General features: G+C 41.5%; 3 protein-coding genes, 1 long non-coding RNA gene and 1 other non-coding gene across 5 annotated transcripts; 4 read left to right on the plus strand and 1 right to left on the minus strand.

The window, feature by feature from the left end:
* The first annotated feature begins 9,660 nt into the window (after positions 1-9,660).
* LOC116996516 (bifunctional heparan sulfate N-deacetylase/N-sulfotransferase 3) lies at positions 9,661-56,145 on the plus strand. The gene is made up of 14 exons (XM_033060275.1): positions 9,661-9,763; positions 15,971-17,097; positions 32,990-33,077; positions 33,626-33,780; positions 35,997-36,182; positions 38,603-38,731; positions 45,530-45,712; positions 46,998-47,094; positions 47,913-48,036; positions 51,187-51,361; positions 51,734-51,904; positions 52,886-52,995; positions 53,445-53,547; positions 54,716-56,145. Exons 2-14 carry the CDS (start codon positions 16,117-16,119, stop codon positions 54,833-54,835), a joined length of 2,622 nt encoding a protein of 873 aa, XP_032916166.1. The 5' UTR covers positions 9,661-9,763; positions 15,971-16,116; the 3' UTR covers positions 54,836-56,145.
* A 4,129-nt stretch (positions 56,146-60,274) lies between these two features.
* On the plus strand, positions 60,275-62,051 carry LOC116996765. Its single transcript, XR_004418018.2, has 3 exons — positions 60,275-60,502; positions 60,907-60,963; positions 61,514-62,051. It is a non-coding gene; the product is annotated as an uncharacterized LOC116996765 (long non-coding RNA).
* LOC116997162 lies at positions 60,647-60,777 on the plus strand. The gene has a single exon (XR_004418111.1). It is a non-coding gene; the product is annotated as a small nucleolar RNA SNORA24 (small nucleolar RNA).
* A 1,394-nt stretch (positions 62,052-63,445) lies between the features above and the next one.
* On the minus strand, positions 63,446-94,941 carry PRSS12 (serine protease 12). Its single transcript, XM_033060727.1, has 13 exons — positions 94,493-94,941; positions 87,425-87,563; positions 85,389-85,567; positions 83,810-83,960; positions 80,995-81,173; positions 80,679-80,820; positions 79,639-79,844; positions 76,647-76,788; positions 72,885-73,090; positions 72,150-72,228; positions 70,175-70,297; positions 67,636-67,916; positions 63,446-66,002 (listed from the first exon to the last, which is right to left on the minus strand). The coding sequence occupies exons 1-13, from the start codon at positions 94,806-94,808 to the stop codon at positions 65,695-65,697; spliced, it is 2,451 nt and encodes an 816-aa protein (XP_032916618.1). The 5' UTR covers positions 94,809-94,941; the 3' UTR covers positions 63,446-65,694.
* A 10,264-nt stretch (positions 94,942-105,205) lies between these two features.
* On the plus strand, positions 105,206-121,594 carry METTL14 (methyltransferase 14, N6-adenosine-methyltransferase subunit). Its single transcript, XM_033060729.1, has 11 exons — positions 105,206-105,357; positions 105,450-105,538; positions 106,241-106,328; positions 110,439-110,519; positions 110,874-110,961; positions 113,309-113,399; positions 114,864-115,005; positions 116,231-116,323; positions 117,020-117,136; positions 119,236-119,446; positions 120,179-121,594. Exons 1-11 carry the CDS (start codon positions 105,292-105,294, stop codon positions 120,490-120,492), a joined length of 1,380 nt encoding a protein of 459 aa, XP_032916620.1. The 5' UTR covers positions 105,206-105,291; the 3' UTR covers positions 120,493-121,594.
* Positions 121,595-121,896: the final 302 nt, after the last annotated feature.

Raw genomic sequence — 121,896 nt, forward strand, 5'->3', positions numbered from 1 at the left:
ATTGAAAATGAGCCTGTAAGACTTGAACTTCAGTCTCATGGACTGACAGAGGAGACGAGAGGTTTCATTATGTGGGAGTGTTTGGATAAGGCTTAGTAGATGGTTTTTCAGCCACTTGACAGACCAGATTGTATGCCTACTTTGTATAAAAACTTTTAGAAGTTTAAAAAAAAAAAAAAGATAAAAGTCCTGGAAATATGAGGTAGGAGGAGCTCATTATTTGTTGGGAAGTGTGGTGACTGTAAAGCACAAACTTTGTGAAAAACATGATACTGATGTTTTTATTCACTTTGATTAAGTGAGATGCCAGTAACTCTGATGAATGTTGAAGTGCACATTATGAACTTTTTTGAAAAAAGATACTTTATCCCAGTAATGCTTCTGTGTTGTAATATGATAAAGAAAGGGTCGTGGGGTTTTTGGTAGAGTGTAGAAGTCCTTCTCATTCATTAGAGGCTGATTGATGAACCATGGAGACAAAATAGTTGGGGAAGGATCCAAGGATGTTTTCCAGGATCTAGGACTGGTTTCTGAAGAGCAGATTACATACTGAAAGTTAGCAATGAACCCATGCATGCAGGTTGCCGTAGGGCTGGTTGTATGTGATATTTGTTCTTAGCTCAACCACAGTTTTTAAGGCTCTTTCCAGGAGTTTCAGTTTGGAAAGGACAAAATAGTATCAGGTGCTGTGACTTCAAAAACTCATCACTCCAAGCACAGAGGCCTTTCTGATTTCTGTTCTTCTTGTGCTTTACATTTTCCATCATGTCTACACCTGTGAGAATGTGCATTCCAGCAGAGCTGGAAGAGGGAAGAGACTAAAGCTGGGTTCCAGTACTGACACTGAGCAGTGAATGATCTCTGGACACCCACTGGAGAGCCCACCCAAAGTTTGGATATGCCCAGACCTGGAGCTGACAGAGCCCTTCTCCTTTTTGTGCACAATAAAGTAGGAATGGCATTGCAGAAAATGTTTAATTACAAGTAGCACAAGAGGAGAGATAACTCCTGAAATCCTACTGCTCCTGGTCAGTAGTGGAAGAAATGAGTTTAATTGAACAGGCACTGTAATTTAAATACCTGTTTTGTCCACAGCCATCTGAGCATGAGATGGCAGGGTTCATGTGATTTAGCTTCTCCCAGTTCCATAAAATACTGCCCAAGCTGCCAGTTCAGGGCAGGAATAACAGAGTGCTCAACATGGTGACTCTTTCCCAGCTTCCCAGTAAGTCTCAGAATTTTCCTTTCTTGGCTTCATAAGACAGTTTTAAACACAAAGCTCTTGGTAACAATCTGGTTTTGAAGCATAAACCTAATGTACTCTGTTAATGACTAGGGATATAAAAATATTTCATATTCTATCTACCCCACGAAAATTAACATTGTGTTATGCTGACTCTTGGCTTGATTTAACAATTTGAATTGCCAGTTGTTATGTAAAGTTGCATTTCTGTTCTTCTGTTCTTTGACCTGGTAGAAGGCAAATTGTAAATGGCACATCTAATTTAAAGAAGTAAAAAAATAAAACAACGAGCAAATGCTGCAAAATTCAATTAAGGCTGCAAGAAAAAACGCTGCACTAGGGAATGTCTACTGCAGAACAGGGGGACATTTTCTGTGCAATAGTCCTTCAAAGCATACAGGAATTGGCACCACTATTGTTAGATCATGTTGGGAGTTACAATTACATGGAAAGTATTGTTGTTTTTATTTGAAGACTGGGAAAAGGGATGTGATTAATTGTTTTTAAAGGAAAAATCTATACAGCTGTGTGTCTTAAGGGCATCATTACCTTCATGGAGCTTTTTGCTTCTAGAGCTGATGTTTGAAGCTGCCTCATGTCCACACCAGTTGGAAATTACCACCAGCTGAGACCTGGTCCTGTAATGCAAAAAATTCTCTGAGGTCCGTGGTGGCTTTGTAAGCAGAGAGGTTTCATAATAAACTTTCCTTAGTTGCTGTTCAGTGTCTTTTGTGAAGTGAGAGTTCTCAGTTCAGAGCCCAGTGCATGCCTGCAGCAAGGACAGCACCCAGCAGCACCACAGGTGCTTTTGTCTGGTGTCTTAGCTGGGATACAGGAGCCTGATAGCTGTACCCCTGAAATCACAAGCAAAGCAAAGCTGTGCTGACTAAAATAAAACATAGACTGTAATTTAAAAACTTCACAGAGAAATTTCACTGTTGAAAAGTATTTTAATATTCTGGTCTGAGACTAAGAGGTAGGGACATTCTTCATTATGCTGCCAGTTCTAGAAGAGGAGTTCTAGAAATGCTTTTGTAAAGACTGGTTTATTAAAAACTGCAGTGCAGCTTGTTTCACATGAGTGCTGTCACTGTGTTACCTTCGGAAGAAGGAGCTTGAAAATGGATTCTGTTCAGTGTTTACAAGGGTAGAGAGTAAGATACTGTGGGAGGAAACAAATTAAATTTGAGTTTGATTAGTTCATACGAAAAGTTGAAGAAAATGGAAGGAGAATGGGGAAATTAGCTTATTTGTTGTTAATTTACTGCTTTGTTGGTTTGAGCAATGGCTAATATACCTGTCCAGGTACATTGACTGTAGGACATTGACTTAAGGACAAACTGCATTAGGCCTGTTCTGAGAGCAGCTGAACATGTATCAACAACTCATGGCTTTTGAAACAGATTTTTCCCTTAGAAGAAAGCATCAGTTCTGTACCATAGCCATGCATAAAACTTCTCATAAGATGCAGACCCTCGGTTTTCTGTCCAGTAGCAACAAAGTTAAATTTCTGCTCTGTATAAATGGACAGATTGTCTCAGAAGTGACTACAAAGGCAGAGAGTGCAGTGCCTACAATGGGATGATGGAAGGAAAGAGGGAGAGGATTCAGTCTTTTGCTTAAATGGCAGAAGTTGGAAATGACACCTGTCCTAGAACACAAGAGTGGAGTGATTTGGAAGTGATAGGCTGGAGCTGTGTCTTGCAGCTGTGGCAGTCTGCTAGCAAGGGAACCTCCCTCAATACTGCACCAGGGCCACTCTGCTGTGTGTGGCATCACCAAGTGGAAAATGGCAATGGCATGCTAAAATAGATTTGCACAAGGCATGAGATTGAGCACCAGAATCTACAAAGATGGATTTTTCAGGAGAATGTGTCCCTGCCCAGCACAGTAATTCATCTTCATCTAGTACGATACAGAGCACAGTCAAATGTGCATAAATCATCCCTTGTTTGTTCTGTTTGTACTGGGCACGGATGGGATTGGAGCACTTTGGACATTGTGTCAAAGAGGAGAAATGTTGCAGTGTTGAGATAAAGTAGAATGCTCCTTTGCTGCAGGCAAAACATGCACCTCCATCAGTCTGCCGTCTGCTTCAGACAGCAAATAGTGTTTGGAAGAGTAAAATACTAATTCTGGAAAGGATTAACAGTGTTCTGTACGAATTGAGATGTTCTGATAGTGCCCCTTGGTGAAAAACACCAGCCTCAGAAGTGGACTGAGGGAGGAGCTCCTCCGCACAAATCCCAGCTCCTTAGATCTTTGCTGGCTGTGGTGCTCACTCATGGTGAACTTGAACATTCTGTCTGAACTCAGTGTGGCTCAGCCTTCCCAGAACCTCCTGGGTACACAGTCCAGTGACACTTGAGTCGTTTGCAGAATCGAGATGGTTACAAATCGTGTTGTATGGCACAGAGAGTTGTTACAGCATCACAGTGGTGGTGATGTGCCAGAGGTAAAGGCTGTGCTCCCCCTGCTGCACTGAAGGATGGCAGGAACATCCCTTCCTCTTCACACTTCCATGTCATCACAGATGCCTGTGACACTTCAGAAACAGGTGCAGGTAGTGGGCAGGGAGCTGCATCCAGATTTCCTGTGAGTCCCCTGAGTTGTTCATCCAGATTTCCTGTGAGTCCCCCGAGTTTTTCAGCTGCCTCTGTGCCCTGTCCTGTGGAGTTCGTGGCCCAGGAGCAGGCACAGAGTGCAAGGGCTGTGGCACACAATGGGTAAATGAAATTAAGTGGTGAGGCTGACATGCCAAAGCAGCATTTTCTAGGCACAGCTCCTAGGAAACTTCACAGGGAATTACATACAAAATTTGTGGCATTATAAAGCATTATAATTCACTGCTATTATATGACCACCAGCTGCTAGCTTAAACCTACTACAATTTCTGCTCTGGAACAACCAAGCAGAAAGGTAGAATTAAACTCTTTGTGATGGGAGTCACCTTTTTCATATATTTGCACAATATCTAGTGCAGTGGGGCACCAATAACAATAGGAAGTTTTAGCTTTTAATTTTAATCTTCTGTCTTTCTGGGTTAGCATTTGCCTTTAAGGTGACTTAACATTTTATATGTAATTACGGTCTCTGGATCTTTGAAAAGAACTGTTTCTCTTGAGTTTTCTGAGTGGAATAAAACACACTTATTAGCCTGTAACCTTTTTTAAATCCATCTCCCATATGGTGTTCATGTGGCATCCCATATAACAATATAGGATAATACCCTGGATAATATGGGCCATCATGAATATTGATGAACAGGGTAATTAAGATCTCTGTGCATGATTACATATGGGCAACCCATTGACGTAATTTCTTATGATTAAATCAAAATAATATATGACAAACATAAGAGTTTTACCGGATTATCTGATATTTCAATCCATTTCATGTTTAGGGAGAACTGAAATATTAATAAGCAGAAAGATCTGGTATTCAAATTAACTCTAGCAGGAAAGAAAACAGTTTCACCCTTTTTTTCTTCACCTGTTGACTTGTGGGACAGATGACAAGCTGATATGTTTCCCTGGAGGCTAACATCTTCTGTTCCAGAATACAGGCTTTCATTAAAAAATGATGACTTGTGAGGAGATGTTCATATTCATGTGAACAGAGTGCAGGTGCTCATCTTCTCTAGTGCCTACAGACAGCCTGAAACAATCAGTGTGACAAACAAACCGCCACAGCTGAAACAGCCGATAGCAACTCCAACATCAGTGCTGAGGATTTATTCCTGTTCTTGTTGGGTTTGATCTCCCAGCACTGTAAAAACTCTGGGGTCACTGATCAATAGGTGCTCTTAAGCCATCAAGGCCAGTCCAGCACCGTGATGAACAATGTCTGATGGTCACTCAAGCTCCATCTCAAAGGTAACCATGCTTTTTGCCCTCCCTGCTCACAGAACGGGTCTGCTTCACTCTGCTGATTTAAGAGCATCCTGACTTTCTGCACCAGTTTTACCCAATCATTATTATGCCAAAAATCTCTTTTTCTTAAATGTTTATGAGCTACCACATATTGATGCCTGTCCCTCAAGTGCTGCAGCTGTATCCCCTCTCAGCCTTCACCTCGACTATCGTGGGACAGGCTGTGGATTCACTTGATCACGGGAACAGCTCTTCTCTCCACCTCTTCCACTTGGAATCACTTTCCACAAACTTTCACCAGTCTTCCAAGTGAGGCTGTACCTCAGCCACACGAAATAGCATCAACACTTCCATATTTCCTCCTCTTCTCTTCCTCTCTGAGCACTGTTGCAGTGTTTTCCAGACACATCACTTTGGCTGCTGACACACACTCCCTAACTTGGACTGGTCCCCACGTCCTTCCTCAGCTCAGTGATTCCCAGCTGATGAGCTCTCACTTTGGAGCAGACAGTCATGTCATTGATCCTGCAGCCTCACCTTGCATGCTGAGTAACCTGCCACTCCTGTGCAAGCTCCTCTGGGTATTGCTCTTTGTTTGTTGCCACAGGGAAGGGGGCTGTGCTTTGGGTGCTGTGTGTTCAGCAGCACAGAATGCAGGAGACATTTTTTTATAGAGAAGAAAGGGAAGGGTGTGAGGAAGTTGAAGGCAGTGCTAAAGCATGCTGCTTTTCTCCAAAAAATAATCAGCTAAATTACCCATTTTCTCCAGAGTTACTTCTGCTAAGGGAAAGGCAAGATGAAACTATGATGATTTTTCCAGCTGACTGTGAATGACATTCAGCTTTGGGAAGTGTTTGGATTATTGCTCGACTGAAGAGCTGGGTATAGCAGTTTAAGGTTTTCCCTCTTTGCAAATTGCAAGACTGTTTTAGAACCTTTTTTTTTGTTATTGGTGTGGGAAATGAATTGATTTTAAGGTAATAATACAAATTCCTCTTAGCCCTATTTTATTATATATTCTAAAGTCAATTTTTAACAGAAGTTTTAATTACACATTGCTTTCTTTAAAAGAGCAATGATGCTTCAGATTGTTGGTTGTGCTTATAGAGATTTGGTTTCTTTTTAATTTTCTTCCATCCCCATTATCCCTTTCCTGTAGCCAATTTCAATATTGCTAAGGAGCTTTCACTCAAATTGACATACATTCAAAACAACTCACTACAATTAATACATTCTGAATCAATGCTGCTTTTTTTTTGTGTGTGTATTTATTAACTTGGAACCTCTGAACCTCATCTAATGGGAAGGAAGAGTCTTTTCATAAGAAAATTTCCTGGTAAATTGCAACAGAAAATGCTCAGTCCTGCTCATTAGTGGATCTGTCTTACACTTCACATGGCACGACTTGAGCAGTGAAGGATGGGTTTGCAGCTTACAGCAGACACACCTAATGAATTCCTGAGCTTCTGGAATTCCAGAGCTGCCCATTTGATCATTGTACAAAGATGACAATCGTCTCCATAGCCTGATTAACATGGAACAGAACATATTTATAACAATAGTTTATTCTAAGCCTGGAGGTAAAACTGCCTTTCTGCTGCCAAGCAGTCCTTACCCATGGCATGTAATTGGCAACTTTGTCCCACTGGTTTGAAAGATATTACTACAGTGTATGCAGATAGTGGGATTTTTTAGGCTAAGGTATTGAAAATTAAATAGAAAATTCTGAAAAGAAACAATAAATGGGTTTTCTTTCTGAAAGCTAATGGCTTTATGGGGAAAATCCATAAGTGTGGCTGGCTTTCTGTATTGTTTGCTGCAGAATAGTCATTGCACCCTGCACAAATGAAGGATATTGTAATAACAATAATGGAAAAGTGTAGTTCACTTATAAACTTGAACAGTGTTGGGTTTTTTCCTTCTCTGAGATGGCATCTTAGCTGATTACATTTTTGACCACAAGCATTTCTTAAACTTTAGGCCACATTTTCATCCTCATTTATATAGATGAAACTTGTAAAGAAAACCTTTACCAGTTTAACGAGTTTCTGATTAATACAAAGAGCATTATAAATCTACAGTAAGTTTGCCTTTTGACTAGTAGTATTTGTAATAGGTTTAAAAAAGTAATCATGAAATGACTAATAACAGGCAATTGCCTTGATGCTCCTTGTTTTCAAATACCTCTCTCAATTTAATGGCTTCCTGCAAGAAAATGCCAACAAAAATACTAAAATAAAAACGAGTGTTTGGTTAAAAGACGTAAACATTGAAATGGCAGGACTGGATAAAGCATTTCTTTATTAATGGAAGTGTTGCTATTACAAGTAACACTCCAAACAATGACCTTTCTGATGTTCAGTATAATCAATCTGTCCATTGTATGAGCAATTTGTGCTGGGAGTTGTAGCAATGATCACCATACAAAAATAACCAAAAATTGCGCAGATTTCAGCAGGACCGAGAGCTCATTTGCAGATGTGGAACCATGCAATGCTTAGGATTGTTTCTTGCAGTAATTGCCTGAAAGTGGTCAGACCCTGAGACAAGGTGGGATTCAGTTCATTTGAGGAAAAGAGGGGGCTGATGATGCAGAAGGACACAGTACAGGTGAAGAGTTGGGAAAAACCCATGAATGGGAAAGGGAGCATTCATGTATAGAGGCCAGCAGTAAGAGAGGCAGAAAGCGCAGTCCTGGTGGAGACTAGCACTTGTCTAGATGTGTCTCTGTTTTGCCTGCAGTTCAGTAGGTTTTCCTCCTCCCTAATTTCTTGTCTGGATTTACTACTCATTTTCTTTTTTTTTTTTTTTGTGAGAAGTGCTGTGTGCCAGGCAGAAATCTTGGCCAGAAGCGCAGTCAGCGGTGTCTTCAGATGTATAGCTCAAAGAATGGCTAAGACATTACTCCCAGTTCACGCTGCACCGACAGCTCCAGAGCAAAAAACCTGAAAAGTAGCACCAAGAAAGATGAAAGCTGTTGATATTGCTGCCAGGAGCTCGGTGCTGCAGCTGCTGACGTGCAGTGCTGCAGCCCTCAGCTGTGAGGTGTCTGGCACATCTCTGTGAGCAGCCAAGTGCTGCCGAGGACAAGCACTGTCGACAGGTTTCTGTCCAGGTTGGCAGAGAGAACCCAAAAACAGCTGCTCAGAGAGAAGGGTAGGAGGGAAACAGAGTTTGAACTCAGAGCTGAGAATTTCAGTCACTTGTGGCTGACTTCCACCCCATGCTTCCTAGCTTGTTGTAGGAAAATCCATCATAATAGAGAGTACCCAAAACAAGGTTGTATCAGGATATTCACCCAGTGGAGAAGCTTAATCTGGGAGAAAATATTTTTCTGTAGAATGCTGAGAAGGCAGCAGCATTTCAGATGAGCTCTATTCCTGGGATTCATAACCTCACACATAGTAAGCCCTTGTGACAAGTTCTCTTTTGTACTCTTAAGTCTAGCTCATGGACCTTGCTTTTTGTAGCTTAGAAGACAGTACAATTTGGGGTATTTAGTGCATCTTGAGAATAAAAGGGAAAAAAAGAGGAGAAAGTAAATAACAGTATTCCTGAATTAAGAGCTGTAAATTCTGATGTTTGCAAAAGCAACGTTTGGGTGACTGTAGCTTTTGTGCTTTAAGTTTTTGCCTTGAGTTAGTCACGGAAAGGAAGGTTTGGATAGACAAGCACCGGTGATGGAGTTAATCCATGTATTGAACTGTCAGCCATTAGGCGAGCTAACAATCACTGGGCAATTGTGAGGTAAATTAGCTAGATCAAGAGGGCACTTGTAAAATTTATTAATTTTATTTCCCATTTGTGAAAGCTAATGCAGTTCAGACAGGGAATCGTAACTCCCTCACCTGCAGTAATGGAGCAGCTCCATCTCCAGAGCGAGGGATGCAGGGTATCAGTGAAAAACACAGTGGGACTAAATGTGTTTAACACAGGGTTAGAAAATTCAATAAAGAAAAGCAGCGAGGCTGCAAACACATTAACTGGCATTCTCTCAAGATTTTAACTCTACGTTGTCCTGACAAAGCGTAATTGATCTTTCGGAATTTGCCCCCTGAGCGCTGCTGCCTTTGGAGCGGCTCGGAGCCGGGCGATCCCTGCAGCGGCACCGGCAGCGCGGGATTGGGCGGGAGGGTGCGAGTTAAACTTCCCTCAGCGTCTGCGGCAGGGGCTTCCTAAATTGCTTTCGGAGGAGCGAAAAAAGAAATTAAACCAATCTTTATTTAAGACAGGGATTAAGAATCCCACAAGTGAGGGAGTGGCGGCCCTCGTGTGGGCGGGGGGCGCCGCAGGTGCCGTGAGGGGCGGGCCCGCGGGTGGCTGAGGGCGGGAGCGGCCTGAGGGCGCGGGGCCGGAGCCGCCCCCGGCCCGGCCGAGCCTCGCAGGAGGGCGGGCGGTGTGGGAGGCGGCGCGGCGGAGCCCCCGCCCGCCCCTCGCCGGCGAGCGCGGCTCCTCCTCCGGGAGGGCGCGGCGAGGCTGCCGGGCGGTGCTGCACCCCCGGCGGCAGCCCCGCCGCACCTCCGCGCCCGGGGCGGCTCCGCGCCCACCGGGTGCCGGCGGCTCTCCCGGAGGAGCCTCTGCGGCGGGCACGGACGGCGGCGGGATCCGAGGCACGGCGCGGGGACATGCCGGCGGAGCGCACCCGGAGGTAACGAGGGGGCGGGCGGTGCCCGCGGGCCCGGCGCGGCCGAGCCGCACAACTCCGCGCTCCGGGCAGCGCCCCCGGCAAAGTTGTGCCCGAGCCGCCCGCGGGCTCCCGCTCCGCTGTGGGCAGCGCCGGGCCCTCAGCGCGGCGGGACGGGGCGGCTGCCCGGCACCGGGGCTCCGGCTGCGGAGGCGGCGTTTGCGGGGCTCTTCTGTGCTGTTTCTTGGGGTTTGCGTTTGTGTTTCTTGTTTCCCGGCGCACTCAGCATCTGCCTGGCGCGGTCCCCGCACCAGCCCTTCGGTGCCTGGGTTTCTCCCTTTCGCTCTCCTCTTGGAGCTGTTCTGCGCGACGCTGTTGCCCTCTAGTGTTTGCGGGAATGGGTTATAGCTCTGTCGGGGAGGAGAACAGTCAGCTAGTGCGGTAATTATTCAAACTTCAGGTGGTTATAGCTGCTTGGATTCCCCAAATCCCCTCAGAAATGGATGTGCCTTGCTGCTAGGTTCAGCTGTCATGTGCAACCCTCGGGAAATGCCAGAAAACTTATATATAATTCAATTCGCTACCTGGTGTGCTGCGTAATTGCTTCGGGTTTTGGTGTGGTGGGGTTTTCTTTTCCTAATGAAATGGTAAGTGGAAGAAATAGAGTTTCTCTCACTGTCGGCATCCCCAGTCGGGTGTCTCGGAAGGAACGGAGCTGATCTCTGACTTAGTAACTCTTTACTTGGCAGTTGTGGGCATGGAGCAGACAGTGTCTGTCATTTATCTCAGAGACCTCGAGCAAATAATTTACTCTTTAGGTAGTGATGTTTCTGCTATTGCTGAAAAATAACAGGGTTTCTCTCAGAAAAATTGTGTGATGTCAAGAGCTTAAAGATCTTTCTGTAGAAAGTATTGTGTGGAGGTAAAGAGTAATTTGAAGATTAAACCAACTTTTTTGTGTTCTGTTGAAGTCTTTAAAATCTTCTTTTAAACTATTTTAAAGCATTGTATATTTAATCTTTATAAATATTTTTTCTTGACCAACTGTAATGCATGAATCCCTATCCTGTAAGGGTCTCTAGTACAGCATTAGGCAATGCAGCACAGAGCTAAGGATGTCACAGATACAGTAGAAACTGGGATCTGCTTTCCTCAAGGACTTGAAAAATAATTTCTATCCACAAGAATTGATGTGCTGTCTAAGCTGTTCCCTTTTTTTTCCTAACAGCTGGAAGAGAGTGTAAGCTCTTCAATATTCACACATTCCAGGGTTTGTTATGTGATACTAAAGGGTCCCAAAGACTTCCCTTGACAGCTCATGTCTCACATCACCATTTTTACAAGTTGAAAATTACTTTTTAATGTGCAGTTGTAAGATCTCATTCTCAGCCTGGATTTACTCATTTGAGCTGTTACTGCTTGGATATTTTGGTCAGTAATATCATGCTGTAAGTAGAGGTATTAAGTATTCGGAGGCTGTTCTGGTATTTCCATAACTGATGTAAAAATCTGAGCCTTGCTGTTCACCCCAGGTTTGTTGTGTTCAGCTGTACTTTGCTGCTTCCTACCATGTCATTTGTATATCCAAAGATTTCCATACTGAAATGACTTCAGAATGCTTCCTTTGAAGTCATATTTCATAGTGACTGGCCAGAGCAGACCTTTATGTTCAAAGCAGTTAAGCAGCATTCTGATCAGTGGAGATTTAAATGTCTGTAGTAATATGCTAAACAATGTGTCTCCTTTTTTCTGCTCTTCATTTAAAGCTCATCCTAAGTGTAATATATCACCAGCATGTCATCAGCACTGTGGTAGTGTCCAGGTTGGTAAAGAACAGAATGAGAATACAGTGATGGGCATTTTTAGAAGAAAATTATTAAAAATGTGTCCCTAGACAAATGTAATATACCTGAATAATACTGATGGCTACTTAATCCAGACCTAGCTCTGTTTTAGTAGTTCTTGATGAAAAGGATTTTTGTTACCCTCTAGGAATTACGTTTTTTGCCTATAAGCATGACCCAACTTTATTGTTTCTAATCAAGGGTCACAGTAAACAGTTGCCCTAGCACAGACCTGAGGTAAGACTAAAACCAGAGTGTTCTGACTGGGCTTTGATAAATTTGATTTGAGAACAGTTTCCACATTATTTATGTATATTTTTGTTGAGCCCATTGCTTTAATCTTGATATTAACACAGCAGAAAAAAGTTTCTTGTAATTTTAAAAATTGTATTGATACTCTCAAGTAGACTCTAATAGTAATTTTTTTTAATTCTGTGCATTTATGTGCCTGTGCAGGTATGTAGTTTCTTACTTCACCATTTGTTTTTACTGTACTGAGAACCCTGTGAAGGGTTTTTTAGGATGCATTCCCAGCCAGTGTTGTCTCCTGGAAGAGTTATCAGGGTGAAATGATTTACAGAAGCCAAGAACTTGGTCATTTATGCTTGCCAATGAAACAACAAACTAAAGAAAGCTGCATGTGGTGGGAACTTGCTTATGATGTGCCTCAGGTCTTTGGGGTTCCTCACAGACAAGCAGGACAAATGATAAACCCTGCAAACCAATCCAAATTGAAGATGTCTGTTCATCTGTTTCATGCTGGTTGCCTGCAGATGCCTGTCATTGTGACTGCCCAGCAGTGCTGTTCAGAATGGTAAATCCTCTGCTTAATAAGGTGATAGTTCTTTCCTGTACCAGCAGGATTTTCACATGAGCTGGTTCTGGGCTGCAGAAACCACTTCTGCAGTCGATGACAAGAACATTGAGCCTTGCTGTCTGTGTTCATAACAAAATGCAAAACTTGTTTCCGTGACTCAGCTTTCTCTCAGCAAGATCTTCTCCATGGTGAGTCTGTAAGTTAAAAAGCAAATTCTGAATATTCAGAGATGCTAATTTTCACCTTAAGGGAGCATTTTGACACCTCCTACTTAGAGCAGCAGAGGTAAAAGATTCTGGTCTGAATTTCAGCACGGTGGCATGAAAATGCAAAGTAGGAGATCAAATGCAGGTTCTTCTAAAGCAATAAAGTTCTAGGTAAAAAGAAAAACCAGGCAGATTTTATTGCTTCAAACCATGGAAAAATGCCACACAAATTATTTTATAGGTAAAATTTATGGCAACATCAGCTTTCTGGAACTTTGGCTTCAATATGATATCTGACACCTGTTTTCAAGTGCTTTGAGGCACAGGTGGGACCATATTCCTCAATCACTGAGCTCCACAAGACTGTAGAAATCAAAAAGCTGAGACTTCTTATGTTACCTATGGGTCTTTTTCATGTTTTTTCACTGAAACAATACTAACAAGCTGAACTCTTGTCAAGACTTTCTAGACTCTTTTGATTTTTTCTTTCAGCCTTTTTCTTACGCTTGGATATTTTTTATTGATGTTGGAGCTATCATGACTTCTCCTTTCTTTGGTGAAGTATTGTTGTATTTTGTCATGAAAGTAAGACTCTTCAAGTAATGTCCTCTTCTGAAATACCACTTCTCACAGCTTACTCACTGTAGGTGCATTGAGAATTACAATTTTGTCTGGTTTTGGAAATGATAGCAAGCAAGGACCATCTTCCTGAAGCCACATCTAAAAATGAGCCAAAGGTCACTGTCACAATCTCCACAGACCCCACAGTGCATCCCAAGGATGTCACTGTCAGGGGGGTGCACTGGGAGTTGTTTTAGCATGCTGCTGTAATACAGCATTAGAGTATCCAGCAAGTCCTATTGCTCAGGGGAAAATGCTGCTGCCCCTTCCCTGTACCTTGCGAAGGCTTTGAGACTGTTGGTATTGTAAAACGCGTGTTCTCTTTGCATTTTTTAGTTTCTTCTTTCTGTATTCTTTTGAACTCCTGCCATGCAAACCAGTCCTTAAGCAAGTGAAAATTACATAAGCCTCAAGCTGATACAAGAGAGCCTGCATTTAAAACTTGAGCCTTGCAGTGTTCCATCCCACTTCCTGACTGTTCAGCAGGGAGTGTGCCAAGTCTGGCTGTGTCCTGCTGCCTCGGAGAATTCCTCTGTCTTCTCAGTGGAACTCACATCTGTCTTGGCAGTTCCAGCCATTCCTCCTTACAGCTGCACTCTGTAGCCCCAGGGGGTACCTGCAATTAGGAGCTGAGGATACAATGACAGGGCTTTTCTTGAGGAAAACGCGGCTTTCTGGGCTGGCTCCAGATTTTGCTCTCTATGGAATGGCATTAGGAATTGTGTCCTTGCTGAAAATGCTTCTTGGGTTGCAACCCTTGTCTGTTAACCAATTCAAAGAGCTCTGTCTCTTCAACCCTTCCTTGCTATGAGCTTAGGTCAGTGTCAATTCTTATTTTTTCAGTATCTAGATCATCCAGGTCTGTCATTATCAAGGAGAGGAAGGTGTACATACAGCTTTTCTACAGAATGCAGTCAGTGTTAATTTAGGCACTAAAATTATGTGTTTCTTGGCATGCAGGCAGCTGAGTTGGAAATGCAAAATGAAGATAACCCTTCGTGTGTGTAATGAAAAATCATCTGTCTGGAAACCTCTCTCTGGTGTTAACTCAGTCAGGATGGAACTTCTTTGTCACCTGACTTGTTACCATGTTAAATATCTGTTATGCAATCCAGACTGATACACTTGAAGCTAGTGTGGCAAGGATTGGACATTGCAGTGCTTAAGAACATTGAGTTCTTCTGAAGGTACTTCAGTATTGTTGTTTGGTCTTCGTGCATTCTTCAGGTTTTTTTCAGATAGACTCTGGGTAGCTGGGGTTTGGTTATTTTAGTCTAGCACTGATTAGTGAGCCTGGGTGAAAGGCAGGTCTCCTGTCCAAAAGCTCTGAGCAGGACTTTGTGCAGCTACAGGTAAGGTTCAAGACTGGGTTTAAGTCTTCATAGAAGAGAAGGGGTTGATAAACAGGTATCTGTGAGTAGTGAGGAGAGGAAAATCTATCCAGAGTAGAATCTATCCAGACAGCAGCAATCTTGCTGTGAATCCTGAGTATGAATGAGACAGCTCACGTACCCTTGCTCTTCATGCTGAGTTTTGCAGTTTTGATGAATAGAATGCCTTGGAGTTTCTTTTTCCCCTCGTCTGATTTTTCTCATTTATTTTTACTTTATGCTTATCATGGCACTAGGAAGATGTGTCTTCAGGATTTAATCAAATTTGTGGACATTACATAGGTTCTGTTAAGTACATCATATTTTTTAACTTTTTTGAAAATCTGGAGGGAAAGACCAATTTGCTTACAAAGTAGGATTAAAAAAAAAAACAACCAGGAATGGAAGGATTAAGCTCTCAGTTGGGAAATGACCATGTTAATGCCACACCCATTTCCAAATGGACCTGGGTGCAAACTGCACTGAAGTTACAGTGGCTTGGTCTAGATCTTCATGCACTTAATATTTCAGAATCTGTTTTGAACCTTTGTTTATGACTTATGATCATTATTTTATGCTTGTCACACCATCCAGTTGTTTTACTAGGGAGTTCTGACAGCAGTTGTACTGCTGGCTTGAAAAATGACTCTTTCCTTAAGTACAAGATAGAGCATAAGTATATCCTTAGGTGATCTGCTTGTTAGGTTTAACTTTTGATTTATTGCTTTCTCTTCTCAAATTTAAGAGATTGATTATTCTATGGGTATTTTAATACAAAGAAATACGAAGTGCTTCTAACAATTTGCAAAACTACAGTTCAGAAAAATACTTTGTTTTCCTCTAATGTTGCAGGAAGGGAGTTTTGCTTTAAAAAATGTTCCTATAATAAATATAATATAGATAGTGTCAGTATGTATTTCTACAAGTTAAGATGTGCATGTTCTTGTTTCTTTGAAAAACTAATACAAGATAGAATTTGTGTAATCACGTTCCCCCAGCTTTTTAGGGGTAGAAGGAAGAAGGTTAGAAATTTTCTTCAGTATTTTGGTTGTTAGCAGTTGTCTGCTTGCAGTTAGCTTTTATCCTTAGGTAACAAGAATTTCTAAACCACAATAAATTCTTTGCTTTTGTCTTGCTTTTCAGTGCCCCTGCCTACTTTATTTGATCCTCTGAGTTGAGGAACCTGTGACATTTAGAGACTTCAAATTCACATGGCAAGTAGTGGGAGCAGGAAAAAATATGTTGCTGCAAAATTTTGAACTGTTGGTCTCCAAACCTCTGTCTGGCAGCGATTTCTTTGCTCCCCATTAGTTTAAGTGGATGTTACTTCACAAGGTGATGCCTCAATTAAATCTGATTTTCTTTTCTTCTAGACTACACCATCTGTAAAGCTCTGTGGAAGATTGAGGTGTGTGCTGCAATGGTGACATAAATATTTCAGAGGACTGGAACAAATTGTTGAGAATCTCTGTTTGATTTTCATGCTGCTGTTGAGAGATATCTAAGGCAAGTAAACACCATGAGTTTTATCCTGAAACTTCACAGACATTTTCAAAGAACAGTAATTTTGCTGGCCACTTTTTGTATGGTGAGCATAGTTATTTCTGCCTACTACTTGTATAATGGCTACAAACAGGAAAATGAACTTCCTGAAACCTCTTCAGAAGTGGAATGTGGTGATCCTCAACTGTTGCCATACAAGCTGATGGAGATGAAGACCACGAAGCCTGTTGATCCCCTGAGGACAGACCTTGTAGTGCTGGTGTTTGTGGAAAGCCAGTACTCAACGTTAGGCCAAGATATAATAACCATTCTGGAATCTAGCAGGTTTCAGTTTCACATTGAGATTGCATCTGGGAAAGGTGACCTCCCAGTGCTTATAGACAAAAACAAAGGCAAATACGCCCTGATAGTGTATGAAAATATCCTAAAGTACGTGAATATGGACTCGTGGAACAGAGGCCTTCTAGATAAGTACTGTGTAGAATACGGTGTGGGTGTGATCGGATTTCACAAAGGCAATGAGAACAGCTTGCAGAGCTTTCAGTTGAAGGGTTTTCCTTTCCATGTCCACAGCAATCTGGGTATTAAGGACTGTTGCATTAACCCTCATTCCCCACTCCTCCATGTGACTAAACCTTCTAAACTTGAAAAAGGGCCCTTGCTTGGAAATGACTGGGCCGTTTTCCAGATTAATCACACAGCTTATCAACCAGTGGTGTTTGCAAAAGTAAAGACACCAGAAAACCTTTCTCCACCTGCTGCTATAAGTGCTCTCTATGCCACGGTAATTCATGACTTGGGGCTCCACGATGGGATTCAACGAGTCCTTTTCGGCAATAACTTGAATTTTTGGCTGCACAAGCTGATTTTCATAGATGCCATCTCTTTCCTCTCTGGAAAGAAGCTCACACTGTCCTTGGATAGGTACATTCTGGTTGACATAGATGATATCTTCGTTGGCAAGGATGGAACAAGGATGAACACCAACGATGTACAGGTAAAGTATGTGCACAAACTAATGGTCATTACAGCAAAGTGATTTTTTATCTGAAAGTGCATAGTTGTTCATAGTTGGAACATCAGTGCTCCACCCAGGAGCTGTTCATCTTTAATGCACATGTTGAGAGTCTTACAAGCAGGAGGTAAATGTGGTGAAGAACAGTAAATGTCAGCATAAATTTTGAAGAGTAAGCTGGGTTATTGGCTGTTTAAAAAGAGGTTTGGATGTCAGGAGTTGCTTGCAGCATTTCACCACTCTCCTCTCTGTTTTAATATTGGTCTTAAAAGCTCATTCAGTCACTAAACGACTTGACAATTTCCATGTTAATGTTCAGAGTGCACATTCCTGAAAGTCCTTTTCCAGTCTGTTGTGCTGTTCTAGTGAGGTGATAGTTGTTGGTCTATAGCACTAACACCTTACCATCATTCCTTGCTGTAAGGATTTCTTCTGTGCTTTTTGAGAGGAGTGTTGTCCCAAAGCAGGTAGTAGGAGGTCACCTTTCTCAGCTTGGTCTAGAAGCTAAAAATCTTTAACATACTGGTTGTTGCTCTGTTTGTGCTAAAAATGAGGGAGAATGTTTCCTTAAAGCATTGTTAGTGGAATGAGGAACTGCAAGGAGAGACAAGGACAGCACTGCATGCTGTGCGTTATTTTTGTTTCATTTTTTGAGTTTTTTCTGTGTTGATATATTTATCAAGCTACAGCAACTCTGCACACAATGCTTCCTTAAAGGTTTGACCTTGCAGTTAAACTTTTAATTTGCTTTAAAATTGCAACTTTTTGCCAAAACGTTCTCTGAACATGCAATTATAGATGAGATTCACCTCCCTGTTAAGTAGGTGTTTTCCTTAGGCAAACAAATGGCATGGGAGAGAGCAGAAATAAAGGTGAAGCTTCCTAATGGTTTTCCTGTGGAGAACACGATGGCAGTGTTTGAGTTAGGTGAGTGAGTACACATGGAGATTGTCCAAAATGCAATCTCAGATAGCAGGAAAAAAGTCAGATCTGACCAACATGACTGGCAGAAATTGTTCTGCAAAAGCAGCACTTTTGGTAGCAAAGTGGGTGAAATAAAACCTGAATAAATCCATCACCGTGTTGTGCAATAGCAGTCAGAGACAGCATGTTTTGTGCTGCTTCTCTTTGCAAGTGACACCTTAGGATTGTCATTTTAAAGTAAGCTAGGATGTGTAATTGCCAGAGTTACGTACCAGAAACAGGAGACTATTGAGACAAATTTGATTACAGCAGACACAGAAGGATAAACCATATTGTTTGGGGAAAATAATTTGCAGTGTGTCAGAAAGCAAATCTTCCCAAAATAAAATTGTCATATTAAATAGAAGTAATATTGAAGTGGAAATAACTTTTAAGTAGGATAATTTCATTTATACAGAACTGTGTTCTGAAACAATGGAATCTGAAAAAGTGTTCCCTTCTGATTCTTCATCTACTTATAGTTAAAATGCTGTATTAAACATGTTGTTAGGGCTGTCAGATGCAATGCATCTTCATTACTATTAATATCAAAGGAGTTATCCTCTGTGGCACAGTGACGTGGAAGGAATGAAACAAAATCAATTTGCAGCAGTTGGAAATATGTTATTGTAAAGTGTATTTACAGATAAATGACATCTCATTATACAGGAGTTTTACTGAGTTGTGCTGCAGTGACTGTGACAGAGAATTGGGCTCTGCAAGTGTGAAAAGAGTATCATTTCAGTACTCAAGATTAGCTCATTTCCACTAAGCCTACATTTTAACTGCTGGCAGCATAGAATTGGGGACAATGCTCTGTTGTGATTTAGTTTTGTTTGACATCTCTCCTTGTTAATATTTTCTGGATGTACTCACAGCTGCTAGGGCTGTGAACTGGAGGAGAATGTTTCTACCAGTATTCTATAAATGCAAATCCATCTGCAACTTCAGGAATCTCTCAAGAGCCAGGATAGCTCTAGGGTTGCTTCTGACTGCTCTGTGGATAGGACAGAGTTCAGAAACTGGAAGGTTAATGCAGAATCAGTAGCAAAAATCAGGTGGTTGTCTGCTCCAAACCCCCTGCTCAGGCTGGGCCATGGCCAGGTGCCTTTGGTCTGTCTCCAAGATCGTGGTTTCAAAGGAATTTCTTTAGCTATCCAGAGTAGATTTGCAAAGTGGCCAAAATAGTTAATGTTGAGGGGCTTAACCCATTAAGGCTTAACTTCCCTCTCCTTTAAAGTGTGTAAAATGGAGTTAAGCACTTAGGAGAATTGCTATTATAAGGTTTAGTGGTGATTTTTTATCAGTGTTATGTATTGACCTCAGAAGAGGTCAGGTTAAAGGCAGACTCTCTGAAATTAGTGTCTTGTACACCTCTAAAGAAGAGGCAAAGTGGTGATCCTTCAGCTTGAGTACCCATAGTGTCAGGAACATAAGTGTAAAGAACCCTTCTGAAAATATTCTACAATCATAGTTTATCCTGTTGTAAATGCTTTGTTTTGTTAAACAGCAGATTAAGTTTATTCTAGTTTTACCACAGCTTCTTCAGTTAAAAAAAAAATACCCTGACAACTTGAAGCAGTGGTTCAGATTTTTAGAATAAGTACCTGTTAGAGATTTGCCTTCCTCTGTTTAACATCTGGGCTGATAGAACATAGTTCTTCAATGTAAGAAACTGAGTAGGTGTCACTGTGCATCAACAATAACCATCCATCCTCATACTTATGTACTTCATCTTCTTCTGGTGTAATAGAAATAATGAAAGAGAATGCTTCCATGGTCTAATTGCCTCCCCCTTCGAAAATCAGCTTGGTAATAATCAACTCAACATTCATTTTTCAGTAAGTTTTTTGCTCTCCTATTGTCTGTCAGGCAGGAGGCACCATTAGGCTGTGACAATGTTATATTTTATTTTCCTTGTTTCTTTTAGGAAGACTTAAGAGCCTGTGCAGTGCAAATAATTCATTTAAATGGACATACAGAGAATAATCTATCTAGATATCCAGAGAATAAGTTTATCTTAATAGAACATGATTGTCCTGGCTGACAGTCTACGTATTTCATATCTTTTTTTGTCACAGTTACTCTTTGTGAGATTTTTATTGCAATAAAGCATTGAGATTTTTCAAGGGAGAAGCAGATGATAAATAGGGGAATTTAAATGTGGGATTTTTTTCCTGATGACAGTTTGTTCCATGTTGGTGGTCTAGGCCATCTTCATTTCCCCAATATATGCACCTTCTGGAGTTCTTCAGAGTTCATAAAATTCTTCAAATGAAAAATTAGAACACTGCCAGATGATTTATTCCTAATAATTAGCTGTGTGAGCTCCTCTTGACTGTCTGGTCCTTTGTGTGCTTTTCAAAAGAGACTGAATTGAAGTCAGGATGGGGAACTCTTCAGGTAAGCCTGAACATTTTTATATCTGTGGTTATTCTTGATAATGGCCAAGGGAAAATCTTCATATTAACCATATCCATTATTGGAGGGAGATGATAGATCCTTATGTATCATTCTGGTTTTGGAGTTCTTGGGCAGTGCCTCTGTTAATGTGTATGTGCATTGCAGTGGGCAATACCAGATTCAGGCTGCAGTCTTCCAGCATTAACCACTGGAGAATTGGAGAAACATTGTTCTGGTAATGGAGAGAGTTCAGCCACAAGGAATCAATTCACAGCCCTTCAGTCTCCATACACATCTTGCCTGGATGTTGAGGTTTGTAAGGCAGACACCTCTAATGGAGCTACTCCTCTATCTTCCCATAGTAGACATAAACACAGAAAAACAGCTTATCTTCAGGCAGGCTCTGGTTAAGTGACTTGCACCTTAAAAGTGTGAGACTGTTGTTCATAAATTGTTTCCAGGTGACTCTGATCAAGTATAAACATTTGTATTTGGTCAGATCAGTCCTCTCCCATTTTCCATAGCCAGTGCTGTCACTTCTTTGTTACTTTCTTAGTAACATTGGTGGCCTAACCTTTTGTTTAATATAGCTCTGTTTAATAACAGATTTCCCCACTAAGAGCTAATTGTTTATTAAATTGATCCATATTAGTCAGCACTGCTTAAATTTTTGCTGTTGTTCAAAACCCATTAAGTGTCTTTTCACCCTGTGCAGCATACATGGAAAGAAACCAGAACTTCCCAAGACAAAGTGGATCACTTGGCTATAAATTTTGAAAATCCAGTCATGGGGCTGTTGAGTTTTTCTTGCATAGGAATTACCTAAATATTTTCCTCAGAAGAGAATCTTCCATATGTGTTGTGTTAAGGCAGAAGGGCTAAAAGGTGCAGAAAGCCTGAGCTGTCAAGACAAAGGATGGTCCCTGTCACAGAAGGAAGTCTGGATCTCTAAGTTAATTGATTCTTAATCTGTAGGATCATGTACAGGGTTATCAGAAAAGAAATGACAGATGTGTCATCAAATGTGTCACCTGCAGAGCCACTCAGCCATAAATATTTCCTTTGGGGAGGTTCAAAAAAATCTTTTCAATCACATCTTTAAATTCCATAAGAAATCAATGATTACTTTTGTTCTGCTAAATCATTTTGCATTCCCAGTCTGTTAGCTGTAATACCTGTATGGCATTGTGCAGTGTGTCTGCTGTGTGTGTGTGCACATTCTTTCCTAGTTTGACCTGTAGCTCCTGAGATATTTCATACTGATTTGTTGGAAATAGCAAGTAAAAAGTGCATTCAGTTCTCCACAAGTGTCAAGGAGAAGGACAGTTTCTGACTGGGATGTCTCTGTAGCTGTCTGATGTCTTGAACATATTGTGTCAGCTCTAGTAGTGTGGAATATTGCACACTGTGAGACAGTAGAGAATTAGATTTCAGAGCTAAAATACAGCTTGAAAACAAGTTAACTGTCTTACATATTTTATGGGCTGCTACCAGCATATAGTACACTCCAGCAGTCAGTCACTGTAACATCTAACTTGTACAAGCAGTTTGGTTTATGTGCCAAAAATATATGAATTTTAGTGAATTTTAATCTAGTGAGATGGATACAACTCTGCTCAATAGAGCCCAGTTAAATGAAATCATACTGATGTTTGCAATGGAAAGCAGGAAAAAATCCTCTCCCAGAGCAAGGGGACTGCAGAGGAACCACAGGGATGCAGAGGAGCTGGCTCTGCTTTGAGTGTGACACTTCTGGGGCTGCCAGAGCAATGCTGGGAATTCCCTGTGGGCCTCTTCCTCCTGTTCTGCACCTGTGTGAGCTGGACACAAGCAAATCCATGGAACAAGCTTGGTGCTGAGTTTAATTTAACAGTTTATCCGTGGTGGATGATGACAAAAACCATGCATGCAGTTTTGGTATTGCAGCCTTCACTCCTGTAAATTCAGATTTTAGATTTTTTTTCTCCCTGTTTAGTTTTGCAGTACTGAAATAACTGAATCTGATGGGGGGGTTTTTTTGCGTTAGTTTTTAATTTAAATGCTCTGACACTGTACATGGAAATTTAAAAATGTTTCATGCAGACCTAAGTCTTGAGACAATGATGTGTCAAGGATTGCACATCTCCTACTGTTATAAATTCAGTGGCAGACAGCTAAGAGAAGGAAAATGCATTTCAGTTGCAGTTTCTTGCTGTCAGAGACTGCAGAAACTGCTTCTTGGCATGGTAAAATCCTGTGAGGTCTTTGAGGGCAATGATTTGTACCCCAGCACCTGATCTGACTGTTGGTTTTACACTCTGTGGTTGTCTTCAGGATAGAACCAAAGTAAGGAAATGACAACTTCTGTGGATCTGCTGGTGCTTGCCCAAGATGATGTGCACTGTGGGTTCAGTCATCTGCAGCTTTCCAGGAAACCAGAGTAATTTGTTGTCATTTCTCAAGTCCCCATGTTTCTCTGTGATGGAGAATGCTTTGCTATCCTTAGGCTTAATGTGCCAGTGGTGTCTTCCTGTTCTCAACAGAGTTTTCTGATTCAAGAGCTCTTTTATTTAAAACTCTAGGAATGACACTCACCTGAGATCAAGCAATCTAACTCTGAGTACTTGGTAACACTTAGTTTTTTCCCTTGACTTAATTTATTATGCAGATATCTTTACTCCTGAGCATCAGGCTTCCAATCCTCACATATGCTGATGTCCACCCAGTGTGCAGCTTGCACTGAGATCATTTTTGGTTCACAACCACGTGGTTAGCAAGCTCTATCTTCCTCTGTCTACATAAAAGTATACACTTCAGGAATGTAGGTGACTATTTTCATGGGTGTGATAGAAAATGCATGTGATTCTGCACACTTTGAATGTTGTCAGCATAAGCTGAACTCTGCAGTGTTTGGGTCAATCCACCTGGCCATGGAGACAAAAGCTGCTATCCTGTCAGTCCCTCTGCTTCCTTGGATTGTGAGTTCTCTTGGTCAGAGGCTCCTTTTGTTCAGCAAGCACCTCAGTAATACAAACAATAATAATGCAATGCAGCTTCCCCCAGAGCTGCACAGTGGCTGCTGCAGGATTTATTCTGGGCTTTTTCAGTGACAAGTGAGCCATCACTTCCTGCTGCTAGCAGAACTGAATACAACTTTCACAGCCAACAAATAAAAACCAAAGTGCAGACACATCTAGAAATCAAAGCCATTAACTGTGAAATATGATACCAAAAGTGAGCCTTCCTCCATCCTGCTCTTCAGTCACATTGAGGAGGCACAGTCTGGTGAGAGGAGAAAAACAAGAGTGGAAGTGGCACTCCTAATTCATTCCTTTCTTTTACACTACAGCTGCATGGACAGTGACCTTGCTTGTCCTGTTCAGTCTGGAAGGTCAGTGCAATGACATGACTGATTCTTGGTGGCCATGCTTACAAAACCAAGTAAAGGAAAAGGAGTTGCTTGCCAGTTTATGTGTAGCCCCTCATGGAATAACAATTCCCTGTCTATTTACAATTCCAGTTTCTTTTTCTGTGCACAGACCATAAAAACCTTACAACCAATTTTTAGAAGTAGTTACTCTTTAGGAGATTCCTTCTTTCACATTGCAGTCCTGGAGATGAGTTAGTGTTGCTCCTTAAAATATGGCTTCATATCTGAGATAAGTAATAAATTAAATTTAAAACCACTTTATACTGCACAAATTATAGTGCAATCCATTTCAAAATAGAAACAGTGGAGAGGACAAATAAAAGTCTGTGACTGTGCAGAAGAATCCTCTCCACATTGATTCCAGTCCAGGTCAGTAAATCCACACAACAAAGGCCCTCCAGAGGAGACAGGTTTGTTTTGGGAGCACTGCTTGCATTTTTGTGCACCTGATCAGCCACAGCTCTTCCTCAAGCTCCCATTTACTTGCCTTTTAGTGTTAGCAATCCTGGGAATAAGACAAGTGTCTCTTCTCCATTTTAGAGTGGACTTGGGCTAAAGATACCTCAGAGCTGTCTTTGGTAGAATGCTAATGGCACTCAAAAGGAGGCTGAAAATCAATTTTACATTTCTATAAAAAATGTTTCTTTATGCTGCAGGATGTTCCTCTTATCACTTGTCCTTTTCCCCTGCCATTGTTAAAAGTAATGGAAATGGTGAAAATGGTAATCCTGAAATATCCTAAAACAAGATGAATACTGAAATATGTCTCAGTTTGTAATGTAAGCTGGTTTTAAACTCAGACAGACTATGTAAAACATCTTACATCAGTGAAGTACTTCATCTTACTGACTGAGGAGATGTCTAGATTGTGCTCAGTTCTGTACTACTTGATTAGAAATATTTGGAGAGTGCTTAGAAACACCAGAATAGTAAGGAAACATCTGAGCAAAAAAATGAAAAAATGAAGGCTAAAGAATTCAGTAAGTAAGGATGACCAAAGCAGAAAGCAATAGGCTGCAGATGTCTGCAGGGTATAAACAGTGAGGATGGATAAAATATTTAATGTAAGGCACAGGGATATTTAAGTGCAGGCTGAATAGCCAATAAAAGCAGCAGAATAGAGACTAATATCCAAAAGGAAGTAGAAGGATTATGTAAGTCTTTAAAAATTAGATTTGGCAAAAGAGTATGAAATATGCTATTGGAAGGAATATTGGCAGGGGATTTGTGTTGAGATATGTTCTCAGTCTCATACAGTAAATCAAGTGCAGAGCTCAGTTGGATCCCTTTGTGTGGTTTGAGGCTGCAGTAGGCTTTGCCAGCTGGGATGTTTATCTAGGCACACCTAGCTTTTGTCATCTTGTCTTTTAGAAACACAAGAACTCATGAAAATAGGTAAGGTTTGTATTAACACTTCTAGCAAAATCATCCTCCCCTTTTTCTCTGAAGTCTTGGGGTTTTCTCCAGTTACGTCCTTTAGACTTGGTACTGTGTTGGAGCCACTGAAACTGTCAAAGTTCTTATTAGCTTGAAATAAGTTTTTATGTATTTCTGTGTTGGCTACATATAATCATGAAAGTATGGCTTTAGAAAAGAGGTTTATTTGTTATTTTGTGGAGACTTGGGGGTTTTTTGTGTTTTCTATGATACCAATGCTGATGTAGCTAGGGAATTTCATTCCACTACTTTAGAACTACTCATAAAGAGAAGGAAAAAAAACATAAATTGTGACCCTTGGCTGGTGAGCAAGCTGAAGACTGAATTCCCAGCTGTATCTTACCTGGAGCTTTCAGACAGAGTGAGAAAATGAAATTTATTTTGTTAAAGATTGGGTTTTTTTCTGTCAGTAAAGCTGAAACATGGAAAAAGAGCTTTTGGTTTTCCTTAGCTCACCTGAAACTAGGTACAGAGGTAGATATCTATATTTATTCAGGTAGAGTATTAGAAGCAGAGGAATCTTTTTGGCTCTATTAGGAAAAAAAAAGAATATCTAAGAAACATTTGTGAATGAACTGTGACATTGATACATTGCCCAGCCCGTGGAATAATCTTTATTTAATATGCCAATAATGGGGTAATTTTGTTGTGCTTTGCTAAGCAGGGAGAGTTAACAGTTTATTTTGGTTTTTATCTGGCTTACAGGGTTGGAGTCTTCATTCATTTGCACACTTTGTTCTCTAGTATGCAAAACTCAGCATTAATACAAATGCTGTGCTTTAGTCTTACCTGGGGCAGGTAGAAGTATCAGCTGAGGGGTGAACAAATCCCAAGGTGTTTCTCTGTGCTTGGAGTTAACATTTTAGACATAGCTTGTAGTCTCCAGTCCTTCCAAGGTTCCTAAAGAACAGCTTATTGTACCTTGGTCTGTGGGGTTGAGTTTTGCTGTAATCATGTATCAGATTTATTTTGTAGCTGTGGCCACTGTTACTCTGTGGGAAAACAATGTCAAAATTTAAGTGCTTTGAATTCTGTGTGGATTTGAAAACTAGATTAATTTCACTCACTTTAGAACTCTGATCATTCAGATAATGATATAGACCAGACTTTGAAAACTTATTTATTTAAAACTGTGCTGAGCAGGAAGCACAGCCTGTGGGCCTTTTGGGGGTGAGTGGGTCTTAGTTTGTCCAGGCTCAGGCTTTGAGGTCCAGAGGATATTGGCACTGGAGATAAAATTAAGGCTGAGGTTTTTCCAGAAGGCCATATTCACACTCTCTGGGATTTGATGTATGTAACACTGACACCACGTTTTTATTTTCATTACCTAAAGAAATGGAATGGGTTTTTTTTATTTCCCAGTGTGCCCCGTCAGTCCAGGAATTGAATTGAAAGAGGGTAGATTTATATTGGACATCAGGAAGGAGAGTTTTTTGCAGTGATGCACTGCACAGGGTGAACAGAAAGGTGAGGTTGGATGGGGTTTGGAGCAACCTGGTCTAGTGGAAGGAGTCCCTGCCCTTGGCAGGGGTTGCCATGAGGTCACTGTTCCTTTCTTGCCTGGGTAGCAGCGTGGGCAGAGCAGGAAGGGAAGGAGGTGCTTTGGAGACCTGGCATGGAGAGCAGGTTCTGGGCAGCAGCACAAAGGGAGCTGCAAGCTACTGCACCTTGGGAGTAGCAGTTTGGGAATCAGATGTGTGGGAAAGCAGGTTTTACAGAACATCACCTTTTGTACACGAGCCATGGTGTAAAGGTGGGTCTGAAATGGCACCTCTGAAGCACTGGTGCTTTGGGCAGAGTAACGTGGCCATGGAGTGACTGCTCAGAGCAGAGCTGCTGCCTGCACATCAGCTGAGCCCCCAGCTCTCTGCTGCTCAGAGATAAGGCTTGACCTTCTTCCAGGGCTGTTTCCAGCCAGGGTGAGAGGGCCCAGTCAGGGATTGGGATGTGCTGCAGCTGGAGCTCCTGGACAGCCCCCCTTGTCCTGCAGCCAGGTCTGCCTGCTGCCTGCAGTGGGAGCTGGCCTGTGAGGAAGCATTAAATGAGGAGCAAATGCGCTGTTGATAATGAATGTGGAGCTGGGAGCTCGGATCACAACCTCTGTCCTTTCTGAGCTGGGTGACTATAAAATACATGTCTGTTAGACAGAGCAGCCATGGCACTGTTTTATCTGTGACAGAACCCTGTGCACCCTTGCAGACAGGATGAGAAGCTGTAGAAGTGTGGGCTGGCTAATGAGGGGTGCAGAGGTGTAATGCATAACATTTCCTGGGAGCCAGACAAGTGTCAACACAAATCAATGCACAGCCCTTAGAATTTATCTGCTGCTGGTGGGATGCAATGGAGACGAGCCAGACTAAGCAGGCAGAGCAGAGTGGCCCAGAAGTGACCTGGAACAGCATCTGAAGGATGGCCTGTCTGCTCAGGGCTGAGCTCTGGGGCTCTGTGTGACTGCAGCTTGGCTACCAGAGGGATTCCACTGGAGCTGACAAACCTCACATTCCCTCTGGACTGGCCATCACCAGATCACAAGAACTTAAAAGTACCAAGAGATGGTGAGTGCATTTTAGAGCCACTTGGGTTTTACTCTGAGTTCTGTTACACTCAGAACTGACTTCTTAGTACTTGGTGTTAGATAAGCAGGTCAGGTATTAGGTAAAAATGCAACCTGCAAGGTTCCTTTTGAATCCTATCTGACCAAAATCCAGGGGAAAACAGGTAGTGGTAGGATGTTTATTGGTTCTGTTTCAACTGACCTGGGATTTTTTTGACCTTTAATTAAAAGAAATGCAGGATTTTATTTCTGCTAACTACAAAATAATGAGATCATTTAGCTGTTTAGTAACAGTAACTTCTTTCATCTAAGTACAGTTTAATTAAGAGCTAATAAAGCAGAAGTTCAGACAGAACCCTGAAAACAGCATGCTAATTACTTTGCTTTATTAAATGCTATTGGCACCAAGTATTTGTAACCTTCAAGTTACCTTGAAGTAATTAGCTCAGTTCTCATTAGCTGGTACCTCAGCCTCCTCTCCAAGAAGTGAGAAGTTGGTGTAGGAAGTTAGAAATATTCCTTAAGTCTCTTGGTTTTACAGATCATTTACCTAGATGAAAGAGCCTAATTGCTTGAAAATACATAATTGCACTATCATCAAGATCATTATTTTATGTGATAAAAAAAAACAACTCTAAAGGAAGACCCAGTGACATTTAAAACAGCGTGTCCTGATGAAAAAACTTTTGATTGAAATCGTTTGAGCAACATTTTCCAAAGTGGCCCTTTATATTTTAAGGATCCTTCACTGGATGCATAAGTTTGAACATCTAAGATGAAGTTGTGGCTCCTGAATTTTTTTAGGGGCCACATAACTGGGCTCCAGCCTGACACTTCATTGGCTCCTAGAGGGAAAATCGGGTTACATGTTCTCTGCCAGCAAAATACTTCACAGAAAAAGCTGAAGGTTTTCTGTTTTTTCTCTTGCCCTCTCTGTGTTGTCAGCTCTGCTGAGAGAGTGCACAAAGACAAATGAATCCTTCTTGTCCTTTTGGCTGAAGGATAGGTGAAATGTTTTTTTCAGGTACATCCCTATACCCAAAGCAATTATTCTTTCTCCTGCATAGATTAAATGTTTATAGTATTGGGTGTCAAATTGCTAATCTTGGAAATCCAGAAAGTGGTCATTGCATTTTAATGATGTTCCAAAATACATAATTTATCACGAAGGAATCATTTTTCCTCAGAAGCCAAACAGCCCCATAAAATACTGACTCCCAGGCACTTGGGCTGGACCTTCCCTGAGGCTCTCTTCTATTCCTGCTTGTTGTGCTGCTTCCCAACACCCCAGGTTCTGCAGGAGGGAGGTTGAGGGAGGCAGGGGAGGTGTAAGTACCTGAGCAGCAGCTTGTGCTGCAGCATTCCCAGAGCAGGAAAAGCCAAAGTGATGTCCCAGAAAGTGCAGAGTAAAATAACATTGCATCAGCCACAGCTCATTAAACCTCTCCACACCAAGAACTCCACTCAGAAAATGGCTTCAGTTCTGTTTCTTCCCTCTCTTGGCAGAGGTTACAGAAGAAATATAATATGGAAAAATAAAAGCTACTTCTGGATAAGGGCTGCCATGGAGGGGCTTGCTCTGCTTTTAACTCAGGTGCTTTCACATTACTCTTTCTATTCATTTGTCCTTCCTTTTCAGAAGGTCCTTACTTGTATCCAAGAGCCAACAGGACATGAGAAGTTTTACTTAAAAGCAAAATAATTCCTAATTTAATGGCTCCTTTGATAGAATTGTCAGACAGTAAAGCAGTTAAGCAAGCAAGCATTGAGACATGAGATCTGCTTTCCCCCCCAAAAAAAAGGAGGAGCAAGGCTTTCTGGAAAATGGTGGAGCTGCCCTTGGATTTGTTGCTGACATGAAAGCATGTACTGATGTCAAGTGTAAGATGTGAATGCTGCAGCACTGTGAGGCTCTGGCTGTCTGCTTGCCAATTTAGTTGAAATGTACGTGATTACAAGCAGAATTACCAGCATATTGAACTATTTCTCTTTTCAAGTGCCTGAGTTCTTTAGCAGCTTTTCAACAGGAAAATAGTCATAAATATGTTGGTGTGACTGCACAAAGAAGGCGTCGTTCCTCTTTGGTGAACCAGAGTTCAACAAGGCAATCTTGATTTATTCCTTTGATCACTCAAGGCCTTTGAGTCTGAATATTTGTGTGGATGCTGAAGAAATTACAGCTGTCTGTTTGCTGAAGACAGGCTGACTCTTGTAGCTTCTCTGTGGCAGACTCTAAAGTGAAGTCACATTGAGATGTTTGAGGGCAGGAGGCAGGATGGCTTCCTGACTGGGGAAGTGGGAAACAGGTTTGAAGATAGGAATTTTATCCTTGGCTTTTCACCTGATTGACTTGAACAAGAAGTTTTGACAGCCCATGTCATCTGTCCATGCCTCTGTCCTGTTTGAGAAATGAGAAAATCTGTTGTTCTTGCTATTGGGATAACTTTTGTCTATCCCTTGAATTGTAACAGGACCTTTTTCTGAGATTTTTATTTTTACTATTAGTGAAGAAAGGGGTCTTTCATCATAAATTGAACACTTACAGTTGATTTCTGGCACTAGGAATTTCTTAACCCTAGTCTGTGAGCTTAGGAACAGTTCAAAAGGAAGTTCTCCACTGGAGCTGTGTACGTGAAAGGGATTATGCAGTCAGCGATTTATTTTCTTTTTAGTACCAGCAGAAATATAACATGTACTAAATAATTATTTATAAACATATGAAGACTTGACTAGATGGTTTTAAAATAAAATTTTCAGTACTGGTGTATTTATGTAACATCTCATACAGATACCCAGAGGGGCTGTTCATAAACAATCATAAAACACCCAGAAAATACCAGCAGTTTACCTTCAGCTTATAAAGCAGCATGTAGAAATGAAATTTCAGGCTTTTAGTCCCCCTACTTTTCTCTCTTTCTGTCTTTCTGATGGAAACTCACAGTAATAGGCCCTGCCATCTGCTACTATATATTTTTCATGAGTTTTAACATTTTGTTTTTAGAACCTGAAAGATGAGTAAAATGTCAAGTCGCCCAGAAAATAATCATAGGCACGACAACTGAAATGTTAGCTCGGCTTGTCTGTACCCAGAGTGGTTCACAGCAGGTCTGTGGCATCCCTCCTCACAGGCAGGGCAGGTACACCCTTGGAATCAGCTGATGCATTCCCAACACCAGGTGAGAAGGTGGCAAAATTTATTCCCAGGGAAGAAGTGAACTCAGTGTTGCATTGTTACAGAAATATCTTGGGTCTCTTGCCACCTTTTCTCCCTGCTCTCTTTTAAAAGTCTGTTTGCCATTCTGGTTTTCCACCCTGCTGAGAGCAGACTGGAGGTGACAAGCTGGTGTTAGAAAGGTAGAGGATAAAACCTTCAGCCCAAAAGATGCTCACAGCTCTTAATGCAGAGGGAAGGAAGGGAGCAGCCCTTGGTGCTTCCTCGCTGTCAGGCTGTGCTCAGGATCCCTTCCCCTCACTGTGTGTGCCCTTAGCACTTGGCAAGAGAAGAGCTGCATTATTTGCCTCCTACCTTTTTAACCATGCAGAAAGAAAATTATTTCATTGAATAGGTTCTGAGCAACTCAAGGTTGGTTTTCATATAAATCCTGTGCAGATTTGCTGCCTCTCATTAGAATGAGAAGCCTCCTCAGAGATCTCTGCACTTTCAGCCTGTGCAAAAGCCCTCGTTACAGCATTGCAAGATTTTTCACTTAATATTCTGCTTCATAAGTCTGGAGCTTGTTTTCAATTATCCCCATTCTGTGCTTCATTTTGCACGTTCCTGTAGAGTGTCTCTTGTTCAGAGGACAGTTTTCAGGCTTTGCAGTGAAAGATGATGATCTTTACCAGGTGAGCCCTGGGAAAGACCTGAAGAAGAGTTTGTGTGCTCTAATAAGGTGGCTCTTGCCTCAGTTTGTAAAATGAGTTGTATTTTAAGGAATTGTTGGTTGAGTGTACTGTGCCTAATACCTAAACTGACTGGACTTCCTAGTATTTTGTGGTCATTGGCACATAATTGTAGGCAAATAACTTATATAAGGAAAATTACTGGCTCATATTTTTCAAGGTACTGAGTTGTCTTTGCATTTCAGAAGTTGGGTGTCTAAAAATCTCCAGTAATTTTAATCTTTTTTGTGCAGTTAAATGCTTCCCCATTCATGACACAGTTACTCTTCCCTGACAATAGTTATGCTTCAATCACTTTATTAAAATCATTGTGCTGTACTGTATGTTGACTTGGAAAACTTTTTGGTCACCTTTTCTCATTTGTTGTGTTCTTGCTTTGCAAAGTTTGGAAAGCTGGGTTTCTGTGTTCCACCTGAAGGACTGAATGAGAGAAGAGCAGGGTGTAAGAGTCTGAGAGAGAGCTCCTGAATGTAATATGTAAATCTGAGGAGTAACAAATCAAGAAGAGCATATTGAAAGCAAAGAGTGAAGCTGCATCTGATGGATAATGCTTCCCCCTCCTTCCTACATGCTGGTTTTTTGTTTGTACTGCTTTAGTGCAAGTACACAGATGCTGGCAGTCAGTGTGCTCACTGTCTGAGAAATGAGTCACAATTTGGGGGAATCTGCAATCCAGTTCTCTGATGTGGAATTGAGTTGATTCAGCTTCTTGCTGTCTCTAGATTTTTCCTTTTGCATTGCCCATGATTTTGAACCATGACTGAAATGCTGTGGATGTCCTTGAGCTGGTGTAGAGAAATGTGACTCTGACAGGAGCTCTTCACCCTTGTGGATGGAGCAGTGCTGGGGGCACAGGAGATCTGAAATGCAGTCCTGGCTGTGGCCCAGGTTTGCTGAGTGACCAGAGGAAGGTCTTTGTGTGTCCCTTTGTTTTCCTAGCTCATGATTCAGGGAGTAGCCCAGCATTTCATAGCTCATCACCTTCATGAGGAAAATGATGGAGCTTTCATGCACTCTTTAATCTTTATGTGCTAATAAAAATACCTGTACTGTTCTGTCTTACATAAAGGGTGGCTTTTAAATAGCAAAACCAATTGGAAAGGCACATAACTGTAAAAATATTTATATTGTTGTATTAAATTTCTGTGCCAGGTTGTGTTTTCTGCAGGTTTATATGTTTATATGCTGGCTTGTTTCTTTTTCAGGCCCTGCTTGATACTCAGAATCTTTTGAGAGCCCAGATTACAAATTTTACTTTCAACCTGGGATTTTCAGGAAAATTCTATCACACAGGTAAGAATGAAACACTAAAATTACTTTGATTTTGATGGTGTTCTGTATAGTGTGAGGACAAGTAGGAATGACAGTCTAAGGGGCTTAGTGTGCTGTGTTCCTGCTGGTGTGCAACAGATTGAATGCCTCCCCCTTTTATTAAAATTTAGTTTCTTTCAGTCTGCTTTTGAGTGGTAAATTCCACCAGTCACATAAAATTTTGCATTGATTTTGCTGAAGGATCTGTTGAGCTGCCACAATTCATCCTTGTGATTGTTTCATCTCTACTGCAGAAATATAGCAATATATATTATCCCTTAAAATAATTTTGTTTTAAATCCACTGTAGAAATAGGAGAGATAAAAGAGAGAGTATTAAATAGGATGTGGGCTGGCAAAGTGCTCCTGACTGCCCCATTTTGTCACCAGTGCCTCAGCAGGAAGTATTTTAACTGGTCACAATTTATTATGTTAATATCATTCTTAGTGTTTCCAACTTTTGTAAAAACATAAAGCAGAAACTTTACTTCAGACATACTTGGGTTTTTTGTTGTTTCATTTTCTCTGCAGGGACTGAGGAGGAGGATGAGGGTGATGATCTGCTGCTGAGATCTGTGGATGAGTTCTGGTGGTTTCCCCACATGTGGAGTCACATGCAGCCACACCTCTTCCACAATGAGTCCTCACTGGTGGAGCAGATGATCCTCAACAAAAAATTTGCCTTAGTGAGTTACGTTTTTGCATTTCAGAAACCATTATTCTGTTTAGATTAGAAAAAAAAATCAAGTTTCTGAAAGAAGAAATACTCCGTTGGTTGCTGTTCAGCTGGCAGGTGATGGCTTTGTTCCTGGAAGGAGCAGGGGGATTTGAAATAGCAGAACAAGGAGTGCACTTCATGGTCATGTGTCAGTGAGTGTAGGAGAGCAGGACAGACCTGACTGTCAGCCAATTAAATTTTGTATTTGACAGCTTGACTTTGAAGTGAGACACATGCTTTCTTTCAAACAAAGATTTCTCCAAGTTTGCTGTAAATTGTACTGAGTACAGGACAGCTCCACTTGAATGTTTCCTTTCAAGAAAGCATTGCAGTAGATTCCTGAAAATTTAGAAATCTTGTGTCCAGTTACTACAAATCTGTGTACTGGTGCAAGCTCCACTGGAATTAAATGAGTGCTTGTAGTTCTGGTGTGACCTAAGCCATCCTCTGGGATTAGTGTGCAGGATGGAATTGTTAAAGAGTGTTATAAGGATAGTGCATTTTCAACCCTGTTTTTTTTAACTTCAGCAATTGCCATTTTCTTTGCTACTTTCAGTGGTTTTAGTGCTTACAGATACCTTCTATTATTTTTTTCATGTTTAGACATACAGACATGAAGCTGCTCATTATGTTTCATTTGCTCAGAGCATTTAAATTAATAACAGAGAAAAGTAGCCACATTTTTGAAAGAGGCCAAAATTGCTGATGCCTCGTGCATTATCCACTCAATGTGTGTATTGTGTGGGAGAATAACAGTCAGTAAGGAATTCATTAAGATGATAGGCCCCTTATTAGAGTGAAGGATTTAGGATACATATTTATTACTGCCTATTGTGAAACTTGTGGGGAGAGGCTTTAAGAATCAGACTTTTGTTTATAGATAAATGAAGGTGATGCAGTGGGATGTTAGAAAGTGCAATTTCTTATGTGTTCTGTGAAGATTTTCCTTCCTGATGTTTGTGCCTGCTTAAGGGCAGTAGGAAAGATAAAAGGAAGAAGAATTGGATTATCTGTGATGGAATTAAATTGTGTAAAGTGGCATAACTGATGGAGTATCCACTCTTTATCTCCTTGTGCAGTACAACCAGGAGGGCAGATGTTACTCATTCCTGTTTGGCAGGTTACACATGGTGCCCCTTATGTGTGCCATAAATTCCTAAAGAGAAACAAGAACTTCACCATTCTTTAAACACAGAGAACTCAGGGTTCTCCACTGTGATTGAACCAGGCATGTGTGTTACACACCATAAATGGTTTTACTAACATCACACACCTGTTTTTCTTGAGGTTTTTTGTTCCTTAGTTACTAGTTGATTCAAAGGATCCAGGTATCAGCCAATGTTTTGCACACCCAGCATGATTAGGAAATATGGTGAAGATGACCATATCAATTCAATCTTAAGAATTCAAAGGCAGTGCAAGTCATGGCAAAATGATCTCTTATAGACTGAATTCCACTGTGCAGATATCAAGGAATATCTGCTATGTACTGTTCCTTTGAAAAGTAACCTGTAGGAAAATAATTGGATGTGAAGAGAGTGTAATGGCACCAAGGTGAGTATGCACACATGAGGAACACCAGGAGTCTTCAAAAACAGGAAATGTGCTGTAGCAGGGTTTAGTCTGCAACATCTGCCTGGAGAGTCTTACAAGTAGTTATTTTTCTTCCATTTTTAACATGACTGGTTTTTGAAAACAGATTTGTGTTTTGAATGGACTAGAGGGAAAATGAAGTGACTCTTGAAATTCCTGATCCAGGTAATTGTGAAGGGACGTGTAGTGGAAACTGTGGTTTTGTAGTTGTAGCTGCCAAATGCTACGTGTTGTGTTGAGTATGTGCCAGTGATTTTCTCTCTGAAATCGGGGTTTGTGAGCAAATTCCTTCCAAGAACTTTAAAGAGTACAACTTTCTGTTTAATGCAGATTGAAGAAACCAATGTAAAATGCATTTATATCCTTCTTCCCTGCCTACTCACAAAAATATTTTCTAAAAACCCTCCTGTCTTAAAATCCTGTGTTTCATCTTTACCATGATGCCCTCCATCTCCTTCCAGATCAGAATATTTGGTATTACTGTCACTTGCATTTCAGACTTTGGTCTTTCACAAACAAAGCATTTGAGAAATGCCAAAACATCAAATTTCTTAACTTTTTGAGTGCAACCATTGTTCTGTCATGTTTTAGGAACATGGTATTCCAACAGACTTGGGCTATGCAGTGGCTCCACACCACTCAGGAGTCTATCCAGTGCATGTTCAACTTTATGATGCCTGGAAAAAGGTCTGGAACATCAGAGTTACCAGCACAGAAGAATATCCACATCTGAAACCTGCAAGGTACAGACGAGGCTTCATCCACAAAAACATCATGGTGAGTTGTATTGCTGATGTTCATTTTGTACTCTGCCATTTTCATGGAAAAGCAGGGTATCCTGAAAGTTCACATTGTGAGGAGCACATCATTCTGTGCATAAGTAGCAAGATGTATTTGACAGTGTCTTGTTAATTAGAGTCAGTCTGATGGGGGTGATGTTTCTGCTGATGGAGGTGACATCCAGGGACCCTGCTGACACAGTTAACAGGCTGTGAGCTGTTCCAGTCCTGTGGGTAATGCTGGTTCTGAGAGCTCAAGGGAAAAGTCAACTTGACACAATATGCTGGGTTAGATTTCTGTCAGGTTTTCAATTTGCATGGTGCCATTAATTGCAGAAGAGTGCTGCCAGGTTAAGCCATCTCAGAATCTGCACCTGGGTGGGTTCATATTTGTGTCTTCCCTGTGAGCTGTGCACGGTTTCCCTTGTTTGGCTTCCTGCCATACACAAATGCAGGCTAGGCTTTGCAGCCTGGTTTAACCCAGAGCCTGAGGAGCTGCAGGGAAGGAAGACACCCCCCACACCACCTCCAGGCTACCAAAGAGCTCTCAAATCCCACTGTTTTCCTGAATTACATCCCTCCCACATATACCTGCCAGCACTGTCACTGACAGCCACGTTTGCCAAAGGAGGGGATTGTACACAGTGACATGGAAGGCGTTGTGCTGTTGCCATCTGGGCACTGGGGTGGAGGCTATTTCAGGTTCACTTCTTGTCAGTATTATCTCAGAAGTGTTTCAGAACAGCTCTCCAAAATACTTGGTGGCATGTTCCCAAGTAACTTTGTTTGGGAGAGCAGTGAATGGGGGCCCTGTGTTGTACCTCTGGCTGCAACAAGCACTTTTGGGAGGTTGAGAGCCTTGGCACAGCACTGCCACTTAGAACAGAATTCTGGTATTGTTCTCAGGTTGCCATGGATACCACTTTGCTAAGCTAAGTAGTAATATTTTAAAGGTTTGATCTATTTTTGGGTGAAGCAAATGAAAATGATCTCCAGAAATCTAGGAAGAAAACTGTATACAAAAGCAGTATAGGGTTGAGCTGCAGTTTGTGCTCCTCAAAGCAATCACTGCCTGTGAAATAATGGGTTTGTGGATGTGCTCAGGGAGCACAAGGCATTTGGAGAAGACAGATTTGACTCAGAATCTCCAAAAATCCCTTCCATAAATATTTGTAAAAACACGTCATTTGAAGACACATAATGAGATGTAACACAAGGACACTGCAGCCAAAAATCTATTTCCAAAACCAGTCATAGAAAACCACCTGTTGAGGGAGTCTCAAGCTCTCAGTTCTCCAGGGCAAATGCATCAATATTTTGCATCTGCAGGCTAATAATAATGAGTACACTCAGTTAGAACATTGTTGTGTAAGATTTGTCAGAGAACCTCCCATTCGTTCCCTGCCTCTTTGAAAAATTTTCATACTTCCTCAATGAAATCCTAAGGTTTTTAAAACATTTAGGCAAGTTTATAGCAGATGTACAAATTCCATACATTTTCTGACAACACAGAATTTACAATCCATGATCACAGCATTCTCTACATCACAAAAAATTGTTGAGAAATCAAACTGCAAGAAATAGAATCTCCAAAACCACAACCTGTGTCAAACAAGGCATTTGTGTGCTTTAAAAGGTGATCTGTCATAACAATCCCAGTTAAGCATTGTACATGAACATCCATACTCAGCTGTTGATTGCTTCATAAGGAATAGATGTCATTTAAATACTCTCAGTAATTTATTTTCTGAATTCAGGAGAAAATATTTTGAGTTTCTGATGAAAAACATAAGTGCATTTAGTAGTTCTTCATATTCAAAAAATTCGTTCTTGGATTGTTTTTAAAAATAGTTTTGCTTGTACTGTGTATTTCAGCCAGTCTCAAAAAAAATTGCACAGTTGAATGAGAAGTAGATCTTCCTTATAAGATGAGCATTACTGGCAAAATTCCCCATGTGTCAGAGTAGAATTATTGGTGGTGTTGCCTAAGCCAAAAAAACCCCTAATTTGCCTTTCCAAATTACAGTTTCAATTTACAACAAAGCCATCATTCAGATAAAAGTGGAACTGATTGATATGATATAGACTGATTCATACTTTAGATTATCTTTCCCATTTTAAAACTTTAGACTTCAAATACTTGGCTTTAGGATGAGGTGTTGTGGAGAGAATGAGTTTGAGGAGGCTCTGGAATTGTAATTTGCTGATAGAGATCAGTCTCCAATTTAAAATAAAATGTGATTAATTTTTGATGTTATGATTTTAGTGATAATAATTTATCTAGATCAGTATTGATTTCCAGCATAGTTGAGGCCAAAAATAACCAGCAATTATCTGTTGTATCTTACTTCTCTGGCTTTTATCATCTCATTTAAAGTATAAACTCTTCAATTTTTAATGTTTTTTTCATAAATTCAGGTGCTTCCTCGGCAGACTTGTGGCTTATTCACCCACACCATTTTCTATAAAGAGTATCCTGGAGGTCCAAAGGAATTAGATAAAAGTATTCAAGGAGGAGAGTTGTTCTTCACAGTGGTTCTCAATCCAGTAAGTACAGCGGAATTTTGAAATTTTTTTTAAATTAATTAAAGGAAAAGTTTCTGAATGTTCCAGCTGGGTCTCCCAAACAGTAATGGTTACTGACAGTGAGTTCTTTTGATTTTTTCAATTAATTAAATGAAGATCCAATATTATATGTGTTCTTAGTTGTACAAAGCAGTCTCCACCTTTTTTGACAGCTGTTTTTTTGTTAGTAATGCAGCAGGGCCAGCCTGTCTTGTTCTTTACTTTTTGCATGAAATAAGACTCCTGAGATGGAATTTTTTGGAGAATTTGAATGTAAAGAACTGCTGTGAGCATCTCAGGTAAAATTCATTCTCTGCTGTGCCAAAGTTGTGATGCCAAGTGTTGGGAGGACTAACTGAGGTGAGAAGGCTGCAGGCAAGGAATGCTTGGGCTCCAGTCAGGTTTGAGAAGTTTCAGTTGCTTTCTCACAGCAGCTTCAAAGAAGAGATCCAAGTGAAAGAACCACACAGTTCAAAGACAAGATCTGAGTAAATGAACCACATCTGCTTAACCTTTCATTTGTCTTTAATGGAAGATAAACAAGAAGTGAGGTGGTGAAACTACAGAGCACTGACAGAAGAGAGCAGTGTGGGACTTCAAAATGGCACAGGATTAGGTCACTGCCTCAAAACTGACCTTTTAGACAAGCTTGAGATGAGATTTCCATTTTCATGAATCATTACAATGTCAGCTAAACAATGTTCTCAATAATGAGTACACAAATAGTTAGTTTCCAAGCCTGGAAAATGTGAGTTTGGATTACATGTTAATCTTAACATTATATTTAATTTGGAAGTAAATACCATTTTTGAAGAGAAGAGACTTTCAGGAACTGAATACCCTACTATGAAATAAGTGCCCCTAAGAATGGAGCTTAAAACTTCTCAATGGTTTGGCTGTGCAATGGTGTAAGAGAGGCTCTGCCTTTTGGAGTGTGCTCCATCGAGCACCATGTGCAGGACAAACCACACAAAACCACAGGACCATGTGTGTCATGGGAACCAGTGTGAGGGCCCTGTTCCCAGAGCACTGCACAAGCAGATGTTGTGCAGGTATGGAAAGCCCCAGGAAATGCTGCTCTGCAGATGCTGTTTGTGTAGCTGGGAACCAGCAGCTGGCTTGCTGGAGTGGCCAATCTCACAGCTGGCAGGTTGTGTTCTGGGGTTTGCATTGGTGCCCCTGCACTGGTGGCTGGGAAGTGACCCTGACCACTCTTCCTGTAAGACATCCCGAATTCTGAAGTGCCTCCAAGCACTAAGGGAACACTATTGCCCATTCTTCAGGTAATATTTTAAGTGTCTGTCTCCTGTTAAAGATCTTGTTGGCTGCAGCCCCTGGGCAAGACCATGCTATATCAGCATCTTGCACAAAAGGTTTCACAGGGAAGGGAAAAGCAACCTTCAGCAGCCTGTATTATTGGTATACTGGCTTTATTTCTCCCACATTATCAGTTGAATTATTGACTTACAAGGGGCTTGAGGGACTTGCACTGGTTTAGCTAGGGAAATTTTCCACAAGGAAAATGTGCACTGTAGAAGTGTGTAGTGGTGAGTCTCTTATCCAGTCAGACACATCTCTGGTTTATTGTCTCAGTAACAGTACCACTGTACTGACTTGAAAGCATTTTAGCAATTGTTGCTCCTGGTCAACTTGTTAGAATTTGAGTGACTTCAGATTCATCTCTCTCTGCAATATCCAGTGAAATTCTTGGATTAGTAAAATAAATTCCTGTTTAGTGTTTCTTAGAACAAAACTGTACCAGTTACTTAAATCTGTCCTTTGAAGGAAGTGAGCTATTAGTTTTTGAGCTGTGTGTAATGAAGAAGTCAGTCTAGGCACTGCCCTCAATTTTATTATTGCTTCTCAGATCCTTTAAACCCTAGAAGATACAGATCTGGAGCTTTTCCATCCTACAGGATAAATGTTTAAGGGTAGCCAACAATTCATGAAAATTTTCTATACCTTTGCTTCCCACAAGAAAAACAAACAGAATGCAGTAATTGCATTATGTGCACTTATGTGCACTTCCTTGCAAAATAGTGTGTGTCTGCAGATAGAAAGAAAAGGGAAAATGCCCTGTGGAGAGGAATTGGGTGAAAGCCTTCAGATGGTTGACAGCCCAACAATGAAACTAATGTGTAGCCAGCTGTGTGCTCTTGACATGGTTACAGCAGTGCTGATGAAGAGAAAAAGCTGTTAATGCTTTAGACACTTTGATTGATCTTTAAATAATTGCAATCTTTGTGTGTGTTCAGTTCTAAGTATTATTTTCTTCTAATTTTTACCTCTCCCCAGTTGCAGTGAGCAGAGCTGTTATTAAGCTAATTGACTGGCAGCAAGGGAGAAATTATCTCCTTTAGCACTGAAAATGAGAGGATTTGTATGAGCATCAGCAGAACCTGCTGTATCTTAATGTGACCCTGTACTGGCACTACAGAAGAAAATCAAAATCAAAGACCTTCACACACAGATCTTCCTTTTCTGTCCATCTTGTTTGGCACAACCTCATACTTAACTGTACTGAGTGTGAGAAGCAGGAAAAATGGTGTCTATCATATTTATGGTGGAAACACCACTGTGTAAATGGAATTCCACTCACTGGAAGTCTGTGAGTGGACAGGTCCATGGCAGCTGTAAAAGCAGCAGGACAACCTCAGGGCTGAAAAGGGAGTTGCTAGCTGGAGTCTTTGTGGTGGAATTGAACACAGGTTTTCTGCAAGCATCCAGGTCTGAAAGGACTCTCTTTCAGCTATTAAAAACACATATTCAATATAGACTCTGCTCTGATTTGTTATTCCATCACTTTGGTAGTGTAATGGAGCAAAACCTGCTGTTACTGAGTCTCTGAATACCTGAAACAAAACTGTTTGGAGTAACTTGGAAACAATAGCAGAACTGCAAACAGAGTGTGCACAATGCCAAATTAATTGGAATATAGGTGTTCTGAGGGTTGGATGTACTCTTGTGGTCTGTAAACATGTGCTGAAATACCAGCTATATTCCAAATTGGTAATGCATCTGCTGCTAGTGCCTAGCCTAGACCACAGAATTGATTGTCAGTCATAATCTAACTTATTTTGCAGGGCTGTGCATGGCTTCATTGAGTTGGGAGGCCTCAGTGCTGCCTTGCAATGTTGTTGCACAGGTGGGAGGGCGACACAGTGCCTGTGACTGAAGTACCTTGATGACTTATTATTAGTAGGAATTTATTCAAGTTGGAATTCAAGTTGGAATTGCCTGTACAATATATAGAGAGAGAGTAAAAAAATAAGTGCCTACTATGTAATAAGTGTTTATTACCTGTGTTTTTCTTATACCAGCTCTTCTAGTTCTAGATTTGAAATGCCAGAATAATTAAACTCCTCAAGGTCATCAGTGTCCTGCAAGTCTCAGACTTCCCTCCACTTCCCCTGCTGCCACAGTTGATGTCTTGACTCCAGGGGAAGAAGCCAGGAGCCCTAGGAAGGGCTAGTTACTCTTGGGAATGGTATTGTCATTCCTTTGGGAGGCAGGCACCTGTTCCATCAGGAAACAGCAGCTGTTAGCAAGATTCCAGGAGCTTGGTTTCTGTCCTTGTGTAATTTCAATGGGTGCAGCATCCTAACAATCCTGATTTTGTAGTGATCAGTATTTTTTTTAATACCCAGCCAGTTAACATCCATCACTGGAAGATGGGTAACTTGTTGTACTGTTTCATTCTGTCTAAGTTGTTTGTCAAGCATCTCTCTGTTCTTAATACATAAATTAGATCATGCTGGTTCATCTTTTCCTGAGACATGATTTAGTACCAGCAGCTCCTTCTCGGTCTCAACTCTGGTTTTGACCTAGAAACTATTGCCTCTAATTGGGAAATGTTGTAGTGAGGAAATAGAATGAGCAGTCAAAAAGATAAAAGCTCTTTCTCCTGAGTGCTTGTTCTCATTTCCCTACACTTCTGCAGTACTAATCAGAACCCCAAATACAGCCAGGACTAGGGAAGGAGAACAAATGTAACTGAGACCTCTGTCCTTTCACTCTGGGGAAGGAGAAAATGCTGAGGAGAAGCTGGAAGGAGAAGGCAGAGCACAGGAGAGAGCACCTTTGCAGTTGTGATCTGAACATGAGTGAGAGCAGGAAAGGAGCTTCTGCCCAGAGGCCAGATTTAGTCCCAAACCATCATTTTAAAAATTGTCTGCATTCCCTTTCAGTTCCCTCAGTATCCTTCAGTGGAGGATATTAAATCCTGTGGGGAGTGTGCATTGAAGTGCAACCAAGATGATGGTTTGTTTATGAGGAACAGCTAAAAAAGGGTGATGCTTCTACACTGAAATCAAGAAAATGCTGAGATGCCTGAAAGAAATTATTTGAGAAGAGTGCTGGAAAAAATAAAATCAAATAAGCTCTTTTCATCTGAAAGGGAGGTTAAAATGCTTGTAAGAGTAAATATAACTCCATTCACAACTGCTTCCCTGTTGAAGGAGGGAAAAAGAAATATGTGAAGCTGTGCTTGTATTTTCCAGCATTTCCCAGAGGTGGAAGATTATTGAACCAATAGTGTTATTTACTGAGTCTAGCCTTGGGACATGGCCACAGAGGATTCCTTTTAGAGCTCCTTGATCAGTGGTTCCAAGAGAGTAAATCTTTAGAAGCATAGCATGGTATTAGTTGCAGAGAAAGACTAATTATTCCTGTTAATTAGAACTTGTTTGAATGACTCAGGATGTGGTATCATAGAGCAAATCAAAGCATCACAGACCCAGTATGGAAGGGAAAAAAATAATCATTGTTTGTCCTGGTGTGAAATGGCACCACCTGCAGCTGGAAGGGGATTGTGGTGTGTTCCCATCCTTCTGCACAGGGAAGTGGGGAGTGCTCCACCATCCCTTTCAGCCACTCTGTGATGTTTATGATGCCATCTAGAATCTTCTCCTACATGGATCAGCTCATGGATCTGCTTGGCTAAGTATGGATTTCTTTACAAGACTCAGCCATTTAAGTTTTCAAACAGCATTTGATCATCTTTGTGTTGTAAATAATTAACCATAAAGTATTTGACTTGAAAAACATAACTAAAATGGGAGCTTAGGTCTCTGGTAATTTTTCCCCTTCACTGACACAGTTTTATATGCTGGAAATTATTTATGATATGTCCAGTCAATTTCTCAGCCTGTACTGACATTCTTAAAATTACAGTGATATTCTCTTCAGAGAAAGAATAATTACATTTTCCCTGAAGTAGCAATCTTTTCAACATCTCTTGCTTTTTCTTTCATGGCAGTGCAGTAGCTGTTGGCAGGAGAGGAGTTGCCAGGAGGTGAATTGACATTAAAAATGTCAGAGGTCAGTCCATGTGTAGGAAAGAAAGGGGCTGTCAGGAAAGCAGGTTAACCTTTTTCATGGAAACCTGCTGATTGCAACTTTAGTGAGAACAACATAGTCCTGTGGCTGCTCTGTTCCTGCTTTGAGAACTGAAATAAAAAAGGCAACTTGAAAAGGTTATACATTTGGTGCTTAAAGGGAAGGAGTTTGCAATCTCGGTCCTACCCACAAAAAAATCATCTTCTCATGATTCAGCAGTGTGTATCTTTTGATTTTACTGTAAATAGCAGCTTTTCATTCATTGCTTTTTCTTTCTTTAGGCTGAGGACTGGAATTTCTTTACAAAAGATTTAACTTCAGTTCCTAAACTCATTTCAGAATTATGACCATGATAAGCTTTTCTTTTTTTAAAGTGGCTTACATCAGGTCTTACTTTAAATAGAAATTGCTCATTCATGGCATTAGCAGATTTATTTATGAAAAGAGTCATGTTTCTAATTTTTTTAATGGAAATTAGTCTGGAGGTTTTATCTTGGGGAAGTTCTACTTTAAAAAGAACTTCAAGAAAGAAATCACTGGTGGAGAGGAGAGGGGTCACAGATTTCAGTGTAAGAGCAGACTGGGGCATCAGTTAAAAATTACCTTGGAAAGGGTTTGCAGAGGGTTCTGTCTGCAGCCCTTCCTCAGTCCTGGAGAGCCCATCCTTGCAGTCTGTGCCTTCCTGCTCTGCTCCTCAGCTCAGTTTAGGTGTATCCAAAATGCCCTTCCTGTGGGAAACCTGCACACGAGCATTGCTTCCATTGGGGGTGCAGAAGTGCAGCTGGAGCAAGGGCTGGAGCAGGAGGGTGGATCTGGTGATCACCTTTGTGGTAAGATACTGGGAGAGTGAAATACCAGCAACCTTAAAGCTTTTGGTGTTTCTTGCTTGGCAATACTCCATGCAAATTTATTTGAAAGTACTCTGTGTGTTAGGCTGGTGCTTGCAGAATACCTTTGTAGAGGAGAGGAACTACTTACTCTGTAAAACTTAGACCTGCAACCAGGAGTTAAAGTCACAGCAACAGAGTTCAGCTGCTTCCTTGGTCTTTGGATTTTTTACTCTTCCATAAAAACAGAAATTGTGTTTTTAACATTGCATTGGTATTCCTCTGAAAGTAAAGCAGTGAGCATTGTTCTTGCTGTATCCTGTGAAGAAAATGCACATAAAGGTGCTGTCAGTGTTGCCCACCCCCAGGGCAGCATTGCACATCCTACAGCTCTCAGAGTTCCTGGGACCTGTTCCAGCTTTTTCCTCATGGAGTGGAGTTGAGCAGAAGGATGTGATTCAGTGAGGGGCCAGAGCAGTGAGGGCTGTGTGAATGTGATCCAAGGCTTGCTGCTCTGACTGAGAGCAAAATGCAAATGGCATTTACATTACCTGGAGCTGCACTGCCATCTAGTGATGCAAGGACTCGAGGTGTGCTCTTCATTTTGTCTCCACAGATCAGCATCTTCATGACACACCTGTCTAACTACGGCAACGACCGCCTGGGCTTGTACACCTTTGTCAATCTGGCCAACTTCGTTCACACCTGGACAAACCTGAAACTGCAAACCCTTCCCCCAGTCCAGCTGGCTCACAAGTATTTTGAGCTGTTTCCTGAGCAGAAGGACCCTCTCTGGCAGGTGAAGGCTGAGCAAGAGATCAGAAAAAAACTGTCTTGGTGGTTTTGTTTTAAATTCTTTGCTTCAGTTTCATGCAGAGAAAAGCAGCTATGTTTTTTAGTTGGTTGCATAAAAGCCAGCTGAGGCTTCAGGATGTGATTGTGTTCCCTGTTGCTTGTGAAATGAATATGCATTAAGATGTGTAACTAAAATTATCTTTTATTTGTGACTTGCCTTTAAAGATGTGAGGAAAGTGCATGTTGTGTTATTTCTCTTCTGCTTTTGGAACTAACAGGAATAAAGCATTTGACAGGCAGATTTATATGTGTCTTGTAGCAGTTAAAGAAATGAGTTTTTCTCCAAGTATGTAAGGAGAAGAGGGCATCCAAAAAGAGAAAAGAGCATTAGGACCATGGATACTCTAATTAGCCAAGTGGAAGTAGATGAGATAGGTCAGAAAATATTCACATTAGGCTGGGAGCTGCCCAAGGAAGAAGTTTGCCAAGAAGCTGTAGATACCTGAGTCCTGAGAGTGGTAATGTTAACCCAAATAAAATCTTATTAAGGTGACTTGGTAGAAATACTCTAAGGAGCAAACTTTACTAAATCAAACATAAAAATGTATTTAAGCTTGCTTACTAAAATGTTTTCCAGCCTTGGATATTGAATTGCCAACTTAGGGTCTGAGATTGCAAATTTATACTTAAATATGCATCTTGAAATTCATGCTGGTATTGAATAAAACATTGAACTGGAGGGGAAAATGTCAAGGATTCTGCATAATACTAAGAGAGAATCGTTTTAAAAATGGAAATTAGCCTGTAACCAAATTACTTGAAAACTTATGATTACTTAGAAAAACCATTTTTAAGTTACAGTGATTAAGACATACTGTATGTGGTGTATTTTGTCCATAATTGATGTGATTTTGAATACAGGTATATATTCTTAAGCCTCAGAGGGGTTCATGGAGATAATTCTCTTCATCTCAGTGCAGTATTGCCAAACAACAGTGTCAAAAATTGTTTGTGAGTAGCATTTCCAGAACAAATTTGAACTGATTGAATTGTGAAGCAGCAAAGATTAAAGATTAACATTAGGTGCTGATTTGAATTGGAAGATCAGGATAGGTATTTAGGAATAGAAAGCCTTAAATCATAATTAACTTTTTTAGTTTTAAAATGCAGCACATATATAATGTGGTAGCTGTTACAGGAATAGGGCAACTATATATGTATAGGATCTGTTTAAGAACCTTTTCAAATGGGATTGCCAAGGAAATTCTGAGTTTTCTTCTCTGTTTCAGAACCCCTGTGATGACAAAAGGCACAGAGATATCTGGTCTAAGGAAAAAACCTGTGATCGATTACCAAAATTCTTGGTTGTAGGACCCCAGAAAACTGGTGAGATTTTTCTTCTATTCCAACAAGATTTAATCACTGTTGACTCAGCTGCTCTGTAGAGATCTTGACCATCCAACAGCAATTTATTTTCAGATTCCATGCAAATACAGCTTAATAATGTAAGTTACAACAGCAGTCAGTGCTCATTGAAAATGCAGGGTTCAGGTGTGTGACAGTTTTTTTGGGGCTTTTTGTCAAAATGAGTAAACTTTGATAAAGAGGTGAACAAGACAGACAAGCTCTTGTCAAAGTGGGAGAAGCAAAAGACAGGACAGAGATCTTTCAAATGGGTTGGATTCTGAATTGCAAGTTCTTATTTTGCACGTGTCTTGTTTATCAAATCTTGTTATTTCTTGGCATTTTTTTCAAGTCAAGAAGTCCTAATGGACAGTTTTAATTACAAGATTGCAGTATTTTATAAATTGACTCAATGGTTATTTTTCTTCTCTGTAATCAGAAAATTGCATGTAAGCTTCCTTTCATCTTCAGCAATCCCCCAACAGCTACTGAGTGTGAGACTTTAAAAATATTTTTGCGACAGTCTCACATACGTAAATCATTATTTTTTAAAACACAGCTATTTTAAGTTGGAAAAACAGATTTCAACCCTGCCATGCCAGTGTCTGTATTAACTATTTACAGTTCTTCAAATGTCCTAATTCTAAAAGCTCAGAAAGCACAGGATTTTAAGTGACAAATCAACATCCTCTCAGTGAAATGAAATGGGAAAAAGCTGACTTAGTCCCATCTGCAACTGTGATTCCCCCAAAAATATGTGTATTTTTATTTTAAATCTTGGACTTTTATCCTATTTGCAGGTACTACAGCCTTGTATTTGTTCCTGGTCATGCATCCTTCCATCATTAGTAACTCCCCCAGCCCAAAAACCTTTGAGGAGGTACAGTTCTTTAATAGAAATAACTACCACAGGGGGATTGATTGGTAAGATGGGTTATTAGTATAAATATAAAAGTTTATATATTGTGAACAATAGAAACATGACAATACTGTTGGTAATGGTAACTGTGCATATATAAAGTGAGATAAGCAATAACCTTCAGTGTCCTTCAGAAATGAGAAATAAATGCAAGTGGATAATGATCTTACTTACAGAATGTCTTAAATGCAGTAACTTTGGAGGCTTTCTTGGAAATACTCAGATATTAATATGTGCTGTACAGTGACAAAATGTGTATCTCTCATTGCACATGCCTTTGAAAGTGGGACAGTAATGGTTGTTAGTTGGAATATATGGACACAAAGGTTATGTTCCTGCTGGAAATCTTATTTCTTAAGAGAAAATGAAAGATACTTATCAGAAAGAGGCATTTCTTCTTTTAAATAGGATATAGCAGTAACAATAATGTAAATAATAAAAAATGGGGGCAGGGAAAGCCTGCCAAAACGTTCTTTAAAGATCAGGTAATTAGGAGGATGTGTCTGTGTGGGTCAGTAAGTGGTGCTGAGATCCTGTGTCCCTGGTGCCACGTTCACTGTGGCTCCTTCAGGCACAGCTGCTCCTGAAGGTCACTCCTGCTTCCTCTGCTTTCCCAAAGTGCTGCACTGCAAAGCACTGCAGAAAGCTGGTGACATGCTCTAGTGCCTGGGGAGCACCACTGAAGGATTATTGATTTCTTGTCTTGTTTCTTTATTTTGCCCCCAGTTTAAGGGAGAATACTTTTATCGCCTTTGACTTTGTATTCATCCATAAAATTAAGCGGCTGAGCGCTGTTCAGTGGTCTCAGTGCAGACACATCAGATCCAATTTGTTGGTATGCCACTCGTTTTCCCAGAGTTGTAATTGCTGCAGCACGTTGTCCCTGGCAGGGTGTGAGTCAGCCACTCGTGCCAGTGGAGAGGTGCTGGGTGAGTGATTGGCAGTGGGAAATTGCTGCTGAGGCCTTGCAGTCAGTGGGGAGGACGTGCAGGCGAGGCACAGCAGCTCCTCTGATGGAGCAGCCGAAGTACAGCGAGCCTGTTCTCCCACAAAATCAGTGTTTTCTTGTTGTGGGAAACTGCTGTGCTGCTTCTCTTCCCTCCTGCCTTATCCAGTTCCCTAAGGTACAGTTTGGCTGCCACACACATAGGGTTACCTCCATCTTAACGTGGCACTGGTGCTCACAGTGCTTGGCCTGTCTAAGCCAGGCACGTCCCTTTGACAGGTTCTCACCACAGCACCCACCCTGTGCCCCACCACTCCTCCCAGGTCCCCCCTCAGTGTCAGATCCTCAGAACTCCCTGCTGGTGCAGTTGCCTAATTCTTAGATTTGCATGCTGTCTCCAGACACATCTCTCAGACCACCTAGTCCAGTAATGTATTTCAATGCTGGCCTGTAATGAGCTTGCCACTTTGTAATTAGATACAAGGGCTCTCCTCATTAGTCCATTAATTGGCTGGGATTCTTGCAACAATCACAAATTCCAGTTGGTTCAATTTTGTTTATGGTTGTGGAGGTTGGGCTTTATCCCTGAGCTGACTCTTTGTCCAAGCTTGGATTCAGGGCAGGGCCAACTGCAGAAGCAGAGGAGGGTTCTTTTAGCCCTCAGAACCCCAGTATTGCCATTTTGAAGGTGGTGTAGATGTAAATTGTGGGCTTCCAATAGACATGACAGAAGGTGAGAACTGATCTTGCATTTGTTGAAATGGAGAAGTCTGAACAGACCAGACCTGCATTTCTTTAGGTAAGCTTTGTTACAGGTTTCTTGGACAAGTTTCTCTAAAGCCTTCTCAGCTTTGGCCTTACTTAATTTAATAACTGTCTCATGGATGAGGAACTGAGCAGGACTTAGTGTGTCCAGCAGAAATGCTGATCCTGAACTTGGAAACCTCTTGATACCACACCTGGTCCAGTCTCTTTCCATTTTTCACTGATAGCACATCAACCTGTACTTTTTAAAGAATCAATTCACTTTTTTTTTGTCCAAAATTCAGTGTAGTGCCATAGCTGATGTTAAAGGCTTGTAGTCCTCATTGGCTTATATTTATCATTTTACTTCCAGGACTTCAGTACAGCAGCATAATAACTCCATGATCTAGAGCAGATTTACCCCTAGTGCCTGTTGCCTCTCTCAAAGCTGGCCTTCTCCTTTCCTGGTAAAGCATTCTGAGCCCACACAGTCAGGCCAAGTCATTAGCCTCTAAAATTTTCTGAGTGAAAATGGGTACAGCTTCATCATTCTCATCAACCCAGCCCTAGTACTTCTGGGAAATAAAAGTCCATTGACTTTAGTGGTTGCAATTTCCAAGCCAACAAGAACACTCCATTTGTACTGGAAGTAGCTCACTTGTGTGAATAGAAAAAAGTCTAAGCACTGGAGGAAATCTCAGTCCTTAAGCATGGTCTTTAGAAGAGGTTGTTTAAATAACATTTGTTTTCTCAATACAGGTTAACTGAAAAGTCAGGAGGGCCAAAATTCCTATTTATTGTTTTCCCCAGCAATAACAAGAAGTGGTCTGAGGGCCAGGAATAGAGCAATCCTTATATGACAAAGCAATTGCAGGAATTTAACTACAACTTCATAATGGATGAGGAAAGCTCACAAAAACCCTAGAACAACTGCAACCCAATTTTCCACAAAAATGTGACTCACAGAAAAATAAGTGAATTCTGTCACTGCTCAGAAACCTTTTACCTGATTAAGCTGTGTGTTTCAGTGCATCTCCCCATATAAACAGCCTCTTACTCTGCTCAGTGAAAGCAATTCTGATACTAAGAAGCTTTTTCTTAGTGTATTGCACTTCAATTGGTGTCAGGAAAAGGCCAGATTTGGAAAACTCAATTTCTACTTTAGACTTCAGCAGTTTGTTCTGACTGAAGAGTGAGAACTTGCAAATTTTAACATACATAAATACTGTAACGTTTTTATGCAGTTAAAAAAGTAGCTGCAATGTCTGGTTACATGTAGTGAAAAGCAAGCTAGTACCAAGTAAAATATTATCAAAAACACAATGTAAACTTTGGTTTGCTTTCTCTTTTTTGCAATTAGGCTTTATTTTAATTGAGTATTCTAGAAAAAAAAAAGCATGCTTAACAGATTTATCAGCCTTGGTATGATTTTTAAGCGGTTCTGAGGATGATCTTGCTTTCCCAGGTACATGGATTTCTTTCCCACTCCTTCTAATGTCACCACTGACTTCCTCTTTGAGAAAAGTGCCAACTATTTCCATTCTGAGGAAGCTCCCAGGAGAGCTGCTTCCCTCATCCCCAAGGCCAAGATCATCACCATCCTCATCGACCCGTCCGACCGCGCCTACTCCTGGTACCAGGTGCGCACTCGGGAGAGCCTGGGCCAGCACCAGGCTGGGCTTGCACCCTGAGTCCTCTCTGTATATCCTCTCAGGATGTATCCCTGTAGTCAGTGACCATCTGTGATCACCCATGGCCTGAGATGTGTCATATTTTAAGGGTTGAAATACCAGTAGCCACTTTATCAAGTTACCTATAATGCAGTCATGTAGAAATGATTACTTAATTTATGTAATTAGCACATCCAGAAATGAGTATCTGGATACAGTTATGTAGTTCATGCTCAAAATGCATGATAGGCTAAGAAATTTGTCAGTAAGAGCACCCAGTTTAGCCTTGTTTCCCCAGCTTTTGTGGTCTGTGAAGTTGCAGCAGTGTCACTTGTTTTACAGCACCAGCGATCCCACGAAGACCCTGCAGCTCTGAAATTCAGCTTCTATCAGGTGATCACAGCAGGCCCTCGAGCCCCCTCTGAGCTCAGAGCTCTCCAGAAGAGATGCCTGGCACCTGGATGGTATGCTACCCACATTGAAAGATGGCTCACTTACTTCCCACCTTACCAGGTGAGAGACTCTTGACATCCTATAGATATATATGTATATATGCTGTCCTAAAAGTTTACCTTTGTAAAAGTCTTGCTGATGTCAGGGATATCCTACAAATTATAACCATCCTTCTGGCCCCATGCAAGGTCAAGCCTCAAAAGATGCACATGCTAAGCCCTGAACATCATGTGGTAACAGCAGACCAGGCAGACAGTGTCACATGATCCATATCTCCTTGGGAGATTTATTTCTGGAATGGAATTTTGTGACATTGGCAGCGTGTCTGGCACTGCTCCCCACCCAACAGTTAGAGGGAGGTTGGCTGCAATCCCAACCTTCTGTTTATCCAGGACTCTGGTAGCTGAGACAAGTTGGCTGGAGTCTGCACCTTCTGTTTTCCTGGAGTGTGCCAAGGAAGCTCTGATGCATCGAGCTGCTGTTATTCTCCACTTAGTCTCTGCTCAGCCAGCCTCCTATCTCCTTCATGAGATGCACAATGCTGTAATATCCTGACTCTCATATGAAATTCTCCTCACAGTGTTTTCATTAGCTTTTCTCCACACATAACCTGTGAATTGTGATTAATATGCATTGTCATGCAGATTTTTGCCAGATTTCACATCCAGCAGTGATAGTGAAGAATCAGCCCTGATAGCATTGTGTTTTATCTGGAAAAGTAGTAGCCATTAATACAATTTATTCTTGGCTGGGCCAGTCTCTCTCAATTTCCTGACAGTATTTCTTATCTTTCTAGATGTCTCACTGCTATTTCTCTGTTGTCACAACAGTTTCCAATGCAATATAATTTCAGATTTAATTAAGATGATACTTACCCTGCTCCCAGGTCAATAATGATCATGGCAATTAAGACTGGGCCCATCATTGTTTCCTGGGGCAGTATTTGCTGCATGATAAAGGAGTTTGACAGAGATGGAAGTTTCAGTTGCAAGCCTCAAATAATGAATTTCAAATGAAACGTCCATTTATTTTCTGTTGTAGTTGCTAATTATTGATGGACAGCAGCTGAGGACTGACCCATCTACTGTAATGGATGAAGTGCAGAAGTTTCTGGGAGTCTCTCCTCACTATAATTACTCTGAAGCCCTAACGTGAGTTAATTAGTTCATCATTTTCACATGTTCCTACATTCCTAAAATACCAGCTAGTCTGTAAGTCAGCTCACTGCAGAATAAAGCAGTTCTTTGAGCTGCCAGTAGGGTGAATTGTTCAGAGCACAATTCGGGGTTAAATTATCTGTGAATTATTCACTGAGCCACTTGGCTTTTACAGAAGTAGAACTCTGATAGACCAAGTGCTGCTCTCTGAGAATTGCATATTAATTTTGAATGGATCCAAATGAATTTTACTTCCATAAGTGGAACATGGAATGGTCATATGCAGAAACAGAAAGCAAATAGAACTAATTTCTCTTTATTTTTGGAATGAGCAAAAAACCAGATTCCGTTACCTCAGTCAGGAATGTAACATCCACTCCTTTGAGTTCTGACTCCTAGATTTGGCTGCACACAGATTTTACTCTGCTCAATGTTTGTTTCAGGTTTGATTCACATAAAGGATTCTGGTGTCAGCTCTTGGAAGAAGGAAAAACCAAGTGTCTAGGAAAGAGCAAAGGCAGAAAATACCCTCCTATGGATTCTGAGGTAACAGTGATGTTCATTGGCAGTGTACAGGGATTCACTTGGCACACATGGGACATGACACAAGCAAAATCATGAGAAGGGAGAGAAGACAAAACTAAGTAGGTGTTAATTACTTGGCTGCCTTTCCATACAAAGGAAATGTTTAGGATGGCTGTGGGCTGCAGAGACGTTCAGTTCTTTATTTCAAATGTGAAGATTGTCATTAAAAAACAACAGCAACAACCCCCCCATTAATTCTAAAACTTGGCATCCCTTAGAAGGCTGAACATGCTGCTCCTGAAGTCGTGTCCCCTTTGCTTTATGGACTTGAGCAGCAGAAGTTCCACAGTGCAGGTTCCTTCTCAGTCATGATCACATAAGTGTGTTTGTGTAGTCTCTTGTATTTGAGACTAGTTGGACTGTGACAAGTAATGCAGAAACTCCTATAATCCAGTTTTAAGGTTCTGTTCCTATGGATTTTATAAATGCCTTCCCCAGGCAAGTGCTCAAATGGGGAAATTTCAGTCAGATCAAATGCTGCAGCCTGTACCAGGGGCAGTTCAGTCTCCTATTCCAGCTGTAACTTTCACGTTGATTCTGTCTTGCATTGCTATTTCATTTAACCTGCCTAAAATGCAAATAAAAACTTACAGTTTAAACAGCAGTAAGAATTAATGTACCTGGTAAGTTGGCACTTTTTCTCACAGTACTTAAATTATAAATAACTGCACATCAGTAGAGTCATAGTGATACAAAACCATTAGGTGAGCAGGATTTTGGTCAGAGATAAGGAGACTGTTTTTGCAAACAATTGTCTTTTCCAACTCTAAATACTTCTGAAAATGGGGGTTGCTAACTGATACAAGTCCACATACAAATATATTTTAGAAGCTGTTACTTTTATTGCAGTGTGATTGAAGTATCTCCATCACCTTCAGTGTGATTCTAAATGTACAAGACTAAGAGTAGAATGAAATTTTGCTTTGGCTTTGGTGTTCATTTTGGACAACCTTTGTTTCCCTTGAAATTACCTTTCAGAGTTCAGCTCCTTGCATACAGTAGATAGCATAAAACAATATAAATTGCATAAAGGAAGTAAAGTTTTCAAAGCAATTTTGAAATCTCAAATTCACAGCAACTGCAGTTCAGCATTTTATTAAATAAAAGCCTCTTCTTTTGTATCCATCAGTGCAGGGCCTTTCTGTCGAGCTACTACAGAGATCACAATGTGGAACTGTCAAAACTCCTCCACAAACTGGGACAACCTCTGCCATCGTGGCTGAGACAGGAGCTACAGAAAGTGAGATAGCATTGGAAAAGAGCTTTTTGAAATCTCCTTCCACACTTGAGTCATCACAGCTGAACTTTCCAGCAACTGCCAGAAGGTCTTGTAAAATATACCTCTTCAAAAAAGTGTAAAGGATAGAAATTGTTTCCATATGCTGGCATGTGGATTGTAAAAATACATGTGTTCCTTGGAGCTCTGGTGGGCCAAATCTTTGTCATAAACATTTCTGGGCCTGTGGACTTGTGGACTACTGTGCACATATGTGGAAATTATTTACAACTGATAAAAGCATCAGAGATACATGACCTGACCAATTTCATGGTAAATACTCACATTTTTATGTATCAGTTGTAAAGTGTTGTCTCATGTAGGTTTTGTAACCCTTTGTTGGACCACTGGCAGTTTTTCTTAGGATTTGGTTCTTGTGTTGCATAGGATAACTTAATGTAGCACAAAATGCCCAGAGTGCTTCTGCCTTTGGAATCAGCTTGCTAATGCCCAGAATGTGTGCAAACACAGGGGAGCAGTGCAGCTATCATGTTTCATTTAGCTGTGCATGGCAAAAAATGCACCCAGCAACATCTGCAATCCACAGTGCAGAAAGAAACTATAAACAAGCCAAACAGAACCTGAGATTATATCTGGTGACAACAGACCCTCAGTGTGGGAAGGGCTTTCGCCTGTAGTTAATATTTGTACTGACTGAGATGTGAATTACCTGAGCAGAAATTGGATTGGGTATGTGAAGCACACGAGGTGCAGTGTTAGACTTGGACAGTTGTGACCCAGACTGGAGCAGTGCCAGGAAGAGCTTTCACTCCTGGTTCTGTCAGCAGTCAGATCTGAACACTGCACTCTGGGCTTAGGTTACTCTGAGCCAGGAGTGACTCCACTGAAATGAATTAAAAACTCCTAAGAAGCAGAAACAGATCCTTACTTTTTTTGCCTTAATTTGCACCATTACTTTTCCCTTAATTTATTTGCTTTTTAACCCATGCTTTTTCCCCTCAACCTCATTAAAATTGTAGCATCTTTCTGCAACCTTCAGATGACATCAGCTGCAAAAGTTTCCAGATTTCCAGATGAAAATACCAGTTCTGTTTCCAGCTACATTCAACATGTTGGGTAATTAATATTAGGAATAAGCTTTAGAGGGGACAGAAATTACCACGGTGTGTAATCATGGTAGAAAATTGCACTCGAATCATGGGAAAAACACAAATACCAGCCCTTGCAAACAGATACTTGTGTGATAGTTCACAGCAATACATCTCTCAAGGCATCAGTTTAGACAGGAGATGAAGTCAAATCAGTAATGCTTAGAAGTCCAGGAAGTGCTAAGTGTGGCCTTAATGCTCCTCTCTGAAATTTGGCTTGGAGTGTTTCTAAAGGCATGAAGCGTTAGTGACAGCAAAAAAAGAATTAGAGTACTAAATGCAAGGCTTTATACAGGAGCTCTGTGATGTTTTCATCATTTGTTTCATGGTGAATACTTACAAACATGCATCAGATGGTGGAACAACTTCTATGTCTCAGTGCTGTTTTACGACATTTATGTAATCATGCAATTTAACTTTCAAGGTAATGGGATGGAAACCAGTTTGTTATTCCCTAAATAGAAAACAGATGTCGAGATCCTTACTGTACATCTAACTGGTAATCTTTATTATTTATTGATTTTTGTCTATGTAATACGTGGTTTTGATAGGCCTGTAAAGAAAAAAAATCTAGACAAATTTGCTGTATATAACAATATTCTTTACGCAGCACATTTCTGCTAAGGGAATATGCATGATTAAGGATGAGGACCTACTAGAGTAGACATTTTTAAGATGAACATTTCTATTATTTATTAGAATGAGAAATTCATTTCACTTTAAATATTCAGTCATATGGATTTGTCTCAAGAGCCGACTTGTCTTAAAGTACTTCTTGTTTGATAAAAGAAACACTCTGGATTCTGAACATCTGTGAAAGCAAATACTCTGCATGCTATGGACAGCTCGTGCATCCTGCAAGCATCCATATAGATTTGTTACAGCTAAATTGAATAACTGGAGAAAATACCTGGGGTTTTCATCCTGTCATGATTGATTTTACTCTTGATGCAACCTGGTGTAACATCATTCAGATGTTTTAAAAATGCAGGGATTGCACAAAGCTCCTGTTGTGCATTGCTGCCTCAGTTACTCCATGTTCTTCAGTGAAACAGCATTATAAAATAGAGGAAAATGGGAAAAGCCTTGGGCACTGTCAAGTGCCTGATGTTTTCAGGGTGAGAACACAGACTGAGCGCCTCCTACGTGCAGGAGGAACGGCCTTCAGCCACATTCCTAGTTCATTCTTTGTTTTAAAGAATTCCCTCTCTGTCTTCTTGCCCTGGGAAAGCAAGGCCCTGACAGATTGAGAATGAGTGGGCAGTCCAGGGCAGGGAGGTGACATTGGTCACATTGTCCCCTGGGGAGTTTTAGCCCATCTGTGCTCACCATGAGGCACTGGGACAGCCAATCCTCCATGTGCATGGCCTTGGCCTTGGCTGGATTGTTACTGTTTGTAAAAGGATGGTATGAAACCATGGGTGGTTTATTCCAGAACTATTCTGTTGAAATGTGTTCTCACATGTAACAGGAGCCTTTAAAAAGCACTTTTTACCATGCAGCAGCTTGGTGGAGGAGGAGGAGGAGGCTGAGCAGAGCATGCAGACAGCGGCTGGGTGTGTCAGGGGAGCACAGCTGAGTAACCAGCCCATGGCACACGAGTGACCTGACCAAGGGCAACCTCTCCTATTCACAGCTCACCTGCAAGCAGTGTTCATTTCCAGAAGTACACCATCAGTATTAATACTCACAAGACACCAGATTTGTTACAGCAAATCTCTTTGCTAGTCCAAGTCGGCTGTTCCGTGGTGGCTGGCAGCACAGCCATGGCCTCTGTTACCCCCATGGTGACTGCACAAGCAATTTCTTTATCTACTTGCTTTGGTGAGTTTCACCTTCATTTTCATAAGCATGGTTCTGAATTTTGCTTTCTGCAGACATCAGTGCCATCAAAAAACAACATGTGGTTCTGAGCAGATAGTGCCCATTTGGGGGTGTAAACACAGAGCCGGATCTGAAATCACTTAATTATTTGAGCTAACATTCCTGAGAATACTGTGACATTTTCCCAGTTCTACTTGTGCAGAAAGAATGAGTTTGAATGATTTGCAGACTATCTTGTACAGAATATTCTTTTTCATTGCTTAAAAATGTGAAACTTCCTCAGGAAGAAATTAAATAGATATTTCAATGTTTATAGATGTAATACTCTTGTCATTCACATTGAATGAAAATTGCTGGAAACATTTTTCTCAGAGTTTTTTTAAATAAAAAATAGATATTATTCTGATAGTGGCATGGTATTTGAAGTGCAACAATAAACTCTGATAAGAAAATGTGGTGCTGTGTGGGAGTGACTTTCATGTTCACAGAAGCTGTCCTTTTCCAGGTTGGTAAGCAGCTCTTGCAGCTTGATGCCGAGCTACAGCACAACCCAGCAGCACAGGAGCAGCATGAAATGTTTTCAGAAATGAAAAATACTGCTTACTCTTGCTGTGAGTGAATATTGCTGCTTTATGCAGCTGCTTGTTTTACTGCTTTTGCTTCCTGCTTACTTTTTATTTCTTGTGCCAGCACTTGCTAATGCGCTGGAGAAACATCTCCCAAGTTTGCTATTTTTAAGATAAGAAGGAAAATTTATTCAAATCATTTGCCTTGGGGATTCAATAGTTGTGCCAATGCATCAGCCTACACAGCCATGAGAAAAGCTTTCTTTGGAGAAACTTCTAAGGATGGTATGAATATCCAAAGGAAAATTCACTGTTACAAACAAATTCAGAACAGAATACAAAATTGTACTTATCTAGCTGGGCAAAAGCTGCTTAGGAGTGTGGGAGGTAGGAAACCTACGTTAACAAAATATTGCATTCATTACAGAGAAATGATGCAACTTCATTTTAAGAGGTGTAATACCCATTTTTGCAATCTCTTAAAAAAACCAGTAAAGTAGTAACAGGTAGTAAGAAAAGAGGAAAGATCCTTGCTACAAATAATAATAACTTCTTGGCCTCTGTCTGTGATTTATCTACTTTCATATCATGTTCCTTTTCAGTTCTTCCAGTCCACAAGTTCTAGAGCTCAAAGGCAAAAGGCTTTTTTTCTTTTTTTTTGTCTCTCTGGGCGACATGGATGGAGAAAGCACAAGTCAGCAAAGGGCAAATCCCAGGAGCAGGGAGGTTCCCAACAGCTGAAACCAAGAGCCAGGGAAACCTGAGAGGAGGAGGAGGAGGAATTCAGACAAAGTAAGGGTGATCATCTGAAAAGCATATGTTGAGTTTGAGTCTTCCCTGGACTGAGGATGATTACTACTAGTTCAGTAAGCTGCTGTGGTGTGAGGGTTACAGTAATCAGAGGGGATTTGGACTTGGTGTTAGAAAGCATTTATTGATGAGAAGGTGTTCAGACGCTGGAACAGCCTCCCTGGAAAGACAGATGATGCTCCAGGCCTGTCAGTGTTTAAAAATCATTTGTTAAAGGTGTTTTCCAACAGGCCCTGAGGTGGTTGGGTGTTTGTACTGATGATCCTTGTAGGTGTCTCCCAACCGGAACATTCTGTTCTGTTCTACCCTAACTCCAAATTAAGGTGTGGACAGGGCCTGGAAAAGGAAAATAACCTGTGTTCACCTAGAGGGATGGCTTCATTTTTCTAGCACATCTTTCACGACTTCGGATTTTTATTTTAGTCCATGGTTTTCAAATAACGAGCACTGGAGCATTTAAGGCTGACTTAGGACATACACACGCGTGTATCTGCACAGACAAAGCAGGATCGCCGTCTCAATCAGCCGAAGGTCTGTGCTTTGTTTTGGGGGGAACCAGTTCCTCCCGGGGATACTCGGTATGCTGGGGAACGAGCAGGAATCGGAAGGGGGGAGGGACGGATCCCGTGTCCCGCCCGCCCTCCCCATGTCCCGCCCGCCCTCCCCATGTCCCGCCCGCCCTCCCCATGTCCCGCCCGCCCTCCCCGTGTGGGCGAGCCCAGTGCGTGCGCGCGCCGTGGCCCCGCCCCCTGCCCGGGGTCCCGGCAGTGCTCAGTTCCCGCCGCTGGCGCGTGAGGGTCGGTCGGGTGCAGATGGCACTGCGCGGGGGCGGGCGCGCGGCGCGGCCTTTGGCGCTGAGAGGGGCGCGTGGCCGGGCCGTTGGCGCTGAGGGGAGCGCGCGGCGGGGCCGTTGGCGCTGAGGGGAGCGCGCGGCGCGGCCGTTGGTTCTGAGGGGAGCGCGCGGCGCGGCCGTTGGCGCTGAGGGGAGCGCGCGGCGGGGCCGTTACTTCTGAGGGAAGCGCTCGGCGGGGCCGTTGGCGCTGAGGGGAGCGCGCGGCGGGACCGTTGGTTCTGAGGGGAGCGCGCGGCGGGGCCGTTGGCGCTGAGGGGAGCGCGCGGCGGGGCCGTTGGCGCTGAGGGGAGCGCGCGGCGCGGCCGTTGGCTCTGAGGGGAGCGCGCGGCGCGGCCGTTGGCTCTGAGGGGAGCACGCGGCGCGGCCGTTGGCGCTGAGGGGAAGGGTGAAGGTGAAGTGGCAGAGCTGGCGGCGGTGCTCGCGGATCGGGCGCGTTCTCCTTCACAGCGGCAGAGGAGCGGAGTGCAGCAGATAGAAGGTAGGCTCCGTGAAGGGGTGAGCAGCATAGCAGGGAGGACGGGTGGGAGGCGGGCGCCGGCCGCGCGGGGTCAGGGCCCACAGGAGGGAGGAAGGGAAAATGGCCGCCGCCTCGTGGCGGCAGCGTGGCGGGCGGGAAGCAGAGATCCATGACTCCATGGGAGCTGCCGCGTGTGGCTGACTCCCTTCCTAGGCATGGAAGAGCAGGATCTTGCTAATTGGCAAAACTTTTACCCTCTTGTGGGTATGAGTCGTTGACTGTGGCAAGTGACAAACCGAGTCTTCCCCGGTGTTGGGTGGGGTTTTTTTTGTTGATTGGATTTTCAAATTTCTCGCTTTTTTTCCCCTCCAGTAAGTTATTACAGCCCAGTTTTTAAGCTTTCTTATTATTTTTTAATTTCACAGGAACGCAAAAGCTGAAAGTGTGGAGACATAGTTGTTAGAAGATCCTCTTCCCAAAAGGTGTGTGTCTGGCTGTGCATAATAAGCTCTTCAGAGGGGGAGGGGGTGGGGCAGGAATAATACTGATTTGATAATTTATGTTTAGCAATTACTGTACTGTGACTTGTTCTTTGAAATCGGGGTATCGGCTTGGTGTTTTATTTTAAAGCATGCTTCAGTTTTATGTGTTTTTGGAATAGAAAAGCATGAATAGAAATGCATTCATGTGGCTAGGAGGAATTGGGTTTGGAAGTAGGGACCTTAGAAAACATAATCCACTATTCCTAGCATAAAAAGCACATTGCCAGTGCTTTGCCCGCCAAACTAGAAGCATCTGCACAGATTTCTCAGGGATATCCTGTGCAAAGGGCAGTGTCTTCTTCGATGGGCATGTGAGTACTGAGAGAAATCTGCAGCTGGAAGAGCGACAGAGATTGGAAGTTATTACCTACAGCTTTGTTACAGAACAGCTTTGCAACTCCTGAGAGAGCATCCTACTGTTCAGTGATGATTGCTGTCTTGTTTGTGTTCCCAGTAGCAATATTAAACTGCCTCAAACTTGTTTTTACAGGGGAAAATCCCTCTTGAAAGAAGATGAGGCTAAATTCCACGTGTGAATTGTGGGAGTAGCTGTGACTCCTACCCTTCTGGGCAGGGTGGATGTGTTTAAGCATCTGGAATTGGGAGCAGTAATATTTCTGGTTGTCAAGCAGAGCCAGCAACACCTAATTTTAAGCTAGGGCTTAATCTTGATTTTTAAACGAAGTTAAAATTTGGACCTTTTATGAGAGTTGATCTTGATGGAGCGGGGTTGGATCCCAGCTTAGTGTGCCTAAAATTGGCCTTGTCTGCTTCTACACCGACAAACACAGTTAGGATCTCATGATGTGCTGCTCCTCTCTTTGGGCTGTCGCTGAGCCTGAAGCTATTACAGTAATGGTTTGGTAGTTGAGTGGCTCCTCTGAAAAGTGTGAGTGTACCTGTGCTGCAGAAGCTGCAGGTAAGTTTTGGAAGACTGGAAAATGGCTGTGGAAACTGCACATTTTGGGGTCTGTGTGAATGTAAAGAACTGGAATGTATGAATAAGTCAATAAAGAGACATGACTGGCTGCAAGTGTGGTTTCTTTCTTGAAAAACTGCTGGTGACTAAGACTAGACCGACACACGTTTGTCAGGATTACTTAGACGTGCCAATTCTGCCTGTTCTGGGGACACACCTTTTGGGCACAGTCTGTAGCTTCAGGTGACTGATGCATTGTCTGGGAACCACTCCAGAAGTGGTGCGGCTTCAATCAGAGGTAAGTGCTGCAGGGCAGAAATGACAACTTCAAATAGAGTTGATATTTAAGAAAACTGAGGGACATCCAGGTGAATCATTACATATTTGGACAAGATCATTTTTTAAAAGTAAATGTACTATCTCGGTGAATACCAGCTGTGCTGGCACAATTTCTTGTGGAATGTCTTTCAGATAATTTTTTTTTTTTTTAATAATTGTTGGAAACTGAAAATTTAGAGGAGAGGGTTTGAAGGGACTGGGAAACAAAATCTGTGAAGCCAGAACTGAGATGATTAGCGTGTGGTGTGATTGCTGCTGAGTGTTTGGCAGCTGAGGTCGGGATTCCTGCTTACAGTGGATGGAGCAGAGCTGTGGGCTCTAATTACAGTGTGGACTGGATCTGAGGAAATCACTTCCAGTGCTTGTGTTTGGTGGGGAGATCAGGGAGCTGTCATAGGAAACTTTCCATTTTTTTTAAGCACATACTTCTGCCCAAGCGGAAGTTGGGTTGGTTGTGTTCTCTTGTGCGGCACAGTAACAAGTGATGGCACACCTGTTTAACTCCTGGTGTGGGGTTACTCTCCTCCTTTAACACCCCTATCACTGCCTTACTGCTCTGCATTCCAGGGTGGTGGCTGCCAAGCCTGGTAGCCAACGATCGGGAGTGTGTACTGAGTTCTCTTCAGAAGCGTTGGACCTCAGTAGTTACATCTAGTAACTGCCATGTCTGTTTTACTCTTAGATGGGTGAATGCCAGGCAGACTGGCCCTTTGATTTTGGAAAGTTGCTCAGTGTGGAGAAAATACAAACATTAGGGAGGTCTTGTGTGTTAGTTGTAGTCTATATTTCTGTTTTGTATATTCTCTGGCAAATAACCAAAACCTTGGAAGTTCAGGATGGCTGCATCTTACTATAAATCGTGGTGCTGGGAAATCTGGAGAGATGACGTTTCTTTAGGATGTCCGTCTCATCTGGTAACGAGTGCCAAGTGCTTTCATGGTTAGTGCCACCATTAACACAGTTACTGAACACCTTTAAAAGTGTAAATGAACTTAAAACAACCTAACTGGTCAGAGTTGAAGCACTGGAATGAGACAGACTTCTCTCGGAGAAAATAGCCCTAAGTTTACGGGCTTTGAGGAAGATGCTTTCTTTCAAAACCCCCTTTGTCAGGTAAACCCAACTGAGGTTTACCCAGCTGATGCATTAATTAATGTACAGAAGTGGTAGTCAGTGTGGCAGTTTTTATTGTAGACATGTACACCATCAGGCTCACTGAACAAAAATGAGAAAGGCATAAGATGGATACAATTTCATTTTATGTTGGAAACTGAAAAGCATGCTCAGCATGGAAACAGTAGTGCAACATTTCCAAATCTAACAAAGCACTCTATAAAAAGCAAAAATAACAAAGTACTGTACTAAATCTAAATGTTTACTACACTTAGTATGCAGGCTTAGTTCTCCCTCCCCCTGGAAGTATCCTGTTGCTGTGGTGCAGCTATTCAAATTTCCCCTGTGTATAACGCATATATTGCACTAGGTAGCCTACTTCACCGCAGTGGGTCTTGTACAGCAAAGCTTGGATGTTGGGTGCAGATACATTTTGACAGACTGACTTCCCCTGTAATTAAGGGCTATATAGAAGTAAAAATGTAATGGTTTCAAAGTTCACTGGCACAGTGTCTTGCATTGGTCTAACAGTAGGTGGTCACAGTACGGTGATTTACGATGTTTTAAAATATTTCACACTATTTTAAATAGTGTGGAATTACAGAGAACTAAAATATATTAAAGCACCTCATGTACTAGTTTAGCACCAGTTACAATAATTAGTCCTGACCCTTGAAAACTTAAATTTGAGGTTGGAGATACTAAGGGCCAAATGTTGAATCACATGGGCTTCTGCAGTATCATTGCCACTTCATAGGCAAGTGAATTGTCTTGGATATTTGTTACAACACCAGAGAGAAACACAACCATACAAAAACAAATGATTGCCCACTTAACAGCATGAATGCAAGCACCTCACTTTTTCACAAAACACCACACAACACAGTCATAGCCAGTTTGGGGAATAGGAAACGGAGACGCTCACTGGTAGTCACAGTTTGCACAATCACTATGTGGTGACACTCACCTGCCACACTTGTCACACGGGAGGGTTTCATGGCCCACAGCTTGCAGTTGTGTTTTTAGGTTGTTAATGTGATAGAGCACGTTTGGGCTCGGCGTGGCCTTTGACACGGATTGTAGTGATGTCCTGGCTCCCTCTCTACTGAGTCACTCCCCAGTGATTTTCAGAATGATGCTTTCACTAAGGTGGTGATCACCTCCTGTGTTCTAGGTTTGGTGTGGGGGCCCTTTCTCAAAGGACAGTAAGTTGGGTATCAGTGCATTTTTATTGTAAGTTGTTAGGGATTTCATAGCATGGGGAACAGCATTTGGCAAGGGAATTAAATAAAATCAAGATGTGTCAGTGCTTTAGAAGTCACTGAAAACTAAGCTTTTCTGTGAGATCAGTCTGAACCAGCGTTGCAACTAAGCAGGAGAGAGTTGTCTAAATATTACTTTATAGAAAACATAGCTTAAGACTTTACAGACCTTTTCAGACAAATTTTGGCTCGACAACTCCATTGGATGTATAACTTTGTCTGGTAGGATTGACCAAGGTTCTTTGCACTACTTGAGGAAAGCCCAGCAATGAAAGGATAGGGATGTTTGTTAGTCTGGCACTGACAGCTAGTGGTAAATAGAAAAAGTGAATCCTCTCCAAAATGCTATATACACTCAAAACTGCAAATTTCAGAAATATGACAGATACTACTTACATAAGGTAAGTGGTTGCTCTTGAAGCTGTGCAGGATGTTTGTGGGGAAACTGTCAATGTACTGCCTGTTTTAATTGGGAATGTACTTTGGGAACACTAACCTGTGAGGGGATGTAGCAGACTAGCAGGAGATGTGATTATTGACCATTATTTTCTTTCCTGCACTTAATACAATACTCAGAATTACTTAGCAGGAATCAGGCTACTAATGGTCTCCTAAGCTACTAATACATAAGTCAGATTTAGGGGACTGAGTGCAAAATCATAGGAATAATAGACTAAATAAACTAGTCTGAAGATTAATTGAGATCTGTAATCAATTGTAGAGAACCTTGGAGGATAAACAGCTTGGAGCTCGGTTTTGTGGGCAGTGAGTCTCAGCAAAGTCTCTGGCTGTCCTGCTGCAGTATTAGTCTAGCTGGCTTTCCCTTAGATACATGGTAACTTGTTCATGCAATATTTAAACTTCTGGAACGGGGGACAGTAATCCCTAACTGGAGGGGTTATGTGTATACAGCTTGGATTTAATAATATCAAAAACACACGAATCAGGAAAATGTTTCCACCCACTGTGGGCCCCAGCTGTGCTCTGCATGTGCTGTTCAATTGTCCTGCCTCAAAGTTCGGTTTTCATGATGGCCGTTCATAGTTTGGTCACACTTTTAATCCAGGGTACGAAAGATGAGACTTTTGTGTAGACACCGGGGGAGTCTTTGACCCCACAACCGTAGCCCCAGGAGGTCACCCCGTACACGACCCAGCTTTCCCCTGGGCGCTCACACATCAGTGGTCCCCCGCTGTCTCCTTGACAGCTGTCAACACGTTTGTGTTCCTGCACGTTTCCAGCACACAGCATTCTTCCTGTGAATCTCCTTTGGTAGCGCTCTTCACACACCCTCTTGGGAAGTAAGGGGATGGCAGCCTGTTGTAATGTTCTTGAATAAGCCCTTCCTAAAAAGGAGATCCAAATTACTGTCTCATTACAATGGTCACTCTTGGAAACATAGATGTGATTTAATCCAATTGTTGCTCTCTGGTGTTCACACTGCTTTGTCATTACATAAAATTACTGGAAGCAAGACTACTGAAAAAATCTCTGCATCAAATATAATACTAAAATACTGTATATACTGTAAATGTAAAATGTAGATGCCTTTTTTAAAAAGTAGCTTTTCTGCATGTGTTCTCTTGGTCTTTCCAAGGCTGGAGTTTGGTTTATTGTGAGCACTTCATGTCTTCTACAGAACACACACTTTAATACCTCTATGTGGAAGTAATTTTTGGGAGTCTTGAGCAGCTGAGAGTAAAGCAGTAGAAATACTTCATTTTTATGTCACCAGTTCAAATCTAGTGCAGCTCAGTCTGAATAGGTGCTGTGGCTTCCAAGTAGAGCATTCAAATGGATCTTTCTATTTTTTTTCCATAGCTTGCACCTCTTACAGTTGGAAGCATGGGAAATGAAAGCCAGTGGTTGTTTTGCCTTTTTTAAAGTAAAATCTTACAACTTGTGAAGTAATTATGATTAATACAGTAAGTGTGAAATGTCACCTGAGGTACAGCAATGATGTCATTTCTTACCATAAATTGAAGCCAATTACTGCAGTGGTTAATGTTTCCTGAAATAGATGTTCTAAGTTAACAGTATTGCAGGACTTTCAGTGAATTATGTAAAAAGGCTAGACAGAGCTAGGCAATGAATTAACAATTGTTTTTAGCAAAGAGCCAACTCTATACGTCTCTCTCCTTTATTGTAGTACAGTGACCCTGACGTCTGTGCACACAGATTGGTGCAGGTCAAGAGGAGGGGCAGATAAGACACTTGGCTGTGCCTTGTTTCCTGGCCAGTTTGAGTGAGTCACTGGAATAAAGGCTCAAGTGTGGTTGCTGTCTTGCACTGTATTCAGCACCACAACAACAAAAGTAAAACATGGTTATTAATTTGTGAAACATTTCAAGGACAAAGGCCTTTGAAGAGGAAGAATCTTGTACTGACCGAAAAAAGCAAGTAGGAACCTGAAGTGCAGATTGCATTGAGGTTCTTGTAAATTTTGGCAAGGTGTTCTGTTATTTAAATCAGAGCTGGTTGAAAATGTCAGTGGTAACAAGGAACACTAAAATGTTATTTGAAATTCTATTATGTGCATATTTTCTGTCCATTTTTCTATTGAAGTATTTGTAATTTAAATAACCTTTCTAAAATGAAAATATTCATGGTCCTTACCTTTGAAACCTTAAATGTGTTAGAGCTGTTAGTTATGTACTGAGGCAGGGGGTGATAAGCTGCTGTGCAGCGTGTGCCTGGCAACAAATAAGCTTTTTATTCCTGCTTGGCAAGTCCTAATGAGGCCACTTTACTGACAGGGTCTGTGATTTAGAGTGACATGGTTAATCACTGCTTTCCAAGTACAAACTATATTCAGTAAACAAAATATTGTCATTCCTGATTAAGGGTCAGGAGAGAAAATATTCCCCTATGTTAAAAAAAAGAGTTAAATGCTTCCATTTTAGCATTTTCTTATTTCAATTATCTGAGGGGTTTTTTTAAAGCAGAGATAAGCAGATTGGCTGACAGAAATGATTTTACCTGTGTCACCCCATCCAGTGATGAAACAGTTGGGAGCAGTTTTGTGTGGTCGCTCCCTCCTCAGCGGCAGGCAGGCAGGCAGGACGTGGGTGCTGAACCTCGCACACTGCTCCTCGGGCCCCTGCAGCCTCACCAAGGCAATGTCGTAGTCGCTGCTGTCAGGCCTGTACTCCTTGTGCACCACGATCTCCTGCAGCGCGATTTCCTCCTCGTACTCCTCCAGCACCAGCGTGTGATAGTCTCCAACCCGCACCACGTAGTTGCGAGTGTTGTTGCCATACCTGAGATGGAGGTGAAAACAAACAGGGCTGCCTCAGGTAAATCACATCCTGAGCGTGCAGAGTTCATCAATGTCTTTATTGTTCACATAACTCATGTTACCAAAAGATTTTTTTAAAGAGCAAAAATGCTTTCTCAAATGTGTACACTGACATTTCAGTGTCTCCTAAAGAATACAAAACCCTCCTTCTGAGGTTTCAGGTTATGCCATGTTCTTTTTTAATATTTTCACAGGCAATTTGCTTATGGCCATTTACCATGACTGGCACTTCAAATGTACAAGGTGTGCCTTATGAATTTATTAGTAAGGGTAACAAAACTGCAAATAATTGCAATGACAACCTGAGTACTGAGATCATTGTGATGCTCCAAATAATTACATACTGGAATGAAAACAGTGTTCAGGCCTGCTTTCTAGGTTAGATGCTTAGGTAATTTAGTAAAAACCTTTTACATCAACTTAATTTACAGTAAGGGCAACAAAGCATTTGTGCATCACAAGCACCTATTGACAGAATGCCTGTAAATCTCAGGCTTGCTTTGCATCTGATATAATTCCAGTTTCTTTCACATTTGTGGACTAAATGGTAAATACATTAGAGATGACTACTGTGGCTGAAATAACAATTTTCTGTGCATGCTTTTGGAGATTTTTGTATTACAGGACACACAGCCCTTCCTGGGCAAAATGCAAACAAGAGAGTACTGTTGGGTACATGTATTTATTTTAAAATATGGCTAAGCTAACAGAAATATTTTTCCTTTTATTTCTCACTTCCCTTAATAGCCTTCAACAGGAAATTTCTAATATGCTTGTAGAAAATGCTACCCACAGTGTCCCATCACATTTTAACCTATGCCTGTTCTTTATATATCATCCAGCAATGTTCTGGTCTCCATAGCTTGCTAAAGTCTGCTTGAGGAGCAGCAGACAAAGCAGGAACATTACAGTTTTCTGCACAGCATATAGCTGTACCACTGAGTATTTCTTCTAGTTGTGGGTTGCATTCCTGTAAAGCTTTCTTGTTCTAATCCTTCAGGTCTTCCATGAGCAAAATTTCACTTCTAGGCTTTATGGAGAGAGAGCTGCAGGCTGTGAACAAACATCCCTTCATCCAAAGATGACTTCTATATAGGATACATGATGGGGTTTTTCCTGTGCCTCATGTTTCTAATTATCCAGTTATTTTCTTAAATGTATAGACCTTCCAGTTTCTCTAAAGCTGTCAGAATAACTCAAGACAAAGGTGAGTTATAAAACAAAAAAAAATAGCTTCAAACATTTTATCTTAAATTACATATCTGTGAAAATATAGAAACCAGTAATTCCACTGTGGTACTGGTGAACAATTCTAATCATCATGCATAAATTTTGCTTAATTTTTATCCCTACTACAGATGAGCCCACTTTAGTTACTTAAGCAGTGTTCTGATTTCCAGGATATGAGAAATGGTATACTGGCCTTTCTCTTGTCCATCTGCGGAAAATATGTGAAGAAGGCACTTGATCTATAGATAGCTCTTGGAAACCTATCCCTGAAAATCACTCTGAGATCATTTGGAAGTTCAGCCTAGAGCTAAAAGCTTCCCTCATTCACAGTGAACAGCAGTGTATCCATAGGCTGTTGGAGCTGCATGCTTAGGTCTAATTGCAGTTTAAATCTCTCTTCTGGGACCAAACAATACTTTGGTCCCTGAGACCACAGGTTTCAGTTTCAGGGTAGCCTGTGAGTGCCCCTTGAGTGGCTGCACCAGTCTGGAAGTACCACAGTGCGCTTTGCTCCAGCCATGCTGCTGCCCCATCCTGTGGGTGCTCAGCAGAGTATCCAAAATTGGCACTCCTTGGCACCCCATTCAGATTTCAAGCTGTAATCAAAGGCTTTCTCAAGATCCTCAGGCAGCATCCTTGGTAATCACTCCAGAGATAATGAACAGGGAAATAGGAAGCTGTTTTCTATGAATGTTGCTGAAAGCAACTAAAGAGCTTCCATAGTTCTGAAGAAACACCTGGGACGTCAGTTGAAATAGCAGGAAATTTTACTAACTTCGACTATTTCCCAAATTCCCAAATAATTTCAATACATTAGGATGTTTAGTTTGTTTGAAGGAAGGGAGGTTGAGTGGTAGGGTGTTTTAATACCAAAGGCCAACTCTTGGAACAGTTTAACAGTTTTCCATGGGCATGAACTGTAATGGTTTTGCATATGCCCAGAACAACAAACTAGTTTAACACACAGTGCACTGTTGAAGAGACACCCACCTTTTAAAGCAGTGTGCAGCAGTGAGCACCCAGCAGCTGCTGATGAGAGTAGCACCACACAGGAGTCTCCCATCACCGTGAGAGGATTTCAGCCGCAGTGCCACCTGCCACGGCCAGCCGCCCCTGCGGGAGTGACACACGGTGATCAGGGGCAGGCAGCACTGGGGAGCTCAGGGAGCTGCTCAGCTCCCTGCAGTGGGCATCCTGCTGGCTTGCTGTGACTGACACAGCTTACTTAGAAAATGTGCTGTTTGTTAGGGGTGGTGAATATTTTATATCCTGGCAACACTCAGAATTCCATTTAACAATGGTCCATGTTACTTTACAGAGAATTTGGGCATCCAGCACTCTTAATTGCTTCCTCCCACAGTCAGCTATTTGAATTTTCTCTTCTCAGATTGCATTCATTGGGCCAAAAATACATTCTGTGAGTTCCCCGCCAAATACCATCCAAGTCAACAAACCAGAAATTTCCTGTCAGCTGGAAGGGGAAAGGGGAATTTCTTGAAAAGCTGTACCCAGCATCTACCCCTGTCTTTGTGAGAAAGGAAACTGGCAAAACAAAGTATAAAGAAAGTGTAGAAGTCTCAAGTGTAGAGGAGCAGCTTTTTCAGCCTGTGATTATCTGGTTTTTATTGTAGATCTGACCATATTTGCATATCTATGAATACAGGGTGGATTCTTTTTTGCTGCTTTAATAAATTAGGAGTCAGAGAAGGGGAAGAGAGAGATGCACCTGTAAGGAACAGCAGCATCTAAGAGTAAGCAACTGGTACTCTGAGTGTTTTCTGAGTGCTGTCAGCTTGAATGGGTGTGCTGGACAACAGGAGCTGCCAGGGGTCATCCAGTCCAGCATCTCAGAGTTACCAGTGCCAAATGGTTTAAAGTAAGGTGGAGGAATTTACTTCCCATAAAGAATAAAACAATTTATTATTTTACAACAACTGGTATATATGTAAGTATCCAGTTCTTTCCAAACTTCCTCAAGGTCTTTTTCTTAATGACTTTTTGTGACATTGAGTCCTTTTCTGATACATACATACATACACTCCCTTTCTTGATTTTGAAGCATTTCTATGTGCACTGTTGGATTTTTCTCACCTTTTTGCTTCATCTGACATGCCTGAACTGATTTAGGATGAGACCAGCTTCCTTGCTCTGACTGAATTATGCAATACATTATTTGTTACCATTGCATTTCAGCAAGTGTCCTTAGAACACATATTCTGAGACAAGAATTGTCAGTCTCTTCCTGTGCAATGCATTATCTGTTATCTGTCTCTTTACTAAGGTAAGTTGTCCCACTTTACTTTATCTGGCTGTGTTAAAATATTTTTCTGGGCTCCCTCTTGTTATTGTTCATTGAAGCTCCCCCACTTGGGCAGTGTCTTTGACATAGACTGATCAGTGCTGTGCATGTGCTTTGACATAGGTTGCACAGTGTAATGGTGCTGTTAGTGTATTTTTTACAATGCCTTTTGTAGGATTGTGTGAATATATATTTTTGTGTTTAGTAAGAGCTGTTAAAAAAGTAAAGTCAGTGCCTCCCAGATTTTTAGCTGTGTCATCATCAAGGCTTACTTTGTGAAGGAAAATAAGGTCTTAGGCAATGAATCATACCCAGGCCTTTTCTTCTTGGTGTAAGTGGCATTTAAAACCTTGTACATAGCTCTGTTTTTATAGCTCACATCCTGATATCAAGATATCCTCTGATAAAAGTAAATTTAATTTAAAAACTTAACCCATTCAAGGACCTTACCCACAAACATCTACAGATTTTCAACTACTGTTGCAAGTACTTATCAATTAATTTCCTGCCAAATTTCCTTTGGGTGTATTTCTACTCCTACATCATGACAAGTCAAAAACAAAACATAAGCCCACAATAAAATTGTAAATTTGGCAAACCACTTATGGCAAATACATGTCTTAGAAACTTTATATTCAAAATTATTTGTCTTTACCAGTTATTTACCGTAAAGAATTTTTCCCACCAATTATTCGTTTTTGTCGACGATGGAGTAACCTCAGCCCACAAACAGAAGCAAGAGAATCTAAATCAGAAAAGGAGATGCAGAGAGCATTAAACTCAACATGAGAAGTAGCCAACATTCAGTGAGAGTTAACTTGAAAAAAATCTAAAGGTTGAAGTTACTCTGTGTTTCATGGTAGTTTTTAACAGGCAAATTTTGATCGGGGAAAACAGACTCAGAAATTTTTTATAGCTGAGGTTTTATGACTGGAGAAAATACACAGAATTCTTTGAAGATTTAGAAATCCTTTGTAGCTGGGTACTTTTGACTGTAGTCAGTCATTTACACATTTGCTTCTCACATGTAGGATTTTACAGGGCTCTTCCTTACTTCCTGCAAATGGAGGCAGACCATGGGCCAACCCCACAGTACCTCGAAAAGCTGAAAGGAGCTGTTAGGTTTTTGCATCATGTCCCTCAAGCAGCTTAATGAACATGGCTGCTGCAAACCATGGTGACAGATGCCCTGTATCGATTCAAGTCTTGGTGCTTCCTTTGTGCAGCTGCAAAGAATAAGCTCACATAGTGTAAGCAGAGAGGATTCCTACCCCTTCTCTTCTGTAATTGTTTTTGATAAAGCTGTTTCCTCTGGGAGGTGGAGTTATTAAGTCTCTCACTTCCTAGCATGACAGTTGCTCACCTGGAGCTGTTGTTGTGCCCCTCAGGACAGGGCCTCACCTTTGTTGCTGTTGCCAGGGACTTTCTTGCTGGGGTGGTCACAGATGACCCCCGCGTCCTCGCTGTGCCGGCAGTTGTGCGTCCCAATGTCCTGCTTAATGCAGTCTGCCAAGGATCTCTCATGGCCTGTACACTTCACATTATCCACATGGATCGGGCCTTTGCCCTCCCCAAAATAGGCCATTGTCCTTGCTCTTGCTGGACCTCTGCAAACACAGCATATTTTTATTATTATTAAACATTTTGAGGCATTATTCTACATTTTACTCAAATTTCCAAGTGAGTAGTCAAAGACATTGAGGTTTCATTCCAGACCCTGTCACTGTTTCACTTGATAACAGCCACCTGCTCACCACATCTTGTATTCTGGTATGTAGAAAGAATAAACTGTGACAAAATCGCTACATTTCATTAATATTTTAAAACTACTTCTATATCTGGTTGGAAGGCCATGTGCAAAGTATTTTACATTGTATCAGCATTACATTTTGCCATAAAACAAAATATGTGAAAGCTGCTTTTTCATAATCTCTTTAATCCTCATATAAAGTCAGCATCTGTGAAAGCTAAAAATAATTTGTTCAGGTCTGATTCCCTCAGAAAGATGGGCCAGTTAGGTACAGTGTGCTTATGGTGCAGTAGGAGCCATGATATACAGACCTATCGGTTGTTAGTAGTTATTAAACTATTTTGTTACCATGTCATTTTTTACAGGGCACCCCGTATCTGAGGTCCGAAAATGTCATGGGACTGGAGACCAGTTCAGTGCCTGCATCCCCATTCTTGGGAGGGACCCAGTACTTGGTGCTTGTGTAGCATTTAAACATCACATTTGGCAACTTTTGTGATAGATTATTACTGTTAATTAGTTAAGATAATTTTGATTTATAAATAGATGTTTAGATGTTTTGTTGTATATGGTTTAAGAGTCAGAAAGAACTGAGTTAAAGACCACCCAACTGGCCATACAGAGAAGTGGGGCAGGAAGCCACAGACACCTCTAAGTGTGCCTGAACTACAAGTTTACCTATTGGTTAAGAGCAATTTACTGACATTTGACTAAGATGAGGATATATGGAATTACAGATAACTAAAATACAGGTTTCCATTTTAAAGAATATTTTATAATTGTATATTGTAAAGTACTCCTTCTATGCATACAGAACTGTGACTGCAGATGTGATGAAATGCTGGAGCAGAGAAAGAGAATTTGACTGAAAAATTAATTAGGCAAGAAAGTATTTCTCTTCCTTTACAGCTCTTTTTGTACCCCTTTAATACCTGCAGTGTTGGGGAAGGTAGGTGAGAATGGCATGAAGAGTTTACATCCCTTCTTGAGCTGGGTTTGGTCTGTTGGGGAGGAATCCTGATTTGTCAAAGTATTTTCAAAGCTTCATTGCAGTAGAAGTGTGGCTGGCTCAATCTGAACTAGTTCTCAATTGCCACATCCATGTAACTGAAACATGAAAGTAACACAGGAGCTTCCTCTTTTTTGAAACTTCCACATGGATAGCGTTGCCTGTGTGAATTTTTTACTATGTACTGAAGGGTAGGTGGGAAGGATTTCCAAGTAGGGAACATTGGTTAGAATGCAGAAACTGTAAAAAGCTGGGAAAAAGAAGCTCATGATACAACTGTGAAGAGACGATACCACACGGTCAATTGTCTTACACACTTCCAATTTCCATGTATTTGCCATATAATCCAAAGCCTTAACTGCCTTTGGAACCACTATAGGACAATCTCTGCCTAAAGAGCTTACTGTGATTTGACTTGTCAGTCCCAAGTCGTGTGACTCTTGCTCCAAATGTTTCTCTTTTGTGAGGGATACTCTGATTACAGATAACCACAAAAAAAAAGTCCAACTCTCTGATACCTGTGGGTAGCTCGTGTTCATGTTTGCTGTTACAACACAGTGACACAGTACAGACACTCGTTGTAAATTCTCACCTGTTTTCAGAATCTCTGTCAAATAACAAAGTTTCTGCTTTAGGGCATTGTTCTAAGGTTCCTCAGGATATTGAAAACTACTTTGTTGCTAATCACCACAGTATTCTTATCCTTTCCCAGAGAAGTATTTATTGCAGTTTAGTACAGAATTGTCTCTCCAGAATCTTATCAGTTACTTAATAAGGGCACTACCTCCTTCTTCCTACCTTTGCATGAAAGCAATCTGTCTCTTACTGTGCATCAGAAATCTCTCTGTTTGCTGATAATGGGAATGAAAGCTGTTCAGACCCAACCAACCCCCACTGAAGAACATCTGTCAGGAAATGTAAAAAAATCATGGTGTTCTTTGGCAAGGAGTGCAGCTTAATAGAGAAAAATATTTCATATAATTGGGAGATGTCTGAAGGTACAAATGTTACATCTCTGTGTTTGTAACATGCTGGAATGTGCTCTTACAACTGGTTTTGGTGCACCCCTAACAAACCTGTGTCCCTTAATTGCTGCTTTCCAAGCCAGCTATTTATGCACTGATGACCCTCAGAGAAACAACCTTTTTGCCTTCACAGCTCTGTCCCTGGAGAGAAGTACCTTCAGATCTTTTTCCCTCAGTTCTCTCACAGCAAGGATCATGCACAATAACAATGCTGGACTTTTCAGGTGCAGTATTATCGTTATTCATGATATTGTTAATGAGCAAATGCAGTGGATTAGGATAGATGGACACCTATACCAGAATTTTTAAGTTAGGGAACTTGTAAGAGTGGTATCTTCACTTTTAAGTCAAGTTTGCCATTTTGAAGCCATAGTGTAGTACTACTTTTAAGCAAGCTTTTACTAAATGAACACCAGGCAGTTTTTAAAAGGCTTATATTGAGTGTTTAGACATAATGTGATGATACTTGGTTGGACAAACTTCACATTGTTAGATACAACAGTTAATGTGATTTGTGTTTCTTCATCTCAAATTTCTTTATAGATACATTTGGAGAAGATATTTCACTAATTTCCTGTTGTATTTCACTAGTGTTCTGGATATTTTTCAAGTCTTATTAGTACTACTATTTATATGTCTGCCCTGTGGTTGTTATAGTTTTGCTGCTCTTGAGCATCCAAAAGTTTTGCTGCTGAGTGATGTAAGCCTGATTAAGTGGTTTCTGTCAAAAGTGACACCTATATTGCAGTGGTTTTAATTAGAGGGTGGGTTTGTTCTCCCAGGTCTATTCCTATGTTAAATGAAGCTTATTCAAATTACTGTCATGCAGACTGGAGCCATAATCCCTTGTGTAACAGTTTCATCAGATCTTCAAGCTACATCACATCTAGCCAGATCAGTAAATGAAGGAAAAAACTCCATTAGGAATTCAGTAGCTGGTGTGCCTGCATCTGAATCTGCAGTCATCATATCCACACCTCGTGACAGTGGATATGTCCACTGTTTTTAAAACTAATACAACAACTACAATTTTGTATTTAATTAATAGATTAATAATTTGAAATGTTTATCTTATAATGAAAAATATTTAATAACTCGCATTAACTTGCATTTCTGTTGCCAGTTAGACTGATACATTTTTGAATACTGACATTCCCATCCCAGTTATACTACTTAATGAATATTCCTTTTGAAGACATAGCCTTACTCCTTTTCATACAAATAGTAGGAATACATTTTTCTAAAAGAATGCCAAACTGACAAGTTGTAAAAGACATACATTATCTTATAAGACATGTTTGTGGTATTTGGTTGCAGAAACAAAAGATTTTTAGATACAGAAAACATAACTTGAGAAACAGCTTAATGATTTTTCTTACTTGTAGCCAAGCTGTCGGCAGACTACAGCTGCATCCTTATCAGACCATCCATCATCACAAATTGTGCCCCACTGGCCATTGATAAAAATCTCCACACGTCCTTCCTTCTTATTCTCACCATCCATCAGCCTGATGGGAGGACCTGGGAATAAATTACTGCTGTCAGCTCACAGCAACAGAAGCAAGAACTGGTACTTTGAGTTGTTTTCATTATATTCAGTACAACCAATGTTTGCATTCAACAAGCTTTGTATCAGTGCTTCAAGTAGTCATATTCTTCCTGGCTGGCAAAAGGAAGCAGTTTGTACAAATTACAAGACAGATACTAAATACTACTGTGATTTACTCTTCAGAGTTCAGCTGATGCCTTCATTCCACACAAATATGAGACAGTTCTGACCACAATTCTATACAAAAAGGTAGAAAACACCTGTGATGGCTTTGATACAATACCCATACAAGCTGGAGAGGTTTTCCTTACAGAAACTTTATGGTTTAACTTCAAGAAACTTTAAGAATTTAACTTAGTCCATACATATATCTCAGTCCATAAAGCCATTCTCAAACTGGTTGCTGCTGCTCCTCCTAACCATTGTCTCAGCAAAAATAGTGCAGCATCTTCAGCTATTCCTTATCAGTATGCACATTGTTCTGCAGCATTGTTCTGTTTTTCTAGATTGTTTTCTGAGCAATTTAAATCGATTGTTTATCCAGATACATTCATAATACGAAATTTCACTGATGTGGATTAGTCAGACTTAGTTGATCATGGTTTCTGCAGTGCTTGGCCTGTAGTTAAGTTTTGACTCATTAGGCAAAGTACATACTTTATTCTTACTTACTCTAAAATTCCTCTATAGCCTGCAAGCAATGCAAATACCCTTAAAACAGTTATGAATTCCTCTGTGTCCTCTTCATAATGTTTGAGGGAGAATCACCTTCTAAATCTTTTTGTATGGCATACTTGATAATCTTTAATATGTTCATGACAGTTGCCTTTTAGAATAATGGAAAATACTCTTTCTTATTCTTTTAACCTATTCCTAATCTTTCCTAAGTATGTGGATGAGGAATTACTTAATTACACTCTTAAAAGCAGTATTTTGAGATACCTGCATTTGGTATTTAATTCAGATTAGTTTTGAATAACTTTTGTACACCAAACATGACTCTGATCAGTGCTAGTTAAATCTGACTTAAGTCAAAATGAATAGGGAAATATCTGAAAATAACATCCAAGTCTGTTTGCTTCTGATGTAATTTAAAGCATATTGTTTGTGTTGGGGTTCATACTGTCTGGACAATTGCATGAATTAACTTCACCAACATTCTATTTACCTACACTGTCATGATTTACTGAACTAATGTCATTATTGTAGTGTATCCTGCCTCCTTTTTAGTGTTCTTTAATATCTGTGTTTCCTTAAGTCCTATCACCTACTAAATTCTCTTTTTTCTTTCACTATATTTATCCTTATGGGGAAAAAAGTGCTTTTTCAAATGCACATAAACTGTCTTATTTTCTTGTTGAACTGATGTTTTCTGGAAGAATACAAATTAGGTGAGAATTATATTTCTATTAACCAGATAGAGCATGGAATACTAATAATAATATTTTATTGTTATCTTCTTGTGAGCACAAAATTAATATTGCATTCTGGTAGGGGGGATGTAAGACTGTTACCATATGGATGTATTTAACAGAACCAGACTCCTTCAGCAGAGATATTTTATAGGAATTTGAGCAAAGCAGCACAGATGGTTTGCATCTCTAAAGACAGCAGTCATGGTTTGAATTCCTGTTATTTTTGGTTTGAGAAAATTCTTTCTAACAAATAGGATTTGATATATGTACTGCAACATGAAACATTCATTGGATGGTGAGAGGGCTATATAGAATAAACCTGTAAAGAGGGAGAGACTCAAAAGTACATGTGGAAGTGCTGAATGTTGTTAAAACAAGTAACAACATTGTGCAGTAAATCCATGTTGTAGTTTGTGGGATAAACCTTCAGTCTGTGATTTCCAGGAAACAAGCATATAATACCAATTTCAGGTTCAACTGAAATATCCTCGGGTAAGCTAAATGGCCTTGGCAGCAATTTTCTAAAAGGCTACATGCTGATAAGGGACTCGCTTTGTGTAGCAAATGATAAAAATGAAACTTTTTCAGAATTGCTGTGCCACCCATTGTTCCCCTGTAGTTTCTACTGTGCATATCTCATAGCCAGAATTATGGTTTCATTATCTACATGTGGATTTAGGAATCTTTGGAATTTATTTGTTTATAATTAGTTCTACAGTTTCACTGTGTAATTGGTTTTTTTCTATCATTTCTTATCTGTCTTTTTATTCTCATACAAGTTTGTAGGCTTTTGACATTGGAACTGACTCTTTTATCTGGGTGTGGAGGATCATTCTGTCATGGTCAGCAAGTGGGGCCCATTCACCCAGACACAATGTAAATGATAGGCAGTAGTGACACAGGAATAATTTTATGCTTCTCACCCTTCCTTCTTGCTATCTCTGAAAATCCCATCTTCTCCACATCCCTTGTTTTGGATTGTCTGAATGCAAAGCCATAGGAGGATGTACTATTGATTTGTATTCCTCAGTGTTCAGATATGTCTCCAGCATTTGATACCAAGCACTACTTGGAGGTTGAGAAGTGCCAAATAAAATCAGGGACACCATCAGGGAGTGCTGAACAGGTCCAAAATCAGGTGGAGACTGAGGGGACAGCACCTTTGGAATGTGACTTTGTTACCTTGCAGATCTGGGTTGAACTTCAGTGTTCTGGTTGCTTACGCTCTGAACAAAACTCGGTTATTCCTGTGATCTTGAGAAGAGTAAGGGTTTTTCCCTTCCTGTTCTTTCCTTGCACCATCTGACAAATACTAGGATTTTGAGACTCCTTAGGTACCCTGTACTTTGGTTGGGTCCACATCCACAGCAATACTCATACTGTGACTTCAGCAAAGAGCTTCCTTACCAAGTGAGCGCTTGTGGCTGTCGTTTTCTGGGTGGCAGATGAGTCTGACATCCTCCTCATGGCTGCAGTCGTGCTTCCCCCACTCCCTCCGCGAGCACTGCAGGAGGTTTGTCTCCTTCCCAGAGCAGATCACATCATCCAGCCAGATGGGCCCTGAGCTTCCCTCTGAGTAGCTCTCTTTTTCCATTCCTGTACTTTTCCCATACCTGCACAACACACAGGTGTTTTTGGTCCACAGTGATCAGAGGATGCATGATGCTTAAGCATGAGAAAGGAGAGCGATATTCCTGAGGAAACAGAGGTTTCTCAAGTATTCTCAGTAAGCAGGTTCAGTTAGCATTAAATTCAGTGAGAGCACCATATGCTGCCTCTTCAGTAATGTTTTTTTTTAAGGAACTACTGTTACATTAATACAAACTTAAGAATGTAATACCTTTGATTGAGGCTGCTCTTCAACCAAACATATGGCTGCTCTATGACTCTGAAGCTTTAAGCATTTTCTTAGTATTCTATACACATTTAAATGTCACAGTCTGAGACAAAATCCTTTTTTGAATGTCAGCTGTTACAATTTGAAGGCAAGACAACAGTCACCTAATGAGAGTGTATCTTTGTAGCCACAGGTCAGTAGGAGAAGTAGGGGAGAGTGAATGCATGAAACAAATGTGATTTTTCTAAAATGCTTTCCAATACATAACTATTCCAGAGTTAGGCTGTGGGATTTTCTGAGGTAGTGCAGAAGGACTTACTTAATAATGACTGAACAACAAGCAAAGATTTAGCAGAATCAAAAAAGATAATTAGAAGGAACTCAGTAAATAAGGCTGCTGAAACACATTTGTTGAAGGTTATTCTACCTAAACTAAGGCCTAAAAGCTCTGTGAGACTGAGGGATGCAGGCTTTAATGCATTTTAACTTTGTAGTTTCTTTGAAGCACTCGGCTAATATTAAAAAGCAGATTCTTAAAATAGGGTTTACATAATTGTTTGTCATCATGGTCAAGTCACAGAGTCAGATATCCAATATCAAGTAATCTTACTTAAATCCCAGCTGCCAGCAAACCACCTGCGTGTTGAGCTCTGTCCAGCCATCGTCACAGACCGTGCCCCACTGCCCGCTGTGATAGACCTCCAGGCGGCCCTCGTGACTGCCCCTCCCTCCTGAGAGCCGCAGGGCGCCATCTGTGCAGGTAACAAGGGAAACAAACACAGCATCAGTGTTCCTTGGAGCTCATTGCTGTTCTAGAGCACAGTCACTAACGTTCCCTTTACTGCATCCTGTCCGGCTTTTGTGCCTCTGCAAACGTTCAAAGTGCTCTTTCCAGAACTCTCTGTGAACTCTGTCCCCTGAAGTACCTGTGAGAGGTGTGCAGGAAACTCCAGCATCTTCTTTGTGGCCACAGTTGTGTTCTCGCCAGGAGCTTTTTGGGCACTGCTCTATCGAGAGTTCATTTCCTGTGCAGCGCACCTCATCCAGCAGCACGGGGCCAGAGCCTTCCCCAAAGTAAGCCTGGCTCCATGCCTTGGCAACACCTCTGTGGAAATGCAAGGAACACCCAGTCAGGAGGGAGCAAGCCTTTCCTGTGCCTTTAACTATCCTAGGAGAGATTACAGATGGACAGCTTGGGTATGAGGATTCTAATTTTAATATTCATTTAATACCCATATGTAGTAAAAATAATCCAATGTATATTCCTAAAGTGACTTTCACCTGTTGTCCTCAAAGCACGTTAATCAGATATCCAGATGAGGCAGAAAAACGTGATTGTTCTCCATTTAGTCATATGAAAACCATGACAAAGAGATCTTAAGTGACTTGACAAGTGTCATATCATCCATCAGCAATAGAAATATGAACAGGAAGCAGACCAATGACCAGCCTTGTATGGGTACATTCTCTGTCAGGAGAAGGATTTTGAGCACAAAAAAGTCTGCTGATTGAAAACACTCCATTGTTTTAGAATTACAGAAATTATGCAGTGTTTAATTTTTTATCATCTATGTGGATTTTTCCAATTCTATTTAAAATACTACGTCTTTCATATAGAAATGGTTTGGTTTCTTTCCACTCCATGTTCTGTCTGTTCCTATATTCACTCTAGTTCGAAATGGCAAGATTGAAATGTCTAAATTTTGGGCTGTAATGATTTACCTATCTAAAGCATTAGTTTAACTACAAAAGAATCTTGTTTTTCCAGTGTATCTGGTAAAAGTGCTGGCAGAAATGTATAGAAAATATTAAGGAAAATAACCTTATTCATTAAGCAGCTGGCTGAAATCAAAGAGATAATGATGGACTGCTCTGAATGCTTTTGTAATTTATACTATATTCCAGTAAGAGTCTCTGGAGTTAGGCAGAGACTACATATCCCATCATTATAACCAGGGGAATTTGTGAAGCCAAAAATACTTAGGAAACAAAATAATAAAAGAAATTATCATTATTTTCCACCTATTAATGGTAGATTCATATTTTGAAGTTTTATAGGAGTGCTACAGAAAAGGGGTGTGGGAAGTTACTTACTGAGCAGCTTTACTTTTCCAGTTTCTGGCATGTTTCCAGATGGATTAACAGTATGCAAATTTAGATTATTTTTAGTACTTCAGAACTGGTCTACTGCCACTGTTGGTAAGATTTCACTTCATATTAATTAGCATGTTTGTTGTAACATCTTGCTTACTTGAGAAGTTCTGTAAATCTCTAGACATATTTCAAATAGACTTAGCAGGTTTAGCACCATCTTAATGCAATTTATTTACTCAGGAAAACGAACCAAATTAGAAGCATCACAGAAATGCAGTTTTGATGATTAAATATAAGTAATAAAAAGTTTTAGTGTCATCAGTAAGGAAGCAGGCTAAGAGCATTCCACTTGTCATTAGTATACAGAAATGCAAAGCAGAGCTTAGTAACTCCCCAACCTATTAACAGCAGCCCAATTCAAAAGAGGAAAAGCCTGCAAGAAGATAGACTTTCCATTAGGTACTCCAAATTGAAAATGTGCAGGAATATAGAAATACAACATTAAAATAAGCTGGGAAAAAAAAAATCTGATGTCAGAGAAACATTTTAGTTCCCTTGTTGGCTCAGCAGGAAATCCACAATATTTTTAATTATTTCACATTCTCATCCTTCTGAGCTAGTTTGGGTGGCACAGGCAGCCCATAGCCTCTGTTACAGAAGTACACTCTGGGTACCACCAGTTAATGCCACAGAACTTTCTACCTTCAAAACCACTTTTCAATTCACTGTAGTCCCAGCAGGCTTGAACAGGTGAGTTCTGTTCCAGTCTCCTTTGCATTTACCTGCTTGTTCTCATCCAGTCTTTCAGACATAATCCCCTTCTGCATGGGATATAGCCCAGCATCTTCTCTGCCTCTTGCTCCTAGTTCTTCCCTCTTCAACCCCACTGGCCTTCCATCCTAATTGTCCCCATCTCCTTTCTCTCTGGTCCAGCACTTTTCCTCTTCGTTTCCCACCTCTGCAGCATTTTTCTGCAAATACCAATACTTATCTTCTGTGGGGTATCAAAATCCCCCCTGGCTGTTAAGAAAGTGAAGCAAGAAAATCCTGTTCTGCTGCTGTAGCTGTATTTTGGACCATGCTTAATTCAGACACAATCACTGACAAGCTTAACTGTCAGGACTTCAAACAGATCTCTAACTCAGTGTATGCAAACTGACAGTCTTCAGAGACTCGTGATTTAAACAGATCTAGAGAGATTCTCACAGGCATGCCAGAAAACATATCCTTCCTGACAAAGCAGAGTTCTTGTGCCAAAGCCAGAGGGCTGTCAGACTCCTCAGTAAAATGGATTGTAAGGATTTGAACAGTCAAAAAATGTCTTTTCTTCACCTGCAGGTTTTGATTGACACTTTACAGGAATTGCAGGGAGTTTTCACTACAAAGTCAACATTTATTGACACATTCTTTATCTGTCTGGTCAAACAGACAAAATTGGCCCTAAAACCACTGAAACCTGGTTCCAGGGAATTGAAAGTAATAGCACTGTACCTGAATCTTCTATAGATAAACTTAGTTAGTGCTCCAAAGTGTCAGTATGATTTTAAAGTACACTTTTTTTTTACAATTACACTTCTCTTAGCTTCAGCTGTGGCTCTGATAACTCTCGTGCTTTGCTGCTGGAATAACAAACGTAGAAAAACAAACCCAAGGCCAAGCTGCCGACAGACAACTTCAGCATCTGCATCATCCCACTGGTCATCACAGATTGTGCCCCACTGGCCACCATGGTAGAGTTCCACTCTTCCTTCGTGGGCATTGCTGCCACCAGCCAGCCGGATGGGAGTGAAAACAGGGCCTGGGAGCAAACACAAGGTACAGAACAGGTCATTGTCATAGGAAAGAAAGAGGAAGATGGCTTAATGGTTCCTCTAACATCACTCAAGAACCACATTTTCTTTTTTCTACTTGGAACACCTGGAGGTAAAGTGAGTTCCCTTATGCACCACTCTCACTAACTTACACATACAAGCAACCCTATAGATCTTGAATTACCTAAGTGTCAGAGCATTCACAGACACTTGGTGTAAGGCCAAACACTGAATCAGGCAGTAGAGCAAAATCAGGTAAAATCTGAAGTAAGAGGCAAAAATTATGTCATGGACACAGAAATAGAAATTCATCCTTGGGTTTTCTCATTAGAAAATTCTGTCAGAGCAGTGAAATCTCTTTGACTGTGGAATCTCACTTGAATTGTGCAGGTATTGCTCCCTTCTTGTTTCCAGTCTTTTAAAATCAGTAGTTCTCTTCTGGTGTATACAAAGAAACTGTCTTGAAAGCATCACTGCTGAATAAATCTATACTAATGGAAACAGTTTAAAGCCATATAAAACCCCATAATTGCTGTAATGTGAACAAGGTTATTTTAAAGTTTCAGCATATCTAACATCTGAATTATTTAAATTTGAGTAATTGTTCATCTAACTTTCCAATCAATTAATGCTACTATTCAATGTAATTCTTGATTATTTAAAAAAAACCCAAAACAACAATACTTAGGGAATTTCTCCAATTTCATATTAGTGTGGCACTGATAGGAGATATGGGGGGCATTTATGTGTAAATAGAACCTGCAAAAATGTAAAAACATTTATTGTTTTCAGCTTCTTTAGGCAAAGCTTTCTTGCTTTTGTTCTTTAATTTGTCTCCTAGCTTGAAAAGATTCTCCCTTCCCTGTACTAAATAGTTTTCTAAGACTAAAATGTTATTTTAAAAGCCATTTATCAAAATATTGGTCATTGTAAATAAACCTTTAGGACAAAAATGCACCCACCTTCTTTGGATAAAAGCATAAGGAGGAGAAGAAATGCAGCACAGAACTGGCTGCAGCCCTTCTCAATGGGCATGCCTGCCCATTTAGTTAGCATGTTGATGAAAATAATATCAAATACCTTAAAAACATTAATGAGATTTCTTTTCCTAATAGTTATAATTTTGAAATTAAAAAAAAAAAAGTGGGGAAACAATTTTCATTTTACAGATGGAGATTCTTGCTACTTTATTCTTTTCTACATCTGAAAGAAACAATTTGTTGTTGATTATGGAAAGGTAAAAAATTGTTAAGCTAGGTGCTGCTTGAGGAATTTGAAGAAGTTAATGATGCAATGATTCAATCTGTATAAGCTCTTCCAAGAAATCTTAACACTTCTAATTTAATAATGAGTAATTATTACAACTTCTGCTTATATAAAATAAGAACTTGAGAAAACCATATGATTTTTTTTACCCAGGGAGGAGCTACATGAGACAGCAGCTGCCATTTTTTGAGGACATGTCCCATCTTGCCAGGTGTCTTTTTCACATAACTGTATATTTTCTTCATCACCACGACAACGCACTTGACTCCAGAAAACAGGAATAAGGCCTAATCCAGAGAAGGGTATGTGTTTTGCTGTACCTTTTTCCCTGTAAAAATAATCAGGATAGGGCATCAGAGTGGGAGGAAGGGAAGTGGAAACATTTTCTCATATATAAATCTTGGAGTAGAAAAGAAAGGGCTTTCTTCAGCAGGGTAAATTCATCACATTTTCATACAGTTCAGCATTGTCTTCTGCACAAAGAAAAGTAACAGATGTGACCCAGTTCTCACCATTTTGTTGTGGGATATTTTAGTACAATGATTGTGCTGCTGCAGAGCCAGCTACATTCCTGCTCTCCCAGTTCTTAACTGCAAAAATCAACAGAGGCCACAGTGCATAGGTGAATCTACAGCACCAGCCCGCTGCAGTTACAATTCCAGGAGGGGTAATGCCACCAGGGCTGTCTCCCTTATTCTGTCCTTTACTCCATGGACACACACCATGCTCTGCCCATAAATGCCAGCTGTTGTGGAGTGCAACCACCTCACACTCCACTAGATCAGGCCCTCATCCATTTTTCTCTATTCAGCCTTTCCCATCCACTCAGAACATTTTATAAACAGTTCTCTTTCCTTCTCATGCTGAATCTACAGCAACACTTAGAGAGCCATCTTCTCTTCTTTGCAAAGCACAAGGAATTTAAAACAATGCCAAATATGGTGATATCCAGGGAGCAGATAGATGGGGCACCTGAAAAGCACCAGTAATACCTGGTGAGTTCACCTGGTGGTACAGAGATCCACATTTCTGCCAAACATTCAAGATAGCTCAGACTTTCAGCTACTGTTTGCTCGGGGCTTTTCTGGCCTGGGTTCAGCTTTGAGGCATTTCTGTTGAAAAGATGAAACCATTCACCCGTATCGCTGAACCACTTTTGCGAACAGCGGCCTCGTTCAGCTGACATGCTCAGGGTATGGGAGGCACACAGGACTTACATGACAATGAGGGAAGGAGCCACTGCACGTAGACAGCTGAAGTCATAAGCAAAATCACAGCCTCCAGATGGCTGAACTTTTATCTCATCTAATCCTCATATTTTTATAAGTTGGCATGGTGTGTCCAGATTAGCACTGAACATTATAAACCAGCTTAGATTTAGTTTTGGCTAGCAGTCTTAAAAAGTGGAATAATCATTAGGAATGTCACAGTGCAAGTCTGCTATAAAAGCCCCTTTGCTTGTAGCAAGCAAAAGTACTGCTCTGGTATGTGAGTGAAAGAAATGTAGAAAGGCAATAAAGGCAGCCAAATTATGCTAAAGGGTGCTGTTGATTAACTCTGTTCTGGCAGCAGTGGGAAGTGGTGCTCAACGAGGACAGTGCAGGGACTTTCAGCCTGTCCAGTGTGGCTGTAGCTTAAAGTGCTGCCATTTGCCAACAACATAGGGCGAGTTCCAGGTGTCATTTGGCATGCTGCAATGGGTGATTACTAGGATAACCCCTTGCCCCTGAGAATTAGGAATTTTCCTGTGATTAGGAGCCCATGCAGACTCTAATCCGGGCCATATTTACATTGTTATAGATTCAACAACCTTGACACTGAGATATGTGAGATCAGGATCAGACCACATAATTCTGTCCTTGTGGACATCCCCCAGATATCCAGGAGAGCAGTTTGTGTTTGCCCAAAGCTTGTTCACCTCTTGTCACTTTGAAAGCAAAGCATTTACCGTGCTCTGCTCCTGTCCAGATCCTACCTTCAGCTTTCTGAGGAAATACTGACTTCCTCTTTGAAGTGTAATGTGGCTGAAGTAAGCCAAGTAATCTAGGAAGAACAACTTCAACATTCAAAAAGAAAAAACAATCATCAAACACAAAAAGCCATCAGTATTTACCAAGTAGATTGTTCTTTCTACTGAAACATCATGAAAATGAGCTGACTGATTTTTACTCTCACTGAAACTTACCCAAGTGCAAGCTGTCGACACACAACCGTCGCATCATTGTTGTCCCAATGGCTCCCGCAGATTGTTCCCCAGATTCCATTCCAATAAACCTCCACTGTACCTTCAAACTCATTCTTGCCTCCCCGCAGTCTCACTGACCCTAGTTACCAAAAATTAAAAATAAAACAGTTACACTTCCAAGATACTCTATTGCTCAGTTAATGCATCTCACACAAAAGACTCTGAGCCTCGCTTTCCCTGAGTTCTTGTTTCATGGATACTGAGCTGCTTCCAAGAAAACATTCTGGCACACCTAACATTCTCATACAGTGATACACAAATTGAGAAAACCCTGTTTTTACATGAGGAAAGCATTTTGCTCCCCATACTGAAATTGCATCATATTTCTGATCCCTCTGATGCTACAACTTAGTTAAAGATCTAACAATGAGAAAGTATTTATAGACACATAATTATTGAAATATGATTTCCTGTACCCAAATTCCAAAAACTTGTATGTACATATATAGTGTGTCTGTGTATATTTGTATAAAATATGCTATAATTTCATCTTTCACAAAATTCCATTGACCTTAAGGGAATCAGAAAATAACCACATGGATTGCATAACTTTAGCTCTGACCCATGTTACATTATGCATGTTGTAGATGACAGCAGTTTATTTTAGCCAAAGAATGCATTTGTCCATACTTTTCTCAGACAGAAAAACACTGCATGTGGTTCTATTAATTCATGAGTGGTCTATCAAATTATCAGACAAAGCAAGCTAAAAACCATAAGGACTTGTCTAAAAGAAGTGGGGAGGGGGAAAGTGCTTCTTGAGACCTACAGAGCACAGAAATCCAGGAAAATTAGCACATTTTGCATTTTTTAAAATGATTGCAGTAATTTTACTTGAGATGCATCTATTGTTGAAGGTAACCAAGAACCATGGACAAAGGTGGGGAAAAGCTGGTCATGGGGATAACTACACAGAAACAGGAAAGAATCATGACAGAGCAGTAATTCAACAAGAAACATTTCTGTTAAATTATCAAACATAGCCCAGCTGTATGAATTTGTATTGCCTGAAATCCCAGTTAATCCATCTGCTTCTGTTCTGTGATCTGCTTAGAAGCTCCACCATCACCCAGTTTGCAGGAGTTTAGCAAAGGGATGAAGATATTCAGTGTTTGTGCCTTTCATTGTTCTGTGTTCATCTTTGTGTAAATAATAATAATAGGTAGATCCACTTTTTCTTCTCAGCTTGTCCTGGGTTTAGTTCAGTGTATTTTATAAAACCACAAAGCCAAACAACTGCCAAATAACTCGAGGAATTAATTAACCTCATTTTGGTTTGGCATGCTCCTTTCTGCCTCCTATTTACCTTCTCAGCAGTAACTTACTGTGCAGTTAATTTACAAAAATCATTTATTCAGCTCATGTTACAGAGTGAGCTATCATTCCTGGGAGAGGATTATTACTGAGTCAAATATAACTATACTGTAGACATGTTGCACATCATTTATCTGTCTTTACAATTTTTCTCTTTGTGTTTTTCTGTATGTGTCACAGACAGTCTGGAATTCTGTTTATTTCTGCTCCTCAGACTTTTGTATAGACTATTATTTTCACTTGAAATGTCAACTGCACTCACAGCAAAGTGATTCCTGACATACCAGAAAGCAAGTTTGAAGATGTCATCTCCAAAAATAAGTTTATTTTAGTGCATGATTGCTTACAGTGCTGCATGACACCTACTGAAATCAATACAGTGCTTCCTGAGTACACATTACACAATGTTTCTATTCAAATATTTGAATAAGGGAACACTTGAAGAATAAAATTGTTTTCTAAGGTCTCCATGGCAGAATTTGGCTCACTTCTCTTTGTGTATTTACAGATTTGGAGATTTCCCAATGACAGTGGTGGAAGAACTTAGTCATGTACACACAGCAAAACACACAAGAGGACTTTTAAAGGTAAATTTGTAACCAATTTTTAATATTCTTGATTTTCACCTGGTAAGTTAATCTAAAAATAAATAAAAAGAAAGCCTATTTTTACATGTAGGTAATATAAACCTTCCATTTAATAGAGGTAACCAAATATATGGTATAGGAACTTTGAAGTATGTATCAACCTCTGTCATATGACCAAGTCATAATTATGTAGCAAACAAATCAAAGGGCACTAATGAGAAAATTATTTCTCTGTTGTTTACTCAAAATGTTGTGGTATTCAGACACCTGGTAGTTATATTCCCAGATCAAAAGATACATTAGTTAACAGTAGTGGTACCTCATAGAACAGAACCTCAACATCAAGACCTTAGTTTTTCTTTGCAATGTATAAAACTTTCTTCATGATGAAACACAGCTCAGGGTTTCCTGTGTAAACTGATCCTAGGAAATTGCAGGATAACAGCATGATCTGCCATCATATGTGTCTATGCTGTATTACCAACTCTCTGTTTCTGTGTTCATATTTTAATTGCAAGATAGTCAGTGTTTGCATTGTAAAATTACCAGGAAACACTTTTTCACTTTATAGGCAGCAAGAAACCTAATGCATAGCATGATTGAAAGGATACAGGTTAATTCTTATTTTCATTGGTTAAGTTTGCTGTAACACCTCAAGCACCCCAGCACCTGTCTCAGGGGCTTCCTCTGTGCTGCCCCTGGAGTACAACTCTGCAGAAGAGCATCTGCATTTCCTTAAATGTGTGCACTGGAGGCTCTAGGTTTCTGGACTCAGAGGTATAGTAGCATCTCAGATTTTTATGTTTTTCCAGTTCTTTTGGTTGCTGAAGAAAACTAAAACAGTTGGGATTAGAGTTAATGCAGTAGGATCTACTCTTTCTGCTCTCCACCAGTTCAATATGGTGTCAGACCTCTGCTTAAAGTGCTTATCAAACCTACCCTGCCTCAACTCACAGCTCAACAGCAGGGAACAGCAGCACCAGGATTCTGCCATGGCTCTGCCCTCCTCAGCACTGGTCAGGAAGAGGGAGGATGAGGAGAGGTGACCTGACCCCACAATAGTTAGAACCAAGGGCACAGGACACAAAGCAGGCCTATGAGACAGCTCTTAACACGTACTGTGGTCTTAGGACAGACTTAATTCAGGCTTTGTTAAAAAATACAATCTGCTGTCCTGACAGAAACTCCTTCATTTATAAACACTCAGAAAGTATGTATGCATTTACTGTACTTGTGTTTTCTTTTCTAGCTGAGGTTACTGACTGTCAATTCCTGTTGTTTACATACAGTCTGGTAATTTTAGTTGTCCTGGTATCTGCCCAAGTCAGAGTCTTTCCTATCTGCTATCACTGTTGAAAGGAGATTAAGTTATACTTGCAAATGCAAGGAAGTAAGGGTATCCAGTGGGTGCTGCTGAGACTTGCTCCAGAACACCTGCCAGATAGGCTGGAGATGAGACACTCAAGAAAACAGGGAGAGAAAAACCACCCAGCCAACTTTTAATTAAGTCCAAAAAGCAGAAGAGCTTCAAAGGAATTGTGCTGTTGTGCTTGGCCTCTTTTCCTATACATTCTTATGTGGAGAGATGCTGGGTAACTTCACATCCTCTTTTTCACATTTCACTGGGAAGGAGCTGAGTTACTGTGTGGCTGAATTACAAATAGAATGGGAATCACTTCCACTTCTGCTCTAAGTGTTAGTATTGCAGCAGTGGCATTTATGGTGTTGGCTAAAGGTGTGCCATAGTTTCTTGGTAAACATGTGTCCAAATGTTTGAAATTTGTCTATAAATGTAGGCTGGGAAAATAGGAATGAGAAGTAGAAATTGCCTGTGCCTTTCACGTTGGTGCACTGTGCTCTGAAATGGCAGATTTAAAGCAAAGCAAAAGAAGTCATTTCAATTTTGGAAATCTGTAAAAACAACAATGTGGGATTGTGCTACAGAAAGGCCCTGCACTGGCAATTCATCTCTGTTGTCTTGGAGTCAACGAGGTCAGTCCAAACTGACATCAAGTGTGAGGGTTTTCCATTGATACATGCTTTATATCCCATGGGACCACACCGGAACTTGTAGTATTTAGAATACACAGGGATGACCCATAATACATACAAAAGGGTCTTTCCCAGTTTCAGAATTAAACTAATTCACTGGTTTGTGTGAGGTACTTGTAAAAAGCTACATGTAGCACAGGTGAAACCTAACATTGGTTCAAATCAGTGAAAACTTCCCTTCCATGATCAGGCCTGACTAAAATCAAAGAAATGAATCCTGTTGACTTCAGCAAAATTATGCATGGTGCTCACTGTGATCAATGACTGCTGTTGTCCATCACTTTCCTGAGCACTACTCTTAGTCTAAAAATACAATTATTTTCCCCATGCATTTTAACCTTGAAAAAAGGGTGCCTCCAGCAGAACTACTTTTTAAGAACTATCTTGAGGATCAGCAGCAGTATTGCATACTCAAGGATCCTTATATTAGAACTTTCATAAATATTGTATAGACTGAGTGTGTAATGTGCTGTGTTGGTTCCTCTGCAGCACTGAGATCCATCATGTCAGCAGTCAGTGGTTTAGGGCTCTGGGAAACTAAACTGAGCAATGGAATGGGCTCTGAAGGACTGCACTTTTCTTCTGTGGGCAGAGCTGGAGAATATCAGGGCTCTCACACTGTGCAGCTCTGGGGAGAATGGTTCCAGAGAAGCTGCTGCTTACAAGGAAAATACAGACATTCATGTTTCAGTTCTAATCATAAGCTGTTAAAAAACCCCAAATCCCAAAAGTAATTCCACCAACTGCTTGGTCTATGGTATAACAGGTAGGGAGAGGTAGTGTTTAGATTTTGGGCTCCAGACTTGATTCTTCTCTCATAACAGTTTAGTGGAGTTTGATTTGACTGACATTAGTGTGATAAAAGTCATTTTAATGGAAAGTTTCTAAAGTCAGGCGTTCCTGGAGATGAATATTTTATTTCCAGTTCTGCCAGTGACCTCTGACAGACACCCTATTTTGTACTGGTCCTTCTTTGTAATAGAAAAGAAAATAATTAACCCACTTGATGGAAAGTGCTTTAAATTAGATGTGTAACAATATAGCATGAACAATATATGCCCAGAACTGTAACTACGTGCCACACAAACATTGTGTGGCAGCAGCTGCTCCCAGGTACTGAGCTAGGCCTTGTTCTTGGAGCCTGAGCACACCACAGGTAAGTTGGTGTTAGCAGCAACTCCAATACTCAGCTCTGGTCAGTGTAACACTTACACTGGCTCTGTGGACAGAGTATGCTGATATTCATTTATTGTCCTCTGTGATGTCCTTGGCTAATCATGGTAATTTATATGTATTTGTATTTGGTGTACTTGCTTTCAAGACATGAATAAGTAATGTTACCCAGATCTTTTAGAAGGAAGGAAATGAAACACCAAAACCTATTATTTTAAACTGTAAGACTGATTTTAGATGGTATTGTACCATATAATAGCAAAGGCGTGCTTAATTTTTTTTCATTGTTACTGTTTAAATATGAAACAGTTTAATACATATACATGCATGAAGTTTAGCCAGTTAACTTTGCAGATAAGTAATCATATTTAAGCAAGAAAAACCCGGAGATTTATAGGTAAGCTTTTGAATGTGGTACTGTGTTTAGTTGTGGCCCTGAGTATGGGCTTCCTTAGCCCAGGTGCTGAAGGAAGAGGTGCAGTGAGTTCCTGTCCCAGCAGTCTGTCCCTGTCTAGCTAGAACCGCATCGTGACCCTGCCTCACTGGTATTTTGCTTCTTGTAACAAAGAAACGTACTTCAGAAGGAATGTTACACTGATCTTTTGTATCTGGGCAAATGGCTTGATTTGTGTCCATGTTCTGCCTTAAGCCATCTCAAACTCTGTAATTCTTTCATATTGCCCCAGTGGAGGCTTTTGGACAGACCTGGCCCTGCTGATGCCACTGGAGTTTACCACCGAGTCCAGCAGGAACAGCTGATCTGTCCATGACAAAGTATTGGCTATTGTTCAGTAGCTGAGTCTTCCCTCTTAGCAGGGGCCAACCTGGATTTCCTTCTTCTGAGGGGACAAAGCAGCATTCTGAAAAGGCTGGAGAAACACAGCTAAACCCAAATCATGCAGTATTTTTGGTGGTTTTTTGTTTAAATCCCCTTCATCCTGAACTTACAGGGCATTCTGAAACTTACTTTACTAAGTGCAAGATTGGGTTCTTAGCAATAAATTGCTGTGCTCTTCGCTGTTATATCAGACCAAGTTCTCATAAAGTATTTTGGGAACCAGACTGAAGAATTCTAAAAAAGCCTATTAATATGTTGGGCTAAATTAGAGAAGCAACTGTGGTACCCTTTCTGACAGTGAGACTAGTTAAAGGGCATGAAGTCTTTTGGGTTTTTTTTCATCTGTGTCTAGGTATCTGTTTTGTCCTCCATGCCATCAGCTGCGTGGTATTCTTTCCAGGGAAACATCTGTACTGCATAAAACATCATTCTGTCTTCTTGAAGGAGTATCTTTGACTTGGAACACAGCTTTGGAAGCCACATTTTTTTAATGTGTAAATGATCAATAGGAACCTTGGTGCCTCCATATCCTCTTCATGTGGTATTTTATAGCAATATGTGTAATTATCATAGAAATTCACACTGGGTAAACAGTTCGTCTTTGGAGCCAGGCATCCTTCTATTTCTCTTTCTGCCACTTCACTTCTGTAGACCGAGTGCTTCCCGGATAAGTGAAGCCGGTTACAAAGAAGGGATACCAGCCAGCCTTGGCAAACTGAGCCTCCTGAACGCTCACGGCACGGCTTTGAAACGCGCTTCACCTACCCGGTATTAGAATAGCGGCGGAATAAACCCAGCCGGGACCTTCGTCTTTCCGCGGCATCCTCTGATGCACGAGTTTAACTCTCCTCTGCGAACAGCTCTGGCTGTCACTGTGGCAGACGGAGTCCGTCCCCTCGTTCCCCGTTCCCTCCAGCGACAGGGACCCGGGTACGGGATGGCAGAACGCAGCCGCCCGGCCAAGGCTCTCTCGGCGTCCGTCCCCCCGCAGCCCCGCGCTCTCCGCCGCCCCCCGCGCCGCGGGCTCGCCCTCTCCCCGCTTACCTGGCTCGCAGTCAGCGCGGCCGCGCTCCGCCGGGCCCCGGCCGTCCCCGGGGTCGCAGCCGGGCCGTGCTCCGCCGCCGGGCAGGGCGCAGGAGCTGCGGCGGCCCCGGGGCGCCCGGCCCGCCGCCCCCCGCCGCGGCAGAGCGGGCGCCGCCGGTGCCCAGGGGCGCTGGGCCGCGGTGAAGCCCCCGGCGGGGCAGCCGGCGGGGGGCTGTGGGGGGCGGGCGGCCGGGAGGCTGGCGGAGACCTGCCCTGGCCCGCGGGCTCCGGGGATCGCCCCTATCACCAGCGCCACCACGAAGCCGGCGAATGTCATGGTGCCAGTCCCGCCGGCTCGGGTCCATCTCCCCCTCTCATCGCGCCCGGGATGCGAGGGGGGAAGGCGGGGCCGCGGCGTCCCGCTAATCCCCCTCGCCGCACACCCCTGCCGCCCGCCCCCGGCTGCCCGGCCCGCGGGGGCAGGGCGAGCGGGGCGCTGCCGGCTCCCTCCCTACCTGCCGCAGCCTGCCCAGCACGGCGGGGAGCGGAGCGGAGCGGCCGCCCGGCCACGGGCACGGTCCCTCGGGCAGCCCCGGAGGGGTTTACAGGGGGATGTGTCCCCCGAGCCCGGCCCCGGGGCTCCCTCCCGCTCCCCCGCCAGCTTCGGGGCTGCCACCCCCATACCATCCCTCGCCCTCGCCGGCGGTCCCAGCGCAGCTCCGCAGGCTCACCCCACCCCTCGCACTGGGGCTCCCCTAGCAGCCGCCTTCTCTGCCCTCGCCCCGTGCCTGGCTCTGCCTCACAAAAAGCAGAAGGAGCCGGGGCACAGCCTGGCCTGGGGCTCGCAGCTTGGGGCGAGAGGGACAAAACGAGCCCTCAGAACTGTCTGAGGCGGCACAGGGATGGAGAGATCCCCAGACGGGGAACAAAGGGGCTGGAAACAAGCGCCGTGAAATGTCTTGGAGGGTTTAGCATTATCCCAGTACCATGTGCTCTGAATAGTAATCTGCTTATTTCCTAGCGAACGCTGCGTGACCGGATCATCACTTGAGTTCCTTGTCCCACCGGGATGGCTGTCAGTTATTCCTGCTTCTTTGTCTCATATTGTTCAGTTGTTAGTTTGGGTTAGTTTCTGTATTTTACTTTGCTGCTGGTTTTAATCTACGCCGTTCATTCTTGAGGTCCAATTCTGCCTCATGGAGCACGTACCTTTTATTTAGCAATTTGTAATGTGTCTGTTGAGTCACCTCTCCATAAGATCCTTTTTCCTCTCTATTTTTTTTGTCTGGAAAGTATTAATCTGGTTCCTGGGTAAGCACATCAGTATTTCCATTATCTTTTGTTGACACAAAAATCTAAAATAAAGAGGGTGCTTTCTGCTTTCCATGCAGAATACCGCATATATCCAGTGAATAGTGCCCTTCCTTTAGCAGCCTCCAGACTGTTCAAAAGGTGCAGAATGCAAGTTTACCAGTTTAAACTTTTGTTTATAAGAACAAAAGAGCTTCAATGCTAAGGAGAGCAGGTACCGCAGTGTTTGGGATTGCCTGTGTTCATCTTAGTTCTGCTCATCTGTGGTTAATTCTTATTGCAGCGTTACAGTTTGTATTTTAATCACTCACAAAGGTAAGGCATACTCTGCTGGGGTTTCTACAGCAACGTGATAACTATGCTATCACAGTGTCTGTTGCACTTCTTTGTGGACGGACGCACAGATTGTTCTTTCTTGCTGAGATTTCTTTTGCAGATATGGATATGCATTATTTTAAAAAGCATCAGGACTGGCAAAAATTTAATTTGTTTTCAAAGTATTTGATTATATACAAGACATTAAGCCTGAAAGCAACTCATTATGGCCGTTTTAAAATTGTCTGAAATTCTGTTTCTGTCATGACAAGTTGCTTGCTTTTATCCTTTGGGAAGGACCAGTTAAAAGCATGCTCAGCCTGGCTGGTTAAGGTTTCCTTCATTGCCTAGTAAACACTTTTTGGCATCAAGTAACAATAATATTTCGTTTTCCCCTGACCTAAGCTCTTTTTCCAACCCTCTGTAGCCTGGAAGACAAAGGGTTTTCCTGATCAGGAGAAGGGGAAGAGAACAAATGAGTATGATGAGTCTCACCAAGCGCTTCAGGCAAAGTTCTGAGCCTGGCACTTACTCATGTATTGTGATTGCATTCAGATCCCCAAGGTGTGTGGGCTGTGCAGTGAACCTTCTTTACCTGTTTGGGTAGAGGTATTTGTGCTTGAGCTTGCAAAGTGCTATTCAGCAGGAGGAGGGGGAAAAGAGGGCAGGCTACTCAGGGAAAGGTTTGGAAGTAACTGCAATTCCGAAAAAGCATCAAGAAGAAAAAAAGCAGTGTCATAATGATTCACTCCCAAGACAGGGTTCAGGTATAATGGAAGGATCCACATGTACAGATTGACTCTTGAACATTTTAATTTTTTATCATGATTGTTCTTTTTGATGTGGTCTTAAAAGGAGAAGGAGCCTTCTTTTATTTTAGTAACTATAAATGAGCTTTCCCTACAATATGAAATCTGTTAATGCTACAGGAAATAATACTTTTGTTACAATTTACAAATTAGGGACCCAGTCTGGTGTCCATTCCAGACATTGACAGCAAACTCACTGCAAAGAGGAGGGGCACTCTTTGAAGGAATCCTGGAGCTGATGGAGGTTTTTTGCAGGCTGTATGCTTTGCACTTTGCTTGCAGCTTCATGTCTTGGCTTGAGCATTTCTGAGTGTCTCCCCCACACGGTCTCTCTGGTGTCTGAGCAGTGTGAGCACATGCAAGTTTGTCCTGTGGCTCTGGCACTTAGAGGTGCCATGCAGAGAATCACTCTGATCTGCTTGGCTGCTTTTATCACACTTGTAGCTCATTATCTCTGTGACTTCTGCCTCTGTCACATGTTCTCACAATAACTCAAAAGTTATTGGAAAGAGCAAAGACAAAGCAAGAGTTACATTTATAGACCGTGGTTTTGAGACCTTGATTCTTTGACTTAAAATGGACTCTCAGACTTAAAATAACAATAAAAAACTGCACTGTGCTTTAGGGTCAGACTTTATTTTCACATATTTAGAAAATAGAAACAGAGGATTATTACACTGATAATAGCTTTAGAAAGATGCCAAATATGAAATACTCTTAATGCATTAAAAAGTTTTCTCTCTGCTGTACAGAACTATTGAAAACTCATTCACAAATTGAATTGCAAATGAAAAGGAAAGAAAAAAATATGTTTTCCTAGTTAGGAAAATAGGCAAGGATTTATTTGGAAACCTCAAAATCAATCTGGGTGTTACACATAACTTGGATCCTGAGATTATAACATCCAGCTTTTCAGGGAAAAAAGGCAAAAAATGCTGGAAAGTCATAAATCTTTGGAAAGTGTGCTAGTTAAACTCCTGCTGCAGCACTGGAGGATTTAAAGTCAGTAATCTGTGTTTAACAAGGCCTGTATTTTTATAGGAAAGCAAAGGCTTGTTTTGGTCTTTTGGGATTGGTGCAGAAAATAATCCATTAAAATGACATCACAGGGGTGAACTGGCTCCAGGTGAAGCCCATTCCCCCTTGTGCAAAACACCCCAATATTAGTGTCAGTGTTTAGGTTGTTTTGACAGCAGTCCCACAGACCAACACTCATGACCAAAGCTGGGAATTCTGGGCTGTGCACTGGCAGCTTCCATGGCAGCAGTTGGAAATCACCTGCCAGAATAGGTTTTAGTTTCTGTACAATTCCACAAGGCTGGCTGCTTTTGTCTCTAGTGATCTTTGATAGTCCCAACACCATACTGTTGATAAAACAAAGAATAATAAATAATGCATATTTATGAATGGATCTGACCACTTCAACACCCCCTGCTCCCCTCATATTTCTGTGCTTAGATTCCTTAGGTTACCCAAAAAATGGAAATATTGGAAATATTCACATAATACAGAGCAGTGTGGGTTATTCATAATATGCAAGGCTTTAAAGGAAACTTACTCAAGAGTTTCCTTCATCCTAATAGCTTTCTAAAAGCACTTGATAGTTCTTCCCTGTGGCTGGCTCTGATTTTGCATTGTGTGAGGATACAGGTTATTAGAGGACTAATTTTCAGTGAGTGGTTCATGTGAATAGGTGCAAATATCTGATGTATGGGTTAACCGTGCAGAAAGAATAGTCCTGCATTTCAAAACATTTAATACCCAGCATTTAAAATTCAGCTGGAAAATCAGTCTGATTCTGCTGCCATTTGAATCAATAGAAAAATTCACTGATTAGCCTCTTCCTGTGTTCAGTAAAGCTGCTTACCTTTATTTTTGAGTCACTCATGCAGTGTGCTGTCAGCAGAGATTTTAGAAAAGCTGAGCACTTCCAGCTGTTGGTGGAATTCAGTTAAAATACTGGTGACAAGTGAATGCCTGACTCAGTCCTGTCTCACTGCCACTGACAGCCCTATCCAAGGTATTCTGTCCTGCATTCCCTCCTGCCCAGGTTAGCATCAGCAGCAGCACAGATGGGACAGCTCAGAGCAAGGGCTGACTTCAGGCAATCAGCTATGTGAGAAATTCCCCCAGGAAAGAAGTACAAAGCAGAGAAAATGTAGTCAAACAGCCAGGCACAACAATGAATTTTTTCATACTGTCTAGCTAATAATTTTGTACTTTTTTTTTTCTTCATATAATCAACTACACTGGGGCAAATAGATCAAGTGCTGGAATAAATGGAAAAACCTGTACACTTGACCTAGTGGGCACTGGGTGAGATCAAACACCAGGCTGAAGTCAGGACCAGGAGAGGATGCAAGGCTTCACACAAAGGAGACTTCCATGTGCAAAATGAGCCACAGAATGGTGCCGGAATGAGTCAACATTTTTAGGATGTAAGTCAGTGTTCTTATAAAATAATTTTATTCATTAGTGTCATTCTTTTTAACTACATGGGCAGCAGAAATTTGAAATGCTGCCAAGTCTGACTCAAAATTAATTTGGGTTTGTGCTTACGTGGAAGAGAATAGGCCTTTTGTCCATAACTCCATATAAGCTCCATAGGGTGACCCTGCATTGCACAGGATGTAGCTGAACAGCCGGAAATTGATGAGGTTTCCATTAACACATAGCACAGTCTGCACAGTAATGAGATCACAGGAAAAGCTTTTTGAAAGTGTTAACTACTTTCTTGTACAAGGGGTCGAGTTTGTACTGTAGGGGAGTAAGGAGCCTGTTTTCCTGGAACAAGGCAATAAGGAACTTGATTTCCTGGAGGAGTTCAACACACAGGTGTATCTGTGCTCAGCACTGGGTTCCACAGACATGATGAAGTACCTGCAGTTAAAACTGAAAGGTTGAAAACTGGGAACCAGTTTCTGTGGCATGTGTAAAGCAGGTTACAGGAGTACTGGTGTAACACTTTGGAGCACTGCAACACTCAGGAACGTGCAACTGGCACAGCACAGGGGCCTTGGGTTTGAGCCTGGTTTGCTACTGCTTCCCTGAGCAACCTGCAAGCACTCCTTATGCTCCTGTCACAGAAGGAGCGTTCAGCAGATCCCAAGTGTGTGGTGCCATGTGGCAGAGTGAGGAGTGAGACTGGTGTGTGAGAGCAAGGAGAGCCCAGCCTGCCTGTGCAAACACAGCAGAGGTGCTGCTTCATCTCCTGGTGCTGGCAAGGGGAAGTAAAGGCAGCATCCCATATGCTGCACTCTGTTAACTGGGTGAAAGGGGAGGCTGGGTAGCAGCCTATAAATAAGTGTATTTAAAGAGGCAAGAATATGCCGAGGATATTTTGAAGAAATGGTGTAGAAAATCACATTTGTTAACAAACAAGCTTAATGAAGTTTTGCTAGGAAATGGAGCTTCAGTTCCAAACATGACTACCCTGAGTCTGTGTGGAATTTAGTAAGTGAGTCAGTCCTTTAAGTGACACAAAATGTGGAAAAAAAAGATGCTTTCTTCACCATAAAGCTTACATTTTGGACTCTTTTTCATATAGAAGGTGGCCCTTACAAATGAGTCAACATTAGGTAAGCCTGTCACAGTGCAGGATTAAACCTTACTGAGGGCAAGTGGTTCACAGAGCTGAAATATCTGACCTTCTACAATTTCCTCTGACTTTCATGTGTAGAAGGTTCCCTGGAGTAAACAATGCTTTATAAATGTATTTGTTTAAACAAATTCTTTTCTCACAAACAATCCAGGTACTTCTCTCCAATGATTTATGTCTGGAATGGTAGCATTTGTCTTCTTTTTGCTCAGAGATAGATTTCTGAAAACATTTCTTAATAATACCTGTTTCAGAATCCTGCATTTCATCGTTGTGAAGTGTAAGTGCTTTATTATGATTATTACTCTGTTTTGGAACCAGGTCTCAGAATGTTGCCATTAGTTTCAGCAGAGCCTTCATTTAGCCCTTAGAAATCAGATAAGTAACTTGTGCTGGGAGCTGTAGGAGGTGGACTTGCAATTTGAATCATAGGGTTGTATAAGACCACGTTGGAAAGGACCTCAAGGACCCTCTGATCCAAACTTTGTTGGCAAAAGCACAGCCTAGACAGGATAGTCCAGCACCCTTAAACATGTCCAATGTTGGGAAATCTACCACCTCCCTGGGGAAATTATTGCAATGATGTGTAGTCCATGGGACCACCTTTTTTTTTTCTGTATGTGTGGGGTTTTTTTCCTGAATTTCTCTCTTGAGTTTCCTGAGATCCAGAAAGAATGAAAAACAGAAAAACTCTTCTATCTAACTTTTATCTAAGATTTAGCTACAAGCCATATTGTGGAGTAACAAGAAGATACACAACAAATTCTGGGCTATATTTTAAAATATTTTGTACAAATAACATGCTGACGGAAAATACCCCATTTACTTAGCTATGGAGGTAGCCAGGAGACACAAAACAATACTGCAAACTAAAAGACTGAGTATGTCAGGTATTATGAAAAGCAGGAAAGGGCTACATAATGTTTTCTGATCTCCGTGCTTGTAGAGTTAAGTGTGTAAGTCAGGGAACACTGAGATGTACAGACACATGGCTCTCTGTTATTCAAAGCATTACCAACGCACACTTTGATGCTTTGGTTTGTAACAGTAAAGCCAGGAGATGTCATTAGAGCTGTGCTGCCCCTGAGCGGATCAAATTCATCTCAGTGGTAGAACAAATAACATCCTTGAATTGTGTAATTACTGGAGATTTGCTCCTGCCTCACTCAGGGGCAGTGTCTAAGTGAGAAGAGTCAGTACAAGGCTGGATGCAATGCAGCACAAAGCTGCACTCCACCCTCTCTTCACATGCTGTATTTCAAGGCATATACACAGACATTGCTGTCCAAAGCATTCTCTGAAGGTGGTGAGAAGCCGGTATTGCCTGATCTGCAAATGAAGTGGGACTTGAGGGAAATGCAAAAGGGCCAAATCTTACCTTTTGCAATACAAATTAACACAGGAATTTGTAGAATAGAATAAACTAGACCACAACATGTGGTCCAACTGCCTGAGTACCTCAGGGCTGACCAAAAGTTAAAGGCTGTTGTTAAGGGCATTATTCAAACACCTCTGTAATACTGACAGGTTGCCTGAGGCATTGATCCCCTCTCCAGGGAGCCTGCTCAGTGTTTGACCACTCTCTCATAAAAAAAATGCTTCCTAATGTCAAGTCTGAATAGCTGCAAATAGGATATCTTGAATTAAGAATGTAGACTATAATTTTGGTAGTTTGTGACATTTCTAGAACAAAATATACCGATCGGAGGAATTTTTAAAAGCAGAAATTATTTTTATTACCAGCAGTTAAACAAATCCAGTGCAAAGTCTTAAAACCCTCTCTTGACCCATCCACATTTTTCAGCAAAACTGAGTTCTGTTCAAAAACCTTCTCTGGTTTTCATCCAGCAATGTTGGATACTGCTTGTGAGGAAGCAGGAAAAATGTTTAGTTCAGACCAACGAAGTATCTTCCATATAGGGTAATTATAAATATTTTCTATTTTATAATTTTTTTTAAACTTTTTTGTGCAAGTCACTTGTTCTTGCTGACAAAGTAGAATGAAATATGATGCCATTCAAAAGCAAAGGAGTTACAGAATCTCTTTGGAAATTCCCATCAATGGTCACATCCAGGTATGATCAGTTGGTGCAGGGGCAGCAGCTCCAACATCAAGGCTCTGTGTCCATCACAAGGGACATGTCCAAGGCTGGATCAAGTGGCAACGCAACTTGATCTCGATGAAGTGTGAAATTGCAGCACATGCCAAGCAAATTATCCACAGCCTGTGGCAGGGTGTTTATGAAGGCTCTGTTTTGGCTGGATGCTTGTGGGCTTACCAAGGACAGGCAGTACTCGCCTGACAGACACTCTGCTGCTGCTTAGTTACTTCCAATCGATTTTTAAACAAAATCGGAGCTGCTGCAGTGAGTTTGTGCAGATTCACGGCTCTGGGGTTTCTACAATAGGCTCCTTAAGTCAGCTTTGCTTTCTTGTGCAGACACAGCCTAAGGCAGGGGTGGAAAAGCAGCTACAGTCACTGGGTGTTGGGATGTACTGTCACTTGTGCAAAATAGGCTCCAAAATTGAGGTAACAATTTCTAAAGACATTTCTGAAGAGGGAGATCTAGGTACTTCATTGAAAGCATGGGGAAAAGGGACATGAAATAAGAAGAGTGTGATGTTAATCCATGCTAACGTCGGTTTTTCTATTATAAAATATTCTTATATTTTCTGCTTGTCTAATCATCTGTTTTGAGTTAAGAGATAAAGTTTCCCATTTCCTCTATTTGGTCCATTTGGTGCTTTTAGTTTATGAATTTATTTATTTAATAGGGCATAATGTAGTTTGAGTTTTGTGACATGAGATGAACAGTGCTAAATTAAACAGTTTGGGTCTAATTCTGTGTAACTTTCACAATAATTTCTACTGACACAAAATAAGCAGCAGTTTTTTGTTAAATGGATAGTCTAGACTTGAATGCATGTCAGTGTAACACAATTCCCACATGGGTGTGGAATTGTGTCATTATTTGTTAGTGTTTTATAAATACTTTGTAATGCCATAAATGGTTAAACAGAGTGGCAGAGAATGTCTGCTTATTGCACAATCACCTGACCTTGGAAGTAGATACAAATAGGCTGGAGGGCAGGATTTGAATTAAAAATTATCTCAACAATAGAAATAATTAAAAAGATTGAATTCATGTCAGTAAAGAGAAGTGCAAGGTAATGACTCAGGGATCATCAGCTAAATAGAAAGAGGATGAGGAAACAATTGGCTTCATAAATAGGAAGGAAAAAGTGTGGATAATGGATCAGAGTTGATGGCAGTTCCACAAACTCCTCAGTCACCGTTAGACCAGTGTGAATTTGGTCTGATACTTAACAGAAACACAGGCTGGATATAAGGCTCAGAGAGCTGAAACCACAGCATGCAGAGAGAAGAGGAAAGGCATGGAGCATTCTGCATAAATACAACTTTTTTGTTTTGAAGGAGTGCATGTATACAGCAGAACATCTTCATAGCCATTAATGTTTGTAAAGATCAGTTCATCTTAGCAACCAGTTCTAAAAATGGAGTGCAGGCTCCCACAAACCTCATCAGATCACATCCAGGAGGAAGTGATTTTATTACTGTGCAGAGACTTCTACTGTATTCATTACAGCCAACAATATCAAAGCAGTGTGCAGTAGCATGAGACAGCTACTGAGCATTTCTTTTCCTACAACATTCCCATAGATAGGACAGTATAACTAGTAATGTAGTCCTAAGGAGATTAAAAAAACAACTTGGTTTTAACATTTCAAAAATTCCATCATATTTCCAGGACATTCTATCACTGAGAAATATGAGTAGCTGGAGATGGTTTCTTTTTGTATTATCTCCATTTCTTTAATTTCCTTCTCTTCCTGCATCTTTCTCAGTGTTCAGTGTGACTGTGTGACCTGCACAATGTCATTGTCATGTAGACAATATATAACACATTCAAAAAAAGGAGAATAACATCTTGTGTCACTGAAGTGTGTCATTATGTGGCTCTCAGAAAGCGGCAGAGGAGCAGCACGCTGTGTGCAGCAGGGAGCTGAGTGTCCCTTCCCAGCTCTGGCTGCCACACCGCTGGGTCTGGCAGCTACAGGTGAGGAGAGCAAACATCAGCATTAACTGTGACTGCAGGGTGATTTGTAATGTTTCTTTATTGTTTTGTTAAGTTTCCATTTTTGAGACAGTAGGAACTGATGTTTATTGCAGGCCTTTACTTCCATCTTCATTCTTCACTGCATTCTGAGTTGTTCTCAGAAAGTCAGCATGAATTATGAATTAGATACATTCCCAAATAGATAGCACAGAGGAGAGGGGAGACAGGAGGAAGTGGGAAAGACACCAAAAATCAGATGAAAAGAGTTTCAAGGATTCTCTTCCCTCACAGCGGAAGTTTCCAAAGGATCAGAAGATGAAAGCAAAACATGAAGGTTAACCTAGGAATAACCACAGTGGATATTGGAACTGGATATAAAGGATGTACTTTAGAAAAACCGAGCAGGTGCTTAAGTGCTCACAGCTGTGACACGGCCTGAGCCGGGTGTCGCCTCAGGGGTGCTCCTGCAGCGGCGGAGGGAACGTGAACTCCACTTGTACAGCGGGACAGGGCCCGCAGCCCCCGGGCAGCAGCACCGGGATTTCCCTGCGGGAGCGGCGCCGCACGGAAGTGACGCGAGGGAAGTGACGGCGGCGGCGGGAGCGGGCCGGGAACAGGCCATGAGCAGGCCATGAGCAGGCCGTGAACAGCCCATGAGCAGGCCGTGAACAGGCCATGAACAGGCCGTGAACAGGCCGTGAACAGGCCATGAACAGCCGTCTGCAGGAGATCCGCGAGCGGCAGAAGCTCCGCCGGCAGCTCCTGGCGCAGCAGGTACGGCCGGGAGAGCCGGGGCAGCGGGCGCTGCGGGCCGGGGCTGTGCGGGCCGGGCACGGTGTGACTCTGTGTTCCTTCCCCCTGTGCAGCTGGGCGCCGAGAACGCCGACAGCATCGGCGCCGTGCTCAACAGCAAGGATGAGCAGCGGGAGATCGCGGAGACCAGGGAGACCTGCAGGTCGGTATCGGAGGCGCTGGCTGTGCAAATCTGGGGGCTCCCTAGGAGTGCAGGCCCGGGAAATACAATGGGATTGCACTCACAGCAATTAGTCAGGTCAGAGCCGTGACTAAGGCGAGTAGGGTCTGGTTATTCCCTTCTGAGAGCAGCTTGAAATACGGGCTGACTTTGTTTCTGTGTGGGAAAACCGAGCTCTGAATTTAGAAGGGGCCGTCTGCTTGGGTCCCAGAGCCTTTATGCTTTTGCTAAGGGCAGTTCAGGGCAGTTCAGTTCGAAAATTCTAATGGAACTATGGATGTGCCTAGGACAGTGCAGCTGCTGCTCATCAGCTCTCACATGTGTGTGAGCAGGCTCAGTTTTGTAGATAAACTGCTTTGAGGTAAAACAGGTTGTGCCTTTTAGAACAGAAAAATGAGAAATGGAAGGGAGTGAGCTTAGTTCTGTAGATATACTGTATTGGTTAAAATAAGCTGTACTTTTGAGAACAGAAAAATGAGAAGGGCAAGGGAATTAATTCTTTTCAAGAGTTCTGTCCTTAATAAGTTGTGCTGAACTAAAATATACTGAGAGAGGAATCAGCTTTTCATATATGACATTTTGAACCTATTTCAGATTTGTAACATGCAGTCAAGGCATGTTATCTGAGATTTCTGAACACATTTTTTTGAGGATTGTCCTATGAGGATTTTTGGCTTTTCATAGGGCTGCTTATGATACTTCTGCACCAAATGCAAAACGTAAATATCCAGATGAGGGAGAAGCTGATGAGGAAGAGATTGAAGAATATAAGGTAAGAAAAAGAGGAAAAAGTGACTTTTCTCTGGTGTTGTGTCCCAGAAGTGCTTAGAACATGTGTGTGTGTGTATATGTGTATATGTCCTGTAGTCTGTGTGTTCCTCATGGCATCTCCCTTGATGCCTTGCACTGCAGAAGTGTAAGAGAGAGCTCAGCTCAGGTGTGACATTGGTGCATTGAACTGCACACTTACCAAAGCCCAGTGTGTGGAGGCTCAATTGGTGCTGCTCCTAGGAGGAAGCCTGCCTTGGTGTAAGTGCTCACAGGGAACAGCACTGAGCCGTGGCTGGCTGTGGGAAGAAGTGGTAAAATGGGTGTGCTTGGGTACACACAGAAAGAATCTTGACCAGAGTTTTGTTCTGTCTAAAGGAAAGGTTGCAGTTAGCAGCAGGCACAGCCCATGGGATGAGACAAGGGAGGCTGAGAGTGTCTTCTGACCCATCTGTGCAGTGCCAAGGAATGCTGCATCAGTGGGAGAAACAAGGGATTCTGAGGGAGCTGGAAGTAAGAGGCTTGGTTCAGGATGTTCTTTTAAGTGTCCAAAATGTCCAGGAAGAGTTAGGTTGAGAAAAACAAACTAGAATGCCTCTATGGTCATTGAAGTGTCAAACTCTCGTGCCATTCACTTTTCAAATGCTCATCCCAAAGCTGTTTGACAGCTTTGTCCTAATGTGATGTTTTGGCCAAGATGAGAGATAGAAAGAGCTTAAACAAAGGCATGATTATGATACAGCTGTCTTTATGATTTGCTTTGGGATCTGGTTGCAGTATGTGTCCTCCCTTTTTTCCATGTCCTAATAACCTTGTTTCTGTGGTTAAATCAAATCAGTGTCAGTGTATTTATGAAACAGTGCAGTGTCTGCTATTCTCTTGGATGCCTCAAATAGTATTTTTAAAATACAAAGCCTTTGTCATGTTACAGTTGAAGTTTGTAAATCTTGATGTAATAATGTCTTTTATCTTACCAAACCAAAAAGTTAATGTATGGCAAGATGGTTTTTGATGATTGGGTTTGAAAGTCTCTGTAAAGGGACAGACATTATTTTTAATATGGTAAGTGTTAGATCTGTACATCTATACATTGTTTAGTACAGAAATTGTCACCATGAGGTAGAAGGATGTTTGTGAAGCAGGTTTTTTATACTTATATTAGTGATCAGTTGATATCAGTTAATTTTACTTCTTCACCATGTACCTGGTTAAAGAACTCATTTTTAATTACCTATAAAGTAGATATGGATAAGTCACTTGGGCTGGCAAAGCAGATGAATCTTATCATTAAGATTTTCTTAATCATTGTGGAGAAGACTTACCCTGAGCTGGGCTGCAGCCACTTGCAAGTGGCCAGACGTTTTCTATATTGTTAAAATGGAAGAATATTTTAATAACAGCTCAGACAAAATTCAGTCAAGCAGATGAACAGACTTAAGAAACTTGAAACCCCTCAGTAGAACATCTCTAGTGGAGTCATCAGCTGTTTCCTGCAGGCATTGCTAATTCCCTATTGGCAAGGAGATAAGAACAGTAAAATTCCATCTGCATTTATGTAACTTTTTCCTGAGCTCACTGAGCCTGCTTAAATTTAGCCTGGTAATGTGAACTCACACAAAAATCTGGATCTTTAAGGTGTCAAGCCCTGTTGTATTGTGTTTAATGCAACTTAGAGAAAAGCAATAATAGACTTAACTAGTAGTGTTGTGGACAAGTTTTGCAAGTTTGCCAGTTTTGTTATTAAAATCAGAGGTATTTCCAATGTGAAGGGACTTGTGTCTATATCCCTGACTTGCAGTAGATTCTATGTGATGAGATCAGGTAAAGCTTCTGAAATGGTTTAAAATGTTTGTTCAGAGTTGGTTGACATGAACATACCCTCAAACCTGTGTGAGAGCAGTTTTTGAGATAAAAGATGAACTGTTTTACTTTTCTCAGCCATGTAGGAACATCTGATACAAAAAAAAGTGTTATAATTTTAGTGGGGTTATTACTATTATTATTATTATTATTATTATTATTATTATTATTATTATTATTATTATTATTATTAGTGTTGTTGTTGTTGTTATTGTTATCATTAGTAGTAGTAGCAGTGTGTCTGGTTTTGTTTTTTCTGTAGAGAAAGTGTGAATTTATAGTGGTGGTTCCTCATAAGACCCATGGTGATGAGAGAACAGAGGGCAGCACTGACTGCAGTCTGCAGCTTGACTCCAGCCTTGGGGCCTGGCTCTGCCTTGCCAGCCTTGGGGCGTGGGGGATAGGGAAGAGATGCACTACTGGAAAAATGAATAATGGATATTTTAAACCCAGAAAATGAGTTGTGGTTTTGGAGAACTCCTAAAATACTCTTTTCTTGTGGAATTGTAACAGTTGTCCCAGGGTTAGGTGAGCTCCCTGCTCTGTATTTGGAAGTGCCATGTGATGGGATTAGAGTTTGTGCTGCCTCTCTGAGGCTTTTCACCCTTTGGGAGCTGTGAGTGCTGTTCCACTGCTGCTTTTCCCAAGTGATTTGACTCCACTGTTTGAACCTGTATGAGTGTCTGCTTTGTGGAGTACAAAACCACTTGTGGTTGGATTTTGCTGTCTGCCAGCCTAATTTGAGACTGACCTGTTTACTTCATTTGTGCAAGCAGAGGCCTGTGGGCTGGGGATGCTTCCCTGCCTTTGTTGTGGAGGCTGAGGAAAGCTTCCTTGGTTTAATCATGGATTACATGTATCTCCAGTCATTTGAAACAAACTATGTTTGAATGTTTTGGGGAGTTTCTGTTTCCCAAACTCAGCAACTCTGTAGCAGATGCTTTGGAAAACATGGATAATTAATGTACAAGAACCTGGTACCTTGTGTTACTGCAGTGACTGTGTCCTTTCCCTCTGAAAGCTGGTGGTTGTGACCACAAGACTCTCCTTAAATAAATCACTTATGAAGGCAAAAAGAGAACTGGGATGACTCAGGTAACTGGTGCTCATCATCAGAAGGACAAGATTTAGAGAAAGATGGAAGAGGGAAACAGGTGTAACTCATATGGCATAAGCAGCTTTTAGTGAAACTTCAACTTTCAGCTGTTATTTTTGGCCTTAATAACACTTGCTGTTGCTTGTCTGTACATTTCTTTTCCTTGCAAACACTCCAGCTGTTTCTGGTTAAACATACAAGCAAAACGACTGTATCTCTGAGTTCATCACCTGGGTAGGGAAGGGGAAGCTGTGACCTATTTATCACATCAGGCATTTCAGGAGTTGGTTCAAATCTCCACTGTGGAAATAACAGAAGCTTACTCAAAGATTTTGACATCTAGAGGGATCAAAATTGGGAGAGACAGCACTTAATATTTTATTCTGCATTCAGACAACTTCTGTAGCATAGGATAAATACAACTGTAATAATATGGCAGAGTTATCAATTAGCAGTTCTTCAGTTGTACTTCTGTGGTTTATAAATCTGTGCACTGGGTTGATCCAGGATCAGTGGGAAGGCACAAAGTGATGTGAGGTGAGTCTCTGGTGAGTTTCTGTTCTCTCTGAGTTCTGTAGTAGATGTTCAGAGTACATCAGTGTAACAGATCTCTGAATCCCAGAAACCTGTTGAATGAACAGCTGGTGGCTCTTCAGATAGTGTTAATGTAAATTTTGGGGCTGTAGAATAGGAATGTTAAAGATACATTTATGGACAGTCCAGATGAAATACTGACTTGTACCATAAGCTGTTTCTGCAAAGGCTGGAAAGTTAAGAGATGATTGTGTGGATATAAATGCTCAGAAGTTCTGCTGCAGAAGAACTTCAATGAAATACATACTTTCAGTCCAAAAAATGAAAGTTTTGTGGGACAAAAATGTAAAGTTCTGCACCTTGTAAAGCACTGTCAGGGGCTGGAAGTGAAGGGGTTCTTTTTTTTTCTTTCCTTCTTTCAGAGACCTTTCCCAGTAACACTCTCCTTGTTATTCAGAGAGGTGCACACTGTTTGGGGAATAGGTAATTTCTTCCCCCTCCAGCACTGGAGCTGAACGTGCTGTTTGTAGACATCCACTTCTCTTTATGATTCTGCTTCTTAAGGGAAGGACAGAAACGGCTCAGTCTTGTATGCACACCTGTAATACCTGCTTTGTTTCCAAGGATGAAGTAGAGCTGCAGCAGGATGAAGAAAACCTGCCCTATGAAGAAGAGATTTACAAAGACTCCAGTACCTTTCTTAAGGTGAGCTGCTTCTGCAATTGGAAGTGTAGTCAAAGCTGGCCTAGTTGTGTTAAACTGTTTCTGTAACTGGTGGGATCTGAAATACAGCTTTAAAGGCTTGGAACTCACAGGTACAGAAGCTGATGTGACAGATCTATCTCTGGTGTTTGCATTGTTCTGAAGCAGCTCTCAGTGAGCTGCAGCAATGGTGGGCCTGCTTTGGAACTGAAAGGATGGTGTTGACCAAGGAACTTGTAAAGGCATGTTCAAAAGATAATCTGCTCCTTTCTCATGTATCACAGTAACACATAAAATGTGTCTGTGTGTGTCCAGTTATCCCCTGTTGCTCTCACTGAACTTCTTCTTGTTCTCCAGGGCACTCAGAGCCTAAATCCACACAATGATTACTGCCAGCACTTTGTGGATACAGGACACAGACCCCAGAACTTCATCAGAGACGTTGGTATGTCAGTGTCACAGCCAAAAACTGTTTGAAGATGACTCATTTGATTCAGTAGCACTTGTTTTTCTTCCCATTTTTTAATTCCTTATAGTTTCTGGGAAGTGCAGATGCACAAACTCTTCCTAGTTTTTTGTTCCATGTGCATACATATCATATAGACATCTATATAAATGGTTTTATTTTCAGTTACTTAGGAGGTCATTATTACCAAGGCTGTTCTTACCTTGGTTTTACATAAAAGTATTTCACCAGGAAGATTTTTTTTTCCAACCTAAGTTCTTTTGATTCCAGAAAGTAGATGAGTTTAATGAGGAGATCTTGAAACCTCAGGAAGTTTACAGTTCACCTGTGTACTGGGCTTTATTGCCACTTAAGCATGTAAAGTATGGGAAATAGTGACATTTAAGTCAGGAAGCAATATGGATCATGTTTCCTAGCTAAATTAGGTAACTGCTGACAGCTCTTTAGAATGCCCAGGTTTAGAGGATGGTGCTTTTCAAGTTTACATGGATCCAGACATACCTTACTGCTGAAATGATGCTACACTGGGCCTGAATTTAAACTTGCTAATACTGAGGCATGGTTTGGTCCTGTTTCCCAGAATAGGTGCCCAGCATTTGACTTCTAAAAGGAGCAGGACATCTCCCTCTGCAGTTTTACACAACAGTTTTCTGTATCTTATCAAGTGTGAGATTGCCAGGCAAAGTGGTTTTGTTTTTAGATGGCAGCCCAAAGAGGTTTGGTTTGCCTCCAGAGGGTTTTAGTTTATTCTTCTGTATATTTTGTGAATGGTTCTATGAAACACATCTAGATGATTTTTAAGAAAAATGGGCTCAATTGGATCTTTATCTCAAAAGCACTTGGGCTTCACAGTTATGTACTTGAGGCAGTTCTGCACTCTTTTGGAAATGAGTGCAGAGAAACAGCAGCCCCTGTAGTGTGCCATGGCTTCTCTGCTGTGTAAGGATTCTGGGAAGGGACAGGATGAACACTTAGGCAGGGCTTGGTGTGGAGATAAACACAGCAGCAGCTGGGCCAGAGCCTTGAACAGGGCTGAGCTGTGGCAGCTGCACGTTGGTGAGCACACATTTTCTACACCACAGTCACAACTCTGCTGAGGTGCTGCATGTCAGTGCACGTGGCCCAAAGGAAAACAAGTGGTTCTGGAACACTCAGCTGTATCTTTTTGATGTTGCTGTTGGAAAAGAGGGAGAGACACGTGGGTCTGGATTTGGTTAGAGGGCTTTTGATTGGAAATTCATTTGCATCTGTTGCTTAGCTGCTGCTGCCCAGGGGTATTGGACTCACAGTGGCTGGAGCAGCACAGTGGTGGAAATCAGGAGAACACAGCAGTAGCTTTAAGCTGTTACATATGTGAGGAAAAGGATGAAAATAACTGTTGGGTGTTTTATGCACGAGTAGCAGGAGATAACAAAGGCTAGGTACTGAGACATTTGCTTTTATCGTTGCATTCCTAGGATTGGGACTTAAGTTTGAATTAAAATAAGGAGAGAGATGAAGTATTTGTGGGTTTGGGTGAGGTTTTCCCCCCCAGTTTATTAGTACCATTCCAAGTTGTACTTTTAAATGAACTTGAAGCCTTTTAAATAACTCCTACTGAAGTTGAAGTGATAGTGTTGGGAAGCAGAAATGGTACCTTGTTGGTTTATGCTGAACCTGCTGCTGGCAGTAGCAAACCCATTGTCCCTAAAAGAGAATGAAATAGACTTCAAAGTATATTTTCCTTTTTACAACATCCAATGAGGGTTCTGTCCTTTGCATTCTGTACACATGAAAGGTTGGAAAATTGACATCATAAAGCTCCATGTAGGAGCATGTGTTCAGATCTTCATGACTGCCACCACAGCACCAAATCTCAGTTAAGGGTTGCCTCAGGGAACCAGCTACACCCCAGGTGCCACCTTGGAAACAGTTGTCAAAGATTACACAGACTATGCTGTGAATTAATGTTAATTAGATCTTAATAGAAATTTATGGCTGGGGCAAAACCAGAATAACTTCTTTCATCATCCTGGCACTTTCAGTTTAATGGAAGGTTGTTTTGTTCTGGTAACTAGAGTTGTGAATTCCTGGTCCACTGTAGTGCTCTGGGGAAGATCAGAGCACAGACACTGCATCAGTGACAGCCCTGATTAGCTGGGTGAGGGCAGGAGGTTTTGTCAAGTACTGAACGAAAAACTGCTTTAGAGGGTTTGCTCTGTTCTAACAAAAATTAAAATGAGGCTAAGTATTAACATTTGGACTTATTCAGAATACTGGACAATGCTTAATTGATAGAGACTGACTCTGTTAAGTAGTTGTTAACTTCATGTTTTCTTCTTCTTAGGCTTAGCAGATAGGTTTGAAGAATATCCAAAACTTAGAGAGCTCATCAGATTGAAGGATGAGCTGATATCTAAATCTAACACTCCTCCCATGTAAGTGTTCTTGTGGAAAATGCCTTTCTTCTCCAGACCTGTTTGAAGTTAGCTGTCTGCTTTGCAAATCTCTATCTTCAGCACCTGCTTACAATTTACATTTTCTCTTTCTGTTTGTGTATACAAATGAATCAATGGAAGCATAGAAGAATAAGATCACTGTGGTTTTGTTAGTTTAATCTAGATGTTTAATGCAGTGTATAAACTAGATTTTCTTTCCAGTGTGTGATTATTTATAGTCTCTAAAGCTTTGAATTTTTTTTTTTAAGATGAAATTGTCAACTGATTTGGCTGTGGGCTTTAATTTGGGAACTAAAAGAATATCATGTGGTGGTGAATCTCATGTTATCATGTGGTTTATGATAATGAGAAGAGCTTTAAGAAATTGGCCTCTTAGTATAACCTTAGCTTTTCTTGTAGCAGCTGGTTTTTGTATAATGTTCAGCTATTATCTCAGTATCCATCAATCACGTTACTTTGGATTTGAAGACAAAAATGTTTAGGCTGTCTGGAAATCGTTTGTCCTGACTGACTTGGAATTACCTCAGAGTTTTTGCTGAGTGTCAGACACAGCTTCATGTGGAATTCAGACCTCTCTGAACTTAACCTTATGTTTGTCATGTAGTCTTAATCTGTACCACAAAAATCCTCCTTATTTAATGACAGGCACATAAAACCCTGTGAAATAGTTGTCTGAACAACTGAGTGCAAACTGCAGACTCACCTTGCTTTTTTAAAATAGGCATGTTTTAGTCATAAAGTATAATGGGGGAAAGCCAGTAACTGAATGCTGCCTTCTGGCAACACCACATGCACATGTGGATCTCTTCCACACACTTTTTGGGAAGGGGAAGGTGGTGGTCTCTTAGCTTTACTAAGGTTCAAGGAATTTAGGGGAGGGCAGTGTAATTTTTGGATAGATGGAGCAGTGAGTGGTGTGCAGGTGTGAAGGAGTGTGTGTGAGCATCTATTTAATAGAATCAACATGGGGGAATTCTGCTTGGTACAGAAATAGAGAAATACATGTATACTATGTAAAAACTAATGTTTCCAGTATTTAGAATCTTTGGAATAATTCTAGAAATATACCACTTTCCCAGTTAGCCAGGCAGTGAGGGTTTGCTTCTTAAATGTTTATGTTTCCTCCTATTACAGTCCATGGGTTACAGAGAGTACAGTGAGTCTGCACTAGATATTGGTGTACAGCTGTGTGGGCATCTGTTTCCTGCTTGCTGAGTTAGGATCCTAAAACTGTTCATTAAGACTACTTAAAAACCACAATGCAGTAGCATCCAGCCTCAGTTAAGTGAGGGTGTGTAATGGTTCTCTGGATTTAGAGCATTGAGATGCACAGCCCAGGCAGGACACCCTGCTCTTAGCTGCTGCACAGAAGTGCTGTGTGGAGTGCATCTCAGGGCACTGTTGCACCTTGTCCAAGCAGTCTGGCATCTTCTGTTTAAACAGGTATTTGCAAGCAGACTTGGAAGCCTTTGATATTAGGGAGCTAAAGTCCAAATTCGATGTGATTCTGCTGGAGCCACCGTTGGAAGAATACTACCGAGAGACTGGCATCACTGCCAATGAAAAGTGCTGGACCTGGGATGATGTAAGTACCTTTGTGCTGTGAAGAACATTTCATGGATTTGTGTAAGCAAATAGGGTTTAATTTAATAACTACAACTTTTTAATCTCTCTGAGCCCGGCTGAAAACTTAAACCTAGTAAAACTGGGTTTTCTCTCTGCCCTTACCTTCACTGAGCTTTCTGTTTGATTTTTGGCTGAATGTCCATTGAAAATATTTCCTTGTTTCTTGAAATTCTTGAGATTCTTAAGGCATGCTTTTTAATATGCTGGTCTTCCAGTACAAAGTGCAGGTAAGTTTGCTGTACTGAAATTCCTCCATTCTCCAAGTATTGATTGGTAGGAGATTTTAATGGCCAAACCAGCAATAATCCCTAGAAACTTAACCTCATTTGTGGAAGTCTTTCTCTTGTATTTATTCAAAAATGGTGCCTGGCAATACTGCCCAGGGCTAAAACATTTCATCCTCACAGAAGAACTGGAGTGTTGGAGGCAGGACTCATCCTCCTAGTTTGGAGTTACAGCCTCCTAGAATGACTCCTACTGCATTCTTTTTCTTCAGGGTGGCACTGAATGAAGCTTGATTTGATGTGTTATGAATCCTTTCAACTTGTGATGACTAACAGATGCTTTGCATCCAAAGTTATTTAATTTTGAATGTTAGTCATTGGCCATTGTTGAACCACTGTCCTCATGAATTCTGCCTGCTTTTCCTAAAAGTGAAAATGAGAGAATGTCTTTGATAGGTAGTGATAGGAATGAAGCTGGGATGTTTAGAACATCTTCAGAACCTTCATGTAAGTACTTAGAGAGGGAAAGAAACAGAGTACTGTTGCTTCTGTATTAAATATTTTTGCTGCCAGTGGAATGATAAAATGAAGTAGAGACCTGAGGAGGAGATCATGTGGGTTGTATTGGTCTTTTAAGTCTAGAATTTTTTATACAGGTAGAATCTCTGTTTGTTATAGTTTCATCCCAGCCAGCAGCCCAGCCCCAGGCAGCCACTCACTCACTCCCCCACCAGTGTGATCAGAGTTGGAAAGGTAAAAGCTGCAAAACTCATGGCTTGAGACCAAGACAGTTTAATGGGGAAAGCAAAAGCGATGCACACAAACAAAGCAGAACAAGGAATTAGTTCCCTGCTTCCTGGTGGTGTCTGGGACAATGCCTGAAGACTCAGTGTTCTTCCTGATACAACTGATGATTTGTATTTCATTCAGGAGAGCTTTTCTTGCACTTATTATTACTAGATCATGAAATTGGAAATTGAAGAAATTGCAGCCCCAAGGTCATTTGTGTTTCTGTGGTGCGGCTCAGGCGAGGGTCTGGATCTCGGCCGAGTGGTAAGATGTTGTTTTAATTCAATTTATCAGGGACAGGCTTAAGAGTTTATTTTTATCTTTGACTTTTCCCTGTATAGAATTCTCAGCCCTAACTACTGAGGGCTGTGTTGTTAGTGTGTTAGAGGATATGTGATTTTAAATGGCATTAACTGTTTAGATACTGTAAATGTCCACATGAGTCACTGACTGTGTGACTGTAATTCCTTGGGGTCTTGGTTTTGATCTGCATGTGTTGACAGAGGAGCAGGTTGCCAAGTTACAACTCTTTTAATAGAAGTCTCAGTAGTTTTCTGTCAGAAATATTCATGCTAGGAGAAAGGTCCTACTGTTTCCTAAATGGAGATACAATTGTCATCTTTCTGCATGCCAGGGAAATGCTGCTTGTGTTGGGGATGCTGCACTAGGAATTCCCAGTTGGGTCCTGCTGTGCTGAAACATTCTTTCTTTAGTTTGAGCTGTGCTTTCCATAAACACAATTCACATGCAGCTGTTCAAGGGCAGCTTGTGGTTACTGATCTGTTTGCTTTGGCTGTTTGTCAGTCTGAAGTTGGCCAGTTAGACGGGGTTTGGTCATTGGCAGGTTTGTAGTAGCTGGACAGTCCTTGACTAAGAAAAGTCAGGCCTAAGTGAGTGTTCAGTCAGGTCACTCGATGTTTTTGTGTTGTGTGAATTGTTTTATTTGTTTCTAACATTTAGTGTCTGCGCAAGTGGGGTTACAGAAGATGTGAGGACATTTGCTGGATTAAAACAAATAAGAACAACCCTGGCAAGACCAAGACTCTAGACCCTAAGGCTGTCTTCCAAAGAACCAAGGTAAAGAATTGGCTCCATTCCTCCTGTTTCCATTCTGTCTGTCTGTGCTAAGGACACACCCAGTGTTGGTGACAGGCTTGTGACAAAGCCAAGGGGGACTTCCAAGTTCTGTTCTGCAAAGCACATTTTATAGAACTGAACTTAGCAATACAAATTGACTAAATTCAATGACAGAAGAAGCCTTTAAATCTGTAAGTTTTTAATTGAATCTGTTAATAAAAAGTAGCTAGAGAAGATTGGCTGTTGGTTCTAAATGCACAGGAGCAGGTGTGTGCCCAGGGCTGCGACCAGAGAGAGGTGTGGGGGAGCTCAGACAGCGTCCCCTGCCTTCCTGGAGGTGATTGTACAGCACAGGTGATGGAATGGCTCAGCTTGGTTTAAACCAAACAGTTTTTTTAAGATACTTTGAGGAGGATGTCAATTGAAGGAGGTGCAGAGGAAAAAAGTGTTCTGGTTTGCATTTCTTAGAGAAATGTAAATGCAACTCATAAATAATTGGTTTGGGTATATGTGAGGGTAACTGGCAGTTCATTCATTTCAGGTGTCAGTGAACCTCAGGACTCCTTCCTCATTAATTCATCATTCATTAGCATTAAATATCCTCAAGTCTGTCTCAAACTGGCCGTTGTTAGGAGTATAAACTTTCCTTTAGGATATCTGGAATCTTTTTTTTACTTGCATTTACTTGAATCTGAGGTTTGTTTGAAAGTGTGTTGTATTAGTTATAAATATTTGTAAGTATAAATATTGTGTGTTTATTGCATATACGTGCAAGTACGTGCAGCTTGCTCATGAGGGCAAGGTTAAAACTAACACAGGAGGCTCTGAGGGGACTTCATGTGTTTGTTTAGCAAGGAAAAATAGTTTCTGGTATGGGGGAATTCCTGTGTTTATGGAGCAAGAGTTGGGCTGAGGTCACTGTTTGTGATAAACTGTTTGTGAGAATGGAGTTTGCTCTGAAACAAACACTGTTGGCAAGCTGAGTGTGCCAGTGCTCAGAGCAGGAAATGTGCTCTGTTCTGTGGCTGAGGCATCTCCCAATGGATGCTGTGCCACCTGTCAGGGGATCCCAGGTGTTTGTGAGTGCCAAGGTATGGAAGTAAAATGTTTGGGATAGTTCTCCTAAGGACTGGGCTGAGGAGGCCTGGCTTGGTGGGTGATTTGTTCAGCAGTATTCTGCCTTTCACTTAGGGAAATTGCAGGTCCAATCCCCTGTTGCATGAGTGCAATACCTGTGCAATCTGCATAGATTTGACAGGTCTGATGTTGGGCCTTTCATGTTTACCCACCAACTCTGCAAACCCTTTCCAAAATTTGGGAATGATTACGTGCTCTTGTCTGCAACTGTTTCCTGAGCCATCTGGTGGCGCTTAGTGAGTCAGAGTATCTGATCTGGGGAACATCACTCATCCAGGATTGATATTCCCAGAAACAGAGCTCTGAAAGGAGCATGTAGGAGCCTCTTTTCATCCTGGAACAATTGTGGTGATTCCTCATTCATGGGTGCCACGTATCACTCCTTAAATTGGTCTGCAGTGTTTGAGAAGGAGAGCAATGCATGTTACAGCTCAAGTGATGAGCTGCCTGAGAGTGCACTGACAGTGTGATGGTGGTTGTGGGGTTTTATGCAGTAATATCTTCTGGAAAGGAATCTAAGGGGAATTCTGAGGGCTGCTTTATTAACAGAGGTACAGTATGAAAAAGAACATCTTGTTTCCACTGTCTGTTTTATGACTGAAAACTTTAAAAAGTGTTATATTAATTAAGTTAGGATCAAAATGCTGAGACAGGCATTAATCACAATTAATAACCATTCCTTGCTCTTGCCATCGCATTTTTCTCTTTTGCCTTGTGGACATTTCTCAGCCTTTCCAGCTGAAGTTCTGTATTTGAAGAAGTCCAAATACCTGACTTCCCCCTTGGTCTGAGGTTTATCACCTCACTGTGAAGTTTATCAAGCATCAGCTTAAAGTACTGCTGTGCTTGTTGTCAAATGGCTGCTTTGGTAGCTCCAGCTTTTGTGCTCTAGTTCACGTTTCAGCCTTTTCTGCGCTGTCAGAGTGGGATGGCTGTGCTAGAGCTGCTCTGTGTGTCTGCAGGAGCACTGCCTCATGGGCATCAAGGGCACCGTGCGCCGCAGCACCGACGGCGACTTCATCCACGCCAACGTGGACATCGACCTCATCATCACCGAGGAGCCGGAGATCGGCAACATCGAGAAACCCGTGGAGATCTTCCACATCATCGAGCACTTCTGCCTCGGGCGGCGGCGCCTGCACCTCTTCGGGAGGGACAGCACAATCCGGCCAGGTAACCGCTCTGCTGCTTTAGGTCAAACTTCATCTCAGGGTCCTCCAGAGCTCCCAGATCTGTGTCACAGCTCAGACAGCACATCTCCAGGAGATACATTTCTGGTGGATGTGAAGATCTGTCAGTCACAGAACTGTTGTTTGGAAAGTTTATGACAACTAGCATTTCTATAACTTTTCCAGAAGAGACATTTTTGTGAACCAATATTTTTGCCCATCCATGTGTTTAATTCATCAGAGAGCATTACAAAATCCAGCTGTGCTGTTGCCAGTGTCTGAAGGGGCAGTGTCTCACAGTGGGTGCTGCATCTGGCATCAGGACACACCGTTCAGGTGTTCAGTCGTGATTGAGCTGCCAGTGCATGTTGTGTGTCAGTGTCTCACAGAGTCAGGTTACTCTAGTTCAACTTGTGCATTTTTTAAAAGCATTGTTTAAACACTGTGGTGTAAGGGTAACTAGGGAGAAAAGGTAGGGGCTTGTGAAAGCACAGCATGAATGTTACCACAGCCATGTGTAATAAAAACATTTTAAAAAGGAAAATCAGGCCTTAGAAATACCCAACTAAAATTTTAACTTTGCAAGCTCTAGGAGTGACTTTTCCCATCTGTTCAGTGCCGCTGATGTGTAGCTGAGTGTTTCTCCCTGTCACTTGAGTGTTGTACTGGGAGAAGTTCAGCATGGAGAAGCCTGAAATTTGTTGTTGCTTCTGCTGACTGTGGTTTTGTTCCCAAGGTTGGCTGACGGTGGGACCCACCCTCACGAACAGCAACTTCAACGCAGAAACGTATTCCTCGTATTTCACGGCTCCCAATTCCCACCTGACCGGCTGCACCGAGGAGATCGAGAGGCTGCGGCCCAAGTCCCCGCCCCCCAAGTCCAAGTCCGACCGGGGCGGGGGTGCCCCCAGAGGAGGAGGAAGAGGAGGGACTTCAGCAGGCCGGGGAGAAAGGGGCAGGGAGAGGAACAGAACCAACTTCCGCGGTGAGCGGGGCGGCTTCAGAGGGGGCCGTGGAGGGACCCACCGAGGGGGCTTCCCCACCCGCTGAGGAGGTCACCGAGGTCTGCTGCCCCCGGCCTGCGCCTCGGCTGCCAACCTTCTCTGTAGCCGTGTTTTTCCTGCAGTGAATTCCTCTGGGACTCAAGCTAGATTACTTTTACAGTTGTTTTTGGTGCACGCCGTTCCAGACAGGCCTTGCAGTCTGGCACAGCCCCTCACCGGCCACGTCCTGCACTGAGCTCACAGCAGAGACACCACGGGTAGGATGGAAATGACCCCCTTGCTCTCCCCTTAGGAACCTTCAAGGTGGAGACTTCTTTTTCAACTTCATTTTCTCCAAAACACGGATTCCTCCTCCATCTCTGGAGGTTTGGATTTGGACTGACTTGCATTAATATGCTGGAGCAGGTGTGAAATGCAGTTCTGAATTGCATGGCCAGAGCAGACTTGCTGTCCTGTGGAAGAAAAAGTGCTGTGTCTGTATTGACACCTATTTTAACTTCTCTGAAACCAAGGAGCAAATGAAATAAATAGAATTCTATTTTTTCTTATTTGATTTAAACTTCCCAAATTATTCCTGGGAATAGGAAAAGGTTAATTTTTAATTTGTGGTGTATATGCCCTCACCTGTTGTGTCAGTAGTGGGGAGAGTGGTAATTCTGTGCAGTTGTGTGTTGTGTTTCCTGTGCATCTGTGTGCAGCCCAGAAGTTGTGCCAGGTCTGGGTTGCTCCTTGGGTGGGGATTTCCCCGCAGTGTGTGTCTGTACCACCTTGTTCCATGGGAGGGAAGAGCAGTGTCACTCCCTGTCTGGAGGGAGGATTGCATGCAGGAGGTGTGAGTGTGATGGCCTGGTGACAGGGAACACCCATGGACCCGAGTGCTGCCTTTGGGAATGGCTGCTGCTGATGCAGCGCACTGTGGAGACAGGGACCCCCTTCCCTATGTGCCGTGTCCGTTTTTAGCCAAACCACAACTCCGAGCTTCTTGGATGGTTCTTGGCAGAGTAAACAAACCTGCCTTTTGATGTCTCAAGGTCTTAGGTGTGGGTTTTGGAAAACTGGCATTTAACCTCAATGTTTCTCTTGAAGCCTAGCTTTTAAATAACTGTCCTGTAAAGTAGCGGATTATTAAACATGTTTATCAAAGCTGATGTTGAAATATCTTTCTTAATGTTTGTGGGTTTGTTCTCCCTGAGGTTTGGAATTGCTAAGTGGTTTCCTTGTGCTGTTGTAGACAGGAACTGTTCTTTAGATTTTGCAGATTTGACAGGCTGGGGAACTCCCTGGTTTGGGTTGTGTTTAGCAGGGGATTGCCATAGTGCAAATGGAAACTGCCTGTTGTTTGCAGCTTGTTTCTTCCTCTGTCATATCTGCACATCTGGAGAGTGACTGCATTTGGGGAAGGGGAGTTTTAAAGGTGATGTTCATCTGCTCATTGGTGAAGTCTGCCACA

The sequence above is a fragment of the Catharus ustulatus genome, chromosome 5 (genome assembly GCF_009819885.2).
Source record: "Catharus ustulatus isolate bCatUst1 chromosome 5, bCatUst1.pri.v2, whole genome shotgun sequence".
Lineage (NCBI taxonomy): Eukaryota > Metazoa > Chordata > Aves > Passeriformes > Turdidae > Catharus > Catharus ustulatus.

What these genes read in the sequence shown, in the direction of transcription:
- PRSS12 (XM_033060727.1), bottom strand. Translation starts at nt 94,808, where the DNA reads ATGACATTCGCCGGCTTCGTGGTGGCGCTGGTGATAGGGGCGATCCCC. An exon ending in CCGCGCTGACTGCGAGCCAG is followed by an intron (nt 87,564 to 94,492) that starts GTAAGCGGGGAG and finishes TTTGGTAACTAG; the next exon opens with GGTCAGTGAGACTGCGGGGA. An exon ending in CCCTGGCAACAGCAACAAAG is followed by an intron (nt 72,229 to 72,884) that starts GTGAGGCCCTGT and finishes TTTCTGATTTAG; the next exon opens with ATTCTCTTGCTTCTGTTTGT.
- METTL14 (XM_033060729.1), top strand. Translation starts at nt 105,292, where the DNA reads ATGAACAGCCGTCTGCAGGAGATCCGCGAGCGGCAGAAGCTCCGCCGG. An exon ending in AAATCTAACACTCCTCCCAT is followed by an intron (nt 113,400 to 114,863) that starts GTAAGTGTTCTT and finishes CTGTTTAAACAG; the next exon opens with GTATTTGCAAGCAGACTTGG. An exon ending in CTGTCTTCCAAAGAACCAAG is followed by an intron (nt 117,137 to 119,235) that starts GTAAAGAATTGG and finishes GTGTGTCTGCAG; the next exon opens with GAGCACTGCCTCATGGGCAT.
- LOC116996516 (XM_033060275.1), top strand. Translation starts at nt 16,117, where the DNA reads ATGAGTTTTATCCTGAAACTTCACAGACATTTTCAAAGAACAGTAATT. An exon ending in TCAACAAAAAATTTGCCTTA is followed by an intron (nt 33,781 to 35,996) that starts GTGAGTTACGTT and finishes GTCATGTTTTAG; the next exon opens with GAACATGGTATTCCAACAGA. An exon ending in CTTACTTCCCACCTTACCAG is followed by an intron (nt 51,905 to 52,885) that starts GTGAGAGACTCT and finishes TTTCTGTTGTAG; the next exon opens with TTGCTAATTATTGATGGACA.